At 52.8% G+C, this 137469-nt stretch overlaps 7 protein-coding genes, 1 non-coding gene and 2 pseudogenes across 14 annotated transcripts; 5 read left to right on the forward strand and 5 right to left on the reverse strand.

Moving 5' to 3' along the window:
• The first annotated feature begins 6604 nt into the window (after nucleotides 1-6604).
• Sox10 (SRY-box transcription factor 10) lies at nucleotides 6605-16285 on the forward strand. The gene is made up of 4 exons (XM_027933767.2): nucleotides 6605-6790; nucleotides 7266-7777; nucleotides 12013-12281; nucleotides 14430-16285. The coding sequence occupies exons 2-4, from the start codon at nucleotides 7344-7346 to the stop codon at nucleotides 15131-15133; spliced, it is 1407 nt and encodes a 468-aa protein (XP_027789568.1). The 5' UTR covers nucleotides 6605-6790; nucleotides 7266-7343; the 3' UTR covers nucleotides 15134-16285.
• A 3536-nt stretch (nucleotides 16286-19821) lies between these two features.
• On the reverse strand, nucleotides 19822-29537 carry Polr2f (RNA polymerase II, I and III subunit F). 2 transcript variants are annotated; one of them, XM_027933869.2, is made up of 5 exons: nucleotides 29400-29537; nucleotides 27402-27471; nucleotides 24783-24913; nucleotides 20219-20290; nucleotides 19822-19989 (listed from the first exon to the last, which is right to left on the reverse strand). In XM_027933869.2, the coding sequence occupies exons 1-5, from the start codon at nucleotides 29417-29419 to the stop codon at nucleotides 19899-19901; spliced, it is 384 nt and encodes a 127-aa protein (XP_027789670.1). In that variant the 5' UTR covers nucleotides 29420-29537; the 3' UTR covers nucleotides 19822-19898. The 2 variants fall into 2 exon arrangements, with proteins under 2 accessions (XP_027789670.1, XP_027789725.1); XM_027933924.2 differs by having other exon boundaries at nucleotides 19822-20037.
• A 56-nt stretch (nucleotides 29538-29593) lies between these two features.
• C3H22orf23 (chromosome 3 C22orf23 homolog) lies at nucleotides 29594-35943 on the forward strand. Of its 2 annotated transcripts, XM_071609493.1 has the most exons (7): nucleotides 29594-29755; nucleotides 30019-30129; nucleotides 32093-32155; nucleotides 34535-34717; nucleotides 34926-35057; nucleotides 35150-35250; nucleotides 35415-35564. In XM_071609493.1, the coding sequence occupies exons 2-7, from the start codon at nucleotides 30027-30029 to the stop codon at nucleotides 35484-35486; spliced, it is 654 nt and encodes a 217-aa protein (XP_071465594.1). In that variant the 5' UTR covers nucleotides 29594-29755; nucleotides 30019-30026; the 3' UTR covers nucleotides 35487-35564. The 2 variants fall into 2 exon arrangements, with proteins under 2 accessions (XP_071465594.1, XP_071465593.1); XM_071609492.1 differs by having other exon boundaries at nucleotides 29597-29755; nucleotides 35150-35943.
• Nucleotides 35944-36797: 854 nt separating this feature from the next.
• Nucleotides 36798-64091, reverse strand: Micall1 (MICAL like 1). Its single transcript, XM_027934037.3, has 16 exons — nucleotides 63904-64091; nucleotides 59668-59716; nucleotides 59255-59396; nucleotides 53337-53425; nucleotides 52614-52756; nucleotides 50798-51255; nucleotides 49546-49603; nucleotides 48390-48751; nucleotides 46680-47086; nucleotides 43680-43814; nucleotides 42999-43125; nucleotides 42805-42895; nucleotides 42623-42696; nucleotides 40470-40584; nucleotides 39782-39828; nucleotides 36798-38423 (listed from the first exon to the last, which is right to left on the reverse strand). Exons 1-16 carry the CDS (start codon nucleotides 64047-64049, stop codon nucleotides 38302-38304), a joined length of 2565 nt encoding a protein of 854 aa, XP_027789838.2. The 5' UTR covers nucleotides 64050-64091; the 3' UTR covers nucleotides 36798-38301.
• Nucleotides 64092-69131: 5040 nt separating this feature from the next.
• Nucleotides 69132-73918, reverse strand: LOC114088544 (barrier-to-autointegration factor pseudogene; annotated as a pseudogene).
• A 3603-nt stretch (nucleotides 73919-77521) lies between these two features.
• On the reverse strand, nucleotides 77522-106467 carry Eif3l (eukaryotic translation initiation factor 3 subunit L). The gene is made up of 13 exons (XM_027934222.2): nucleotides 106357-106467; nucleotides 105786-105834; nucleotides 104414-104624; nucleotides 99969-100048; nucleotides 98672-98733; nucleotides 95594-95663; nucleotides 95334-95407; nucleotides 90657-90828; nucleotides 88124-88278; nucleotides 87160-87330; nucleotides 84882-85379; nucleotides 78592-78672; nucleotides 77522-77707 (listed from the first exon to the last, which is right to left on the reverse strand). The coding sequence occupies exons 1-13, from the start codon at nucleotides 106387-106389 to the stop codon at nucleotides 77669-77671; spliced, it is 1695 nt and encodes a 564-aa protein (XP_027790023.1). The 5' UTR covers nucleotides 106390-106467; the 3' UTR covers nucleotides 77522-77668.
• Nucleotides 80472-80578, forward strand: LOC114088669 (U6 spliceosomal RNA). Its single transcript, XR_003582023.1, has one exon. It is a non-coding gene; the product is annotated as a U6 spliceosomal RNA (small nuclear RNA).
• A 5209-nt stretch (nucleotides 106468-111676) lies between the features above and the next one.
• Nucleotides 111677-122693, forward strand: Ankrd54 (ankyrin repeat domain 54). Of its 5 annotated transcripts, none has more exons than XM_071609495.1 (9): nucleotides 111677-112129; nucleotides 114330-114377; nucleotides 115196-115245; nucleotides 117459-117557; nucleotides 120064-120130; nucleotides 120639-120686; nucleotides 120761-120885; nucleotides 121086-121193; nucleotides 121569-122693. In XM_071609495.1, the coding sequence occupies exons 1-9, from the start codon at nucleotides 111796-111798 to the stop codon at nucleotides 121641-121643; spliced, it is 954 nt and encodes a 317-aa protein (XP_071465596.1). In that variant the 5' UTR covers nucleotides 111677-111795; the 3' UTR covers nucleotides 121644-122693. The 5 variants fall into 5 exon arrangements, with proteins under 5 accessions (XP_071465596.1, XP_071465595.1, XP_071465598.1 ...); XM_071609494.1 differs by having other exon boundaries at nucleotides 117464-117557; nucleotides 120059-120130; XM_071609497.1 differs by having other exon boundaries at nucleotides 117464-117557.
• A 9043-nt stretch (nucleotides 122694-131736) lies between these two features.
• Nucleotides 131737-133676, reverse strand: Galr3 (galanin receptor 3). The gene is made up of 2 exons (XM_027927117.2): nucleotides 133318-133676; nucleotides 131737-132521 (listed from the first exon to the last, which is right to left on the reverse strand). The coding sequence occupies exons 1-2, from the start codon at nucleotides 133674-133676 to the stop codon at nucleotides 131753-131755; spliced, it is 1128 nt and encodes a 375-aa protein (XP_027782918.1). The 3' UTR covers nucleotides 131737-131752.
• A 2707-nt stretch (nucleotides 133677-136383) lies between these two features.
• LOC114088553 (noggin-like) lies at nucleotides 136384-137238 on the forward strand (annotated as a pseudogene).
• Nucleotides 137239-137469: the final 231 nt, after the last annotated feature.

Here is a 137469-nt window from a genome sequence, read left to right on the forward strand (position 1 = left end):
CAGCACCTCAGCAGGACAAGAACCAATGACTGCCTCAAAACTCAAGGTCGGCTGACAACCACCCTTGGCAGACAGAGCCCTGGGAGGCTCATGACAATCACTGCCATTTCCTGGGCTCCATCAGTGCCAGGTGCGTCCTGCGTGTTTACAGACACGCCACAGCCTGGAAGGAAACTGAGACCCAGAGACCTTCAGCCATTTGCCAAGGACTCACAGCTCACAAGTGGGGGTGCGGGAGCCACACCAAAGCTGTGTGACCTGAGCGCCTTTCACGCCCCACATGCAGCCTCCCCCTCCCTACACAGGACGTTCATTGTTCCTCACTTTGGCCTTCCCGGTGCCAGGCCTCAGGAGAAGGGGGCAGGGAGGAGGGCCTACAGAGAAGGTAAGCGAGGCAGGCCTTGGCAGCAGGCCAGCACTGGACCTGCGAGGGTTTAGGGCCATGACAGGGAGCGGGTGGACGGGGCTGCAGCTAAGGTCAAGGCCGAGGTAGGTTGGGGCGTGGGGTTGTGAGCTGAGCTGGAATTAGAGGTGCTGAGAGACTGAGGACAGTGCCCTAGGGACGTCCAGACCTTGCCTGGGTCAGAGCTTGAGAGGGAGGACAGAGAAGGAGAGGACAGGAAGCAGGAAGACCCCCAAGTCAGAGGACAGGGGCTTGAGGGAACAGATGGAAAATCACAGGCAGGGAGGTGGGGTCTCTGGTGGCATGGACGTGGGCCCCTGTGGAACAAGAGCCTATTCTACCTAGCCCACCCCTGCCCAGGCCTGGCACCAAGCTGTCACCCAGCAAATGTCCAACCCAGTGGAAGAGAAGGAGAAGCCAGGGCAAGGTGACCCTCGGATGAGGGCAGCCACACCTTACTCAGGCACCAAGGTGCTTCTGGGATCACTTCCACAACTATCCCTGTCTGGAATAGGGCGACCCTGTTCGCCATAAAGCTACCAGATATTAGTAAGGGTTAAAAAATAGTAATAAGTTGGGGTTCAAATTTAAACAAAGGGCAATTTCTTAACTGCAAAACTTGGGACTTTGGCCACACTAATAAGCCCTGCATCCCTAGTACAAAGCAGCCTTCCCAAGCAAAGCCGCCCCGGAAATGCATCCCAAGAGAGGCCGACTGATGTCCTGAGGAACACCAAGGGTCTGAGTGTCCCCTGTGGCAAGGCCGGGTCAGGTATGGCCTCCTGTTTTGAAATCTAAGTCATGGGCTATCAACTCTGAGAACACCCTGAGAGAACATCGAACTGCTCCTCACTTTACAGATGGAGAAACCGAGGCCAGGCAACCCAGGGCGTCTGCAGCCATCAGGACCTGACCCCATCCCTTGGGCTCCAGGGGCCCAGCCCCAGCCACCCACGCGGCTGATCGCGCCCCTGGATCTCCACGCCAGTCTTACCCATGGAACCCTGAGGTTGTCATCATAGGGCCTGGTCTGCATCACCTGGCCCGGTGCCCTGCAGGGCACAGTCACAAAAGAACACAGCAGCGGGAGAGGCTCAGAGCAGAACCCAGGAAGGGCTTTCCTGCAGCTGGGTTTGGATGACAGGAACGAGTAGCCTCCTCTGAAGGCTTCTAAGAAGAGAGAGGCCAGGCTGCCCCAGGCAGCCTCGGGCACTGGCCCCAGCTTCCTTCTTCCCGGAGAGGGTGGGGCTGAGAGAGAAGGAAGATCCAGGCCCCTGGAGTGGCCTCCAGTGGAGACCAGCAACAGGAGGGGCGGAGAGCGTTCTGGACCAGGCCCCAGAACACCTCCTTCAGGCCCTCTCGGCCTTCAGGAAGCCACTTCTACCTACTCTGACCTCTCTTGCCCTTTCCTCGTTGGACTACCACTCAGGGAAGATGACCCCAAGGTCATGCTGGGCCCTGGAGAGGCCAAGACCTAAGGGGAGAGAATGGCCCTGTCCTCAGGGGCTCCAACAGGAAGTAGAATCTGGCCTAGGCACCATGCTGGGCAAGGCTGCAGGAAAGAATTCCAACCAAGGTGCCCAGGAACCACTCCAAAGAGGAGCGTGATCTAGGCCAGCAATTCAGGCCTCCGGCAGGCACAAGAGGCTCAAGACTCCTGACCCCAAGGAAAGAGAGCATGTGCCAGGGCCAGCAGGAGAGGAGGAGGAGGGGACAGGTCAAGAGGCAGCAGACAGAGCAGCAGGGGCTGATGCCAGGCCCCAGTCTGTGTCCTACCATCATTATCCAGGTGAGCGCAGGGCCATATGGAACCTCCTTACGCCTCAGCTTCCTTCCCAAATGAAAATAATGGGGTCACCTGCTCATGGGATGGTTAGTAAGATGGAGAGAAATGACAGGAACCCTCTGGCCCACAGGAAGCCCTGGAAGTAACACCTCTGCTACTGAGGAGGTGCAGGCAGGGAGGCCCACCTGTGAGGGAGGAGCGTAGCACACCTGGTCTGAGCTGCTGACGGGAGGTCCACGGGGCCTGCTCACAGGATCTGAGCAAAAAGACTGGATGAAGTGGCACCCTCCACGCCTCCCTGACAGGCCTAACACTAGTTACTTCTCTAATTAACATTTATTGAGCAGTTAGCAAGCTAGGTGCTGGGTGTGTGTGTGTGTGTGTGTGTGTCCTTATTTCTCTCGTCCACTTGGGGAGACAGTGAATACATGAAACCATCAACACTTTACACATACTAAGCCAAGTCCTGAGATTCATACCACAATTTGCCCAGGGCCACTTGGATACTAGTGGTGGAATCTCCTGACTCCAAATCACTTTCTATTACATCTCAGACTGAGGCAGATACAGCCCTGCCCAGAGATGGGGGTGACCTAGGAAGTGTTCAAGGGAGGGCCTCACCTCCAGGAGCTCCCGCAGGCCAGGCTGAGGCTCTCCAGGGTGGCTGGTGGCTTCTGTCTCTGTCACAACTCCACCCTTGACCCCTAACCTGCCCCTCAGTCCTCCACCTCCACAATGCACAGCCCTTCCTGGCCATGCCCCCAACCCCCTGGATGCTTCAGGGTGACCTGTAGGTCTGGCCTTCAGTTCTGGGCCCATAGCCTCAGCCCTCCCCTCTCCCTGGGATTCTGGCTCCGGCAGGGGGCCCTTCCCAGCCTCCAGGTTCAGAGACCCACCTCTGAGGGAGACAAGTCCTGCCGGGGAGTCGCAAAAACCCATATCTGCCCTTGTCCCCAGAAATTCAGAATTAACCAGTCTGGGGTGGGATCCAGACTTTAGGGAGTCTAACGCCACAAGCCTGGGCCATGGTGGTTCATTTGAAATCCCAGCGACTTGGGAAGCTGAAGCAGGAGGATTGAGAGTTTGAGGCTGGCCTGGGTGACTCAGTGAGAGCCTGTCTAAAAAAAAGAAAGAAAGAAAGAAAAAAGAGGAAAGGAAGGAAGGAGAGGGGGAAGGAGAAGGGAGGGAGGAAGAAAGGAGATGATTCTAAAGGGCAGGGCAGCAGGGATGGAATCCCTCCGGGCAGGGCCTGGGCCTGGTGGGAAGGCCGAATCTCAGTGTCCGGGAAGCACTGAGCCAGCCCTGTGCCCAGGGAGGTAGGCAGGGCCACAGGCCTGAGGCGCCAAGCAAGAGGGCAGCGGGACCCCAGGTCACATCCACACGTGCCTAGAGGTGGTGAAGGCTTCCCTGCACCCCTCCCCTGATCTCCCTTGTCCTGCAAGGGGCCCAGGGCAGAGTCGTGATCACGCAGGGAAACGGAGGCTGGGCAGAGGCTCTCCGCCCTCACCACGGCTTGGCCCCTGGTTTTGCTATAGAGCAGATTTCCTGACCTTCATCTCCATGTGTGCAAGGCAGGGCGGGGGCTGGATGGGAAGGAGGGATCATCACCCATGTGACAGATGAGGACTTGGGGCCCAGGGCCTTCCACGAGGCAGCACCGGTGAGAGAGAGGGCTGGGAGTGGAGGGTTAAGGGCCACTGCTGACCTGGGCGGCTCTGCTCTGACTGACAGCATCTCATCTCTTGCCTCCTCTCAGGGCCGTCTTCTGAGAAAATCTGGGAGCAGGCTGAACAGAACCCAGACTGGGTTCCAGGGAACCCGTGGCTCCCGAGAGGCCTCCGGTGGGTGGGAGGAAGGAGGCCTGAGCCCCACACGCCCCCAGGCCTCAGCCCCTCTCTGCTCCCTGCACACCAGGAGACGGGTGGCCATCGAGCCCACCAGGGCCTCGCCTTGATGAGGACAAGCCCTCCTTTCAGGGCAGATTTGGTGGGGGGTGAGGTCACAGCCGTTCCTGGGGGAGGGTCAGGAGTGAGGGGTAAAGAGACTCCCCACACCCCAAGCAGGGAAAGGAGCAGAAGATGGCATTGGCTTTCCTGGCCATCTTTCCAGGGACAAGGCCCAAAGTCTTTGCCCAGGACCCCTCCCCACTCTTCAAACTCCCTGTTCTGCAGGGATGAATGGTGGGAGGGAGCTTTGCCTTCCTCTGCCAGAGAAAACTGGGTTCCCAGGGCCTGGGATGGGAAGAAGGGATCCCAGTTCCCAGCCTGGTGGGCAGGGGTGTGCTCCAGTGGGGACCCCCGCAGGCACAGCCCTGGTTATCTGGGAGCCCTCTGGGCTCCTCTGCAGGCCCACCTGCCTCACTGGTACCTCTCCACCGGGAGCCCAGACACCACGCTCAGGAGAACAGAGGAGGAAAGAGAAAGAGGGAGCTGGCCCTGGCCTGGCAGGACTTCTCTGGGGACCAATGTGCCCACTGCTCTCCCCACCCCTTCCTGGCAGCAAGGCCAAGGAGAGTGAAGGGGGCAGGGAGTTAGAGAGGGGAGCGGCTGCGAGACCCCATGTCCAGCTCACTAGCCCTGGGCCCTCTCCCTCCACAGCACCCCTCCCTGCCCCAGGGTCTCAGGCCCAGTCACAGACACAGCAGGGAGCAGGGAGGTCCTTCCCTACAAGAGGAGGGACCAAGGGGTGGGAGGATGAGCAGGGACCCACCGGGAGTGAGATGCCAGGCAGGCGGGCAGGCGGGCGGGCAGCAGCGGGCGTTGGAGACCGCTGCAGGGCAGCTGGGACACGACTGGCTGGATGCTCGTCCCTCCGTCCCTCTGTCCATCCAGGGCGGCTCCTCTCCGGGCAGTTCTGAGGCCGGGCGGGCGCTGTTAAAAAGCTTTTTATGTGTGTGTGTGTTAATCACATGATTGCCGTTCACCTGTATTTCGAACAAAGACAGCTCACTGTTTCAAGGCCCCGAACAAGAGTCTGGGCACAGGGAAGAGAAGGGAGGCGGGGGGAGGAGGGTTGGCAGCGCTGGGGGTGGCGTCGAGGAAAACTGGGGGGAGATTGTCCAAGGCCAGCAAGCGAGAGAAAGAGAAAACCCTTATCAAACTCCTAATTCACTGGGCTCCGCGGCCCCAGACACACTGGCCCGATTGTCTGGCTGGTTGTGTGTGCGCGAGCATGTGTGTGTGTGTGTTCCAATGTCCGCCACCCCCCCAACATGCCTTTGCCTCGTGTGACTACCTCATTGTGTCCCGTTACCCACCCCCCTCCGCCCCCTGGGCCTTCCGAAGCATGAGGCCTTGCCTCCCCAGACCCCTGTTCCAGCCCACTCCAAACAGGGCCCTCTTGGGGTGGGCCTGGGGCCTCGCCCACCTGTAAAGGAACTGGGAACCACACATGGTCACCAGCGCAGCCAGGCTCTTCCATCTGTCCCTACTCACGCCCCCACCTCTGCCTAGCCACCAGAGTGGGGCTGCCTGTGACCTCTGGAAGGGACACCTAGGAGAGAGGAGAAGAAAAGGAATTGAGTCATGGGGGTGGTGGGAAGGAAGAACAAGCAAGGGGAGGGGGCAGAGAGGAGGGAAGCAGAACAGGGCAGTGCCACCCCTTCTCAGGTTGGGGGGGGGGGACTTTGTGACATCCAGGACTAGGACTTCCCCACCCTCTCCCAAGACAGGCTGAGCCCAGTGTGTAGGGGTTGGTCTCAGGAAGCGGCACCTAGAAGGTCTCTGAGACCTACTTGAAGAGGACCCACCGCACCCCACCTCAGCCTCCCGGGTCTTTACCTTGGGCCAGGCCACCCCATCAGCCTGTGCAGGGTGACGGAAGAGAAGGGCCGGGGGCTGGGTGGGTTCTGTGCCTTGCCAGGCTGGGACCTAAAGGCTCCCTTACTAAGTTGAGGCAGCGAGAGCAGGGGAGGGGGACAGAGCGAAACTGGCTGGCCACAGTGCCTGGCACGCAGTGAGCACCCAACATGATTTATCAAGTGAAGCAACCAGGCCTGCCCCCCTCACGGGTCTGTGGGGCCTGCCTGGCCTCTTCCACATCTCTCCCCAGTCCTTTGCCAAGTTCGCATCCCACCACCTGAGGCAGAGGTCTGGGGTCCTGGTTGGGTCTGATTTTCCTCCAAGCAACAGGTTCTGACCCTGCCACCAGCACTTGTCCCTTCCCTGGCCTAACACCTCCCTCCCACGCCTGCCTGCCCAAACCCAGGCTAAGCCTAAGGAGTCGGGCCTGGGCAGCAGGGCAGGAGCCGGGATGGGGGGGTCTGGGCGGGGTGGAGCCCTGGGTGCTGGGGATGAAGGCTCGAGCTGGAGGCTCCACCTTCTGCCCTTCCCTCCCTCCTCTCCCCCTCCCCCTCCTTCCTTCCCCAGCCCTCCGCAGCGGCTCAGTCGCTCAGTCAGTCTCAGGCTGTCCGGCCAGGGTGGTTGGTGGTGAGGATTCAGGCTCCGTCCTAACCAGGAGGTGGCCTGAGGCTCAGGGCCCCCCAGCCCCTCCCTCCCAGTCCACCAGCGTCACCCCCCAGCCCCGAGCTGGACCGCACACCTTGGGACACGGTTTTCCACTTCCTAAGGACGAGCCCCAGACTGGAGGAGAGGTCGGAGGAGGTGAGTGCAAGCCTGCTCCTCCCTGGCCGGCCAGCCGGCCAGGCCCCCCGTGGGGGGAGAGGCTGACACTCGCAGCAGCTCCCCCCAACTCCTCTAGACCCGCCGGGGTGGGCGGAGGGGAAGGCGGAGAGGTGAGAGAAAAGGTGGGAAATTCCAGGGGCCGGGATTAGAGTAGAATAAAGGGTCCGTTTTTCTTCCTTTCCATCAACAAACCTCCACCCGAAAGGAGGTTAAAAAGAAAAACCTCACCCACAGCCAGAGACGGTTGGGACCAGGTGGTGGGAAAACGCGGAGGTGGGACGCACCCACCTAGGGTCTGGCATGTGCTGGGGCCCAGAGGCCCGAGCCGGCACCGCGCGAGCAGGAGGACCGCCACCTCGGGGCTGCGCCACCTCGGGGCTGCACCGTGTCCCTCCCTGGGCCGCCCTCGGGGCTGCGCCCGCCGCCTCTCCATCGCGCCCTTGTTCCCGTCCAGGTGGGCGTTGGGCTCTTCGCGAGGACCCCGGCGGCGGGCCCGGGGGAGGCGGCCGAGGCGGCGGCGACCGGGGCCGACATGGCCGAGGAGCAGGACCTATCAGAGGTGGAGCTGAGCCCCGTGGGCTCGGAGGAGCCCCGCTGCCTGTCCCCGGGGAGCGCGCCTTCGCTGGGGCCCGACGGCGGCGGCGGCGGCGGCGGCTCCGGCCTGAGAGCCAGCCCCGGGCCGGGCGAGCTGGGAAAGGTCAAGAAGGAGCAGCAGGATGGCGAGGCGGACGACGACAAGTTTCCCGTCTGCATCCGCGAGGCCGTCAGCCAGGTGCTCAGCGGCTACGACTGGACGCTGGTGCCCATGCCGGTGCGCGTCAACGGTGCCAGCAAGAGCAAGCCGCACGTCAAGCGGCCCATGAACGCCTTCATGGTGTGGGCGCAGGCGGCGCGCAGGAAACTCGCCGACCAGTACCCGCACCTGCACAACGCCGAGCTCAGCAAGACGCTGGGCAAGCTCTGGAGGTGAGCACCCCCGAACCCCCGCGAGCTCTGCCGGCCCCCAGCTGCGGGAGGACTCGGCTAGACGGGGGGCGCCCCGGCCTCCTGCCCCACTCGGTGGGCACCGCCTGGGCCCTCCAGAGGGAACCCAACTCTTTGGAAGACCAGGCGTGGGGACCATGCCAGCCCGTCTGCCACAGGTACACGTCCGGGGTTCGGCCACTGCGCACCCTGGAACTCCGAACTCAGGGGTCAGGCCGGGTCTCCCCCCCTGGGGCGGCGGGTGGGAAGGCGCCCCCTCGCGGCTGGAATTCTGTCCATGTCGGAGCGCAGGGCCTCTGGGGCTGCCTCCTGAGCAGGGAAGGAGGGCCAGTGGAGGCTCCACTGGCTCTTCCTACGTCCCCACTCGAGGGTGCCACTGTCACCAGTGCCACTAGTCCGGCGGATATCAGGGAAATGCTTGGGAAAGAACTGAAGGCATGGCTGATGAGCCGGGAAACTGAGGCAGCCGGATGGAGAACTGGGGGAGGATCAAGGGAAACAAGGAATTCAGAGGAAAGTCTTGAAAAGTGAGGGCTACGAACTATGCTCCCTGCCGCCCAGAGTCTCCTCCTGCCCCAGGTGTCTTCCTGGGCCTTCAGGACCCCCTCTCCTTTGGGCTAGCGGCTTCTTTATTCCCCAGGGGGAGGGGTACACAGAAAGGGGGCTCCCCCTCCCACCCTGTCCCAGAACCAGAGCTAGTCTCTGGCTCCTTTCCTGCCCCTCTGAGTCGGCGCCATCTTTCCTCTCAGGGCCCCACCCAAGGTTGAGCAACTCTTCACCGGAGCTTTGGGAGCTAAAGCTGAGTGCCCTAGCCAGGAGGAAGCTTTGGCCCCCTCCCTGCTGAGGGTCCCTCAGGGACCAGCTCTGACTTCTAGGGAAACATTCCCCCAGCAGGGAAGTCTCCAACCCTTGGCTCTGAGGCCCAGCCTGGCCCCTTGGGCGTGTGTGGAGCAGGGCAGCCTCCATCCCACCTAGGAGTCTCAGGGCAGATCCCAAAGAGAACAGAGGCTCCAGGGGATGCCAGTTTACAGAAGTTACCTGATCCCCACCTGATGCCCAAGAGACAGGCCCAGAAAGGGACTGCAAAGGTCACAGAGCAGTTGGTGGCAAAGTCAAGGCCAGACTTCAGGTCTCCCAACTCTTCATCAGGGATCTTCCCTATTAGTCCCTGATGACAGTAGTGGGTCACCCTTCGCTCTAAAGAGTGGTCAGGAGATGGCAGGGGTGGGGGCAGGGAAAGGACAGCAGGAGCGAGGCATATCTGGATTTGAGGAAATCTGGGGTCTGTCAGAGGAGTCTGCTCCCTCCCCTTTGCTGCCTCAGAACTCTAGATTGGGGTCAGTGGAGATTGGGTCTATGAGGCCAAAGGCGTAGAATGGTTGCCTGGGCAGGAGGCTCCCCTAGAGTCCAGGAGATCTGCCTCCATCACCCTGGCCTCTCCTTGCCATGTGCTTGCTGATGGCTGGTCCCTCCTCCAGCCTCTCGGCCTTCAGCCCAGGCCTACCCTGGGCAGGCCCTGGCCGGGCGGCTGGCTACTATGTGGACCCAGATAGTCTAGCTCTGCCAAGAGCAGAAGTCACAGCCAGCTCCTCCACCCAAGGTTCCTCTAGACCCCAGTGGGGCTTAGACTAAGCTAGTGCCTTTGGGGCTATGGGACAAAGAAGAGGAAGTGAGACAGACGGCCAGGAGGGAGGTGGACAGGCAGACAGAGCAGGCCCCGGGGACCTGGGCATGTGAGGAGACCACTGAGAAGCAAAGCAAGAATGGACTGCTGCTTCCCCACCCCATTGCCAAGGGTTAAGAGGGCCCTCCATTTTCTTTGTCGCAGTTCCCCCACCCAGAACCCGGGAGTTGGGCCCCCTTCAGCAGGACTTCCTCCTGTCCACCACTCAGGCTGCGCATACAGGGGCCAACCTGAGGCGGGGCAGGCAGGACAGCGGGCCTGCTGGCTAAGAGCTCAGTCCCAGGGGTGGGAGTTGTCATGACAATGGCAAGGACCTGAGTCTGTGCTAACAGGTGGTGGCTACCTAGGTCCCAGGAGGGGGTCCTGAGAGACGCTGGGATGTGGGCTGAGTTGGCCAGTCATTCTAGGGGCTTCTGAACACTCCCTCCCAAGCTCGCCACTCCCAGGACATCAGAAAAGGGGACAGTTGGGGTCCTAAAACTGAACAGAGACTGGGGGTACTGTCCTTGGGTTTTGGGTCAGATGTACAGGAAGACAGGTTCTAGTGGCTGTGTGAGCCCCACCAGGCTCGCTACCGTTGGGGACCACTGGGGGAGGAACAGCCAGATCCCTGGGTGGCTGTGCGCTGCTTGACCTGTCTGGAAAGAACAACCAGCACCAAGAAACTGGGGAAGCGGTCGCAGGCTGGAGCCTGTCCTGTCCCACAGTTCCACAGGCCCTGTCCCCCGGCGGGGAAACAGATGCCACAGCAGCCAGTGCCCCGACTTGGGGTTTCTAGTTTGAGTGGGAAACCAGCCTTCCTTCTCCCTCGGCTTCATTCCAGATCTTGGGAACCAGGAGGAAAAGGGCTGGTGAAGGTGCAAATGAGCATTGGGCTGAGGGTGACAGGGGGTGGCAATGCCAGTGAGGGCTGGTGCTGGCATTGTGATTAGCTGGGAGGCTGGGTCTACCTGGCAGGTGGGCTTGGGCCTCAGCCTGGGCAGAGCCTGGCTGGGGTTGGAAGTAGCAGCTGGTGGAGGTGGGCTGGGCTCAGGGCTGCGGTCAGGGCTGGCTGTGGCCTCCGGTTAGTTTCTGTCGGGGTTACATATGCTGCTGCTGAGAACTGGCGACAGCAGGGTCCAGGGTTGGAATCTTTCTCCTTTCTGGCTTGTGCGGCCCCCTCTACGCCCCTTGCCATTTTTCTGATGATTGCTGCTTGCCAGCTGGGCAGGAGCCCAGGTAAAGTTTGGGGTGTCAGAGTGAGCTTAGTGTTGCCAGCCCCCCGGGCCCCTGCTGGCCAAGCTGCTCTGCCGGCAGAACTGTTCTTCCAGGGCAGGTGCCTGCATCCCACCCTCTGCCCGGGCTCTCCTCCTCCCATCCTGAAGGTGTCTCTGACCCTGATAGTCCTGCTTGGCTAGAGGGTCCCTTGGAGACAGTTGGGGCAGGGGCGGGGGCCAACAACGGGCTAAGCTGCCGAGGAATGCTGCGGCCAGCTAGGAGGTGCCTGGTATGACCACCCCCTCCCAGCCTCAGGAGCGGCTCAGCCTTCTGCTGCCTGGGGCTGAGGCAGGGGGGTGGGCGCCAAGGGGGGGCACCTACTGGGCCAGGGGGCGGGGCGGCTGGAGAGAAGGGCCCTCAGACAGAGGGCCCAGGCTGCCTCCCACAAAGACTACTAGATGGTCAGTCCCCTATGTCTGGGGTTCTATAAATCCTGTACCTTCACCTCAACCCCCTCTGCAGGTACCCCATTGTGCCCTTCTCACCCTGGGGCAGCTAAGCCCTTCTACTCCTGGCCTGAGGCTGGGCACCGCCTCCAGGGCTCCTTCCCTCCATTGGCAGATCCTGGGAACTGTAGTAGGGTCCAGAGAAACTTGAGCTTCCTCTACACTTTGTCACCCCTGGATCTCCCCAAGGAGACCATGCCCCATAATGAAGAGGACTCACACCCAGTTCCCCTCAGACCCACCATCCTGGAATCCACCAAATCAGTATTCCAGAATTGAGGGGCCCATCCCTGGCTCCCCCAGGCAGCGTTAGAACAGCGCCTATTTCTCAAGTGCCTCCCTGCCCAGCCCTGGGACAAGGCCCTTCACATCTGTTACTCTGGTGACCGCACACCCCAGCAAAACAGTCACTACCATCCTAGTTTCATAGGTGCGGAAACTCAGGCTCAGCTGCCCGAGGTCACACCCAACTAGTGAGCAGCAGGGATGGGGGCTGTGTGTTCCAGCACCTCCAGTCCCGGGGAGCCCGTTCCACCTGCGGACGGCTTTGGTGACGACAATGTTTTCCCCTCCTTGAGCTGACATCTGCGCTGGCTCTGGGCCTACCTCTAACCGGCCCTCGGGGCTGGCCCCTCTCCTCCAGCCCCTCAGAGCTCTGGGGACAGAGATGACAGCTCTCTTAGTTCCTTGGCCTCTCATCTTCTAGTCCCCACAAGGGTCCTACCCCTGGGCCTCCCCTCCAGGGCCCTGCGCTTCGGGCCTCCGAGGGAAACCAGCGGGCGCTCTGACATTCAGTGCGGCTCTGCTGTCCTCCTCACTGCCCCACCCAGGCTGCTGAACGAGAGTGACAAGCGCCCCTTCATTGAGGAGGCTGAGCGGCTCCGCATGCAGCACAAGAAGGACCACCCCGACTACAAGTACCAGCCCCGGCGGCGGAAGAACGGCAAGGCGGCCCAAGGGGAGGCCGAGTGCCCGGGCGGGGAGGCCGAGCAAGGAGGGGCCACGGCCATCCAGGCCCACTACAAGAGCGCCCACCTGGACCACCGGCACCCAGAAGAGGGCTCTCCCATGTCTGAAGGGAACCCTGAGCACCCCTCAGGTGAGCGCGGGGCTGGGAACCAGAGTGCTGATGGCAGGGCTGGGGCTGGTTCAGGGAGGCGGGCAGGGCAGAGCCAGGGGGCATGAGACCCTGAAACTCCCCAGCAGCCCTGGGCTCTGGATGTAGAGGCCAGAGGGAGCTCAGGGGCGTCTGGGGCAGGGGGAGCAAGATGGCGCTGGCCGGGGCTGATAGGAGAACCTCACTGCTGGGCACAGCCAGTCAGGGAGAACCTGAAAGCCGCGGGCAAGAAGGGCTGTAGCAGTGACCAAAGGAGAAGGGCGCACAGGGTCATGTGGGGAGCTGGGAGATGGGAGATGGAGGAGTTGCAGCCTCTGGCCCTCCTGCTCTGACGGAGGGACGTGCACGTGATTTGAGCACAGGCCACACATATGATACCTTGTTCAGTTCTTCTTGGTGATCATAAGAGGGACATTAATTGAGCACCTACTGTGTGCCAGGCACCATGCTAATTGCCTAACTCATTCAATGATCAAGTTGGCCCTGAACGGCAAGATGAGCACCTACCTGCCGGGGCTCAGGCTCAGCTGTGTGGCAGGTTACTGTCAACAGACACATGAGGAAACAGAGGAGGAACTTGCCGCACAGCTGAGACCTGCGCCCAGGCAGTGAGCTCCCTGGGCTCTGCTTGGCACTACGGCTACCTCGCTTCCTTCAGGATGTACAGAAAGTGCCACACTTGAGTCTGGCACACAGGAAGTACTCAGTAAGCAAAGCTCTGCCTGCTGAGTCCTACTTTGTGTCAGGCACTGAAGGGGACTCCAGAGGTACCACCAAGAGAAGGCCACAGTCCCTGGCTTAAGGAGCCCACATTTAGAGGGAGGAACAGGGGTCAAAGCAAGTGAATTATGCTCAGGATGAAACAGGTACACAAGAAGCCCCCTGAGACCCAGGGTGGCAGCATCCATCCGTGTAGCCAAGTCTCCAAAAATATCAAACTACCCACTAGACTGCAGCAGAGAAGGCAGGAGGCAGAGGAGTCAGAGAAGGCAGGAGCTGCTTGCTCTTATCACTGTGTAACCATAAGGAAACTGCTTAAGAGAAGACAGTGGGTCTTCCCACATCCCACAGGAGGACAGCCAGGACTCAAACCCAGGCAGGCGTCTTGAAGGCCAGAACCCTTGGCCAGCACTCGGCACTGCCTGTGGTCTGATGGGGGAGGCCCAGGCCTCCCCTCAAGAAGTTCCTGCTCCCATAAGACCACAAACACATCTCTGAGATGGAAGCCCAGCGCCACCATCTCTCACGAGAACCCTACTCCTCACCTTCCGAGATTCAGGGACACACGTACACACACACACACACACACACACACGCACAAGAACATACAGAACCACCTCCCAGAATGAAGCTTGCTGTGGACTTTTTCTCACCCTTCAAGGCCCCATCCAGACACTTCCTCAGTGAGACCTCCCCCAGTTGCCAGGGGGGTGAGCGGCTTCCTCTTCTGGTCTCCCAAGTCCTTGGTACATCCCCTCATCAAAGCACTTCCTGCTCTAGGCACATGCCGGTCTCTGATCTCCCCCAAATTATAAGCCCTTGAAGAGTGGGCCCTGTCTCAGTTCTGTTTGTACCCCCACACCTGGCAAGAGCCTGGTGGATGAGGAAGTGAACAAGGAACAGGGACCAGTGGTCTTGGTCCCCTTCTGCACAGGAGGGAAGGCAGCTCCAGGGCCGGGGGGCAGTACAGACCTGTGTGTGATGGAGCTGGGCATGCTCAGCAGGCAGGTTCGGGCGAGAAGTGGAGTTGGAGGGGACACAGTGCCATTTGGGGTCCTGGGTGGCGAGAGGCACAGGTGAGTCTGCTAGCGAGATGGTACAGAGCAAAGGGAAGCACCACCTAGGAGCAACAGGAGCAGGAAGGGAGCCGTCTTCAGCCACGTGGGAAGAACTTGCCAACAGAGAGGGCTTCCTACCAGGTGGGTAGGAGGGTGGGAGACAGGACCCAGCAGAAGATCTGAGGATGTAGTCAACAGTTAGAGACCAGGAGGAGACATGTAAGCCCCCTGCGTCAGTGGAGGGCAGGCCTGAGCTTCCAGGAGGTTCAGCTGTCTGAGAGTGGCCAGCCACTGCTGCCACCTGCCTCTGACATATCTTCTCCTTGCCCTTCTGTGCCTCCCTTCATCCCAGGCCAGAGCCACGGCCCACCAACCCCGCCAACCACCCCAAAGACAGAGCTGCAGTCCGGCAAGGCAGACCCCAAGCGGGATGGGCGCTCGATGGGGGAGGGCGGGAAACCTCACATCGACTTCGGCAATGTGGACATCGGCGAGATCAGCCACGAGGTAATGTCCAACATGGAGACCTTTGATGTGGCTGAGTTGGACCAATATCTGCCACCCAATGGGCACCCAGGCCACGTGGGTAGCTACTCAGCAGCTGGCTACGGGTTGGGCAGCGCCCTGGCCGTGGCCAGTGGACACTCCGCCTGGATCTCCAAGCCACCGGGCGTGGCTCTGCCCACGGTCTCACCACCTGGTGTGGATGCCAAAGCCCAGGTGAAGACAGAGACCGCAGGCCCTCAGGGGCCCCCCCACTACGCCGACCAGCCGTCCACCTCGCAGATCGCCTACACCTCCCTCAGCCTGCCACACTACGGCTCCGCCTTCCCCTCCATTTCCCGCCCCCAGTTTGACTACTCTGACCATCAGCCCTCAGGACCCTATTATGGCCACTCGGGCCAGGCCTCTGGCCTCTATTCGGCCTTCTCCTACATGGGGCCCTCTCAGCGGCCCCTCTACACGGCCATCTCTGACCCCAGCCCCTCAGGGCCCCAGTCCCACAGCCCCACACACTGGGAGCAGCCAGTATATACGACGCTGTCCCGGCCTTGAACAGGGCCCTGTCACCACCAGCCCCTGCCCAGTCCCTGCTGGGCCCCGAGCCCCTTCCTTCCGCTGTGCGCCCTGTTCCTCACCAGTCTCGGGCCTGGTGGTGGCGGCGGAGGATGCTCCAGGGGCTGACAGTGGAGGGAAGGCTGTCTGCCTGCTCCCTGCCCTGATGACCTGCCGCCCCATCCAGGCCCCAGAGGCATGGCCCTGGCTGACAGCCTGGGCAGAGGAGGAGGAGGCTGGCCGATGCCCCTAGACTGAAGGATGAGGCTGCACCTCCCCCAGAAACCCTCTATCCCAGGACCTGAGGAGGGCCTCCACCCCCTGGGAAGGGAGGAAGCATGCAGGGTGGGACAGCACGGGAGGCTGGGCCACTCCTGTTTCCTTCTCATGGACAGCGAGGGCCTACAGGCCCCTGTGCCACTGTGCCTAAGCTAGGCCACCAGGGACTGCATCAGGGCTTAGAGACCCTGGCTGTGTCACTCAGGGGCCGAGGACAGCTTTGAACCGCTTTGTGGGGTGGGGTGGAGCTCAGTGGAAATTCTTATCCCTTCAACGCCCCTTCCCTCCTGAAAACAGGAAGGAACCGGCACAGAGGCCCCCCAGATCCAATTCTGTGCCAATAACCTCGTCTTTGTCTAACTGGGGACAGCCCCTGGTTTCCCTGCCATGAGCTCCCAGGCCTTGACGCCCACCCCAGGTGAGGAGGCAGGGCTCCAGGGAAGGGTTCAGAGACAGTCCCCCAGTCCTCCTCCCTGGCTCCTGGTCAACTCCCTGGGTCCTCTCAGCTGTCCATGGCTTCCCTGGTTTCTGGGGTTAGAGCTGCATAGGCTCAAACCCTGGCTCCAGAAGGAGCCGTGGGGCCAGCACCAGGTGGCTGGCAGCAGGTCTAAGACCCTAAAATCCTGCCCTATACATTTTGCCCTTGCCTTTTGCCCTTGGCCTCCAGTGGTATCTGAATAAAGTATGTAGCTATGCCTGCCCCGTTTGTTCCGCAGCCCCCAGTCCACATGTAACACGTTTGCTACCCCCTTATTTATCTCGTAGTCCCCTGTCTGCTCCCCTCTCCTAGCTACTCCAGCCCCTATTAACTCTGCATTAAGCATTCCAAGTAATAAAATTAAAGGTTCCGGTTACCTGCTTAGTGGGTCTGACCTGGCCTGTTTCTTGGTCTCTTGTCCCTTTACCTGGGCTTCCTCAAAGACTCTGAAAGTAGCTAGGAGGAGGGTGTGAGGGGGAGATAACCCAAGAGTCTGGCTGTCCCCTGGGTAGGTGGAGTGGGTGAGGACAGCTGGCCCCCAATGGATGGGACTGGGCGCAGGGGCTAAGACTTCCAAGAGAAGCCTTTCCCCAGGCCAGCTCGACCCCACCCTGCAGGGGCCACTCACTGACCAGGCCCAGCTAGAGCTCACGAGGGCAGCAGCAGCCTCACTGCCCATTCAGCAGGGAAGAGTTTGCAAAAAATTCCAGGGACGGCTGTTTGGAAAGAGGTGGGTTGAGTCTGACTGCAGTCAGGCCTGTCCCTTAGGATGCCTGGATGGCCTTCTGTTGCCACACCCCTACACCTGTCACCTCTGGCAGAGATCATGCAAGCACCAGGGACCATGCCAGGTCCAGCTGAGCCTTCAGAGCAGCAGCCTGTGCCCAAGTCTAAACCAAGGGCATCAGATGTGCAGTCTCCTCCTGTGCTCACTCCCTCGGAGCCCTGTCCTCTGCAGGCCAGGAACCACTCTGGTCCGAGACCCCAGGGAAGGGGACTCTCTTCACCTTCCTGCTCTACTGATGGCAGCTCTGAGGCTTGTAAGTTCTCTATCACCTACTGCGCTGAGTGCTTACGTCATTTGGACCTAGATGACAGTGAGTCCTGTCCTCATCCCTGATTTCTAGATGAGACTGAAGCTTTGGGAGGTTGAAGCTCAGGAGAGCTGGCGCCAGAATCTGAACCCAGCGCTGACTCCAAAGCTTATGCTCTTCCCCATCATCCCCTCCACCTGCCCGGGGCTAGCAGGCTCTGCTTCCACTTTAAGTGGCGCTTTAAGTCTTCTTCCACTGCTCCAGACTGATCCTCCCTTCCATCTGTGGTCTCTACACCCCTGCACCCTTCTCTTGGTCAGGACCTGGGGGAAGGTGGGCTCCAGGAACTAACCCAGTCCTCCCAGGTGAGCAGACCCCATCTGGAAGCTGCACCAAGCTCTTCAGGCCACCTTCCCCAAAATGTTGGCCTCATGAAGTTTGGTAACTGAAACCCCTGCTCTCTCCAACAGTATCTGTTGCAAAGTCACACCACCCAAATTGTATATAAAGTTGTTTTTGGCATTTCATTTTGTCGTAGATAAATGCAGGATTTTATGCTGATCTTTAACAGACTTCATCCTGTTGGATCTGACCCTTTTCCCCACCTACGTTAAGTCTTGGAATGCGGCTCTCCTTCAGAGCATTATGTATCTGCAAACTTGAATATCCTCCTTTAAGTCACTAATAAAGGTCAAAATGAAGAGACGGGGCCCTGCGTACAGCACTAAGTACTGCTGCCCATTCCTTCTGCTCTCCACACTCTCAGGGAAGGACTGTCTAGTCAGCTCTGAAATACCTCTTCACATCACTGCTCCCATGGCGCCCGGTCTTCATCCACCACAGGGCCTGGAGACTGCCCAGCGATGTGCTAAAATCGAGATTCACTGATAGGTGGCATTCCCTAGACCCGTGAGACCAGAAACCACTGGGAAAAAGAAACTGATGTGACAGGATTGACCTTAGATACTATCCTGTAGTTCAGTGGTAGAGCACTTGCCTACGTATGCAAAGCCCCAGGTCCATCCTGGTTCTGGGGAAAAGAAAAAAGAACCCTAGGCCAGCCCCCGGATTCCTGCAGCGTGATCTGAGGGCTCAGGCGTGTGACCATCCATTCTAGAATTCTGTCAGGTACCCTTCGGGACTAAACTTAGATGCTCATTTTAAAACTCAACCCTTCCCCTTTATTCAAAGATGGGACACTTGTCCATTTCCAGTCTTCACGGCTCCTGATCTTGGTGGGGGTTGTGGATATGGAGCTGGAGGAGCACATGGAGAGGCTGACACCATCCCCAGGACCCTGAGCCTTGGGAGACTGGCTGGGAAATGACCAGAGTTGTGGGAGGGTAATGACTCACAAAAGCCAAAAGACCTGACTGTACACAGCCCATAGACCAAAGGCTCTGGGCATGTTTGGGCCTTGGAATGGCAGGAGCTCCCTCTGTAAGGAGAGCAGGATCCAGGTGTTTCTGGCAAGGATGTGCTCAAACCCCAAGAAAGTACAGAGCCAATAGTGGCGGCAGGTGACTTCATACTCCAGAAGTCAAACCTTGGCCCGGCCAGCGGAATAACAAGGGTCTCCTCAAAGAAGAGAATGGGAAGGGGGAGGGGGAGGAAAGAGAAAACACCCTTTCCTCCCACTTCCTTTAGCCCTTTCCCCAAAGGGTTAACTCTCCTCCTCTCCCGCCCAAACCTCATCTCCCTTTAATCACATCTGATACTGAGCGGCCCAGCAGGGAACAAAGAGACCATTTAGAGAAATGGGGCCAAGAAAGTGACCCCCGCACTCCGGGGCGGCCGCCTGGATGCCGGCACAAAGGCGGCATTTCAGAGCTGAAATTTCAGCACCCAACTTGATTAAAGGATTCCATGGGCTTGGAGGAGGGTGGCAGGGGTGCGAAGTCCACCCTCCCTGAGTTAACCCTTCTCCAGAGCAGAAAACATCCCGCCCACACTTGCGGTCACTCATCCTTCCAACCTGGGCGCAATAGTGGGGGCCCTGCCTCTTACAGAGGTGAGGGAGCCGGGCTCCTCCTCTTCCGGGAAGACAGCTGGCAGTAGAAGGGAGGCTAGGCTGGAAGCTTCAGGGACCCGATCTCCCCTCCTGCCTACTCCTGTCTGTGTGGGTGTGCTGTACCCTTTCTCCTTACTCCCAGAACTGGGTAGCCAGGTGACAGGGCCTCCGGGCCAGGGTGAGCACCGGGGAGAAGAGCAGCAGCCCCGCTGGTACCTAGGCCAAGGAAGGGATGCCCCAGCTCCAGCTGAAGCCATCCCTGCGCAGGCCCGAGGACCAGGAGCCCCCCAGAGGGAAGGGCATCTTACAGCAGCGGGAAGGGCAGGGCACAGGTGTGGCAGGTCAGAGATGCGCCACGAAGGGCAGTGGCCTGAGAAGTAGGACAGAGTGGGGAGGATGAACAGGTGCTCCGCCCTTGCTCCAGCTGCTGACTTGCCCTGCGGGGCTGCGCAGGAGGGTGGAGAGCCGCAACCCCAAGCTTCCTGCTGGGGCGCTCTCCTGAAAGGGGATCCGACCTCGATAAGAGCTCCAGGCAGGTCCTTAGGAAACAATGGGTGGCTTGATGAGACCTGCTCTGTGATACTCCTGAGAAGGGAGAAGCCCCTGCAGCCAGTCCCCACTGGAAAGGAAATTGGGGGTTTCCCTGGCAACCAGCTCCCTGGGCACAAAGACTCGTCTGTCTCTGGGAAGGCAGCTGAGGTATCTCCCCTGCAGCCGCCTTTGCTCTGGTGAACTGGGAGATGGAGGGAGGGATGTGGGGGAGCCACAGGGGCCAAGGGCTGACAGTCCCAGGGCCACTGGTAAGTGCTGAGTGTGCGCTCCCGGCAGCAGGATGGGAATGGGGAAGAAGCACGAGGTGGCATCACACAGCTAGAGGAGCGGGGCGGGAGGTGGAGCAGTTTATTATTTACACGTGTAAAATGGGCACAGAGACGGGGTGTGGCCGGGTCCGGAGGTTCCAGCTCAGTCGGTGATGATGAGCTCGTCCACCCCCCAGTCTTCATAGCTCCCATCGGGCAGGTAGCGGCGAATGATGATGGGGATCTTTCGGGCCCTGGGGCAGGGGAGAAGTCACAGTACATGAGAGATGGTGACTCCAGCGCTGCAGCAGAAGGAACAGTGTCGAGGTCCATGTCTCAGTGACGCCCTCCTCTCAGCTGGTCCCCTCTTCCCTGTCCCTCCTCCCTCCTGGTAGGCTGACTCTGAATGGACCCCGGATCCTGGGAACAAGCACCAACTGCCCCGCCAGGGAAGCCTGAGAGGGGCCTGCCTGGGCGACTTACTTGAGCTCCTTCATGGCGATGAGCAAGGGGTCTGTCTCCCCCTCCAGCTCCACCATCACGGGGGCACACATCCTGCAGGCACAGGACAGGTGTCGGGAGAGATGGCAGGCACAGGGGGAAGGGCCCAGCGGGCAGCAAGGGCGGGACCAGCATCCTGGCCCTCACCTAGCAAGGTCACTTTCTAGGTAGGCAGGTGCGGTGGGGAGTGGCGGAGAGGGCACTGCCAGAGGCTGCCCACTGAGGGAAGAGAACAGGACTCAGCAGATGGACCCCAAGGTGCACATGTAAATGGTCCACAGGCAAGTCACTTAACTTCGCTCCAGATCTCAGTATCCCCACTGCAAGACAAAGGAAATGACCCCCGCCTGGGTGAGGGCTCACTACGCACCAGCTGCTGCTGCCCGCTCCTTTCACATACTATCTCATGGGAGGTGAGCACTATTTTGATTTTCATTTTACTGACAGTGAAACTGAGGCACAGAGAGGACAGTAACTTGCCCAAGTTCACACAGCCAGGAAGTGGCAGAGCCAACATTTGAGCCCCACATGCTCTCCATGTAATAAGCTCAAGACCTAAAACTTAAGGTGTTATAAATGTGACAAGTGTGAGCTTTTATTACTAGGCCACATGACAATCATCATGTCAGTCCCCCACCAAGAAACTTGCCTGCTCCTACTGCAGACCCCAGTTCTGTGGCCATGGCAGAAAATGCCACCCAGAAGTGCACTCTACCCTGACCACCCCAGCCAGCACCACGGCCCTGCCTCTGTGCCCAGCCCCGTTTTCCTGCTCTAGCATTCCCCGCTCTTCAGCTTGGCTCCTCCCAGCCTCCACAGACACTCATCCGCTCCCAGCCTGCCTGGGCTCCCCATGGCCACTAGGCCAAAAGTCAGTCTATTCCCTGTTAACTTTTCAAGCCCTTCTTAGGCCACTTCCCCAAGTTTGCCCCACGTTCAAGCCATACCAACTACTATAGTTCCCTGGTGCTATGGCTTGAAAGTGTCCCCCAAATTCATATGTCAATGGTATCTAGAGGTGGAACCTTTAGAAGGTAGTTAGTGTTAGATGAAGTCATGAGGGTGGGCCCCATGATGGATGGCATTAGTGACTTTACAAGAGAAAAGAGGGCTGGGGCTCTGGCTCAGCTGGTATAGTGCTTGACTCGCATGCACAAGGCCCTGGGTTCAGTCCCCAGCACCACAAAAAAATGAAATAAATAAGAGGAAGAGCCCTGAGCTAGCCAGCACACTAGCTGTCCCACCACAGGACGCCCTCCGCCAGGTGAGGATGCAGCACAAGGCCCGCCCAATGTGGAGCCATGCTCTGGGACCTCCCTGCCTCCACAGCTGCGAGCCAAATGACCAGCAGACTACAGTTAAGGCCCCTGGACATTCACACTGTTTCTGTTCTGAGTCCTCCTCAAGCCCCTTCTCTGCATGCCAACATGGGAGCCAGAACACCTCCTGGAAATGCCCACTGCACCTCCAGCACCCTACTCAGTGCACACGTGCTTCTCTCTTCTCGCTGGAGCACTGTCCACAACAGACCGTGAGCGGCTGGTGGCCCAGGACTCGTGATTCCCCACAGGGAGGACGGGACAGGCCCCAGTTACTGCCTGGCCCAGAGCACAGGCTCCAAACACAAACAGGGGAAAACTGAGTCTAGGCTACTGCCTCTTCCAGGAAGTCCATCTTAATTATTCCAGCTTGAATTGACACTAATGGATCCAGAATTACTAGGAGAGCATGCTAAAAATACAGGCTCCAGGGTCCTTCTCCAGACCCTCTGAACAGGATCTCTCATAAAGGGGTCTGAGAATCTGCATTCACAAAGATACCCAAATTACTCTGATAATCAGCCCGCCAATTACTAATTTTATCATTAAACATTCTGATTTCTGTTACTTTCAAAAGCTTAAATATTTCTCAAGGACAGAAACCAAGCTTAACTTTCCCTATATCCTTTCTCAATAAGTATTTAGCCAGGGGCAGGAAGCGAGCCTAAAACCCCAGCTACTGGAGAGGCCAAAGCAGGAGGATCGCAAGTTCCAGGACACCCTGGGAAACTTACCAAGGCACTCTTCAAAATAAAAAATAAAAAGGGCTGGGTATGTGGCTCAGTAGGAGCATGTCCTTAGCATGAGTGAGGCTCTGGGTTCAATCCCTAATACCAAGAAAAAAAATTCAACAAATGTCTCCAAAATATAAAGCTTTAAAGAATGTAGCAAAATGCTTGTCCTGACCTTCCTGTACCTTCTCCCTTTCAAGATATGAATAACTCAAGGCCATTCATTATCCAGTGCCCACCATAAGCCCACAATTTGCAAACTAGGGTGGACCCCTAAGTAATCTATATCTCACTGCAGCCTCCGCATACACACATGTCCCCTGTTTAGGAAGAGAGTATGAGCAACTTCACGAGCCACCAGGTGGTGCTAATGAACCAAATGGAAACTTCAGCACCTGAGTGCAAGGTCACAAGCCTGTCTGTCCAAGGGCACCAGATGGTGTCTTATCCCTTAACTGCAAGGAGCAACACAGAGTGCTCCATGCTGGACCATGCCTTGCTCCCAAAGAAAACCAAGACACTCGGACTTGGGAGTGATCTAGACGTTGGCTTCAACACTTTGAAGTGCTCCACACTGCCCACCAGATGAATGCCAGTGTCACTTGGGCTCTAGGGCATCTTTTACAGTGTTGTGCCCAGGCCACCCGCCGCCAGAACCCATAGCCACCTGTCTCTAACTGGACCTTTACTTGTGCCACTTCCTGCACCTGGAGTACCCACAAACCCACCTCCCTTTATCCATCCCTGCAGAAATGGGTATGCACCCTAAACCCTTCAAGGGCCCCCCCCTCCTTTTCTGTACCCCTTCTAAAGTACCACCCATTTCTGCCCTGGGTTCTGCCTAGGTCCTCGCACAGGTCCAGCTCTCCTGCAGAAACACCCAGCAGGCTGGAAGTCACATCCTTAACATCTTCACCTCCCTGACAGGCGCTGGCAGTTTCTCAGTGTCAAAGAGCTGACTGACTGCACATCTTTATAGTCTATTTGTTTGAAAAAAATTAGGAAATATTCTTCCTGCTAGTTCATTTTCGCCTGGAGGAGTATGCCCTGCAGAGCAGCTTCCACAAGGGAAATGGATCCGTGCTTCCCTTGGGGCGGCCACCAGCCACCCAGGGCTGCTAACTACCTGGTAATGTGGCCAGTGAGACAGAAACCAAACTTCTTATTTTATTTTACTAAACTTAAATGGCCACATGGAACTAGAGGCTACCATAATTGGTAGTGCAGGCCTGGAGGACCTGATCCCAATGGAACCAAAAGATATTGCACTGAATGTACGTTTCTCATCTCACTTAGAAAATCAAGCAGTGCGACCAGCCTGGTAGGGGGGCTTTTGCTGAGAAACAGGTAAGAATATTGCCTTCCCCTAAAAACCTTTATCAATGTAGACAGGGAGGTCACAGGTGGTCACCGGACTGGAGGAAAGAAAAGTCCAGTGCTAGGGGCTGGGGTTGTGGCTCAGTGGTAGAGTGCTCGTCTAGCATGCATGAGGCACTGGGTTCAATCCTCAGCACCACATAAAAATAAAATAAAGATACTGCTTAAAAAAAAAATGTCTAGTGCTAGACAGCATCGCCACTCCTCAGCACACAGGCCCTGCTTTGCCTCCTGGCCTGATTCCTTCCTTGAGTCCCCCCTCCTCCAGACTCCCACAACCCCCTGCACTAGCCTGTCAGAAGCTTGGCGTAGGGATTCCTTTCCTTTTCTCACATATCCCAGTGCATGACATTAGAGTACCACTAACACTACTGACCTCGCACTGTCCCCTCCCTTACTCATGCCCAGGTAAGCCTGGGGAAAAAGGCCTGTGCCCAGCCTCTTCAAGAGGCCTGCTTGCTCAAAGACACCTGCCAGCAGAAGATGCCACTGGTCTGTTCTCCATGTGGCTGAGACATCAGAGGCACAGGGAGGCCTGCACCACTGTGCTCATTAGGTCACAGCCTGCTCTCCACCCAGCTACTGACTCTCCTTGGATCTTGTTCTTCTAAACTTGGGAAAGAAGGAAAGGCGGCTAACTGTCAAGTCCCTAAAGCCCGTCACTATTCTGGGCTATGATCTCCCTTGAATAAAGAACCAGTTAAATGCACAAGCCCTGGGTCTGAGCCCCAACACCAGGCAGGGAAAAAAAGGACCTGCTAAGTCCCAAGGGTGCTGGGGCAGCCCTCCTGACTACTGGTACACAATCAATCGTCTAGGGCTCTGAATTCACACTCTTGTTTTGCTTCACAACCTAACAGACAGCCTCTAGCTGTTGTTCATTATTTTCCTCCTACAATGTTATTTGACTTCTCAGTTACTTCTCATGCTCTCCTATTGGATTACAGCTTCTGAGGGATGAGTCCAGCACAATGCCTGGCATGCAGGGGCAGCACTACTTTTGTTCAGATCTGAGAGCAGGGAGGGTTTGTTTCCGAGTGCCAGGCTGGGCAGGATCGATAGCAGGAGCACTCACTGTGGCCCACCTGATGGAGAAGACAGTGAAGGGGCCACACTTACGCAATCTGAAGAGCTCGGGTGCCCAGCACTCGGGCTCGCTCATACTTGGTCATGTATGGGGTGGTGATTCGCTTCTGGTTGGCCTGCGGTCGCTCCCCAGAAGGAAGGATCTCGACGTTCTCCTGGCCCTCCTGGACACCAAGACAAAAAAAGAAAACTTCAGGGTACCTTCCTTGAGTGGGGGGAGGGTGAATGATGACCAACACCATTAATGCTTACTGGATGCCAAGGGCCACGCTACTGCTAGTACCTCGTTAATCTCCATACCAACCTTATGAGGTAGGAATTACAGTCCCCATTCCAGAGGTCTGGAGAGTCAGCTAACATTGCCAAAATTTCAGACCCAGTAATAAAGAAGAGGAATTATAAGTGGTATTCCAAAGCCCAGTTCCTCAACCAAAAGGGAGTGAAACAAAAAACTTGTAGGACCAGATGGGCTGGTCCCAGATTGGTTGCCCTATAAGAAGTCCATAAGCACACCCTAAGCAGAAAGCTAGGCAAAAACACCTCTCTTTCAGATAGGGACACTGAGCCAGTGGGTCAAGTCAGGGTGGCGCAGGAAGAGTCATACATTCACACACTGAAGAGCTACTGATGATTGGGCAAGGTGGTGCATTCCCATAATCCCAGCAACTCGGGAGGCGGAGACAACAGGATCTGAGGCCAGCCTCATCCATTTAGCGAAGCCCTAAGCAACTCAGTGAGACCCTATACCAAAATAAAAGAGAAAAATGGCTGGGGATATAGTGAGCGGTAAAGCACCCCTGGGTTCAATCCCCAGTGCTGAGAGCCACAGCCGAGTGACACATGGCATTTTTGCCAGAACGGAGTAGTTGAGAGGTGAGAGGTGACGCCAGCAAGCCATTGAGATGATGATGGTTATGTTAGGCTGTGAATTCAATTGTATATTAGACCCCTGCTATCCGCCTCGGGAGTTCCTTCCCGCTGGAGTTCTCGCAGGGATTCCTGGAGAGTTCGTGTTGGTTGGGGAAGTGCCGGAAGTGCCAGAGGAGGGATTTCCGGTTGGCGGTGTTCCTGGAAGTTCGAATAATAAAGGAGTTCCTGTTTTGAACCTAAGGTGCCTCGTGGCAGCTGGGGTATTTTGTGCCCAGCCAGACTGCGGCACCCCAGTACCAAAAATAAAAAAATTTTAAATGAACAGATAAAAGGAAAGCTCTGTGTACTCTGTTGAGAACATGATATAGGGCCAAGAGCAGAAGCAGAGAGACCACTGAGGGGCCCAGTAGTGATCAATCCCACAGGCAGATAAAAACATGATGGTAACAGGACAGCAAGCAGAGCAGCACTAGGCGAGACACGGGCAGGGTGGCCGGCCACAGTCTCCTGCCAGGAAGCAAATTAAGAGTGACATTTCAGCCAGGCTAAGGCACCAGGAGTGGAGAGACAGGCAGGACAGAGCACATCTAGGAGACACAATCAAAAGAACAGGGACAGAAAGGGGACCAAAGGGTAGAGAAAGCTTCTGACTCAAGTGAACAGATGGGTACCTGAGAGTGTCGGGCAGAGAAAGAAAACACAAACAGAAGGGCTCCGGCTTCCAGCCTGAAAAAAAATTGAGGGATCTCTCTCCAGGAGACATGCAGCTCTTCTCTCTCCCTCAATCTTACAGGAAAGAAATTTTTTATCCTCAAACCTGGCAATCCATCCATCTAGCTGCTCCAGTCGGAAAACTGGGAGGCATCTGACTTTCTCAGCTTCAGATCCAACTCACTAAAATCTCTCTTCTGTCTTCTCATCACTTACTCTACCAGCACCCACATCTAATCCCTGGGCCACTCACCTGGAGGTCCCTGATTGGTCTTTCTCTCTTGTCCCTAACACACTCCTTACTCTTGGAATTTTTGTTTTGTTTTTTGTTTATTTATCTGGGTACAGGGATTGAACCCAGGGCCTCATGTGTGTCAGGCAAGCACTCTACCACTGAGCCACATCCCCAGCCCCACTTCTCACTCTTCTTGAAGTCAGAATGTTGCATTCCCTTTTTTTTTTTTTTTTTTTTGGTACTAAGGATTAAACTCAGAGGCATTCGACCACTGAGCCACATCCCCAGCCCTATTTTGTATTTTTAAATATTCAGAGACAGGGTCTCACTGAGTTACTTAGCACCTCGCTCTTGAATTTATGATCCTCCTGCCTCAACCTTCTGAGCTGCTGGAATTACATGTGTGAGCTACCACACCCAGCCCAGAATGTTGCATTCTAAAATAAAAACTGGATCGTGCCAGTCCTAGCTCAAAACTTGGCTTCCTACTGGCATTAGGCTCCAAAATCCTGCCTGATCTTGGCCCTGCTTACCTATGCAGCCTTATCCCAGGCCACTTGCCCTCATGCTCCCTATAGACACCCAACTTGCACAGCACCTGTCAGATAATAAATATCCAGCACATTTGTGAATAAATTACAGCGATGTTTCAACTATTAGTTTGGGGCTATAGACCAAATGGGCCCCACAGGATCGCTCTGCTACCCAGGACTGAAACACTTCAACTGGGAATGACTATGGCAGTATCCTGGACCACAAAGAAGAGTAAGAACAATTAGACAATTATCACCTGCCTTGCCATCTGGCAGCTGAGCTGCCTAAGGCTGAATACTCACCTCCTCAGCATTCTCCAAGTCATCTAGCCCTTCATCCTCCTCCACATCATCAAAGTCATCACCATCGAAACTATTCAGGAAAAGAGATCAGTCACTTAGAGCCTTATCAGAATCAAAGAAGCAGAGCCAGGGACTGAGGTGCACATCTGTAATCCCAGTGGCTCGGGAAGCTGAGGCAGGAGAATCACAGGTTTGAAGCAAACCTCAGCAACTTAAGACTGTAAGCAACCTAGTAAGACCCTGTCTCAAAAAAAAAAAAAAAAAAAGAAGGCTGGGGATGATGGGCTCAGTGGTTAAGCACCACTGTGTTCAATCCCTGGTACCATAAAAAAAAAAAAAAGTCAAAGAGTCAGAGATCTGAATATCTTAGCTGATCTGTAGGTGGCATTTGATAACTATCTACTTGATGATCAAATCAAACTTTTCTCTCATTTTACTCCTTCAATCTTACCCCATGGGTCCCCCAAATTTTGCTAAGACTCATTCATCATCACTGTTTCCTTCTCTACTGAATTACATTTAAACATAGTTATTTCCTCATCTTTTTTTTTTGGACCTGGAATTGAACCCAGGTGCAACCCCTGGGCACATTCCCAGCCTTTTTTTTTTTTTTAATATCTTATTTAGAGACAGGGTCTTGCTAAGTTGCTGAGGCTGTCTTTGATTTTGTGATCCTCCTGTTTCAGCCTCCCAAGTCACTGGGATTATAGGCATACGACACTGCACCCAGCTATATCCCCATCTTAAAAAAACAAAACAAAACAAAAAACTTATTTGAAACTGGGGAATACAGTTCAGTGGTAGTGTGTACAGCATGCATGAAGCCCTGGGGTTCCATCCCCAATACCAAAACAAAACAAACAAAATCCCCAAAACCCCACAACAAACCCAACAACAAAACCCACCTTTCTTTTCTTTTTCCTCCCTTCCACAATCCTAATTCCAAGTGCTCTCTTGGTGCAAAATCTGTGACAAAGCTGTCCAGCTTCACTATCCCCAATTTCTCTCTCTCTCCCTTCTATCATAATCTTACTACAAGCTGGGCGTAGTGGTATATGCCTATGATCCTAGAGACTCGGGAGACTGAAACAGGAGGATCACAGACTTGAGGCCAGGCTCAAGAACCTTGGTAATTTAGTGAGGTTCTGTCTCAAATTAAAAAAGGAGCTGGGGGCTGGGGTTGTGGCTCAGAGGTAGAGTGCTCACTTAGCATGCGTGAGGCACTGGGTTCAAATCCTCAGCACCACATAAAATAAAGATATTGCGTCCACCTATAACTAAAAAATAAATATTTTTTTTAAAAAAAAGGAGTGGGGATGTGGCCTAGCAGTAGAGCCCCTGGGTTCCATCCTCAGTATCAATTCCTCCCCCGCCCCCACCCGCAGGGTGCGGTGGCGCACGCCTATCATCCCAGGGGCTTGGGAGGCTGGGGCAGGAGGATCGTGAGTTCAAAGCCAGCCTCAGCAATGGCGAGGTGCTAAGCAACTCGATGAGACCCTGTCTCTAAATAAAATACAAAATAGGGCTGGGGATGTGGGTCGGTGGTCAAGTGCCCCTGAGTTCAATCCCCGGTACCAAAAAAATCCAGAATTTAAACCCACTTCTCACTACCTCTGCTACATCACCCGGTCCCTGCGCACACACCATCCTCTGGAGGCCTCTCATTTGCTATTTCCACTGCTACGACCCCGCAGGGTCTGCCTATGGGTCTGTCCCTCTTCCAGAAAGGGAGCGCCTGGAGAGCGGGGGTCCACTTAATTCATCTCAATATATTAATTCCACCCACGACACAGTGGTGCACTGCTCGGTGCAGTCTGCTGGAACTCAGCTTTCCCGCTGCTCCACTCCGTCGCTGCCCAGCTTCGGGCAGGTGCACGCTCCAGTGCCGGCCCCTCGACACACCGCGCGATGCCAGGTTCCCCACCCGCCTTCGTCCAGGCCCCGCCTCACCCGTCCCTCCCGAGGTTCCAGCGAAGGCCGTTCCACTCCCGCACTCACTTGTCCTCGTTGTCTGACATGACGCCCTTTGCTTCAGTAACCCGGTCCCCCTGTCCTGACCCGCGCGCAGAGCCACAGGGAGCGACCCTCCGCCCAGCGTGTTACCCGCGTATCCTGCGCCTGCGCCTGCGCCGTGACCCTGAGGAAACCACTTCCGGGAAGCCGGAGGCGCGGCAGAAATGCGCATGCGCCGCTCGGCCTGCTGGTTACCATAGTAACCAGAGCCGCTGGCTACGGCACTGGTGCCTGGAATTCCGCAGCTTTTGTGCCCGGCGTCCGCGCGAGAGCGGTGGTCACTTGGAGCCCGCCAGCCGCTCTGCATGAGGAGGGGACACCAGCGGGGGCCTAACAATAGGGTGAGGTTTCAGTTTTATCCTGTCACCCAATGGGGACCTCGGCTATCTTAAAGATGTGTCCTCCCGAGGGGATTCACCTTTCGCAGGCACCGGGGGTCAGGATAGGGGCTCTGTTATCTAGCTTGGGTGGAGGTTAGGGGATCGGCCCTGTCGCAGTATTAACTTGGGTGTCCCAGTTGACCCCACTCCCAGAGGGTGGGGGTGAAGGAGCAGAGATTGGGACTGGGAAACTGGGAGGGTCTGCGTGTGTCTTTCTCTTCTAGGCCCTGGCATGGCCTCACAGAACAGAATGGAGGCAGTGACCAAAGAAACAGCGTTCTGGCGCTGCCCCAAGTCAGCCGTTTATACCCCAGAGACCCGCAAGCTGCTCAAAGGTGAGTGTGTTAAGAGGACACAGGTGGGGGAGCAGTGGTAGCAGTTACCCTGTGTAACTCTGTTCTCCTCTACTCTACATGACCTGTGGCTGGGGACACAGTGGCTATTCTCTTACGAACAAGGATCCTGGGGTTCAGAAAGGTTCAGTGTGCTACTGCTGACCAGGAGCTAAAAGTCAAAAAAATAAGAATTTTGGAGTAGTTTATTTCTATGCATTCTTTACCTCCCACTCTCAGTGTTCCCCAGGAATCCTTATCTCCTCCCCATACCACCATAGTGGGACCAGTGGTTAAGTGCCCTCAAAGAACTGTTAGACCAGGACGCAAGAAAAGACCACTGACTCCAATTAAAATCAAATTAAAGCAAGCTTATTATTTCGACTGGCCGGGCTGCTTCTCCTTCCCAAAACGGCGGGAACAAGACAGCACCCCACCTTTCCTACAGCCCAGCTTTATAGCCCAGAAAGTTACACAAAGGGGGGTTACAGATAACAGAACTCTGACAAGCATCACAGTAATGGTAGTTTACATTTTTTTTTTTTTTTTGCTGGCCCCAACATCAGAATTTATGAGGACCATTAGAGCCTCAGAGAGGGTCATTGTCTGGCCAGGGAAGGCCAATATTTATGAGGTGTCACTAAGTTTCAGAGAGGGCTGCTATCTGGTCAGAGAGTCAGGCATGGGTGAGTTCAAGGCACGGGCAGGCATTCCAAGCAGGTTCAGAATTTGCAGTAATTTATAGGAAAGCCGAAATTATCTTTTCATGGCTTTGTGGCAAAATGGCTCCCAATTTTAATAAAAGATCAGGTTGGGTCTATCAGAACCCAATCTCCCTACACTGGGTTCAGCACAACCTATAGCTAGATATTTAGTGTCCCATCTACACCTCTAGATAGTAGATTCCATCAGGCAGGGAGTGGTCAGTTTCTGCTCACAATTGTAGCTCCAGCCCCTGACACATGATCGAATAAGTATTCATTCATTTACTCCACAACAAAAAAATGTTTAAGCCTACTCTGTACTTTGGGCACTGTTCTAGATGCTGGGGATATAGCAGTAAAAAAAAAAAAAAAAAAAAGCTGTAAAAAAATTCTTGCTCTTATAGAGCTAAGAGTTTAGTAGCATAATAAATAATAAATAAAATTTAGGACTGGGGTGTAGTTCAGTGGTAGGGCGTGTGCTTAGTATGCACGAGGCCCTGGTTTTGATCCCTAGCATGTGCACACAGGTGTGCGTACCACACACACAAAACTTAGCCATTGCCTGGAGATGTAGCTCAGTAGTAGAGCCCTTGTCTGGAATACACAAGCCCTGGGTTCAATCTCCAGTACTGAAACAAATTAAAAAACAAAACAAAAAAAAACCATCCATAGCCAAGCATGGTACCACACACCTGTAATCCCAGCCCTCAAGTGGCTGAGGCAGGAGGATTGTAGGTTGAGGGCAGCCTTGGACAATTTAACAAGACCCTATTTCAAAAATAAAAACAGGGGCTGGGGTTGTGGCTCAGAGGTAGAGTGCTCACCTAGCATGTGTGAGGCACTGGGTTCAATTCTCAGCACCACAAAAAGTAAAATAAAGACATCGTGTCCACCTATAACTAAAAAATAAATATGAAAAAAAATAAAAGTAAAAGCAGGGATGCAGCTCAGTGGTAGAAGAGCCCAGGGTTCAATCCCCAGTACCACAAGAGAAGAAAATGGAGCAAGAAAGGGAGGGGGCGGGGGCTCAGCAGTAGAGCATCTGCCTAGCACATGCCAGGCCCTGGGTTCGATCCCCAGCACCACATAAAGATAAATAAAATAATGGTGTTGTGTCCAGCTACAATTAAAAAAAAAATTAAATGAACATAAAAAGAAAGAGGGAGAGTGCAGTGCAGAATGGAGTAGGAGGAGATACAGTTGCCGTATACAGTGAAATCATCTGCTGCAGCTCAGCCTCATGCAAGTGCTTTATTTTGCAGAGATGATGAAGGAATCCAAACTAACCAGCTTCCAGCAGCGCTACCTCACGGACACTATGAGAAGTAAGAGGTGTTCGGTCCACAGAAGCTTCCTGGGTGGAGGGATTGGGGACACTCCCCCTTCCTCCTCACCCCCAGTATTGGGGACTGAAACCAGAGTCTCACAAAGTCACTGAGGCTGGCTTCAGATTTGTGATTCTCCTGCCTCAGTCTCCTGAGTTGCTGGGATTCCATGCACCACCACACCTGGCTTGGGGCCACATTTTTAAAGCTCCTCCATGTTAAGAGGGATAGAACCTCATTTTAAAAGGAAAAAAAAAAAAATTGAATACATAGTATTCCTGACCCCTAGTCCTTGGGAATTGACCTTTTGTGTGGCCTTTGCTACTTTTGACAGGCACAATAAGCCCCCTACAGGCAGGCTGTCACTGACCTTCCTAAGAAACTGTGGCCTAAGCAAGACTCCCTTCCCATCCACAACAGCCTCAGCACTGGAGTGTCTGCAGTCTGCATGTCTGAGGCAGGAGGATCAAATTCAAGGCCAGCCTGAACAATTTAGCAAGACCCTCTCAAAATAAAAAGGGCTGGGGATATAGCTGATGGGTACAGCTCTCCTGGGGAGAGAGAGGTGGGGGGACATGCCAGAAGGTCCAAGCTTGCAGAATTTTGCTTGATCTACCAAAACTGTCGCCTTCTCTAAAGATGACGAGGGCACCCAATCCCCCCCACAAGCAAAGAGGAATGTCAGGGGCAAATATGGACAGGGAAGCTCTGTTCACCAAGTCAGGGGTCAGATCTCCTTCCTCATTGTGGACAAGGACAACTCAGACTGCAAAAGGCTAGTGCCATCACGTTTCAGTCATATAACCTCCACATGCAGCAGTCTGATAGTGTGGTGTCTCCTGTTAGCATAACCATAGAGAATGTGCTAGAAGTCCCACTGAAAGTCAATACTGTCATACCAAAGACTGTCTCCTTTGCTCAGCACAGTAACCCAGCACCTGGGGCAGGTGCATGATTCGTACTGAACTGCTGGTTACATCAGTGGTTGGACAACACAAGCGACTACTTTGCCTAGCAGCCTGGTTTTCCTTAGATGTTTTATTTTTAAAAATTTGCCTTCAAGTCTGGGTGTTGAGCCTGGCTTCTCTTGGAGGTCCTCCCCTACATTTCTTCTCTTAACCAAATCCTACCAGTTGCTTTGAGTCTTAGTTCAAATACTGCTGCAAGCCACAAATCCCTCCCCTCACTGGAAGGCCAGAATTATTTGTTGAGAAGGGGCCAAAGGAAGAGGTTGAACTGGAGAGTGGGAGGTGTGAAGGACATGCTGGGAATCAGCGTTTCTTCAGGAAAAAGAAAAAGGCATGTAGAGGCTAGAGCCCTGGGTAGAGGGCCTGGGAAGGGAAGGTCTGTCCTTGCAGTTTTGGGAGTTATCCTTGACTCCCCTTTCTCCCAAACCCCACATCCGCCCTTTCTACACGACCTTCAACCCATGTCCTGACCACCCCTCCCACCTTCTCGCTGGCCGCCATGGCTGCACACTACCTGAGTGGCTCCCAGCTGCCCTTCCTCCCCCGCCCTCAGCCCTGGGCTTCAGATTTTCAACAGCAGCCCACAGAGGGCATGTCTTTTTCTCAGAACCCTCCAACTGGGCTGGGGTTGTGGCTCAGCAGTAGAGCACTTGTCTAGCACGTGTGAGGCACTGGGTTCAATCCTCAGCACCACAGAAAAATAAATAAAATAAAGGCATGCTGTCCATCTACAACTAAAAAAAAAAAAAAAAAAAAATGGGGTGAAGAGAAGGGGCCCAATGACCAGATAGGAGCGACACTTGGATGGCCTGGGGGAGGAGCCCAGGCATGGGGCAACAGGGGGGATGTATAGCAGGTGGCATTTGTGTCTATTACCATCCAAACTGTTCCCACTAGTCCGTGGACCAAGCAAAGAGAAAACAGAAATAAAAACACCAGGACAAAGACGCAGTGTACAGAGTGTTTATTGCAGCATTGTTTGTAGTAGTAAAAAACCAACCAACAGAAAACCTGGAAACAAGTTGAACTTCCAAAACTAGGAGATAACTGAATAAATAAGGTAACCATTCTAATGACTAGTATATAGCTATAAAAAATAAGTTATATATAAACAGATTTTTCTGGAAAGATGTCCACAATAAATGGTTATGTGAAAAGGGACTGTTATTGACTATTATACAATATGATCCAGTGTTTGAAAAAAGAATCTTATGTGCACATAAAAAATATATGCACACATCTTTGAGCATGTTTATATAAGCATCAAAAAGCAAAGAGACCACCAAATTGTTCCCACTGCTCATTGTAGAGGGGTGGGCTTAGTGGGGATAAGAAGATTCTGCTGCACCATTTGACTAGTAAGATGAAGGAAAAAAAAAAATAAAAAGCCATGAGACCCTTCCACCCCCAGGAGGAGACCCTTTGCCCCTACAGTGCAATCCGACATCCAGCCAGCAAGGCTCACCTTCCAAACAGCTGCCACCAGCCACCCACCTGCCTCCCACCCTGGTAGCCCGGTCTCGCCTCCGGCCTGCCAGCATGTGCCGAGCCAACGGGGCCTACAGCCGTGAGCAGTTCAAACCTCGAGCCACCAGTGAGTTGAAGCCACCCACTTTGGCTGGGGACAGGGTGGGGGGGTGTTTGGAGACTATCTCAACTTGACAAGCTCAGGAGCACCCAGGAGGGAGGCTGCTGGGTCTGCACACCTGTCCCTTGCCAGACAGGCTGCAACTCGATGCCCCCCTGGACATGCAACTGGAGAGAGCTTTATGCCTCAACTAGGCCATTTGGGGGCCCTACAGGAGATCTGGAAAAGGAGAAGCAAAGACTCCAAACTATCCTTGCCACTGGGAAGGACCCGGCAGAATGGAAAAGGAAGGCAGCCCCTGTGCGGCAGCAGGACCCAGCGCCTGAGCCAGACCGCTTTGAAGAACGTGAGCCACTAGGGCAGGGGCAGGACCACTCCTCCCCCACTACACCCCTTTCATAGAGCCCCCTGCCCTGACACCCCTTTTCCTCTCTCTAGTTGTGAAGGAAGTCCAGGAGAGGAAGGAATTCCTGGATGCCATGGAGGCCCTGGGGCAGGGCAAGAAGTACCAAGGAATCATCCTGGCTGAAATCTCCCAGGTAGGAGGAACCAGGAAAGCGGGGAGGGGCGGGCCCAGAACGCGGAGTCAGAGTGAGGAGAAACCCCAGCCGGCGCTGAGAGTCTCGGGAGTTGAGCCACAACTCATCCTGATGCTCCTCAAGTTCCTAACCCTGATACCAACTTCCCCTGCTGCCCTTTGCAGAAACTACGGGAAATGGAAGACATTGACCGCAGAAGGACTGAGGAACTTAGGGAGGCTCTTGCCACCACTTAGAGACGGCAGGGCAGCTCACACTGGACCGCCGCAGCCCACCCCTATGCCAACCAGTGTCATCCAGGCCAGCCACTCATGTCAGATGGCTGCCCAGCATGGCACTGTCATAGACTGCAGATGCTGCTCAGGGATGCTGGGGACCACTGGTGGGGTCTCAGAGCCACCCAATGACAGGGCTTCAAGTCTTCTGGGGAAAGAGTCCCAGACACAGCAACAGTGAAGGCCCAAGTCTCACCACCTTGGAAGTGCGTCTGAGGGCATCTGTGGCTCTCTTCCCACCACCTCCAACTCCTGTGTCCTGCTCAGTTAGTTTCTAGACTTGGGGATGAAGACGAGCCTTCCCTCCCGTCTGTCTTAGGATCTACTTATTTGATGACTTAAAGCCTTGGGCAAATATTTAACAACAGTGATTAATTGGCCAATAAAACACATTTAACGTGGGTCATTACACGTACCACCTTGTTGTCACAGGGATAATGCTTATTTGCACAGTTAGACTTTGTCCAACATGGACGGTTTCTAGTTGCCTGTTTTGCACATTTCAAGAGGAAATGGGACTCACACTCTTGAGTACCCTATGGCCAGTAGCCATGGCAGGTGAACTTCAGTTAATGATCTCAACAGACGGCGTGAGGCTTCATCATCCCTTGTGAAAAATAAGGTTCAAGGGCATTTTAACTAGTGAACAGCCTTCTCAGGATTAAAAGTTACTTTAGGTCTAAATACAGACCAGAGCAGCAGCACACAGGGGTGAGAGGGACCCACGCTGACAGTGCACCTGGCTTTGGGGTTCCAGCTGTAGCATGCACCATGTCTCCTTGTGCGCCCATGGCCTCAGCTCTGTTCCTGCATGTGGCTGGTCCTGGGCTGAAGGGTGGCTGAACAGTCACCTGACAGGAAAGCACACCCTGGCCTGGAAACACAGCATATTAGTCCCACACCTTGGGCTCCTGACACTCACAGGTCTCCTCCTCTAGTGTTCTGTCTTTTCCTAAACCCCCCACAAAAAAAAACCCTACCTGCTGTCCCCCACACCTGGAAGGAATCATAATCCTATCACGTCACACAACCCATGTTTTGTGTGCAGAATAAACATGGCTGTGCAGCAGCCAACCAAGAGCAGGCTCAGGAACCCTCATGGGAAGCCTGTGTCCACACCCACAAGAGCCCAGAGCAGAAGCTGCAGTAGGACAGTACCTCCACTCACAGGCCACCGTCACATGACCCAGAGGCAGCAAAACAGAACCAGGGCAAATTCAGGCCAGCCCAACAAGTTCAGACCGGGCGCTCACAAATCACACACATACGAAATCTGAATCCCCAGTTTCTTTTGAAAAATGGAAAAGATTTGGCAACCCTGGGTCCACGTACATTCCCACAGGCTACAGTGGACTACAGTGAGGGGCCCTAACGCTGGCAGAGTCCTCCCAGTCTACCTACACCCGACCCAGGTCAAGTGTGTTACCTGCCTGGTTCCTGAAAGGCCTTAAGGTGGTGACCTCAGCCCAAGGTCAACAGGCACATTCAGCAAGAGACTGCCAGAGGCTGCCCAGGTGTGGAGAGGAAGGGAATCCCGCCCAGAGGCAGGCAATGAAGGCCAAGGTCCCACTCAGTGGACAACCTCAGCATGGTCCCAGACCCTCCAAGGCAGGCAGAAATACCTGGCCATGGAAGTGGGGCAGAGGCAGACAAGAAGGCAAATGTGGCCATGGCCTGAGGCTGTCCCCATTGAATGTTGTTGAGGAATGTCCCCAAGTTAATACAGTGCGATCTTGTCCCCCAGGGGCATGGAGGAGGGGGCCTGGAGGCCCCCAGAGCTTATGACACAGTGTTTTGACCAAGAGCTGCCAGGCACATTCCCTGGGCAAAAGTGACATCACCATCACTTGTCCCCTCCCACAGGGGATGGGTGGCCATCAGTCCTCAAGTGGGAATGAGTCCGGGAGAGGACAGACAACAAAGGAGACAGACGGGTGATGACCACAGAGGGGAGCGGGCCCCAGGCCCTGGGTGGGGAGGAAGCCTCAATCAGGTTAGCACCTACCTGGAGCACCCTCCCTAGGCTGATGCACGGGACCAGAGCTCTGACTGGGTGGCCTCCAGAGGCCATGTCCAGGGGACTCGGCACTGGGGCAGCTAACAGGAGCACCCACCTGCCCCAGCATGGCCACCAGGGCACTGTGGCATCTGGGAAGTAAGTCTTCCCACAGAACAGGGGAGGTGAGGGAGAATCTCCTAGAACTCGGAGGCAGAGGAGGTGGGATCTGCCCAGCACAGACCACTCAGTAACTCATTTGAACTTAACTGCAGACTTGATAAATAGAGCTCCTGAGCAAGGTGACATGAGATTCTGGGCACCTGCACTGGACAGAAAGACAGACTCAGGCTGGGCAGGAGGAGGCCAGCACAGCCCGTCCTGCTTCGGCCTGTTAGCGGGGCAGAGCTAGGCCAGCGCCTACAGAGAAGAGAGGGGAGGCCGAGGAGCTGCCCCGCCACGGCAGGGACCATGGAGCGAGTGGGTGGGTGTGCGTGGCCACTGCCCCTCCCTGGACTGGAGTCCCTGCTTGCCTTTGAGTCTGTCACAGCATCTGGCATCCTCAGATCTGACTGGGCGGGGCTGGGTCACAGCGGTCTGGAGTGCAGAGAAGAGGGAGGGAAACTCTGGCCCAGACAGACGGAGACCTCAGTGGGGGAGGCTCACCCAGAGACACCCTCCCCTTGAGTCACCTCCCCTTTGACTGATCCACGGCAGCAGGGGGCTCCCTCCAGCCCGTGAGGATCCAGGAGGAGACAGTCCCAGCAGCTTCCCTCCCTGTCAGCTCTTGTCCCCAGGGGACTTGCTCTTTGTGTCACGCTTATTTCCCAGCAGCTTCAGCATCTTCATGGTCTTGAACTTCCCCTTTTTCTTGCCCTCGGGTTCAGCCTCCCTCTGGAACTCTGAGCAGAGAAAGGGAAAGATTTGACTCGAGGGAGTCCATCGGGGCAGGCTGGGGTGAGTGACTTGTGTCACTGACCAGGTGTGTGGCTAGCAGGACGGCCCCACACCAGCCTGTGTGAAACTGGGCAGTCACTTCACCATCCCAGGCCTCCCTTATTCCCTAGAGGTTAGGGATCCTCCTTGCCCGGTGTCTTGGCAAGGACCACAAGAACAATCTGGGTGCCCTGTCACTTCAGCTACATGGGCACACGATTCTGTGGGCTGCAACACAAGCACCAACACTCAGAGCGAGAGGAAACTCCGGAAATGACCTCTCCCAGCTCCGAGTTTTAGCCTCTGAGATGAGCCAATCCCAGCTGAGCTTTTGTGGGTGCCAGGTCCCAGGCTAAGGGCTCCCCACCTGCTCCCCCTGTGATCCTCAGCAGTGCCAGGGAGGCAGCGCTTGGTACCCCGTTCTGCAGATTCAGAAAGGCTACGCGTCACCCAACGCATCCGTGTCAGAGCTTGGACTGCATCCAAGCAGCCTGACTCCAGCCCAAGTGGGGACAGTGAGCGGCTGGTGGAGCTAAGACCAAACCCAGACCAGCTTGCAGGCCCAGGATTCCTGCCGTTCCAGGCACTGTCTGATGCTGAGCGGGCGCCACCGTTTGGGCCCACACACCCCACACCACCAGCTTGCAGACCAGGAAGGAGACACCCAAGGGCAACCCATCCTGGGGCTGGAACTGTCCCCCACACACCAGCCCTCCGTGTGTGGCTTCTGGCTGTCGGCTGGCCTACCTTGCTCCAGCGGCCTCAATAGAGACTGAGTCTGCACACCGGCTCCTGCTGGACTGCACCTGCTCCACCTGCCCCTCTCCTTCCACCCCCAGGCTGAAAGCAGGAGTTGAAGAGGGAAGAGGCCCAGAACCAGAACTGTCCTCCCCTGGGGACAGGCTTCACCTTCCTCCTTTACTATTTGTCTCATTCTTGCAGCACTGGGATCAAATCCCGGGCCTGTGCATGCGAGGCAAGCAGCTCTACCACGGCTACACCCCACCCCTTTTAAGTTTTTAAAAAATGTTTGGTACCAGGGATTGAACCCAGAGGCGCTTAACCACTGAGCCACACCCACAGCCTTCTATTTTTTATTTTGAGACAGGGTCTCGCTAAGTTGCTTAGGGCCTTGTGAAGTTGCTAAGGCTGGCCTCAAACCTCCCAAGCACCTGGGATTACAGGTGTGCACCCCCATGCATGGCTTAATTTTATTTTGAGACGGGGTCTAAGTTGCCCAGGCTGGCCTTGAACTTGAGATCCTCCTGTTTCAGCTTCCCAAGGAGCTGAGGGTTACAAGTGTGCCCATCAGGCCCAGCCTCACCTTTCTTCTTGATCATGGCTTCCAACATCTTGTCTTCCTCTTCTTCTCTGAAATGAATAAAGGAAGCTGAGCACCCTCAGGAGGAAGGACCATGTCATGGTTTGGGTCTACAGTGTGTCCCCAAAGCCTTGAGCTGGAAGCACAGTCCCTGGCATCAAGGTTCAGGCTGGGCCTCTTAGGCAGTGACCGGGTCACAAAGGCTCTGACCTCACCATCATGGATTAATCCACGGATGCTGGGAGGCAGGAGGAAGTGGTTGGAGGAAGCAGGCCCTGGGGCGTAGGGCGAGGGGCAGGATTCATCCTCTTCCCAGCCTCTTGCCCTCCCTGCTCCCCGATGCCAGCCCTTCTGCCAGGATGTTCTGCCTCACCTGAGGCTGGGGCAGTGGAATCTGCTGAACTGAATTCTCTGAAGCCATGAACCAAAGTAAACCTTCCCTCCTCTAGATTGTTCTTGTCAGGTTTTTTGGTCACAGTGACAAAAAACTGACTATCCCGGTATCTCTTCAAGTCCTTTCCAGCCTCCGAGTCCCCCCAGGCTGAGCAAGAGTGTGCCTGGATCACTGGTGGTCAGGGCAGGGCTGGCCTGGCCCTGGGGTGTGGGCCTGTCTTGGGCTCTTCCAGGGAGTTGTTTGACCCATGGGGCCAAAGGTATAGCCCACTCTGGGCCCCTCCCCTAGCCGTGTCACCTCTGCCGGTCCTCGTCCAAGCAGTTGACAATGGCATTGCGCTGCTCGATGAGGGTCACGAGCTCCTGCATCAGCACCTTCTCCCGGCCCCGATCTTCCTCGGTCCAGTCCTTCTCTGCCAGGGGAGAAGGGCCAAGGTATGAGTGGTGGTAGACCCTCCACCCCAGCACACCAGGAGCCACTACAGCATGCACAGGAAGGAGGCCCAGAGGGGCAGACCTTAGAAGTATTTGGGGGAAACAAAGGTCGTTATGGAAGAGACCAAGTCTGCTTAAAAAAAAGCACCCTTCAAGGGGCCCCAGGAGGGCCAGTGTGAGACCCTCTAAGAACAGAGGCTGGCACACCTACGGGGCCTCCCGCTCAGTTCACGCATCTGGGCAATAGATGGGCAAGATGGCCTCTTGCAGCAGACAGGACCCGGCGGGGAGACAGCAGGGACTCCCGGGGCTCCTCCTGCAGAGGCACTATGACCCAAGGGGCACACTGGGGCAGTCACCAAGGAGGAGGGAAGATGAAGGGGACACTGGGGCAGGAGCCCAGCTAGGAGGTTCCCCTGCTGCCCCTTTGAGCTCCTCTCCCCTCCAGGTGCAGAGCTGTCCCACAGGTCCACCCTCAGGGGCCCACCTGTGCCCTTGACTTCTCTCTCTGAGCCTGCAGGCTCCAGGGGATGGGTGGCCCACTTGGCATTACCTCCCCAGCATCTCCCACACATCTGGAATGACAGCTGGGCCCCTGAGCCACTGCCCCACTGGCCTACTACCTCACTTTGCCAAAGTTCAGGGGCAGGGTGCCCAACTTAGTTCTAGGGACAGAATATGGGCTTCAGTGTCACCATCCAAGTTCATATCCCACTCTATTACTTCCCAAATCTGGAACCTGGGTGACTTATGTCCCTAGTCTACATGTGGGGAGACAGGCTTAGGGAAGCTAAGTCCTTGGCCAGCACCACACAGCAAAGGTGGCCCAGGATTTGAAGTGGGGCAGCCTGACACCCCCCAGGGGACGGCTGTTGCAGTGTCTTGAGGCTCTCCAGTCCACCTGGGGCTCATCCTCCAAAAACAACATCTGAGTCAAGCCCAGAAGGTGCTGCCCATAGAAGGGAGGCTGGAGGGACCACGGGAAACCCAGGGCCAGGCTGGCCGGGGAGATGGAAGTCCTGAGCTCACTCTAGCCACAGGGTGTCGCTGTGGCCCCCTCTGAGTGGCCACACCCCAGCCTCCTGGAGGTCTGGGTGGGAATGACTCACAGCTGGTACTGGACCTGGGCCATCCTGTGACTTTCCCAGGGCCACCTGCCTCCCAGGTTCCCCAGCCAATGGAGAGGCAGGACCAGTTACAGAGACGGGAGAGCTGGGTGTGCAGGGACAGGTGCTGGGTGTGCAGGGATAGGTGCTGGGTGTGCAGGGACAGGTGCAGGGTGTGCAGGGACAGGTGCTGGGTGTGCAGGGACAGGTGCAGGGTGTGCAGGGATAGGTGCTGGGTGTGCAGGGACAGGTGCAGGTGGGAGACGTGGAGGGAAGGGCACCTGCAACACCCACGGGCAAGCCCCTTGGCCCTTCTGGCCCTCCGTTCCCCTGTGTGTTAAAGGGTGACGGTGGCCTGCCACGCAGGGCTGGCACCATGCCCAGCCATGGGGAGAGGTCAGAGCTGTGGCTTCCACAGTCCTGAGGTCTCTGCCCCTGGCTACGGTTCACTTCATACCGCGGCCAAAGGGCCCTTGAAGAGCCTCCCTCACCAGACTCCAGCTTGGCACTCAGTCCGCGGAGCCCAGGGAGCTTCCGCATCACTGTCTTCTGTCCCGAGAACGCCCTATGGGATGTGTCCCTTTATTCTCACCTCACACATGAAGCCACTGAGGCCCAGTGAGGCTAAGCAACCCGCCTAATATCACACAGCAAGTCTGATCCCATGCTGCTCCTGGTCCTGTTGTTCACCGAGAGCTGGTCACCCTGACACCAAGGACATCCCCCCTCACCTGTCGCGTGGTCCGTCTCCTCCATGGCACTCACCATTTATGCCTACCCTAACTGCTCCCAGCCTCTGAGGACCCAGGGCGCCTGCTGGCCCCTTCCTGTGGCCCATGTCCAGCCCACCCACACACTGCCCGTGGCGGCTCAGGGTGGAGACCTGCCCCGGGGCCGCGTGCGGCCTTACCCGGCTTGTTGAGAAGGCATCGGAGCTCGAACTCCACGTCCGCCTGGCGCTGCTCCAGGTTCTGCTGCTTGAAGCTAGAGGGTGAGAATCGGGGACAATGGACAATTCTGCCCCTACCTGGCTGCCCCACCCTGCTGTCACCAGCCCCAGGACAGGAGGGCGGGCAGGCCTGCAGGACTCACACGTAGATGAGCTCCGACTCCCGCCGCACCAGCAGGTGCTTCTCGTGGATGAGCTTGAACCAGTCTACCAGCATGTCGTCCTCTCGGCCCTCTAGAAGCCAGACACCCCCTGAGGCCAGGGCGGGCCACCTGGCTCCCCTGCTCGCTGGCCCAGGAAGAGGGGCACCACCCCAGACCCTCCCGGGCTCCCGCACCATTCACTCCGCCACGCAGCTTCTCCTCCAGCAGGACCCCGCGGTGTTCCAGAGCATCCAGCTGGCGCTCAATGGTGTCCATCTCTCCATAGATGTCCTCTTCCGGGATGTACTGGTCAGCCTGGACCTGCCCCCAAATATTCTGGTCACCTAAAGGCCAGCAACCCTCTCCCGCGTGCCCTCCCCTGCTCAGGCTGATGCCAGGAGCTCCACCCCTTTTTCTGGCCACCACAGGCTCCAGGGACCCAGGTACTGTGGCACACGCCAGCGCAGCAGGAAGCAGGATGGGCCAGGGGAAGAGGCTGGTGTGGGGTCACCCCAACCCCTCCGTGCCGTGAGTCCCAGCACCAAAGCACCCCCATTTCCAGCTTTGTGGAAACTCCTCCCCCTGCCACTCTGAAGGACTTCACAGCAGGAGTGACAGTGGCCGATGTCGAGATGACCTGGAGAACAAGCCTCTCACAGGAGTGCCTGATGCTGCACTATCGTTAGCCACCAAGAAATGCAGAGGGCTGCTCTGGGCTGCCAGGGCCCCTGCGGCGTCCCCCTGGCTGAAGCCCGGGCTTCCAGAGGTGACCTAAGAACCCTCCTGAATATCAGGGCAGCGACCCAGACACTCGGCCCGAGGTGACAGGGAGGCGGTGGTCCCGCTGCCTGCGTCCCAGGGCTCCCAGCTGGCACCTTGCGTTTGATGAGCGGGAAGCCATGTCCGGGCGCAGGTGGCCTCACTGGCTTGGATCCCTTGGTGGCCTTCCTTGCTGTTGGAGATGCTGCCGGTGACGGCTTCCGATTAAAAGGATTCTCTTTGCAGGAAGACTAAAGGCAGGGACATGACAATGGGCAGCATGGTCACACGAGGGACACAGAAAGCGGACCAGCTTGGTGGCACACGCCTGCAATCCCAGCTACTCAGGAGGCTGCGGCAAATTCCACTCACCCGACAGCATTCCAGTTCTCTCCTTCCTTCCTTCCTTCCTTCCTTCCTTCCTTCCTTCCTTCCTTCCTTCCTTCCTTCCTCCCTTCCTCCCTCCTCCCTCCCTTCCTTCCCTTCTTTTCCTTTTTCTTTCTTTCCTCTTTTCCTCCCTCCCATCTTCCTTCTCTCCCTTTCTTTCTTTCCTAGAGATTGAACCCAGACACTTTGCCACTGAGCTACATCCCAGCCTTTTATGTTTTTTATTATGAGACAGGGTCTTCCTCTTTGCTGAGGCTGGTCTCAAACTTTAGGTCCTCCTGCCTCAGCCTCCCAAACGTCTGGGATTATGGTGTGCACCACCACACCCAGCACGCATTCTTTTCTCGTCTTTTTTCTTAAAGCTCTTACTTATCTTTTTAAGTGCTGGGAAGAGTCTGGGGCCTCCTGCATGCTAGGCAATGCCCTACCACAGGGCGGCCCCCACCAAGCACTTCCATTCCCAGAGAACCTGCAGTGTGCAGGTTACTACAGCACCCGATGCTCTGGATACATTCCTGCTCAGATCTCAGATCAGGGCTGGGCGTGGCTCAGGGGAAGAGGCCTGCCCAGCATACTCAAGGCCCTGGGCTCCATTCCCAGCACGACCCCCACCCTTCACCCCCGCACAAAAAGTTTCGTCTCCCCACACCTACAAAGCAGGTATTATAAAGTACATTTTATAGCCAAGCAAGGAAGTCTAGGCCCAGCAGCCCTCCAGCACTGAGGAACTGTGGGCAGACCATGAAGAGCTCACAGAGGCCTTGCAGACAGATGCCCTTCCCAAGAGAAGCCTCTCACACAGGGTCACCCAGCCAGGAAGTACAAAAAGAGGACCCTGACCCTCTCTCCTGCAGCAGATGGTGAAGGACATCTCCCTTCTGGACTGGGAAAGGCCCACCCTCTGCTGCCCAGCCAACCACAGACATCCAGAGTTCAGGCTCTGTCTTTCTGCCCCTCTGGGGAGACCGCTGTCCCCTCTGAGGCCGGCCCAGCCAGGCAGCCACACCAGGCACGGCAGGCCCCGCCCGCCCCATGCACACTGTCAACGGCAGCTCCTGGGAGGAAAACACAGGAGCCCTCGCAGGCCTTCCTGAGGCACACTGAGGTCTGCAGCCTTCTCCCAGCAGCTGGGGAGGGAGGGCCCTGCCCGTCCCCTATGCCAGCTCAGGGAGCCACCTCTGAGGCTAGGAGTCTCTCTGGGACACTGAGGCAGGAAATGTGCCAGGGCCAGAGTGCAGCCACACAGGGAGGTCCTCACCAGTGAGCCCAGTCCAGGGTCAGCTCGGCCACCCAAGACCTGGTCTCCTGTCTCCACTGTCTCCCAATCCTGGAAGGAGTGTGGGTGGGCTCTCCAGAAGGAGGATCACTTGGGGTTCTGCCTCCTGCCTCCATAAACACCCAGAAGACCCAGTAGAGTCCAGGAGCCTGAAGCCTCGACCCCTCAGGGGCTTCAGCCCTTGTCAGCCACAGGCCACCCTCACACCCACCCTCACACAGCGATGGATGGGGGCAGATGCCTTGAGCAGAGAACCTAACCCAGCCACCCCACCTCTGACCACCAGCGGGCCCAGGGGCTCCTCAGAGCAGTCTGGAGCCTGGCACAGCCCAGCTCCTCTCTCTCAAGGGGAGCCCGAGCCCAGGGAAGGACAGGGCCTTCTCAAGGTCACTGCAGGTGGCACCGCCAGGATCACTGCACCTGAGGCTGTGGCCCAAGCCAAGCAAGGTCCAATGGTGTCTGAAAGGCACACAGGTAGGTCCAGACCCACCACAGTCAGGCCATGATAACAGCTGCCCCCGTAAGCATCCCTGCCTTCCCCTACTGGGGCATGGACAAGCCCTGGGTGCTGAGAGGCCAGCAGAGCATGCACTGTGGACACAGGAGGGCATGAGCTAGGTGCCCAGATCCCAGGCCACCCCAGGTTGTTGGCACAGGGCAGGGAAGTTGGTGAGCCTATGGCTGACCAAGCTTCTGGAAACCAATTCTCCTTGGCACCGCACCTGAAGGAAGACACCACCCAGCAGGCCTAAGGGGGCCCGAGGACACACCTATCTGCCCTCTCCAAACACCTCCGGGCCACACAGCCAAGGCACTCAGGAACTGGGTCCTGAGCCCTGCAGCCTGTCAGGGGCTGACCCTGCCACTGCCAACCCTACCCATAGCTCCGCGGTCACCAGAGCACCTCCCCAACCTGGCTGAGAGCCCCTCAAGGACAGGGACCATCCTCGCCCACATCACCTCCGCGGCCGGCAGGTGGGTCCCTTCCCTCTGTTCTACCCCAGATCACCTTCTAGAACAATCAGAGTCATGTCTCCCTGAGCAGCCTATGAGCCCCCCAGGGCAAGTCAGGGTCTTAACGCCATTTCGACCCCAGCCCGACAGCCACCGAGCGGGAGCGGAGGGGGGGTGGACGGGCCGTGAGCATGAAGGCTGGGGTGGATGGTCCCAGGGGTTCAGCACACAGGCCTAGGACACCAGGTACACAGGCGCTGGACATGTAGTACGCAGATGGCCAAATGAGTGGACAGGTGAACAATTGGACAGGGGATGGACAGAGGGATTGGTGCCTCACTGCATAGGGTGGGAGTGGCTTGCTGGACATAGCCAAGGCCACTCGAGAAGTCAGGAGCCAGCATAAACGGCAGGCCCTGGACATTCTTGCCTGGAGACCGGACCCATGTCCATGAGAGAAGACGCAGCTGGAGGAGGGAGAGTGGGGGTGGACACTTACCTTCACCTGCAGCTGTGGGGACGCGCTTCCCGGGGAAGGTGCAGGGCTCCTGTCTCCAACCAGCAAGAGAGGGGTGGGGGTGGCACCGCTGCAGGGCTTGGCTGGCAGGGGACTTGGGCTGCCCCTGGTCCTGGCCTGTGGTGTCCGCTCCGTGCTAGGCTGCACCATCTCCCCAGAAGAAGACAGGGAGGAGTCGGCGGAGAGGCTGGCAGAGTTCCCAGGGGTGCCGGGGGTGTCGGGGGCGTGGACAGCAGGCTCCGAGGAGCTCTTGGGCACGGCGGGCGGCTCCAGGAGCTCAGCACTGGCAGCCTGGCCTGAACTCTGGGAGGACAGGCTCTCCACACTGAGGGCCGGCGACGGTGTGGCCGAGGGGGGCTCCGAGCGGGAGAGGCGGGAGGCGTGGAGAGCTGTGTGAATGAATGCCACGTGATCTCGTGTGACCCGCTGGGCCAGGCCTTCAGCCTCACCTGACAGGATCCCCGCCCCAGAGCTGCAAGTGACCCAGGAAACCCAGCCCCTTCCCAAACGGATGGGCGCGGGCCCACAAGACAGCAAACCTACGGCAGGACCAAATCACAAGTGTTCCCATCGCCAGACCTGGCGGGGCAGCACTGGTAGGCACCACTGCTGGGCATCCTCCTACAGACCAAGTCTCCAAGTCCCTCATCCCCGCTTTCCAAAAGAAGCAACAGACTCAGAGAGGGCACTTGTCCCCATAAGGGCTGGCCTTGAACACAGCTGTGGCCAATCCAGGTTCATGCCCCTCAGCTCACCCAGAGCCTGCCCACCGTCTCCCCCTGGGCAGCCCAAGCACTGCTGGTGCCTCCCAGGGTTGAGACCCCTGGGCACCTGCCTGTGAGCATCTCTAATGCTCTTGGCCCCACCGTCTGAGTGGTCCCCTGAGCTCTCAGAGGCCCGGACCCCAGCAGAGAAGGCAGGTGGCCAAGAGCACAGGAGACCTGGGAGACCGGAGAGCCCAGGATGCAGCTGCCCAGGAAGGAAGCTCAGGGAGGGCAGAGGCCCAGCACCCTGGAGCCGACCTGCCCACGTCCCAGAGGGGAAGACTGAAGACAGATGTGGGGAAGGAACGGCTCCCAGTCCTAATCTGAGCCCAACGACGCAGTGACAGTGTGTGAGCGAGTCGGGGTGAGAGCCGACCCCTACCACGTGCCCCGAGGGGCCTGGCCTGGCCTGCGCCAGGTACTCCCCTGGGCCCGCAGCAAAAGTATGGACTCAGGATCTGGAGCGGTGGTGTACACCTGGAATCCAAGAGACCAAGGCACCAAGGGCACAAGTTCAAGGCCAGCCTGGGCAACTCAAGGTGTTGTCTCAAAATAAAGTCAAAAAGGGCTGAGGCTGTAGCTCAGTGGTAGAACACTTGCCCATCATGGGCAAAGCCTTGGGCTCCATCCCCTGTACCACAAAAACAAAACAAAACAAAAAAACCCTAGAGCCAGAATGCCCTCACATCTTCAAATCCTGCCTTCATCGCTTCAATACTGCGAGGCCCAGGGAAAATCACTAATCCTCTCTGTGCCTGTCTCCTCACCTGCAAAGAGGCAATCATGACATGGCCTCACAGGCTGCTCTAGGGTTCAACAGGACACTGCGAACCCCACAGGGTCCCTGGCCTGGAGAGCCTCCCTGACCACACCGCCCAGCCCGGGCCTATGCAAGGGTCAGGCAGCTGCGGGGCAAGTGGGTACTCACTGAGTGGAGATGTGCTGGGCACTCGGGGGGCGGGGCGCTTCTTTGTCTTGGGGCTGCTGGTGGGGGTGATGCCATACCAAGGGTGCAGGGACTTGGGTGTGGACTCTGGGTGGGCCAGGGCAGGGCCGGGCACCGGGCTGGGTGCTGCAGGGAGTGACTCCTCCTCTTCTTCATCTTCCTCAAAGGGGTTGTAGGGCCTGGGCTCGGGGCCCTCCACCATGGCCCCATTCTCCGCCTGCCTGCTGGCCAGAGCCAGGCTTGGTGGCCCAGGGCTGCTGCTGGGAGGCAGCGGGGCTGGCTTCTTCTTTGTCTCTGCCTGAACCAGTGTGATCCATGGGGGGTCCTTCCTGGGGGCTGGCGTCCTGGAGAGAGGCCAGGAAGCAGAGGTGAAGGCAGTGGTCAGTCTTCTATCTTCCTGGCACAGTTTCAAGTCCACATTAAAGGAGAGCAATGAGGAGCTTCCCAGCCCAGGGGCCAGTCTGGGCCCAAGGATGAAAGGAACTCTTACAGTCACATCCCAGCTAGGCACTCTGAGGCGCAGAAAGGGCCAACCCTCAAGTCACACACCCAGGAAAAAAAGAAACCAGGGGTCTGGGGAACACCGGAACATAGTCACCTGGCCCCTCTAGGTGTCAGTCTCCTCATCTGCTAAATGGGGACGATGACACCTCTTGGGGCTGTTGTAAGAATCCAATGAGTCTCACGCACAGGAGCTCCATAAACATTAACCACTAGGACAGCTGGGCCACCTCCCTCCCAACCCACCATCCAAAGCACGGCTCCTGAAGAAGCCGGAAACTGAGGTCCTCCCTGCAGGGTCGGGGAACTGAGAGCCAGGCGCCAAGCTGACTTGACCAGGCCTTTCTATACTCCATGAACAAGGCCTACATCTCCGTATTAGGGAGGATCTGGAGGTTGGGGAAGGGGAAGGGATTCCAGAGGCAGCTGTCCCCACGGGAGCAGGTCAGGCAGTGGCAGTGGGAATCCCGGGGCAGCCATGGGGGAAGGGGCGGTGGGCCCAGCTCTCCTGCCCACCAGACAAGCCTCCTTTTCAAGCCCAGCTGCCCACCCCAGGAAACCTAGCCCCACCCAGGCCCCAGGGACCCCGTTCCCACCAAGCCCTCCATGGCAGAAAGCCTCTCGTGGGCCAGCTTACCTGTCTATCAATTTGGGTGTCCCTCTCGGCTTGGGGACAGGAGGGTCCTGCAATCTTCCTAGATGGGAAAGGACCGTGAGCCAGACCTTCATGGGCAGCAGAGAGGGGCCCCCAGAGCCAGCCAGAGAGCTGGCCTTGCTGAGGAGTGCCCTTCCTTCCCACCTGGGAGGTCATAGACCCCAGGTGGCCATGACAACCTCCCCTGTACCCTGGTACCTCCCCTGCCCAGCCCTCAGAGAGATTAGATAAGCACTGAAGGTGACCAGGAGAATGGTCAGGTGGACAAGGCCAGGCCTCCTGAGACTCCATCTATATTTCAGTTGAGAAGAGAGAACCCAAGTCCCTTCAGATCGATTCCCAGTGTGGGCCGGAAAGACCATGTCACTTTAGCCCAGGTGCCATCTCCTCCTAGAAGCCTCCCCTGACTCCCAGGGTCACCCATCTCAATAAGATCCTGCACTCTCCTAGGCACCTGAGTCTGTCTCTCTCCTCCTCAACACTGGAGGGCACAAGGAGGTCTGAACAGTATCTGTCCCTAGTGCCCAGCCCCTAAGCCAGCCCTCGGGAGCACAGAGCGGAACGAACAAGCGGAATGAACAAGCAGAACTTCTGGTGTGTCCCAGGGAGGCCAGTGCATCCGGGTTATAGGAGCCTCCTTTCTTTCCATGCGCTCCTGGAAACTCAGGGAGATCCTTTGGGAATGTGTGCAACACAGGGTGAGGGGGGGACCCAGAGGGTGGGCAGGGGTTTCCACTGCAGTTCAGACTAACTCAGAGCTGCCCGACCTCCACCTTCTCCCAGTCCCTCAGTTCTCCCAGGCCAGGCTTGGCCAAACACAGAGGCTGGGTACATGAGGTCACCTGGGAGTGTGCCTCGGGACTACCCAGGGCATGGGAGTGATACCAGCTCAAAGGCCCCAGGACACACAGTCGCACACAGCAAACACTCCTACACACCTTGGAACACAAGACCGACACAAAAGAACACAAATACCCAACACGCAGGACGGGGCAGGGGAGAGGCAGGGCCTTACTCTGCCCGTGAGAGCTGCACTGGCTCCGGGAACAGCTTGGCTCAGGGGCTTGCGGTGGCTACTTGCTGTGGGAATTACCAACCTCAGGACACAGGGACTCCCCGGCACACTCACAATGTATGCAGGCCCAAGTGGAGAAAGTGGCTCACGGATGCTCCCAGGTGCACACAGACAAGGCCCAGACACAAGGGCCACCCTGCCCCGCTGCACCCTGCTCACCATTCACGAGGCCGCTGTCGCCCTGCTCCACTGGGCTGTCCTGCTGCAGGCTGGACCGGGGCCGGGGCGTGGGGGGCATCAAGGCTGTGCTCTCAGAGGACTTCCTGGGCGCAGGTGTGGGCCGGCTGGCTGGGGGGCTGGCCAGTTCCTGGGGTTTGCCGGGCACTGGGGGCTTGGTGAGGATCTGCGGCCGGGCCTCAGGGCTGGCCTTGGGTCCATCGGCCTTGGGTCCATCGGCCTCAGGCCCTGCAGCCACACTCGGGCTGGGGCAGCCTCCCTCGCCATGCTTGGCTTCTTCTGTGAGCTGCTGCTGCTTTGGCTGTGAGGGGGGTCCAGGCCTGGTCCCTGGCCACCCCCCTGGGCCTAGCCTGGTACAGTGCTCCGCACACACAAAGGTGCCCTCCTCAGGTCCGCTCCGGTAAGCCCCGGGCAGCAGGGTGCTGGAGCACCGCCGACACCTGCAAGGGGGACAGGACAGGTTCCGCCAGGCACTGCAGAGGCCCAGGCTGCTCCCTCCTCCCTTCACCAACTGCCCCGTGCATCCAGCCCAGGACTTGGGTGTTCCCAGATCAAAAAGAAAACGGTAACTGTCGGAGACACATGGGAACAACACAATCAGCAAACCACTTGTGAAACACACCTTCAGTTTGTGCTGCAAGAGGAAGAAGCAAAGGTTTGCCCCAGAAGTACCTCGGGGGGCTGCCACCCACTAGGCCCAGGGAATCAACTGGGTGGTTTTAAACCAGCCAGGTTTGTTTATTGTGGGTTGGTTTGTTTTTTCCCTTCTTTTTCCCTCACAGTACTGGGGATCAAAGCCAGGGCCTCATAATTGCGCAGCTACCAAGCTATACCCCCCAGGTTTATTTGTTTTTAATAAAGCAGAATAAAATATATCAGTAAATAATGCAAGCAAGGATAAATACTGCTTTATGAGACTCTTATTCTGTGTGTGCGACTATTGACAAGAGTTTCATTTCAGGTATTTACACCAAGCCACCAATGTCAAAAGCATGTTTTACTAAGAGTCACTGTAAAGAGTTTCTCAAATGCTGCCTAGGTGGCCAGATGTGACTGTATTGATGTAGCCTGTTTCCCTGGGCCTGGGGCTGTACTCATATGTACAGGCACCAAACCAGATCCAGTATGCGCTAGAATTCCATGCATGTCTGCCCTTGACTACATATTTTCAATTTTCCTTTCCGGTTTCTTCTTTCTAACATAAAATGTTTGGGGGCTGGGGGTGCAGCTCAGTGGTGGAGCATTTGCCTAGCATGTACAAAGCCCTGTGGTACATCCCCAAGACAGCACTAAAAAAAAAGCTTTTCACTAAGTTTTTGCATTTTCCTTGCTTGTTATATTCTACTTCCTTAAAACTGGCTTGCACCACAGAGCCAACTTAAAGCAAGTTGTTACTGGGGTTTTTTTTAAAACTTTTTTCTTTTCCCAATGGCTTTCAAGTATATGCTGTTCATTAGTCAAGTAGTTATCCTCAAGAGCTAGAGCACTGCAGCAGAAACCCTGAGCTCCAACCGTGTTGGTCACGAGATTTTGATCTAATTATGTGACTGAGCAGGTCTTTCCCATTACTAAGCCTTAGTTTGCTTCTCAGTAAAATGGAAATAAGCCAGACACTGTGCCCGGCTGTGCCAGGTATCTTAATGGCACAGCCGGGCACAGTGATGTGCACCTGTAATCCCAGTGATTCAGGAAGCTGAGGCAGAACGATCCAAGTTCAGGGCCAGCCTGGGCAACTTAGTGAGACCTAACTCAAAATAAATCCAGGGTGACAAGGGACGTGCATGACCCCTACACTCACCGAAAGCAGTGCCGATGGTACAGCCTGCCCTCGGCCAGGTACCGCTGCACCAGATGCACATGCTGCTGGCAGGCCGCACAGGTGCTGTTGGGGGCCCGCTGGGGGGCCTGCTCCGACAGGCTGCCAGGGGGGAGCTCCTCGCCCTGCAGGGAATGGGTACAGTCACCAGCCATGCCGTTCAGAACAGAACACGCCCCTTCTCCTTCCCTGTCACAGCCACTGTCCCTAAAGTGTGCACCAAGCTTCATGGTGGTAACAGGCAAGGATCAGAACCCTAGGAGGGGCAGCGAGGGTATCCTGTCAATGTGCCCCTGATGAGGAAGCCAAAGCCCAGAAAGGGGAAAGATTTGTCAAGGTCACTGAGCTAGGATGGAACAGAAAACCTGACTTCTGGTTTCTGAGGATTCCTGCCCCCAGGAAAAGCAGTGCCCTATGAAGGCGCGGCCTCTCCTTCCCTCGGGTGGCCCTCCTTGAAGGCTGTCTCTTAATTCACCTCATCTGCCTGTCTTCCCTCCTAGAGCTGCAGGTTTAAATCCCAATGTCTCTACTGCCCAGCACTGTGACCTTGAGCATGCCTGAGACTTGGGTCCCACCTATAGAATAACCCTTGCTAGTCTCAGTCCCACATAGCCTCCCTGGGGACCCACTTGGGCCTGGCTCTCTCTGGAGCATGTGTCACTGCAGTTGTCCCCCAGCCTACTCTGCACCCAGGCATCTGCATACCTGGCCCTTGTCTCCTGGTTCCGCCACAGTGGGTGTTGCAGAGAGTGGGGGGGAGGGTGCCAGGTCCTTTCTGGGGGGTGAGATGCCACCTGCCAAGAGATAGGAAAGGTGCCTGAGGCAGGTGGGAATCCTGCAGCCGCTGGAGGCCCCGCCCTGCCCAAAGAGGTCAGCTCGAAGCCTTCAACCCTGAGGCACCACAGGACGAGAGGAGGCTCCCCCATCACAGTCCAGGAGCACCTTCACTTGCAAGTCATGTGCTAAGGACAGGCCACCTAACCTCACTGAGCCCTGTAAAAGGGGGACAGTAATGACTACTGCGCACAGCCCATATGACAACAGGACGATCAGAGAATGATCGATGGACGCAAGGCAGGAGGGCAGTTTCCTTCCCAGCCCAGCGAGAGGGCTGGAGGAGGGGAAAGCAAAATGCCTACCTGGTGGCTGGGGATGCTGCCTCTCCTGTGGCCACTGCTCACCTCACAGGTGAGCAGCTGCAGCTCAGAACCCTGCCCACTGCCCCTCAGAGAGGACAACCCCCACCCAAGGCTCCCCTGGGACCCAGCTCCTTCCTGCTCCAGCACATGTTAAACTGAACACCTGCTCTGGACCCCAGGATTAAAACAAACCCCAAGTCCACAGAACTGTGTACCCAATAAAAGGCCACTGATGATATTTTAAAAATTTAATCACAACAGCCTTATCTACAATGCACTGACCAAACGTCAGACCCCTGAACACATCTCAAAGCATTGAGGAGATGTCGACCAGCACGTTCACAAGACGGAACAGAACAGAAAATATCTGCATGTTGTAAAGTGCATCACATGTTCTAAGGGGAAGAACTGTTTCCTAAAACTTGTTTCAGTTACATACGTGTGCGTGGCCTGGGAGCGTGCCAGGAAATGTCCTTACTGTGAGTCACCCTCAAAGGTTTGGAAGCCCAGCAGCCTCAGCCAGTCCCTCCAAGACCTGCTCTGCATCCTGCCCCGCCTCCTCCCCATCACTCACAGCAGCACATGCCCCCTGCTACCCCAGCCAGCAACATTCCCCCCCACACCAGGATTTTCACAGGGCCACCTGGGCCTCCTCCTCCTTTAAGAGATCAAGCCCTCCGTGACCGCCCATCTAAGATGCCACTCCCTCCCTTTATTACTTTTTTTTTTTTTTTTTTTTGGTACCAGGGATTGAACCCAGGGGGTTTTAACCACTGAGCCACATCCCCAGCCCTTTTTATTTTCTATTTTGAAACAGGGTCTCATTAAGTTGCTTAGGACCTTCTTAGTTACTGAGGCTGACTTTGAACTTGTGATCCTCCTGCCTCAGCCTCCAGAGCCACTGGGATTACAGACATGAGCCACCGCACCCAGCTTTTTTTTTTTTTTTCCTTCTTTTGAGATGAGGTCTTGCTGTATTACCCAGCTGGCCTTGAACTCCTAGGCTCCAATTAATCCTCCTGCCTCAGCCTCCCAAAACTGTTTTTTGGTTGGTTTGTTTGTTTTTCAGTACTAGGGACTGAATCCAGGGGTCACTGAACCACTGAGCCACATCCTCAGCCACCCCCTTTTTTAAAATATTTTTTTTAATTGTACATGGACACAATACCTTTATTTTACTTTTATGTGGTGCTGAGGATCAAACCCAGTGCCTCACAGATGCTAGGCAAGTGCTTGACCACTGAGCTACAGTCCCAGTCCCCCACTTTTTTTTATTTTGTTTTGTTTTGTTGTTGTTTTGAGATAGGGACTCGCTTACTTGTCCAGGCTGGCCTTAAATTTTGATCCTCCAGCCTCAGCCTCTCCAGTATCTAGAATTACAAGTGTGCGCCCCTGCACCCCATTTACCCCATTGCTCTTCATCCTGCTCCTTATTTATTCCTTGAAATGATACTACTTACTGATCTGTTCTCCCTTTCGCCCTCCTCATTAGAATGTAAGTCCTGAGCCTGTCCCCTCTTAGTGGTCTCCCCAGCATCTGGCAAAGGCCTGGCACATATTTGCTTAAATGTGTGAGAAAATGCCAGGTGCTGGGGCTGCACACCATGAACAAGACAAAGATGGTCCACAGGAGAAGGAAGGGGGGTAAGGCAACTCTTGGGGACCGGGGCAAGGCTCAGTGGGGGAGCCTGCACTTAGTGTGCACAAGGCCCTGGCTCCACTCCAGCTCTGAAGAATCTGTACCCTACACCACGACGGCTTCCCCATGGGGTGGGCAGCAGGAATGTCCACCTGGAGAAGGCAAAACTGGAGACAGGAGGGTGGGCAGGAGGGAGCCCACCAGGAGGGAGGCAGGGGCAGACCAGCAAGCAGCCGCTCAGCAGGACGGGACGTGGCGCTCAAAGATGCGCAAGAAACTCAACAGGACTGCAGCTGCGGCAGGGAGCAGTCAAGCCCACGGACAGAGGCCCAGGAAGCCCAGGAAGAGAGGCCCAAGAAGCCACACGGAGCTTCTGGGCCTCCTCCTAGGACACTTGCCCTGCACCCTGTGGACAGGTGCCCCTCTGTGGATTCCCATGACTGCGGGGCTTCCTACACTCAAGCCCCGACTCCCTGGCCAGGCAGGGGTCACCTGATGTGCCCAAGGTCACTGGCACCCTCAAGCCCCCCACACAAGCTAAACACAGTGCAGATCCAAAGCTACCAAGTTCAGTGAAAGTCAGTCTGGTCAAAAATCACCCCTGAAACCCCTTCCCTGGCCCAGAAAGCTCAGTACAGGAGCATCTGGGGAGCCACCAGCCAGCTTTGCCTCCGGGATTGGAACACTTCGCTGTTTCCTCTGCTGGAGTAACAGATGGGATAAAAATGGTCTCATTTAGAGGCCAAGTGGTATGTGTGAGAGGTACCAGCTGTACCCTTCTCAATGAGAACCCCCGCAGGGAAGCAGAGCAGCCCACCAGGGCACACCCACCCTGCAGGTCCCCCAGGAGGGGTCTGCCAGGAAGGACTTGGTACAAGGACACTGGGAGATAAGTTGAGATTCAGGTCACAGTCCATTCATAAATCCTGATCATTAAGCAAGAGAAACAGGGATCAGCGAATAAAGGGGCACAAGTGGTCCCACGCTTAAAATGGGGTTTGTGCCCCGATAAACACATCACACCTTGGAAATTTCCTAAGTCAGAAATTCATTTATTACCCCAACCTCCGGGACATCACAGCTTAGCAACACAACACACTGTAGAGTATCAGCTGTTCCTGGCTCAGAAAAAGGGCAAAATTCAAAACTAGGAAAACAGTTTCTACAGAATGCATATTGCTTTCATACCACAGAAAAATTGAAAAATCAAGTTGAATCATCCTAAATCAAGGACCATCAATAATCTAGTTTTTAGGGTTTGTTTTTTTTTGGTAGTATTGGGGGGGTTGAACCCAGGGCTAAATTGCCAACTACTAAGCTGCATCCTCAGCCCCTTTTATTTTATATTTTGAGACAGGGTCTCAGCAAGTTGCTGAGGCTGACCTTAAACTCATCATTCTCCTGCCTCAGCTTCCGGAGTAGTTGGGATCACAGATGAGCACCACTGTGCCTGGCTAGATGGGCACTATTATCCTCATTGTCAGGGGGAAACGGATGCCCGGCACAGTGGCACACACCGGTAATCTCAGCAACCTGGGGGGGGGGTGGGGGGGGGGGCTGAGACAGGAAGAGAACAAGTTCAAAACCAGCCTCAGCAATTTAGTGAGTTCCTAAGCAACTGAGCAGGACCCTGTCTCTAAATAAAAAACTAAAAAATGACTGGGGATGTGGCTCAGTGGTTGAGCACCCCAGGTTCAATCCCTGTAGCATTAAAAAAGAGGAGAGGCTGAGAAAGGGAGGTGAAATCGCTGTCACCCAGAGGGGAACTCCTGAGTCCACGCTCTGAATCTCCACTCCAGCTAGACTGCCTCACCAAAGACTGTGGTGCCTAGAAGTGCAGTAGTTTTGGGTGCAGATGCCAAAATTCCCACCCGCACAAGCCCCTTATCTAAAATGGTGACAGAGCGGGTGCAGGGGTTCTCACACCTATAATCCAAGCAGGAGGATCTCAAGTTCAAGATCAGCCTCAGCAACTTAGTGAGGCCCTAAGCAATTAATGAGGGAGACCCTGGCTACTAGGGATGTAGCTCAGTGGTAAAGCACCCCTGGGTTCAATCCCTGATGACAAAAGTATTTTTAAAATAAACAAATTAAATAAAATGACGATTTACATATAACCTATGTACATCCTCCTATGTACATTTTTTAATATTTATTTTTTAGTTGTAGATGGACACAATATCTCCATTTTTTTTTTTTTAATATTTATTTTCTAGTTTTCGGCGGACACAACATCTTTGTTTGTATGTGGTGCTGAGGATCGAACCCGGGCCGCACGCATGCCAGGCGAGCGCGCTACTGCTTGAGCCACATCCCCAGCCCTCCATTTTATTTTTATGTGGTGCTGAGGATCGAACCCAGTGCCCCACACGTGCTAGGCAAGTGCTCTACTACTGAGTCACAACCCCAGCCCATGCATGTACATTTTTTTAATATCATACTGCAGACTTTAAATCATCTACAGATTATTTTTAATATGTAACACAATGAAAATGTCATGTAAAAGGCTGTCCTACTGTTTTGTTTTGTTTTTTTCCCCTCTGTTTGTTTGTGGTACTAGGATTAAACTCTATCCCTGAGGGTCTCCTTAAATTGCTTAGGGCCTTGCTAAATTGCTGAGGCTAGCCTTGAACTTGCTATCCTCCTGCCTCCACCTCCAAAGTAAATGGGACTGCAGGATTGCACCACCTCACCTGCTTGGCCTACAGTACTTTTTAGGAAATGATTACCTGAAAAAAGCCTGTAGTTGCTCAATACAGACAAAACTTTTTTGTTTTGTTTTGTTTTGTTCTGTTTTTCTTTATAGTGCTAGGGATGGAATCCAGGGCCTCCAGCATGCTAGGCAAATGGTCTACCACTGAGTGCATCCCCAGCCCCTTGAATAATTTGGCAGGAGGTTTGTTGACCCTGCAGGTGCAGAATCTAAGGACGCCTAGAACTATGTCCTTTCACTCTGACTTCTATTAAAATGCACAATGCAGTTTGTGCACTATGACATCAACCCTGGTGTTTATGGGGGAAGCAAATAACAAATTCTTTTAATTTTTATGCTTTTTCTTTGTTCTAAATTTTCTATAGTAAACATGTTTACTTTTAGTAAAAAAATAAAACCACTGACTCCTTTTTTTTTCTTTTTTAACAGATGGGCTGGATCTGTCCATAATGGAGAACAGAGGCAGGAGGCAGGACCCAAGTGGGGGCCCTGAGGACCCATGGGCAGCAGTGACCCCAAGTAGGATTGGGGGCTCCTGGATTCTCCTCCCAGCTGATCAGCTTTTCTGCTGTGTTCCTGAGCACTGCTCCCCCTCTCTGGGCCCACTTCCTCTCTGCAGATGGGGAGGCCCAGCTGTCCCAGGAGGGGTTTCTGCATAGGACACCCAGCCACCTGGCTTGGAGCAGAGAGACAACCTCATTGCCCCCAGCCCAGTTCCCAGGTTCTCAGTTCTCAGGCCTTAGAAGTCATCTCTGTGAAGGACACGGCACACAGCCCAACAGGACAGGGCCACTGTCTTGCTACAGAGAAAGACAGGGAAGCATCTGCAGACAGGAAGTCAGGGCTGGGAGGTGAACTCCCAGAGCGGATGAGCTCGCACTCCTGACAAAAGGTTCAGGTTTTGGTTTCTGTGCTTGTTATCACCTCCCCGTGGGGCTGTGCAAACTAGAAGCAGCAATCGCCCAACAGCTGCAGCAGGCCTGGCGCAGCGATGTTTCCCCCAATAAGTATTCAAAAGTGTGAACTGATGACTAAGTGGACAGCCGTGGCCATCTCCCAGCCGCCTGCTAATACCAGAAAACAGAAACAGGCCCTCGCAGGGCCAGCCTCCCAAAGGTGGGTCCCCTCTCACCTTGGCCAGGACTGGCGAAGTAGTTGTAGTACTGGGACACATAGGTCATGATGCTGAGACAATCAGGGACACTCATGGAGACCATGTCATTCGGGTCCAGGAGAGCAGGGATGCCCAGCTCCTTTTCAGCCACTTCGAAGGCCTGGGGTAGGGGCAGGAAGAGCCACGGCAGAAGAGGACAACGAAGAGGCAGTTAGTGGACACGCCTCAGCCCAGGCCCAACTCCTCACAGTAGGACAGGGCAAGGTGGCTCTAGGACCACCCCAACCCCACAGGATGGCCTGGGGGGCTGACGCCAGGCATGGCCTTTTCTAGGACCTGTGCCCCACATGCAAAGGCAGCCGCCCTGCAAGACCCCTGCCCTCACCCCCAGCCCCCCCCCCCCACAGGCTTCCATCCATCTGGGGACTCACCAAACGGTTATTCTCAAAGACATTGTCCTTGGAAAGTGAATCAAAATCTCTGCAAGAGGCAAAGGAAGGAAGAGCACTGGTCAGAGAGGAGGGGACGGCTCAGGAGTGTGCTGGGGCTCCTGAGGAGGAAGCCAAGGCAGCCAGCACCTGCCAGGAGGGAGCCAGGGCATCCCACGGCGCCCTGCAGGCAGAGGCTGGGGAATGGCTGGGAAAGGAGGGTTTAAGACCCAGCTTTCCCTATAATCCCAGGGAGGTGGAGGTGGAGGTGGAGGATCGCGAGTTCAAAGTCAGCCCCAGCAATTCAGCCAGGTGCTAAGCAACTCAGTGAGACCTGGTCTCTAAATAAAATATAAAATAGGGCTGGGGATGTGGCTCAGTGGTCAAGTGCCCCTGAGTTCAATCCCTGGTACAAGACCTAGCTTTCAAGTCCAGACTCTTCCCTGGAAGCCATCTGGAGTCAGGGCAAGCACCCTCAATGACAGGACCTTCATCTCATGAGCTCCTTCATCTCATTTACATGATCCGAGAGGCAGCCCTATGGCAGGCACTTATCCCATTCCACAAATAAGGGCACTGCGGCCTCCAGAGAAGACACCACCCAGCCCTGGTACGGATCTCTGGCCTTCTGCTTGTCATATCACAGAGTCACACAAGTCCCACCAACTCACTGAATCTGAACCCTGCCCAGCCCAGGGATGAATGCTTTTATTAACTGGGCCAGAAATAGAACACGTTTGGACAAGAGTGGAAGTGGGACACACTCCAGGGCTGCTGGCCCTCATCAGCTGGCTCGTCACTCTGGGTCACTCCTGGGGACAACTTCCTTTGATGTGGAACAGTGAGGGGGTCCCAGGTCTTCTCGGTGGGCCAGGTGAGAGGCCCCTGCTGCCTTTGCCTACCCCACCCTCCCTGCTCCGGCTGCGGGCGCTCTCCTGGGTCCACCCACTGGGGCCTTCTGCTTCCTTCTATGGCTGGAAGCTGCTGCTGAGATAAGTGGCCCATGTCCTGGACCTCAGTCCCTGCTCTTGCAGGCCAGGCCGTGTGACCGTGGGCAGGCCTGCCGTCCTTCCGGCCTTCAATTCCCCAACTGGGGAAGCCTACACCCAGCTCCCAGGCTAGTACGAGGGCTGGCAGAGCTTGGGCTTGGTGAGGGGCAGGCCCCCCCAGACGCAAGGGAGCAGGCAAGCAGCCCACAGCCCCTCACCCCACACTTTCCGAGGCAGTGTCCAGGGACCACGGACCCCCGGGGGGAAGGCAAGGAAGGGCTGCGGGCGAACCCTGGCGGGGCTCATGGGCAGGGGCCAGGCACCAGTTCTGATCCCCTTGGCCAACTCTGGCCTCGACCCTCAGCTGCTTCACTAAGTCTCCTGTGGGTGACTTTAGGCAAGTCATTTAACCCCCTTCACTTAGTCTCCTTGTCTGTGACACCTGGAAAGTTCTAGACTCTAGGGGAGACAAAGAAAAATGAAATCCACATGGTCCCTGGCTTCAAGGGAGCTCAGCAATGCCTGCATGGGGATGGGTGCCAGCGCCTTCTCCCCCACAGAAGCCTGGGCCAGCACTGGTCCACCCTGGCAGGGCTCACAGTGCCAGGAGCTGAAACCACTGTACAATACCGGCCTTGCCCTGAGCCACTGTACAAGGCGGTTCTGGCCTCACCCCCAGCCCCACACCTTGGCTCACGGAGACCCATCCCACCCATCATTCTCCCCTGTGGGACCTGGGCCTCAGTTCTTCTCCTGTGCAACTGGCTGTTCACTAAGGCCTGGCTTCCCTAGCAAACTAATGGCTGGGTTTGGTTCTAGATTTCTTCTTGGGAGGGAAGCCACTCTCTCCTCCACACAATTTTATTTTTTCCCCGCTACTGGGGATTGAGCCCAGAGGTACTTAACTATTGAGCCACATCCTCAGCCCTTTTTATTTTTCTTTTGAGACAAAGCCTCACTAAGTTGCTGAGGCTGGCCCCAAACTTGCCATCCTCCTGTCTCAGCCTCCCAAGCCGCTGGGATTACATGTGTGTGCGCTGCCACATCCAGTTGTTTTGAGGTTTGTTGGTTGGTGTCTCTACTACCTATACAGTGTCCAGCACAGACAACTCTATTATAAGTACTTGTTGGATGAAGGAGTAAAAACACCGTCATCCTCCCCTGCTGCCTAATAACACCACTTATAATAACTAATGTTAATTGCATGCTTATTACCTCATTTAATCCTCACAACAATCCCTATTATTCTTATGAATCAATCCCACCTTACAGATGCCTGGGGGAACCCAAAGACTTCCTAATCCTAAGAACCAGGGAGCCTTCACTTGGATGCCAACAGGCTCAGGGCCACCAAACAGGTTAGCTTGACACCCAAGTCCATTCTTGCTCTAGGCTTGGTCCCTGCCCTATGCCGAAAGAGATGACCCCTCCAGCCTCTGCTCCAACACAGGGTCCAGTCCCACCCCCTTCTCCTCCACCTCAAGCCCCTGCTCCTGAACTCCACAAGTATAGTGTCACATGCTCCACGGAGGGCAGCAGGCCACCTATGTCACCACCTCATCTGTTCCCTTCTATACTGATACCCCCAGAACCCTCTCCTCCTGGGCCCAGCCCTCTCCACAGACACGGTGCCACAAGGCACAGAGTAAACTGGGTGCATGTACCATCCAATTCTTGGGGTGATCCTTTCAGAGCCCTGCCAGGGCAGATGCAGGGTGAAAGAGCACAGAAAGACTCCAGGCCCTGCCAGGCTGGAGCAGGAGGGGTTCCTGCCAGCAGGCTGTAAGCACAGAGAACTAAGAACCAGGACTTCAATTCAAAATTTGCAATTGAGACCAAAAGCAAAAGAAATGGTGAGCACCAGATAAACTTTCACTTATTGTTTTATGAATGAATAAGTGAAAGGAAGGAAGAGATTCCAGGGTTCAGGCCAGCAGAGAGGGTTGAGGCAGGAGCCCAAGTCTCAGGGGGACTGAATACATTTTCCTACTAGAACCTCACTGGGCAGCTCCAGGCAGGAAGGGGTCACTTCTAAACCTGGAAAAGCTGATTGACGGTTCTCAATGGGAACTTGTGCACCTGAGTCTTCCCAAGGCACATACCTGACTCTTCTCTAGCCCACCTCATGCCCTGCTGAGGACAATAGGGGCGCAGGGCACACACTGGGAAGGCAGGCCTGATTCCTAATTGGGGAGGTGTTTGGGGACATGGTGTGCCTCCTGTTATCTAGCAATCATTCATTAATCTAGGGGCTCCTCTGTGCCTGAATGGTGCATTGGGGCGTCAGAAGTGAGAGTTCACTGGTCTTTCCAGAGCAAGTGGCCCCACAGGGTGATCAGCCCTCAGTGCCTTATGGAAGTGTGGGGGAAGAGGATGGCTTCCCTCCACCCTTCTAGATTCTTGGCTGGCCTATGAATTAAATTGACATAAAATAGTTGAACAAAACAAAAGAGAAACTATATTTAGTGACATATGTCAGCCTTGAGTCCCATAAAATATGGGGCTCTAAGAACTTAGAGTGGGATTGAAGCTTCTATAGCATCCAGAGACGGCAAGGAACTAGGGCTGGGGTTTCTGGGGCTGGGGGAGGGGAGGAATTGTGTGGCGAGCGAAGGTCGAGCAGGGAAGGTCTCTCCCGAGCAGGGAAGGTCTCTCCCGCAGCCAGCAGTCCCCAGCAGCCTTCCTCCCAGGGAGACACTTTACTCTGGTGGATCCCCTTACAGACGTAGATTTCCCTAATGTGTGAATTTCTTTTACAAAAGGACCGGGCGACCCCAGAGTCTGCCATTTCTCAGATCAGCTCAAACCTGCGGAAGAAGTCTATCTTGGGGTGACAGATTCTGATCTCCTACAATCAGATTCTGGGGTGGTGCGTCCTGGGCACCAGTAGGGAAAAGGCGGACTCTGTGTGTCCCCAGAAAGGAGTTTAGCGTAAAAGACGCCCAGGTCCCCAAGGTGGGGCTCAGCGCTCCTTCGCAGGGTCAGGGCCTGCGAGGCTCGGCGTCCTTTCGCCGGAAATCTGGCCGGGTGGCGCGGGTCAGCGCCCCAGGGCTGGCCGGGGCTGGCGTCCCAGCGGGCGGGGTCGCGGCTCGGTGGGGGAGGGGTGCCGGGTCGGGGGTCTCTGGCGTCCCGGCGTCTTGAGCCGCTGGCCCGGTCGGGGTCTGCGTCCCAGGGCGGCGCCTGCCACCGCGTCACTGAGGGGGGCGACGGTCCCCGCCCGCCCGCGCGCCCCGCGCGCCCCGCCACTCACAGCAGGTCGGGCCGGTGCCGGTGCAGGATGGCGCAGAAGGCCAGGCCGTCCCGGAAGGAGCTGCTCAGGTCGCGGATCTCCACGCCGCCGTAGCCCTCGCACTGGCGGCGGCACCAGGCCAGCAGCGCGCCCCGCGGCCCCGCCATGGCCGGCGGGCTGCGGCTCGGGCTCCGGCTCCGGCTCCGGCTCGGCGGCCGCGGCTCGGGCTCGGGCGCGACGGGCGGGCGGGCGGGCGGCCTCGGCGTCCTCCTGGCTGCGGCGCGGCCCGGGCTCGGCTCCCCGCCGCCCCGCCCGCCGGCCTGCCCCGACCTGCCCGAGAGCCGCCGCCCGCGTGGCCCGGCCCGGCCGGCCGCGGCTTACTCACCGCGGCCCGCTGCCCTCATTGTGGGCCGGCCGCCGGCGCCCGTCGCCTGCGTCCCCGCCCGCGCCGCCGGGGAGCGGGAGGCGGCCGGCGCCCCACCCCGCCGCGGCCCCGCCCCCGCCGCGGCCCCCTCCCCGGCCCGGCCTCGCCCCATCGCCCCGGCCCGCGAGCCCCGCTCCCGCTCCCGCTCCCGGAGCCCCGGGGCGACCCGCCGCTCCCCAGCCCGCCTCCCGGCACCGGGGACGCCTCCCTCCCCTCCTCCCGGCTCCCGACGGTCCGCGGACTTCTCAAAGACCCCACCCACCCGACCCCGCCTGCAACTTTATTGAGGCGGCTTCCCGGCAGACCCCAAAGCCCACCCACTCCCAGAGGGCCACCACCTTTCCCCATCCCATCCCACCACTGTAGAGCGCCCCTGACCACCAGCCAGCCATTCTGGCCTCCGGGGAAACCCCATCAATCTCCACCTTCTACCCAGGTGTCCATGCAGTGACAGGACTGAGCCCTACAGCTGCTCCTGCACAGTTCCCCTCACTCATGAGCCCTGTGCCAGCTCAGGGGACTCCCACACCCCTCTGGGGTCTCTTGGCCCTGATTAGAGTGGCAGTGAACTGGCTGCCCTGGAGGGACCTATGAGAAGCAGGCCCATGCAGGCATTTACATCTGGCTTTGGAAGCTCCCCAGCCCACTATCTATCTGCTGGTCCCTTCAAAACTCAGAGGACCCCTCCCCCAAGCCTCTGCTGACCACAGGCAGGCAGATGATCAGCTGCAGGCAGTGATGTCACTCTGACCAGTGCAATGGCTAGTTGGAAGGGTCTGTCACCACCTTCCAAGAGAAGGAACAGGTCTTAGTCATCTGGGTTTAGGAGTCATATTAACCCCAGGCTCAGATCCTGGTTTTCCCCCCTCCTCTGGCACGTGATCTTGGGCCTGCCTGAATCTCAGCTCCCATATTTCTTGAAAATGGGGACCATTTCTGCTTTAAAAGGTGATTTAGAGATGGAAATGTAACATGCCTGATGCCCCTACATTCTAATTACTGGTACCTGGTACCTGGTAAGCATGTGATGAGATAAATTGAAACCTTTTGTACCCAACTTGTCATCTGAGCCTTTTGGGGCCAATTGTCAGGGAAAGAGAGAAACTTGAGAAATTCCTTCACCTCAAAGTCCACAGATCCAGGACCCAGAGCCCGAGGACTCCAGCTTGCTAGCCTGAACAACCTCACGCCCCTGGGCTTGTCCAAAGCTGGAAGGCCACTATCTTGGCCTAGAAGGTGGATTCTCAGGCCACTAAGTAAAGGGCTGCCGGGACGTAAATGCCCGGCCAGCCCTCTTGGCTCCTCACCAGCCCTGAGCTTCCTTCCACCAGTCCTGTCCCCTGTGGAAAGCAGCTCCCAGGAAATCAAAGTTCCAGATACGTCCATTAAATCATGAATGTAGGAGGCTGGCGTTGTGGCTCAGCAGTAGAGCGCTCACCTAGCACATGCGAGGCACTGGGTTCAATCCTCAGTACCACATAAAAATAAGTAAAGGTATTGTGTCCCTCTACAACTAAAATAAATAAATAAATCATGAACTTAGACTCAGGAATCTGATATTAGACCTTGGTCTTCCAACTAGTACACTCATTGCAACCCAGGAGGGGAAGGGGCTGGGGATATAGATCAGTGGCAGAGCACATCTTTAGCATGCACAAAGCCCTGAGTTCCCTCCCTAGCACCTCCCAAAAAAGAAAATTCCCAGAAGGGATTGTACCCCTGTCCTAAGGGGCTCCTGATCTGACTTGGATGCTTCCCATTTCCATAATAACAGCTTATACAGCACAGCCCTCTAGGCCCCATTAACCCTGTGGGCTTTATAAACTCGGCCTGAGTCAGCTCTCCAGACTCTGAAGGGAGGACCTCTATCACCACAGCTGTGTGACCACAGCTGGGTGACTGCAGGCCAAATAACTCACCCCTGTGAATCTCAATTTCATACCCTGTAAAATGGGGATGATAATCTTTTCTCTGTCTGCCTCCCAGGGTTGTGAATAAACAGATGAGATAATGGACGTGAACATGCAGGGCAGACTGAAATCAGGGTTCAGGTGGAAGGGGGGTCTGTATTCACAGGGAAGGCCAGAAGCCACAGGCAGGCAAGTCCCGCCACTTGCCTGAAGTCAGACTATAATTTCAGGATTAGGATTGAGGGATTTGGATCCTTAATTCAGTGCTTTTCTGTTTTGTTTTTTAACTGTCAGTAAGTGGGGCTGGGCCTGTAGCTCAGTGGAAGAGCACTTGCTTAGCATGTGTGAGGCCTTGGGTTCTGCCCCCAGCACCACACACACACACACACACACACACACACACACACACAAAAGCGGTGAGAGGTTTGCCTCTTCCCAGTTCAGGTGTCCCACTTGGGGAGCAGGGTCCTGGCAAGGAAGTGCAGACTAGTCAGGTGAGGGAGCTGTCTCTGCGTCTGGCCAGGTAAGGGCAAGGGGAAAGGAAGCCCAGGAGCAGGAAGCCAAAAGGAGTCTGCTGGTCTGGGTGGGAGGTGCAGGCTATACTTTTCTTCCGCTTACCCTTCTTCCAGCCAACAGGCTCTGCAGGAGAGTTGAGAAAGAGGAAGTGAAGGCAAGAGGAAAAAGAACCCATTAGTTAGGTGTGGGGGTGCACGCCTGTTATCCCAGGGGCTCAGGAGGCTGAGGCAGGAGGATGGCAAGTTCAAAGCCAGGCTAAGCAATTTAGCAATGACCCTGTCTCTAAATAAAAACTGAAAAGAGTTGGGGATGTGGCTCAGTGGTAAAGCACCCTTGGGTTTAATCCCTGGTACCAAAAAGAAAGGAAAAAAGCACCGATTGCGGGTGGAGAAAGCTGACATTTCCTCAGCTCTAAGAATGACGAGTGCATGTGATCAGGACTGTGGCTCACATTTATTTTCACACTTGGATCCAAAGGTAAGTTTCAGAGAAATAAAAGGGAGAGAAGTAAGCTGGGCATACAGCTTAGCGGTAGCACACTCGCCCAGCATAGTGTACTCAAAGCCCTGGGTTAGACCCCCAGGACCAGAGGGAAAGAGAGGAAAGAAGCACCATGAAGCGGGAGGGGAGGGTTTGGGGACAAAGATATGTGTTTCTGGGGGTGACAGCAGTGCCCACCTGACCTTTCTCCCACCATCTACTCTCTGCCTCTGACTTACTGGAGGTCGCCTGCCTGAGGTCCAATGTCAGCAATATCTATAGAAGGTGAAGACCTGCCCACCGGTGATGCGCTGGCCCACCCGTTTCCAGCACTGTGTCTAGAAGTGCCATCAAGGGCCCTGCGACTTACATGCTGAGACATTTATGGTTGGGCAGAGCGAGTGGCTCGGTGGTGGAGCGCTGACCTAGCATGTGTGAGGCCCTGGGTTCCATCCCCAGAGCGAGACAGGTGGTTTATTACCCACCGACAGCAAAGCACTGGGAAGAGGCCTGAGTATGGAGGTGCTGAGGTTCAAACCCAGGCAAGCGCTCTACCCTGAGCTACATCCTAGCCCTTTTCAAATTTTATTTTGACAGGGTTTGCTAAGTTACCTAGGCTGGCCAGGAACTTCCAATCTTCCTGCCTCAGCCTTCTGAGCATATGTGAATGTTCTTTAGTAAGGGACTGGGTAGTTAAGTTTCAGCACAGTTAGACGATTAAAAAAAAAAAAAAAAAAAGCACAGCTGTTAAAAAAAAAGTCATCGGCCTGGCATGGTGGCACACGCCTGTAATCCCAGCAGCTCTAAAGGCTGAGGCAGGAGGATCACAAGTTCAAAGCCAGCCTCAGCAACAGCGAGACGATCAGCAACTCAGTGATACCCTGTCTCTAAATAAACTACAAAATAGGGCTGGGATGTGGCTCAGTACTTGAGTGCCCCTGGGTTCAATACCTGGTCAAAAAAACAGAAAAAGAATGTCATGGGAAGGGCCAGGAAGGTTGGGGAGCACCTATAGTCCCTGAAGCAGGAGGATCACTTGGGCCCAGGGGCACAAAACCAGCCTGGTTGCTCAGCCAGACTCCATGGCTTTAAAATAATGTCATGGAATTACATCCTCAAAAAGAGAGGGAAAAAAGCAAGCTGTGATGTAATAGGTATGATAGGATCCCAGTTTTTTGTTTTGTTTGACTGTCTTGCTAAATCGTTCAGGCTAGCCTACATAAATAATATATACATTTAGATACATAAATATACATTATATATATTATGCACATAGAGAGAATTTTATTTTTTTAAGAGAGAGAGAGAAATTTTTATTTTATTTATTTATTTTTAGTTTTCGGCGGACACGACATCTTTGTTTGTATGTGGTGCTGAGGATCAAACCCGGGCTGCACACATGCCAGGCGAGCGCGCTACCGCTTGAGCCACATCCCCAGCCCAAGAGAATTTTAAACATCAGGAAAAAATGATTCATGTCCAAATTCTGTCAGTGATTAATTCTGGGAGTGAGATTGAGGGCTATTTTTACAAGCAACTATGGTTTTAATTTGTATCAACAGGTATAATTTTATTTATTTATACTTTTTTTTTAATGTGATGCTGAGGATGGAACCCAGCCTCACGCGTGCTAGGCAAGCGCTCTACAATGAACTACAACCCCAGCCCTGACTTTTTAAAATAACAATTAGAGCCAGGCGGGTGCAGTGGTGCATGCCTACAATCCCAATAACTCGGGAGGCTGAGGCAGAAGGATCTCAAATTGGAGACCAGCGTGGGCAACTTAGCAAGAGCCTGTTTCAAAATAAAAAGGAGTGGGGATGTAGCTCAGTGGTGGAGCACCCCTGAGTTCCGTCCCAATACCAAATAAATAAAAATGAAAATAACAGCTGTATTGAGATACAACTCGCATGGTGTAACATGATTTTATCTTTTTTCTTTTTATAATTTTATTGATATATGACAGTGGAATGCATTACAATTCTTTTTTTTTTGACATTTTTTTATTTGATTATTTTTTATTTTTATTTTTTTGAAGGCCACTGTCTTTATTGATCTAAAAAACTTTACAAGGACAGTGACTGTTATGCCAAAAAAGGTGACAAATGGCATCAAACAGACCAGAGGTGAAGGTGGGGGTAAGGGCAGGGGCCAGGAATCCAATCAGAAAAGCTGGTTAATGGTTTCCACGGAACTGGCAGGGGAAAGAGAAAGGGAGTTGCAGGCAAGAGCAAAACTTCCAAAAAAATTGAAATGGTGAGGGGAGAGAACTCCCAAAGACCCTGGAGTAGACAACAGCAATCTTTTCCTTTGTAGAGGACCAGGAGCCCCCACTCAGCTGCAAACTCTGGAGACTTGATAATGGGGCTAGGGATTGAGGGCTCCCCAGAGAACATCACAAGAAGGCGTCACACCATTCTTGAAGGCACCCAAAGCAGTCCCTGGACTGCTTGGCATTGGCATCACATGTATCCTTCAGCCATTCTCAGAAGAGGTCTTCATCTTTCTTTAGCACCAGAAACTGCCCGAGGACAACATATGCCTTGTCAAAGCCCCTTTCCTCCAGCTTCTTGCCCAGGACTTCACAATCCCAGCCAGGCTCCCCACTGGCTTTCCCCCATAGGCTCTGCCACAAAGTCTCGATGCTTTTGGGAGGTTGTCGTCTTGATCGAGCTTAATAGGCAGCTCTGGCTCCTGTAATGGTTGCTCTTGCTACTCCAACATTCATGATTTTAAAGCAGACTGTTCAGTTGTTTTTCCTGTATTTATAGACTTGTGCAACCATTACCACTATTAAATCTTAGAGCATTCTCGTCACCCTGCAAACTATGTTCCTAGGAGTACTCACTCCCAATTCCCTGCCTCTGATGCCCAGTGATCTGTCTTCTGTCCCTGCGAATCTGCCTGTCCTGAGCAGTTCATATAAATGGACTCCGACATCCACAATGCAGTCTTTGTGTCTGGCTTTTTCACTTAGCATAATTAGCTAATATAACTTTTTTTTTACTATTTTTTTTTAATTTTTATTGTGGGAAAATATATATGACATAGAATTTGCCATTTTCTCCACACCAATGCACACAGTTCCATGGTGGTGAGCAGTGGGTGAGCAAGCGCGTTCACATCATCGTGTAGCAGACACCACCAGCCCTCTCCAGAACTTTCTTTTCTTTCCCAGCTAATCAGTAACCCACTAATCAGTAACTCCCGGGTCCTCTCCCAGGCCCCACAGCCACGATTCTACTTTCTGCCTCTCCAAATTGCCTACTCTAGGGACCTCATGTTAGGAAGAATTGTAGTATATTTACCACTAGTTAATTTTTAAACTTCTGCTCTGGTTATACTAGTAAGCACTTGTTCATTTTAAAAAAGCATTTCAAGCCAGGCATGATAGTGCCTGCCTGTAATCCCTAGGGCTTGGGAGGCTGAGACAAGAGGATCACAAGTTCAAAGTCAGCCTCAGCAATTTAGGCCCTAAGCATCTTAGTGAGACCCTGTCCCTAAGTAAAAAATAAAAAGGGGTGGGAATGTGGCTCAATGGTTAAGGTATCAGGGTTCAATCCCTGGTACCAAAAAGAAAGAAAGAAAGATGTGTCTGATTTAAAACCAGTTCTAAAAAAGAAAAAAAAAATTACCTACTCCATATCAGGGCCCCAGGCAGATCACTGGATAGAGAGAAATCCGGGGACCTCAGGGAGGACCAAGTATGACTTTTATGATGAGAAATAGATGAGGGTAGGCCTATATGCGTAGGCCACATGTCAGGGCTGGACAGACTGGAGCCGCGGCACCTGTGGCTTCTAATCCAGGGCTGCATTTTTCTAAGCGTCTTTGAGGGTCGGACTCCAGGATTCTTGGTTTAGGATTCCCAAGGGCCATGACTTCTGTGGGTCTGACCACTCTGCTTCTTCACCAGGCTGCTCCCTGGGAATGAGCGCTGCCCAGGCTCTGAGCTGTACCCTAGGGCAGCCTGGCAGGGTGGTGGACAATGGGACCATTATAGGGCCTCTCCAGCCAGGGCGAGGACCAGTGGAAGTTGTGGGCAGCTCAGGGGCAGGAGTGGCATCTGCCTCGCTGAGCAGAGGTGGTCCCGAGTCTGGACTGCCACCACCTGCACGAGGCCTGGGTCCCTGGAATCCCAGCTATGTCTGAAGACAGGCGGCTGTCCTCAGCCTCTCTCCCCAGACCATCCTGCCCCTACATGTACACATTCTACAAAATCCTCCTGGTACTGGGGCTTGCCCCTTCCCTCTCAAAGGGAAAAAAAAAAAAAAATCCTCCAACTAAGCCCTGGAGAACAGAGGGCCACGTGCTGCCTGTCACTGGGAAGGAGCAAGCCTGCGGAGCTGGGAGATACTTGGGCTTTGTCTCTGGAACTGTCTCAAGACGGGGTCAAGTCAAAGAAGCCACTAAAATGCCAGATCTGGCATATTTCCTTATCTAGCAAAGCCCCCTCCATGTTCTGGGAGGAGACCCTAAGGCCAGGCAGGGGAGGTGTTCGCTCAGGGTCACAGAGACTCTTGGAAGAGGAGCCCGAACCCCTCCACCTGGCTGCAGCTGCTGTTGAGCCTCCGCCTGTCCCACTGCTGCTCTTCCAAACTGCACACAGGCTCAAGACCTGGCCAGACATGGCCTCCTCCCCCAAGGCTCCCCAGACAGCTCCCTCAGAATCCCACCCTCAGAATTAAAATGCAGCCCCAAGGGGAAGCCAGTGCTGAGTGCATGAGAAGTTCCACCGTCTGTCCTGGAGGGACTGGTGGCCAGTGTGGGAGATGTGTGTGACAATCACAACCAACCATCACAGGAAGACAAGACCAGGGATATGATGGAGGCTTGGGCACAGTGTACAGGGCTTCAGAAAGGCCTCTCCCCTGAACCCTTCCACCACGAAGCCTGCGCGGGCCGCTCACATGGTCCAGTACATATGGTGCGCAGGAATCTGTACCCACTGGACTGTGAGATGCCCACAAGACACACAGCTAAACCCTCCCTGCAACAGCCGTCCTCCCGAGCTGAGCTGGGCTGCTTCTCCTCACGGTGAATTACCTGTTGATTCCTCCTAGTTCTTTGAACTAGTCTCATATTACATCCATTTGCTAATGAAGGTGTGGCTCAGAGAGGCTAAATAGCCTGCAGGAAGACACATAGCTGTCACAGGTGCAGTGACAACTCAGCCTAGCTCTTTCTGAGCTCATAAAGAACTTTCTTCACCACTAAGATATTTCCCTGCCACGAGCACCAGCTCCACAGCACTGAGGCACTGCCCCACCATGCGAAGGCCAACCCTGGCAGGCAGCCTCAAGCCTCCAGCCTTGGTCTTCTGGGGACATCCCATCTCCCTTCCAAACATGGTACGTATTATTAGTGCTGGGGTTTTCCCAGCAAGGCCGCAGGATTGAAGTTTAGTGAAAATGTGGTCTTCTGGGCCCTGAGGGTTGGGCTCCTGTTGCTCTATAGGAGAGCAAAGAGGCCCAGAGGACCTGGCGTGGGGTCCGTGTACGCAGCAAGCCCCGATTATGCTTTGGCTGTGGTTGAGGGGGGACCTGGGGTTACAGGCCACTCGAGCCCTCCCTTCTCCCCATCAGTGTCCACCTGGCCCCTTGGCAGGTGGAGTGGAAGCGGTTCCTAAGCCTTCCTAAAACAGCTGGGTCACCTCTCAGGGAGAGGCCTGGGTGACGGGAAAGGTTGTCACACAGCTTCCCAGGTGACGACCACCCACGCGGTGCTGTGGGCCAGGCAGTTCTTCCTGTCAGACATAAAGCGAGACTTGCGCACCTTGGAGCTCTGGGAGCTGCTTCTTCCTGCCAGGAGAGCAGAGGTTAGCTGGGGCACGCCTCCCCCAGGTGACACAGCCCTGTGTGGACATGAGTGAGCACCACACCCCTGCCAGCAGCCTCCAGAGGGTCAGGAGCTGGGACTTGGAAAGGCTCAGGTGGGAGAATGACTGGCTCCGCTTGCCTGATGAGGAAGCAGAAGCTCAGAGAGGTTCAGCCGTGTGCCTGAATCTCCAGGTTAAGGGGCAGGGGCAGGGCTTGCACCCTGAAGGGCACCCAGCCATGACCACAGGCCTCTCAGCACCTGCCTGGGGAAGTTGTGGGGGTGGGGTGAGTACAGAGAGGAACCCTGGTTTTATTTAGTATTTTTAGTTGTAGAGAGACACAATACCCTTATTTTGTTTTCATTTTTAGGTGGTGCTGAGGATGGAACCCCGGGCCTCACAGGCGCTAGGCGAGTGCTCTACCACGGAGCCACAACCCCAGCCGCCCCCCGCCCCCACCTTGATTTTGATCAAGTGGCAGGATAGGGTGAGGGGGGGCCAGAAATAATGAAAAACCAGTGTTTTCACAGCAGGCTTGGTAGGAATGGGGAGCTGCAGGAGCCAGGACGAGTCGCTGCTTCCCATGTGCTTCCGGAAGACCTCAGGAAATGCTGTCCCCTGCCTTCCTCTCAGCCTCTTCCTGAAGCCCTTCCCCCACACAGGAGGCCAGGGCAGGGGGGCAGCCACTGTGAGGAAGAGCCAGGCAGCACAGCATGGTTTTCCTGCACTGAAGGCTGTGCCAGAGGGCATCTACCCATCCTGTCCATCCACGCTCCCCCATTCTATGCCTTTGTGTCCCAGAAAGCATTTAAGGCAGCTCTACCACCGCGCAGCCACCGAGATGTCCCATTTGGCCCCCGCTCACTTGTTCCTCAAGCTGTCAGCCATGCGTGCAGCAGGGTCTCTCTGCTGCCAAGGCCACCGCTACCAGGCGCTGCCTCTCTCACCTCCAGTGTCCACAGGGCTCCTGGCTTTTAGACCCTAGAGGTTACCCAGGATTCTAGAAGGGCAGGGCTGAAGCCCACAGCTGGCAGCATGTGCCCCTGCCTCATTTTACAGCCAAGATGGTCAAGGACGGGCAGGGAATCACATCCAGTGTGTGAGGAAGGCAGGAGGGAGGGAGGGAGGGGGAGACACAGACGGACGGACAGTGGAAAGAAGGTGGGCCAAGACCACTGGAGGCTCCACTAGGATCTGTGTCAAGGCACCAGTGCTAACCTGGGGCTGAAGTGCAGGGCTCTGGTGCCAGCTCTTCACTGCTTCTCCCCAGAAGTCATGCCCTAGGCACCTCTACCCAATGTGCCACAGGCTCCTTGACTCCGGTGTAACCCAGGAATCCACCCACCTGCGTGCCTCTCCGCCCAAACCTGCTCCCACACTGCTCCCCCTCCGAGGACTCTGCCCACCACCTCCGAGCTGCAAAGGCCAGGGACCAGGTTGATCCTTCACCTGCAGCCCCACATCCAGGCCCTGTCTTCCGCCTCCACGCCTGCCACCGCCACTGCGCCAAGACCCAGCTCCTCTGTGGCTGGGCTGCCCTAGACAGGTGTCTCCGCCTCTCTGTGAACTGTCTTTGTACTCCCTCTCCACTGGTCCTCCCTTTGGTGTGGAGACTGAACTCAGAGCCTCCCTCAGGCTAGGCAGGTTCTCTGCGGCTCCCTTTGGTCCATGGAGGAACAGGCAGTGAAGTCCTAGGGTCCACAGGCCCCAGCTGCACCAGGAAGTTGCAGGGCTATTCCACACATGACCTTTCTGCCAAGGTCACAGCCAACTAATAATGGCCTTCACTCCCTAATGACATGCCAGGTGCTGTGCTAAGAACCTCACGTCATTTAATCAACAGAATGATCCCGAGGCAGGTGCCATCCCCATTTAATAGACAAGAAAGATAAAGCATTGAGGGGCTGGGGCTATAGCTCAGTGGGTAGAGTGCTTGTCTCACAAGCACAAGGCCCTGGGTTCAATCCCCAGCACCAAAAAATGGAAAAGAAAGAAAAGAAAGGTAAGGCACTGAGAAGTCAAGTCCTCTGGGCCACCCACACAGGGCTAGCGTGTGGAGCAGTCAGGACTCAAGCCCAGGTCTGACCAAGGCCAAGCCTGGTCACACTCCACCAGCTGCCCTGTTACTGACTGAAGCTTCTGGAAACACACCACCCAGAGCTCCCCATTTCCTGATAACAAAAATCCTTGCTCTCTTCATGCTTGGAGGATTCTGGACCTGCTTGCTCTGCGATAGGCAAGGGAGACTCAGAATCCTGTGAGCTGGCTGCAGCTGCTGAGCGCCACATTCCTCCCGCGGTGCCAGGCGGAGTGCAGTCGTGCCTGCCCCCTCCCAAGCACTGCTGGGCCGGGAGGTGGCCGGGAGCCAGGCGCTCACACACACTGGGCCTGTGTGGCCTTGGGCCCCTGAAATAGCCTGTCTTCCAGCTAGGTAAGGGGAGTGCAGAGAGGTCCTACCAGGCAGCACACTTTGACGAGATTCTAAAGATGAAGCAGGAGACCTTGACGTGATCCATGAAATTGTGGTGTTGAATAAAAACAAGTTAAGCCAGGCGAGCTGCTCAGGTGAAGCTGAGCTCCAATTAGACACCCTGCCAGGCATCAGGACTGGTGGGAGGCACAGCAGAGGACATTCTCTGCCAAGTCAGTGCATGGCACCCACCCCTGCCAGGGAATGGGGGTGGACATGTGGGGGCTCAGGAGCTCTGGAAGGCGTCAAAATGTTTGACTGGCATTCACGAGGACCCACCAGGTAGCAGATGAAAAGATTCGAAAGTTACCGAGGGTTTTACAAAAGTTGGATTTGTTACATGTGAAGGGAGAAGACTAGCATTTTCTTCCTCTGGGGGTCAGGGTGTCTCCCAGAGGAAGCTCTGTCTGAGAATCAGGCTGACCTGGATTCAAGTCCTAGCTCCACCCTTTCCCTCTGGGAGCCTGGACAAGTTCAGTCCTCTCTTCGGTGAAAACTAGCTTTCCAAGTCACTCAGTCTCAAAGTCTCAGTCCTTACTGCCATGTATGATTGACTGGGTCCCTGGCTGTTCACTTTCCTACCCCTTTGACTCATGACTGCCCCCCTTCCCTACTTTTGGTATAGGGGATTGAACCCAGGGGTGCTCGGCCACTGAGCTACATACACCCCAGCACTTTTTGTTGAGACAGGATGTTGCTAAGTTGTTGAGGTTGGCTTTGAATCTGAACTTGTAATCTTCCTGGCTTAGCCTCCCAAACCACTGGGATTAACAGGCATGCACCATACCTGACCCTTATTTTTTTTAATCTTGCTAAGTTTCTGAGGCTGGCCTTGAACTTGAAGATCCTAATGTTTCAGTCCCCCAGAGAAGCTGGGATTACAGGCATGTGCCACTATGCTGGAGCCCAACTGGCCACTTTTTTTTTTTTTTGGTAGGTGGACACAACACCTTTATTTTATTTTTACGCAGTGCTGAGGATCGAACCTAGTGCTTCATGTGTGCTAGGCAAGCGCTCTGCCACAACTCCAGCCACACTTCTTGCTACATTCCCTTGGCACATTAAAAACCAAAAGGGCCCAACAACATTCACCCAAGGCAGGCCCAGTTCTGCCCAGTAGCAGGTGCCAACCTGCAGAGGACCTTGGAGAAAGTAGTGGTGTGGGGCCAAGTCTTGGCATTTTTGTAGCCATGTGACCTGGAGAGAGTCAATTAACTCAGGGTCCACTTCCACACCAACGAAGCGGGGAATTACTACTAAAGCCAGGGTATATGAGGCAGTATTTTTAGAGGCCTCTTGGATAGTTCTTGGCAGAGGGAAGTGGCTGGAAGTTTCTTCCCAGGACTAAGCACTGTTCAAAAATTTCATGATTAACATGCCATGAAAATCATGCAGGCCACGTAGACCCCATGGGATTCTTGTGAGGCTCAAGTAAGATACAGAATGTGAAAACGCCTGTGAATACGGCACGTTACGAACAGGGGGACGGAGATCTCAATTCAGGCGGATGCGGCACACCTGGGACCCAGCTACTCAGGAAGCTGAGGCTGGCTTTGAACTCTCCATCCTCCTGCCTGGGACCCAGCTACTCAGGAAGCTGAGGCAGGAGGATGGAGAGTTCAAAGCCAGCCTCAGCAGATTAGTGAGGCCCTAAGCAACTCAGCAAGGCCTGTCTCTAAAATAAAATATTAAAAAGGACTGGGGATGTGGCTCAGTGGTTAAACACTCCGGGTTCAATCCCCCGTACAAAAAGAGAGAGAGAGGTGCTGGGGATGTGGCTCAAGCTGTAGCGCGCTCGCCTGGGATGCATGCGGCCCGGGTTCGATCCTCAGCACCACATACAAAGATGTTGTGTCCGCCGAAAACTAAAAAATAAAAAAAAATAAAGAGAGGGGAGGGGAGAAAATGACTTCATTTCACACACGGGTAACTGATGAACTGATGCACCACGAAAGTAGGACCCAAGGGAATAACGCCTTGTCACTAGAACACAGGCTCTCCCACAATAACGAGGCGGCAGATCTGGCTCCCAAGATCCTTTACTGGGACCTATTTACAGCATTTCTGTTCTTAATCTGAACAGCTAATATTCAAAGGCTTCATGGTGACAAAATACTTCACATCCACAAAACCAAAACAGGCTCCAACCAACCCAAGCATGAGTGTCCTCAGGGTCTCTGTCCCATCTTCTTCAGGGTTCGATTAAGCTAGAAGAAAAAGAAGCAAAGCTAGATCAAGGGTTTTCCCCACCCATTCCAACAGCGTGCACACCAGACAGGCAGGCTCCCAGCTGCCCCTGGAGGCCAGGAAGAGGCATCTTGGGGTGGGCGTCCACACGTGTGGAAAGCCCCAATGCCCATGTGGCCCTGCACACTCAACAAACCCAAGCCCTACCCGGCTCTGCCTGTTTCCTGGACAGGAAAGGGGCTGGGATAGGCGACTCCAGTTGAGCTTCAGAGCTCTCCTTTCCCATGGACAGGATCCAGGCAGGAAGCCAGCCCCAGCCCACTGCCCCTACATGTGTGACCCAGACAGCGGGAAGGTGAAGAGCACTGGGCCCTCTCAGGATCCTGCAGGAGGGCCAGGCCTTGCTGGAGGACTCAGCACTCCAGGATGCAGTGGCTCCAGTAGTGGCCACGACATGAGACCCCACACCCTGTGCTGTTTGGCCTGACCCAGAAGACCCATCTTAGGGCAAGACACAGAATGCACGCAGTGTGTCAGGATGCAGCATCCTGTCCTCCAGCCTCAGGAACTGGCCAGACCTGTCTCAGCTGCAGAACACCACCAAGAGGGGAGGGAGGAGGGCGGGTAGGAACAGGCAGCAAATCCACCCATATTAGGAAATACCAGGGAGGGCGAGGAGAGCAGAGGGCGATCTTGGAAAGAGATGCAGAGAGGGCTGAGGCAGCAGTCCTAGGGGCCCACCCTGCTCGCTCCCCAGCCCCAGCAGCCAGCCAGGCAGCTCTGACACTTAAAGGGCCAATCTCAGGCTTTCTTGAAAACAGACCCGAGAAATAAAAATTTAAAAGCTCCCCACCCACTTCCTAGAGTCTGTTCCCAGCCAACAATCCTCTCTCTGACCTCTCACCTCTTCAAATTTGTGTATCTGACGAATGAAGAAATCCCCATAGCGCCTGGCGACCTTGGTGTCTGCAATGTGGATCATGTCCTGTGGGAAAGGACAGGCAGAAGAGCGTAAGTGGAAGGGGCTCACCCAGAACAGGAGCCACCTGCACACAGGGACGAGGCTAAGCTATATCAAACCCTGTGCTACTTTTCAAAAGCAAAGGGCGTATGTGTCTGCACACGCACGGGCAGGGCAGGCATGGTGGTCCTGGAGGAGCATGACCAGTCAGCTGCAAGAAGAGGAAAAACATGCAATTAAAAAAAAATTTGATGTGGGCCTTGAAACCAGGGACACAGTATTAATTTAACCTGAATATAGTGGCAGAGCAAAATTTTACCTACAATAACCACACTGTTAATTCCTGCAGAAGTACCTTATTAGATCATCTGGGTGACTGGAACTAGTTAGGCGGGGCCCCTGAGATGACAAGGGATGTAGCAGGTAGGACAGTGCCAAAGGTGGACATTTCAGGTGCTGAGGAAAGGACGGAAGGTATTTGACAGCACAGCACAGGGGAGAGGTAGTTGTGTTTTGTTATTAAAAGCATGATTAAAAACAACATTGAAAAATTCCACTACTGATGTGTTTACTTTTGGAGAGTCTGCTCATATCAGGTTTAGTTAAGTTCTGCCAAAAACCAAGTTGTCCAAAAGCCATAAAACCTAAATGAAATTTATTTAGTTTAGAGCAATATGAGCTTTAAAAAAAACAAAAAATCTAAACTGACCCAGCACATCCACAACTAGATACACACTCAAGAAAATTAAAAACATATGTTCACTGGGAGTGGTGGTGCACGCCTGAAATCTCAATGGCTCAGGAGGCTGAGGCAGGAGGATTCCAAGTTCAGAGTCAGCCTCAGCAACTAAGCAAGGTCCTAAGCATTTTAGTGAGATCTAGTCTCAAAATAGAAAATAAAAATGGGTTGGGAATGTGGCTCGGTGGTTCAGTGCTCCTGGGTTTAATACCTGGTACTAAGCAAACAAACAAAAACAAAAAACATGTTCAAACCAGGTATAGTGTTATTCCAGTTACTAAGGAGGCTGAGGCAGGAAGATAACAAGTTTAAGGCAGGCCTCAGCAACTTAGTGAGATCCTGCCAATTAACATATGGCTGTATCTTGGTGGTAAGTTCCCCTGGGTTCAATCTCCAGTACCAAAACCAACCAAACAAAAACCATATGTTCACGCAAAAACTTATGCATGAGCCAGGTGCGGTGGCGCACACCTGTAATCCCAGCAGCTCCGGAGGCTAAAACAGGAGGATCCGAGAGTTCAAAGCCAGCCTCAGTAACTTAGCGAGGCACTAAGCAACTCAGTGAGACCCTGTCTCTAAATAAAATACAAAATAGGGCTGGGGATGTGGCTCAGTGGTTGAGTGCCCCTGGGTTCAATTCCCAGTAACCCCCCCCCCCAAAAAAAAAGAAAAAGAAAAAACTTAAGCATGAATATTCACAGCAACATTCTTTTTTCTGACCCAGGAGTTTGCCATGTTGCCCAGGCTGGGACAACTCCTGGGCTCACGCGATCTTCCTGCACAGCTTGACTACACCCAGCTCTGCAGCATCCTTTTTTGCCATCACACTGGGGGGAACCCAAAGGCACTCTACCACTGAATGACAACCCAGATAGGGCCACACTGAGTTCTGAGGCTGGCCTGACACTGGAGATTCTCCTGCCTCCTCAACCCTCTGGGAGCTGGGGTTACACAATGCCTGGCTTGTAGCATGATCCTTAATGGCCAAAAAGTGAAACACCTCAGTGCCAACTGAGGAACAGATAAACCAAAGTGTGAAGTACTCTGACAAGGAATTCAGCCATTAAGAAAGAATAAAATACTGGTGCTTGCTTCGGCAGCACATATACTAAAATTGGAACAATACAGAGAAGATTAGCATGGCCCCTGTGCAAGGATGACACGCAAATTCGTGAAGCGTTCCATATTTTTTGTATAACCAATGTGATTCTGCAACCTGTACAATCAGAAAAATGAGAAATTATACCCCATTTGATTCAAATGTATGAACTGTCAAGATCATGGTACTGTCGTGTGTAACTAATAAAAAAAAGAAAAAGAAAAAGAATAAAATACTGATGCATTAAGTTACAAAGTGGAGGAAACTTGAGAAGTACTCAGGGAAGCACCTGCACAGGGGGCCAGAGATCATGGACTCAGCTGTACAAAGTGCCAGGAAGAGGCAAATTCAGACACAGACAGGAGGTGAGTGGGTGCCAGGGGATGGGGGAGGGAGGGGCTGGGAGTGACTGCTAATGGGCGGAGTCTCTTTTTAGGGGGTTGGAAATGTTCTGGCATTAGACAGTGGTGCGGCTGAACCATGCTGTGAATGAGCCAACAATCACTAACCAGTGTGCTTGAAAACCAGGCCATTTCCATCATGAAGGTACATGTGCAAATTATATTTTAAAAACCAGTCAAAAATACTATTTCTAATAGCACATTTAGACCAACACCCAGGTATACTCTATCACAGAGCTACACATTCCAGCCCGCCCCTTTTTTGGGTACAGGGGAATGAACTCGGGGGCACTCCCCACTGAGCCACATGCCCAGCCCTGTTTTGTATTTTATTAGAGACAGGGTCTCCTTGAGTTGCTTAGTGCCTTGATAAATTGCTGAGGCTGGCTGCTTCAATCCTCCTGCTCTGTTTCCCGAGCCACTGGGATTACAGGTGTGCACCACTGAGGTTTTTTAAAAATTTGAGACAGGGTTCTGCCAAGTTGCTGAGGCTGACCTCAAGCTGTGATCCTCCTGCCTCAACCTCCTTAGTATAGATCAACATGCTTTCTGAAGAAAAAAGAAAGGGATTTTTGATTTTGTTTTTTAATCCTTATAACATCAAAGAGCTGATAAGCAAATAAAATAATTATTAAGGGAAAAACAGAAAACATATAGGGGATCAAACCCAGGGCTTCATGCCTTCTAGAAAGAGCTACACCCTCAGGCCAAACAGAAATCATTCTAAGCAAAGCACAGTAGCCCTCTGTCCTAAGGACATCTGCTGATCCTAGAAAATTTTGAGTGGGGAAAAACAGAAGTCAGGGCAGTCTCCTTACAATGCTAGGATCCCAAAGGGCTTTATCCTCCACAAAGGTGAGACAGAGGTGAACTATCATCTCCATCCCAGTCCCAGCAAAAGGCTGTCAAGTGGGGAAGAAGCAGAAAAGGGGCCCATCCCAGAGATGTTATTAAACACAAGGCGACTCTCCAGCCCACTTGCAATCTGGCTAGTCTCCTGGATGGTCTAAGGAACTTGGGCTCTAAGCTTAGTTTATGGGGGGTTCCCTGTTGATAACATCCCAAACACCTTGAAGAACTCAGAGAAAATCCCTCTAGAGGAATAAATGTTTATCCTAGGCCCCAAAGAATGCTGGCAAATAGTGTTTGAGAAGAGCAAACCAGCCGGGCACGGTGGAGCAGGCCTGTAATCCCAGTAGCTTGGGAGGCTGAGGCAGGAGGATCACAAATTCAAAGCCAGCCTTAACAACTTAGTGAGGCCCTGTCTCAAAATAAAAGCATAAAAAAAGGGTTAAGGGGCCTGGGTGTGGCTCAGTGGCAGAGTGCTTGCCTAGCATGTGGGAGGCACTGAGTTTGATCCCCAGCACAAATAAAAGTAAATAAAATAACATGTCCATCTACAACTAAAAAAATATTAAAAAAAAAAAAAAAAAAGGGATTGAGAATGTGACTCAGTGGTTAAGGGTCCTGGGAGGGAGGGAAGGAAGGAAGGAAGGAAGGAAGGAAGAAAAAGCAAACCATGTATACCAAAAAATAATCATGCCCTTAGACACTGCACCATGAGTATAAAAAAAAAAAGATTTAAAAGGCTGGGGATGTGGCTCAGATCCCCAGTACCAGGGGGGTGGGGTGAAGCATAAATAAAGTTTTTAAAACTGTCTGTCATGTGCATATGCTGTGTGCCTACTGCGCTCTTTCATGGAAGGACATGCAAGCTACAGCAAGGTTTCCAGTGTTGTGACTTCAAGTTCAAGCTGGACACTGTTCTGTTTCCTGTGCTACGGAGTGAACCTGAACGTCCCTGCACACGAGGCGAGTGCTGCACCACTGATCTGGGGTCTCTTGTCCTAACAAGATGTTTCTGTTGTTCTTGTCGGCAGCATTGGAAACCCAACTCAGGGCCCCTGGCACGCTGGGAGGTGCCCTACTGTTGAGCTACACCTCCGGATCCCCATGAGCTTTTTCAAAAGAATTAAGATGCTGGAGCCACGTGGTGGCCAGTCCTGTAATCCCACTGTAATTCCAGTGGCACAGGAAGCTGAAGACAGTAAGGTCACAAGTTCAGTTGGTTCTGAACTTACCAACTAACAAGGCCGTAAGCAACTAGCAAGACCCTGTCTCAAAAAATAAAAAGGGCTGCCGGGCACGGTGGCGCACACCTGTAATCCTAGCAGCTTGGAAGGCTGAGGCAGGAGGATCACCAGCCTCAGCAAAAATGAGGCCCTAAGCAACTCAGTGAGACCCTGTCTTTAAATAAAATACAAAATGGGGCTGGGGATGTGGCTCAGTAGTTAAGTGCCCCTGAGTTCAATCCCTGGTACCAGGAAAGAAAAAAAAAAAGGGTGTGTGTGTATGTGTTAGGGATGTGGCAAAGTATCCCCATCCATGTTCAACAGCCAGTACCAAAAAACAAAAGCAAAAATCTAGTTGTTTTGTTTTTCTGCATGAGTTTTTGTCAGACTTAAAATACTCTAGACTGCTAGAACTGTTCTTTCTAGGAAGCACTGCCTCCCCATTTATACTCAAGAGTGAAGAAAAGAGTGCTCAAGGATATGTTTGAAACCCGGGTAGGGAATATTAGATCACTGAACTAGTCCTTTTGTCTCTTCTAGAATAGTCTTAGCCAATATTTCTTACACATTGTTTCTGTTTCCTTCCCCTTCCAGATTTTTTTTTTTTTTTTTTGGTGGGAATGGGCAGGGGTTACTGGGGATTGAACTGAGGGGCACTTCCCCACTGAGCTATATCCCCAGCCCTTTTTTTTTAATGTTTTTTTATTTTGAGATATAGTCTTAGTAATTGCTGAGGCTGGCCTCGAACTTGTGAACCTTCTGCCTTGGCCTCCTGAGTTGCTCAGCAGAATTCTTTTTTTTTTTTTTAAATTTTTTTTAGATGTTGATGGATCTTTATTTTATTCATTTATTTATATGTGGTGCTGAGAATCGAACTCAGAGCCTCCCACATGCTAGGCAAGCGCTCTACCACTGAGACACAACCCCAGCCCCTGCACAGCAGAATTCTTATTCAATGTATGTTAGACCTTACTGTGACTTCCATGTGGCTGTCTTTTTTAAAATACACACATCCATCCTACCCTGCCAGTACTGGGGATTAAACCTAAGGGCACTTTACCATTGAGCTACATCCGTGGCCTTTTTTGATTTTTTTTAATTTTTTTTTTAGTTGTAGATGGATACAATATTTTTATTTTTGTATATATTTTTATGTGGCGCTGAGGACTGAACCCAGTACCTCATGCTTTCAAGGCAAGCGCTCTACCACTGAGCTATAACCCCAGCCCTGGCCTTTTTCATTTTGAAACAGATCTTGAACTTGCAATTATATTGCCTCGGCCACCTAAATCGATCTTATGCATACTTGTTGCAATAGCCCAAATGACCCCATGTTCATCAACAGGGACAGACAAATGGCAGTTGATGTGGGACTCTCACAGGGCAGTAAGCATGGCTGAATCCCAGCTGCACATAGCAGCGATGGAGGGTAATTCTCTCCAAGCCAATGTTGAGCAAAAGAAGCCGGTCACAGACACCACGGACTCCTTACACACACCAAGGACAGGCAGCAGCAGGCGACAGCAGGACAGTGGCTCCCACTTGCAAAGTGCTTCCGCTGGCCTAGAGTATCCCCACTGCCATCTCCAACCTCATTTCCCACCACAGTTCCCCTCTCAGGCCACACAGCCACACTGCAGTGGTCCCTCAAACACAAGGGCTCCCCTCCGCGCTGGCCTTTTGCTGTCACGGGGCCCTCTGCCAGCTCTTCCTCGCCTCCCAGTCTTAGTGTAACCTCCCCATCTCAGCCAAGCCTTGCTGGGCACATGTTTTAACGTGGCAACCTGTGCCTCCCACAGCTCTGCCCGTGCGCTAGTCCTCGGCAATGTCTAACCTGCGAGAGCTGGCTAACTGTAACACCTGGGTTGATCACTTGGAGAGGAAGTAACAGAGTGCCGAGACGCCAGCAGGGGACACCTTACCTTATCGATGTAGAAGTCAACCTCGGAGGCCGACTGGAATTCGCCATCTAGGGCGGAGATGCCACTGGTCCACACCAGGTTCTTCATCTTGTGTTTGAAGACAAGCAGCTGGATGCGGAACTCCTGCTCGGTGAGGTCCAGGAAGCCGGCCAGCTTGGCCACGGGCATGGTGGTGTAGAGCTTGAGGAAGCTGCGGATGGTGGAGAGCTGGGCCTGCTGCTGCACTTCGTCAGAAAACACCTTCAGCTGCTGCAGGAAGGGCTCTTTGTGGTAATTGGGGTGCACGTTGTCATAGTTGGGCACCACAGGCGACAGGAACTTGGGGCAGGAATAGCTGAAAAGTTCCTCATAGACCTGCGGGTCACCTTTCTGCATGCGCAGCATCTTGTCCCCGTACTTCTCCCGCAGCTGGAGGTGGATGCTTTCGTCAATCCGCATGGGGTACATGGTGAGCGCGATGGCCAGCAGCGCGTGCATCTGCTCGTTCTGTTTGTTAATCTGGGGGTGGAGAGGACATGAGCGCAGGGGCAAATGAGAGGGACTTTTGGGTCCCCCTAACCCACCGCCCACCCTCCCAGCTGCCCTCTGCACAAAGCTTTCACCTCTCCCGTCCCCTTGCACACAGCAGTCGGAACCTCCCCAGCCGCGTCCACTCCACCCCTCGCTCTCCTGGGTCAAGCCCTCCTCCCCGTCTCCTGGACTCCTCACTGGACTGTCTCAGCCTCTCCAGTCAGCCCCACATCACTGGCAAGCCAATCCTTTTCTACCATCCAGAATCAAACCGCATGTCACTCGATGCTTGAGATCCCAGCTGGCAATGGCGCAGTCTAACCCCGACCCACTCCTCTCCTGCCACAGCCAGTGTGACCGTGCTGCTGCTGTCACCACACTTCAAGACCCGAACCGTCTGCTCACGCTCTCCTTCCTGTGTGAAAACCACCTCCCAGCCCACAAGTCCAGGGTGCCCCCTCCTGGCTAACTGCTGGGAAGCAGTGTCCATGCAGGAGTCTTTTTCTTCCCATTGCTGGGGATGGACTCGGGGGTTTGTGAACCTAGGGTGTTCCTCCATGAGCCGCATTCCCATCCCCCAACTCCAACTCTGTCAAAGCCCAGAGGAGGTCAGTGGTAGAGCACCTGCCCAGCAAGACAAATGCTGCATGCTCTTACACACATGCAGAAGCTAGAAGAACTTATTTTATGGAAGTAGAGGGTGACGATGGCCACTAGAGAGCAGGAAGGGGAGGGGTAAGAGAAGAGGTGAAAGAATGGGCACCAAATAGGAGGAGAAGGCACTAGTGTTTCCCAGCACAGTAGGAGAACTAGAGTTTACAACAATTTACTTATTGATTTATTTGGGGGATACTGAGAATTAACCCAGGGCCTCCTGCACCTCAAGAAAGCACTGTACCAGTGTGGGACACCTCCAGTTGACGTTTTTTAAAGAACTAGAAGAAAGGATCTTAAAGGTTTCCAACACACACAAAAAGAGAAATATTTAAGGACACAAAAATGCAAATTACTCCAGTGTGATCACTACAAACGATATATGCGTGTATATATAGGTACTGTATGATCACACTGTGCCTCATAAATATGCATGACATTCTTTAAATTGGTGCTATCATTTGGATGTGAGGTGTGCCCCAAAGGCTCATGTGAGACAATGCAAGAAGGTTCACAGGAGAAACTCTTGCACCTTAACCCAACCTGTGGATCGATCCCCTGATGGGATTAACTTGAGTGGTGGGTGAGGGCAGGCTGGGGAGGGTGGGTCACTGGGGGCGTGCCTTTGGGGTATATACATCTGGTAATCAGAGTCTCTGCTTTCTGATCATCATGTGAGCTGCACCCCCATCCATTCCTCGAGCACCACCAGAGTCAGCTGTCTGTGGACCAAGACCTCTGAAACCTTGAGCCCTAAATAATTTTTTCCTCCTCTACAACTGTTCTGGTCTGTCTTTTAATATCAGCAGCAAAAAAGCTGACTAAAACAATTATGTTGGGTTGGGTTCTCCATGTCATATATAACCACAAGAATGGGAAGTTATATCCATGTATGTATACTATGTCAAAATACACTTTACTGCCAGGTATACCTAAAGAGAACAATTACAAATAACAATAAAAATAAACCAAACCAAACCAAACCAAAAACCCAACCAAACAAACCAAAAGAACCCCCTCAACTGGGATGGATAAAAGCATGTAAAGTTGCAAATCTGGGATGGCCCCAGGAGCCAGCTGGTGGACACCCTGGCTGCACAAGCCAGCCCCTTACCATCTCATACTTGTACGTGGTCCTCTGGAACATGCTCTTAGTCCTCTGGATGTAGAGGAGGATATTGGCAAAGACCCGGATGGCATCCTGGTAGCGGCGCATCATCAAATATGCAAAACCAACATAATAATATGTGGTGACCTGGCACTCCGGGACCCGGGAATACATGCTCTATAGAAGGTGGAAGATAGATCCGTGAGTCCCAATTTATTCCAGATAGGCCCTGAACTTTCAGAGGAAGCAGTGGCTCTGGAGTCAGAGCTGCTGATTAAGCTATATGATTTACGGCCCCCATCTGCTTAGCTGTGACATAAAGGGAATGGATATAGAGGGAATGGACCCTCTATATCTCAGTTTCTTATCTGTCCTTGCTTTTTAAAATAACCCCTATATACAAATGGACAAACAGGAAACACACATGCACACAAACCAAATGCTAAGTACCCATTTTCCCAAAGCCAGGAAAAATGCCAGTGTATTATATCAATAAACACACCATCTTAGAAGTAAATCTTTTCTTTCCTCCTCGTCTGGTACAAAGGAGTGAACCCAGTGACACCTAGCTAAATCTCCAACTCTTTAAATTCTAAATTTTGAGATAGTATCTTGCAAAGTTGTCCGGGTGGCCTTGAATTTGGGATCCTCCTGCCTCAGGAGGAGCCCGGATTACAGGTGTGCACCCCTATACCCACTAGAGCCAGATCTTTTGTTAATTCTTTAGACTGGTGATGTTGAATAGTAAAAAGCTCTCATTGCCACTCTACTTGAAAGCAGAACCGAAAGATTGCTGAATATCCCGTGTCATTAACCACGTGGTATTCAGCGGTTTACACAACTTTACTCTCAATTTTCACCTGGCCTAGGGAAAGAGTCCTTTCCTGAAAATGTGTCCTAAGAGACCGGAGGCCCTCTCAAAACAGATGTTCCAGCTCTGGGAAGATGGGCTGGAGGCCACAGCACGTACCTTCTTGTTGAGTTCAATATTCTCGAGCACCTTGATGGCCTGGTAGTAATCCCCCAACAGGGAGTGCAGACGCAGGAGCCCCACCAGGCTGAAGTAGCCTAGCATCTTGTAGAGGGAGTGCCGTCCATATTCCCCGGCCACACTCTCGGGGTCACCTGAGAGGGACAGATACTGTGAATGCTTCAGCAGGGGCAAGTAAGGGAAGGCAAGGCTGCGTTGGAATGTCACTCAGTAAACTCCTCACCTGGCGTCAGCCTTTAAAGCTTCTGTAAGAGGGACTAACTGCCTTTGAGGGAACACTGAGCAGCAGCACACCTGGCCTTCCGCTAATCTTAATTTTATCCACAGCTGCATGGGGAGGAGGCAGTTCATTTTGTTTAGTTTTGTTTTTTATCCCAACACACCTGAGAATGTGAGCGGCCTCTCAACTCTCACCCACCCAGCCCCAGGAAGACAAAGCCGGTTGCTAATAAGATGCTGCTGCCTGCCCCACGAGCCGTACGATGACAATGCAAAGACGACTTCACAGAGCCAGGCAGCCCTGCGCCAGAAGCCACTAGTTCTCTTATTGCTCCTAAGAGAACTAGTCCCTCATCGTCAAGGAGCTCCATTTTTACTTGAAAAAATGCTGGCACACACAAACCAGGGTTACTCAGATTTGGGTTATTTGGAAGACGTTCTCTTTAAAAAATAAACAAGGTAAAACCTAACACACTTTAATGAAAACAACTGACAGTATTTCATGTCAGTTTAAAATTTGAGCATTTAAGCAAAACTAAGATTTTGTAAAATTTCTACCCACCATGACGAGTTCAACAGCTGACCTGACAACAAATATGCTTTTCCTCTTTTGGTGCTGGGGACTGAACCCAGGGCCTTGAACACGCTAGCATGTCTCTACCATGGAGCTGCACCACCAGCTCCAAGTGATTTTTTAAAACAGATGTGTAATAACATCTGTTTTAATTGAAAGATCTTTATAATTAAGAATGCCAATATTTAGAAAAATTGTACATGGAAAAAAGACATTTAAATTGCAGAAAGACCAATAATTTATTTATTTATTTGTTACTGGGGATTGAACTGGGTGCTTCACCCCTGAGCAATGTTCCCAGACCTTTTTATTTCTTTATTTTGGTAGGGTCATGCTAAGTTCTATGGGTGGCCTTGAACTTGTGATCCTCCCACCTCAGCTTCTAGAGTTGCTGGGATTACAGGTGTGCACCACTGCACCCAGCTAGAACAATAACCTAATCTAACAAAGTTCCTCACTGCAAGTAAATTATACACAATTACCACTGGTCAGGTTTCAAAGAGATACATACTGCTCCTGATATGGAGGATGAGAACATCGGTTCCAACTGAAAAGGCTACTGAGACTAATGCAGAAGCAGGAATAAGACCACAGCTGCTGCTATCTTCTACCAAGTCAGACACCAGAGATCTGCAAAAATGCCATTTTCAGGGCTGGGGTTGTGGCTCAGTGGTCGAGCACTTGCCTAGATGTGTGAAGCCCTGGGTTGGATCCCCAGCACCACATAAAACTAAATAAAACAAAATAAAGGTATTGTGTCCATCTACAACTAAAAATATTTTAAAAAATTCCATTTTCATTGAAAAAAAAAATATGTGGTTCTCAGTGTTTCAAGAGCATAAAGTGGTCTTGACCCCATAAAGTTTGAGAAATGCTAATATAAACAAAAGCCCCTGGATAAAAAGTCGAAGAATTCACAAATGCACATCTCAATAAGATAGGTTCAAGCCAGGCTGGGTGGCAGATGCCTAGCAAACCAGTCCTAGGAGGCAGGAAAATTCCGATTTTAAGGCCAGCCTGGCCAACTTAACAATATCCTATTTGAAAATAGTTTACAAGGGGGCAGAAATACAACCCAGTGGTACAGCGCTCATGTAGCATGTGGGAGATGCTTGGTTTAATCTCTCTCTTTTTTTTTTTTTTAAAGAGAGAGAGAGAGAATTTTTTAATACTTATTTTTTAGTTTTCGGCAGACACAACATCTTTGTTTGTATGTGGTGCTAAGGATCGAACCCGGGCCGCACGCATGCCAGGCGAGCGCGATACCGCTTGAGCCACATCCCCAGCCCCTTGGTTTAATCTCAAGTAACAAAAGAGACAATGACTGATTCAACCAGGCGTGGTGGCTCAAGCCCGTAATCCCAGCAACTTGGGAAGCTGAGGCAGGAGGAGCCCAAGTTCAAGGGCAGGCTCAGCTACTTAGCAAGGCCCTAAGCAACTATATCAAAACAAAAAATAAAAAGGGGCTTAGTGGCAAAGCGACCCTGGGTAAATTCCCAGTACCAAAAAAAAAAAAAAAAGACGGCTCCAGTCTGTTGGCCAATGCAACGCCCTGGGAAGCCCAGCATCGGCACCGGATCCTATTCAAGTAAGGAAGAGCTACACCTTTACCTGAAGAGAGGCCGGCACCTCCCTGCTCTACTGCAGCACCTGCCCTTGGGGGCGGAGGGAAGGTCCCTGGAACTCAGGTCAGGGCTCTCCTCAGCCTGCTGCACTCACCTCCGCTTGTGTACACCTCCAGCTGCCGGTTGATGTTGGACTTGTCTACCAGGGAATGAAGGACATTGAGGACGCTGTGAACATTCCAGATTTTGGGATTGGAACGCAGGAAGTCAATCTCCTCCTCTGACTTCTTGGCAGTCTTGCAGCGGTACTGACTGAACGACTGGAACTGTTGAGGAAGAAGGGGACCATCAGGGGTACAAACCCAAGTGACAGTCCACGTGCACACTGTTGAAAATGAGGCCAGGCCAGGGCTCTGGATGCGGAAAGGTAAAGGCGGGACGGTTGTTTCTCATTGTGAACGTTATTTATTTTTATGTGGTGCTGAGGATCGAATCCAGGGCCTCACAAGCGCTCCCAAGAGGCAAGCGCTCTCCGCTGAGCCACCACCACAGCCCCCGAACATTCTCTAACACTGCTCTTCTTTTTTTGAGACGCAGTCTTGGGGTGTTGCCCAGGCTGGGCCTCTAATTTCTGGGCTCAAGCCATCACCCTGCCCTGGCCTTCCAAGTAGCTGGGAGCACAGGTAGGCACCAACATACCCAGCTTACTGTTGTGGTTTTCCAAAGCCATTTTTTATTAAGCTGTAAATCTTGCTGATATTACTTATTCTACAGTTAAGTAAAAATCTCTTAAGACTTGAGGTAATTTGTGGAAAAAATCTATTGTTTGGAGTCAAATACAACCTGCAGCCATTTACTGTCTCCAAGCCTCACAATCAGCTGACCTGGCCACCAGAAGTGCCACAAACCTGTCTGCAGTGGGTCTACACACGTATGCTGGCCACGTGAGTCAGAGTTATGAATGATGGTGTGGAACTGAGGCGGGAGGTGTCCATAGAGTGCCACCTTCCCAACTGGAGTCAACTGGCAACTTCCAGTCTGTCACCACTACCAACCAGAGCTTGGCCAACTGTAAGGTACATATGGGGACATGCCACAGGTATTTATCTGGGGCAGTGGCTCCATGAGTCATGCAGAATAACACAACAGATCTACCTAATCAATCAGAACTTTTTAAAATTCCTAGTTGATTCTGGTGTGCGCTGGGCTTGGAAACCAGTGGCCCAGAATCTAGGTCATGGGTTACCCAGGACTGCTCTTTAGAAATATTATCTTCCTCTAAAAGTATGGGGCAAAAAGTTTCCAAGTTTATATTAAAGAATAAGATCCAAGCTGGGCATGGTGGCACATGCCTATAATTCCAGGAACCAGGGAGGCTGAGGCAGGAGGATCACAAGTTCCAGGGTAGCCTGGGAAACTCAGCAAGACCTTGTCTCAAAAATTAAAAAAATAAAAATAAATAAGGCCTAGGGATGTAAGTCAGTGGTTGAGCACCCGAGTTCAATCTCCAGTAACTAACACACACACACACGGAATAAAATACACAGTCTTCTTAAAGAATTCTCATTTATCAAGAATGAAAGACCAATCCAATAGAAAAACAAGCCAAAGCAGCATTAAAACAGAATAAAATCATGGCATTTGCAGGTAAATGGATAGAGTTGGAGAATATTATGCTAAGTGAAGTAAGCCAATCCCAAAAAAACAAACGCTGAACGTTTTCTCCAATATGAGGATCCAGGGATGGAGGCTGGAGAAGCATGGGCGGCGGTGGGGGTGGGGGGAATATGGAAGAACTTTACACAGGGCCAAGGGAGGGAGAAGGGAGGGGACAGGGGTAGGAAAGACGATGGAATGAGATGGTTATCATTACCCCAAGAACATGTGTGCAGACACAAACGGTATGACTCTTAATTTGTAACCAGGGACATGAAAAGTTATGCTCTGTATGGTAACGACGAATTGAAAGGCATTCTGCTGTCATATATAACAAATTAGAATAAATTAAAAAAAAAGAAAAACAAGCCAAGAATACTAATGATCACATGGAAAGTGCTCAATTTTGTTAGTTATCAGAAAAATATAAATTTCTTTCCTATCAAATACAAAAACTAGAAATAACAACATCTAGTAGGGAAAACAGTTGTTCTCAAAACACTGTTGATTACAGTGCATTTTGATACAATCCTTTGCAAGAGTAATGTGTTACTATTTGTTAAACTTTAAAGTGATCATGTGTTACCTTTTCCTGCATATGCCAGGGAGCAAAACTGGGCACCCCTGAACCCAGGGCCCTCCACCACTAAGCTACACCCCCAGACCTTGAGGTGCTGGGACTACAGGGTGGGGGCACTGTGCTCAGCACAATGTTCTCTACCTTGACCATGGCAGTGTACACACAGTGGAACCTCCTCAACTGTACGCCTTTTACAGGAGCATTTACTGTACATAAACTATACCTCTAGAAGGTCGATTTTAAGAACTTAAAAGGCACATCTCTATCAAGCAACAATTCTACTTGTAGGTAGCAATCCCTAGAGCTATACCTGTGTATACATAGAGTGTTTATTGACTCACTATAATCGTGAAAATTGACAGCCCACAAGTCCATTACCAGAGAGGACACATCCATCCATGTACACAGAAGAGGCTGGGTATGTCCCAGCAGCACACTCCAGGCCCTGGCTTCCATCCCCAGCAGCTAAAAACCAAACATTTTGGAAAAGGCAGGTCTCTATGAAGACTGGGTTAAGCATTCCAAGTCACAGCAAATGGCAGAACAGAGCATAATACAACTCGTGTCTCCACATCCAGCTTTCTGTAAACACCTGCAAATCGTTCACGTGGTGCCTTTCCTTCCAGACACTCGCCGATGCCTCCACAAGGCGAGGAAGGCAGGCACTTTCACTCTATCTGCCAAACAAACCTCTGAGCAGTAATAATACTCTGATACAGTACTTAGGTAAACAAGAATGAATGACAGAGTGGTCAGAAGAGCCACTCACCCTCTGTGCCCTCACGGGACAGTCTGTGGAGACAGAAAGCCCCATAAGCCCCTTAACAGGATCACTCCAGCTAAGCCAGGAGAATAAAGCTCTTCTTAAGGGGATGACGAAGCTCAGCACAGAGGGTCCCCCTCACTCACTACGAGCCAACAGGATGCCAATGTCTGAAACGATGCCACATGGGAGTATGACACAACCAAGGGGCCAGAGAAGCCAAGCGGGGCCAGTGCAGTTTGTGGTCTTCCCCTGAGAGGCACCAAAACATCACCTTGAGCAGGAAGGCTGTCTCTCAGACAGTCCTATGGAGGTTTTTCTCAGCACACCAATCACAACTTGTCAGCGTCCTGTGCTCTCGAAGGCTCTCTGGTATATGGAGCTCAAATACCATTTTTACTTATTTATTTACTTTACTTTTGGTACTAAGAACTGAACCCCAAGGCACTTTACCACTGAGCTACATCCCCAGTCCTTTCAATTTTTTTCAAGTTGGTCTCACCAAGGTGATGAGGTTGGCCTCAAACTTACAAACCTTCTGCTTTATCCTTCCCAATCATTGGAATTACAAGGAATATATCACAATGCCCAGCAAATACTATCTTTATTAAGATACCTATGTCCCCCAAAGTACTCAACGAGAAGCACACTGTCTCAATAAAACACAGGGAAAACTGGGTGCAGTGGCACACAACTATAATCCCAGCCACTTGGGAGGCTGAGGCAAGAGGATTGCCAAGTTCAAGGCTTACCTGGTCAAGTTAGTAGGACCCAGTCTCAAAATAAAAAATAAAAAAAAAGGGTGTAGCTCTGTGGTAGAGCACCTCAGGGTTCAATCCCTAGTACCACCAAAGCAAAAAAACAAACAAACAAAAAACCCAGGGAGAAAAATTTTTTTCTAAATTCTATTAAATTTTTTAAAGACTGGGCAAACCAGGCTAGGAATACAGCTCAGTTGGTAGAGTGCTTGCCTTCTTGCCTTGCATGCACAAGGCCCTGGGTTCAATCCCCAGCACCACAAAAAAAAAAAAAAAAAAAAAGAAAAGAAAAAAAGACTGGGCAAATCAAAAGAAGATGGAAGAGAACAACAATACTGACCATTCTCATAACAGGAAACATTTACAACTATTCAGTGACTAAGTACGTCATATGTAATATCCCAGGAATCTTCCCAACAATCCCTCTCCTAGAGATGAAGAACAGATGTTTAGTGCAGCCAAGTAACGTTCCTAACATCCAAGGCTAGTAAAGACCAATAACGAACTTCTAACCTCCAGACTACGCAGCCACTGGACTGAGCGCGGGGCAAATTCTCGGTGGAACCTCAAAGAGAGCACCCATGGCGCCTCCCTGTGGACAAAACGTACTACTGCATTCCAATCTAGCCTACACCCAAGTAAACATCACCACCATCAAGATATGCAACACTTGTGTTTTCATGTTTGTTTTGTAGGCAAGGAAAGAGAGAGCTTAGAGACTTTAAATATTACTGTTACAGAGATTCAGGTGGCAGCCCCCATATTGGAACCTACTTCCATATCGTTCCAAAGCCTGAGACCTGCATGCCTGGCAGACCGCCTCTGAAGGTCAGGTGAGAACCTGGTTAAAGTCAGGACCTCTACTCTCCCAAGTTCCCATAGCTGCATGGCGTAAGTTTCACTGCTCTCTTCAGAAAGCCACCTGACCAGGGTGTCCACTGCCATGGGGTATTTTACACTGCAACAGGGATATTTTTACAACATTGCAGCTTTCTTTTTTTAACAACACAAAGTTCACAGCTGCTCCTTGCTAGAGCCTGTTATTTCAAATGAAGGCTGAGGCTGATCAGATACCTGGTAGATGAACTCATCGATGATGTCCCAGAGCCACTGGTTGGGAAGTTCAAGGGGAGCAGGCCCATCAGCATCTGTATAGACCAGAGAGAAGTCAGATTCCAGACAATGACTCTGCCCACTTAGTGTGGCTGCAGAATGCTCTTTGTAAATTCTCTACTCTAAGGACTATGTCTCCCCCCAACCCCCTCTTCTTACTTGCTAAAAAGAATTGGAGGCCCTCATCAAAATTTCACCCCTTGGCCAAATCTCAGACTTACTAAGAATGTAGTTGAAGAGATTGCAATAGTTGTAGTAGGATTCAAATCTCTGCTCTAAGGAGGGTCCCCCCTGTAAAGAGAACGGAGACGTCAGGATAGATATTTAAGTGTCTTATTCATGGTCTACCATGATGGCTGAGAACAAATACCTAAGAACCGCTGCCTGCCCTCTCCAGTAGCAAAAGTGCTCAAGGGAGAGGGAAGACAGTCCACTATAGCGGAGGGGGCCCTGAACATTGGACCAGGGTGACAACCACAGACCTTGACTGATGCTCAGATGTTTAGAGAACAGGCACGCAGGGGGGCATGGTGGGGCAGAGAAGGGAAGGAAAAAACGCTGACAAAAGGCAAAGAGGGGCTGGGGTTGTGGCTCGGTGGTAGAGAGCTTGCCCAGCATGTGTGAGGCACTGGGTTCCATCCTCAGCACTGCATATAAATAAATGAATAAAACAAGGATTCATTTACATCTAAAAAAAAGCAGAGGTAAAAACATGAAGTAAAGGGAGTTCGAGAATAGGCAGCATTGGGCACAGTGGGCTACAGAGACAGGAACGGAAAGGCTTGTTGGTGCCAAGCACAAGAGGCTGGGCCAGCAGGTCAGCAAATCCACTCCTGCCTGTTTTATAAAACTTGCTATCTTAACCCTTTGCAGAGAGGGTGGCTAACCCCTGATTTAGACCTTTTGTTGGTAGCAATTGAAGACCACCAACCGTCTCTGGGCTAAGGACCCCCCACAGTGAGCCACATATTCATGGAGGAGCAGAGGACTGCCTGGAAGTCTTATTTCCACCACTTCCTTTCTTTTTTTAAATACTTTTTAGTTGTAGTTGGACACAATACCATCATCTTATTTATTTATTTTAATGTGGTGCTGAGGATCAAACCCAGCACCTCGCACGAGCTAGGCAAGCCCTCCACGGCTGAGCCACAGTCCCACCCCCACCCCTACAGCTTTCTAACCATGGGTCCTAATAAGGTGGGTTTTTTGCTTTTGGTACTGAGGATTGAGCCCAGGGGCTTTACCACTGAGCCACATCCCCAGCCCTTTGAGACAGCATCTCACTAAGTTGCTGATGCTAACCTCAAACTTGCAACCCTTCTGTCTCAGCCTCCTGAGTTGTGCACTACCACACCCAACTGACAGTACACGCCTGCAAAAGACCATGTCTCTGTAAGCCGTGAAGAAAAGACGGTGACTAGTCACATTAAATTAGGATGATACGCATTAAGCTAGGACAGCAGCGCACACCTGTAGTCCCGACTAAGGATCCTGTGCAAGGCCAGCCTAGAAAACGTAGTGGGACTCTGTCTCAATGTAAAGAGAGCTGGGATGTGGCTCACTGCAAAGCACCCCTGGGTCCAATCCTAGTACTGTTACAAATAACAACAACAACAATAATAATAATGGGCCTTGCACCTTACACAACAAATGCTTGTTCAGTAAAATCCCTCCCTGGAGAAAGAAAAAGCAAGAGACCTCAAATAAATCTCTAACACGATATGCTAGTGACGAGTGCTCTGAAGTGCCATAGAGCAGGGCTAGAAGCCTGGGGAGGCAGGGGTAAGTTGTAGAAAATGAAACTGGCAAGAAATCATGGGCCAGAGGTGGTGGGACCATGGCTCAAATGTGGGGTTTTCTTGTAAGTATGATGGGAAGTCAGGGTAGAACCGAGAGGACCTGATAAGGCTGTGTTTCAAAAGGATCACGCTGGTTTCTAGGCTGAGAGTAAACATAAGTGAGCAAGGGTAGAAAGCAGCTATTGCAGTAAATCAAGCAAAAGAGAACGACTTGATCCAGGGAAGCAGAGAGGTGGCAGGCAGACGTGGCTGGCTTAAGAGTGTGCTGCCAGGTGGGATATCAAGTCAGAAATGTAAAGAACAAGGCCAAGGTTTTCAGTCTAACTGGACACAGGATGATCTATTTATCAAGATAATGAATTTGGACGGAGTTTAAAGGGAAAGTAACAGTTGAGCTTTGGGAGTAAGGAGCTGGAGACGGCTGTCCAACAGCCAAGTGGAGGTGCCGAACAGCCACTGCACATACAACTCTGGATTCCAGTGGACAGACCAGCACAGAAGACAGATCTTTTTTTTTTTTTTTTTGGTACCGAGGATTGAACTCAGGGGCATTTGATCACTAAGCCACATCCCCAGCCCTATTTTGTATTTTACTTAGAGACAGGGTCTCACTTTTGCTGAGGCTGGCTTTGAACTCGGTATCCTCCTGCCTCAGCCTCACAAGCTGCTGGGATTACAGGCTTGCGCCACAGCACCTGGCTAGAAGACAGATCTTTTAAAGTCATCAATATGAGGCTGGGGATATAGCTCAGTTGGTAGAGTGCTTGCCTTGCATGCACAAGGCCCTGGGTTCAATCCCCAGCACCACAAAAAAAAATTAAATAAATAAATAGAAAATAAATTCATCAGTATGGATGATAGACGAGGGACACTCTTAACATTCAGAAATCAGGAAGAACAGAATTCATCAAGTGCCCAAAGCTGGGGCAGCGAGTAGAACACTGTTACAAGCCTCGGTTCTAGAAGTTTTGCCACTCATCAGTTTTGTAAATTTGAAAGCAAATACCCCCTTTTGCATTTCTCTCGCCACCTGGCAGGGCCACGGAGGATATTAGAGGTATGCAGATTTGTGCCAAGCACCTAGCATTGTGCCTGGTGCATGCTGACCCTGTTGCGTACACTTCAGAGCGAAGGGAGACTCAGCAGAGGCACTCTAAGGGGAAAAGAATGGGCATCCAAGAGGAGGAAGCAGAAGGTACCTAGAAACACTCATGAGAATGGCAGCTGGGAATCCAGTGCGCGGGGATCAGAGTGCCCTGTCAGAGAACTATGGGAAGGAGACGTAAAAAGGACAGAGAGACTGCATGGTGTTAGTTTGCCTGCAACAGTGCCTAGCATTCTGGGTTAGATCATTTCGCCCACCGCATCCTCAAAGGAAGCTCAGAAAACATGCCAACTGCTGTTAGATACAGAACTATTATAAATAGAGACTGTTTTCTAGGGATGAAAATGGCATAATTAAAATAAAACTGCTAGTAACACCTCAAAAAAAATACTCACACTGACTTTGGCATATATATGCCTGTAGTATAATTCTTTGTACAAAATCAGGAAAACAGCATCTGAAAGAGATGGCAAAAGGGTGCTTTAATAATCTACAAAACAAGTGCAGTCTTCCGGCTGTTTTAATCTTTAGAGAGAAGAGAGAGAGGTGATTTTGGAGACTAAACAGCATCTAAACTCTTGTGCTGGGCCTGGGGGTGTAGCTCAATGGTGGAGCTCTTGCCCAGAACAGGTGACACCCTGAGCTCAATCTCCAGTACCACAAAAGAAGAATATGTGTATGACAAAATTCTAATTTCTCTCAGACTTACTCCCCTCCATTATTTAGACTTCTATTCCAAGTTCTTTAAATAAGCCAGCAAATAACAATTATAGCCCCAAAGAGAGTAGTAATATACTATCAAAATTACAAATACAATATTTGTATTTTTGACTTAGAAACTGTTATTAAAGGAAACTGTCCTATTGATATGATGCACTATGAAAAAGAAAGAAAAAGACTTTGAAGGCTGAGGCAACAGGATCACAAGTTCAAAGCCAGCCTTAGCAACTTAGTGAGGCCCTAAGCAACTTCATAAGACCCTGTCTCCAAATAAAACAAAAAGAACTGGAGATGTGTTTCAGTAGTTATGTGCCCCTGGGTTCAATCCCTGGCACCAGGGGGAAAAAAGAAAAGAAAGGACTGGGGATGTGGCTCAGTTGTAGAGCACCCCTGGGTTCCATCCCCAAGGAAGGAAAGGAGGGATGGAGGGAGAGAGTGGGGAAGGAAGGAAGGAAAGAAGGAAGGAAGGAGGGGAGGAAGAAAGGAAGGAGGAAGAGAAGAGAGCAAAAGCTTTTTAGGGATTGATGCTGCAGGAAGAGTTAACAGGAGGCCTGAGACTGCTATCCTTAGTAAAAACTGCTCCTGAGGCTGACCTCTGGGAACCTAGATTTCAGGACGGTTTCACCATTTCACTAGGGAGTGGATAAGGATGGCCTGTGGTGCCTAAACTTCTGTGCAAGCAATAAGGTTTATGATGAACACCTGTTTTCCTTCAAGGAGCCTGGAATTCTATTGTTAGGCAGAGGGCACCTACATGACCAGGCTCTGGTAAAACTTCTGGATACTGAGTCTCCAATAAGTTTCCCTGATGAACAACATTTCACATGTCACAATTTGTTGTTGGAGGAACTGAGTCCCACGTGACTCTGACCCCTCTTAACCCATACAACTTCATTCACATGTAATTTTGCCAGTTAATACACCAAACTCTGGTGAAACAAAATGCACACTGGACACACAGCTCACACCTACCGTTGCCAACCTGTGGAGCAATAGCTTCAGCCTCAGGCCAAGGTGTATTCTTGAAAAATCTTTCAGTCAGCTTCGTCCAGCTGAAAACCAAGCAAAAAAACTCTAGAACTCCAAAACAAGAAAGACCAGAGAGAGCCAACCCTCACATTTTACAGATGGGAACCCAGGCTCAGGGAAGGGGAGAGGTCACAGAAACAGCCAGCGTTCTCCCAGTCCACAACCTTCAGACAGCTTGAGGATCCCTATCTGGATATTCAAACTGCTCCAAAATCCAAAACATTCTGAGCATTAATGAGATTCCACAAGTAGAAAACCCCACACGTGACAGGGCAGAGTTAAAAACACAGGTACAGGGCTGGGCATGGAGTTGAGTGGTAGAGTGAGGGCTTAGCACGCGTGAGGCCCTGAGTTCAGTCCCCAGCATGCATGTGTGCAAGCATGCATGGACGCGTGTGCACATCCGCACACACAAGATGCTAAAACTTGGGGTTGGGGTTGTGGCTCAGCGGCAGAGTGCTCACCCAGCACATGCGAGGCACTGGGTTCGATCCTCGGCACCACATAAAATAAGTAAAATAGAGGTATTGTGTCCAACTACAGGCAAAAAATTTAAAAGAAACTAAAACTTTTTTTAAACACAACCTTACTAAAAATATTATGTAAAATTATCTTCAGGCTATGTGAATATGAAACATAAATGATGCTTAGACTTGGGTCCCTGTGGGAGGCCATCCTCACACGTGATTTGAGTTACCTCCCTGGCTGGGTGAGAGGCGCTCAGACACAGCTGTGTCGGAGCTCTCCCCACCCTTCTCCAGCTCCAAGGGCTTGTCCGTGCAGAGGCGTGTCTGGCCACTGCCCCGAAGATACCAATCGACGCCCCTGACTTTGGGATGCTGCCCCCCTTAATCTTCATTGGATGGGATTTTCCCCAGAATTTTTTGTTCCCCAATAAAAGTCCACTCCCTGGTGTGTTTGTTCTCGTTCGCTCTCTCTCTCTAGCCTCTTCAGTAAACCTCGCTACCACATTCGGTGGCTTGGGGCTGGAGCTGGGAGGAGCCGTTCTACAGCTGGTTTCAAAGGTAATTAGAGGGCTGGGGATGTGGCTCAAGTGGTAGCGCATGCGTGTGGCCCGGGTTCAATCCTCAGCACCACAAACAAACAAAGATGTTGTGTCCGCCTAAAGCTAAAAATAAATAAATAAATATTAAAAATTCTCTCTCTTTAAAAAAAAAGGTAATTAGAGTCTTGTCTCTTTAATTTAAAACTCCCTAGCATTTTCTCATGATTCGAACCTTCTTTCATGAAGCCAGCTTGGGTAGCAGGCTAGAGGTCCCATCCCTATGATGACTCATTATGTAATGCAAATATTCCAAAATCTGAAACGCTTGTGGTCTTAAGCATTTTGGTTAAGGAATATTCAACTTGTACAATAAACACTCTTTTTACATCAGTTAGTTAGGCACCCACCAAACTTTTCAGGGTCTTCTCCAGCCTCTGCCTCGTGAACGTAACCTATTTAACTGCTCGCCATTCCTGGTATGAGAACTGCTTTCTTGACGAGCCTGCTTTTGTCCCTGTGTACACACAATTTCCATCCCCTGGAGTATGACTCTTTCCAAATTTGGAAGCAAATTAGTCTCTCTTGTAGCCTGATGCCACAACTGACCCAGAACACCCAAACACTGCTCCTTCACAACCCCACAGGAGATTGCTGCTGGCTTCCCTCTCCTGATGCCCTCACCAGCTATTTCAACTTCCCCTCTTGAGCTCCTCCTCCCCTTCTCTGGCTCTTTCAGTCTAGCACATGAACACACTCAAGTCCCCCTTCAAAACACAGAACAAGGGTTGGGGTTATAGCTCAGTGGTAGAGCACTTGCCTCACACGCACGAGGACCTGGGTTTGATCCTCAGCACCCCATTAAAAAAATAAATAAAAATAATGATATTGTGTCCATCTACAACTAAAAAAAAAGAATCACCACAGGACAAAATAGAAAGCTGTCCAATGAGCCTACGAATCCTCTATACCTATCTATTCCTCTCCCACCCCATTGCCTCCACATTCTGTTGAAACTGACCTTGCTAAGATTACCCAAGGAACCACCAAATTCAACCAGCTCATTTTCATCTTTTTAGGGTATAAGTTGCAAGGCTGGCCTCAAATTTGCAACCTTCCCACCATGGCCACCTGAGCCACTGGGATTATAAGCCTGCACCACACACAGCTCCTTTCTCACCTTGACCTCACTATAGCATGTAACACCTGTTCTTTTTTCTTGTGTTTGGTACTGTGAATTAAACCCAGAGGTGCTCTACCACCCAGATGTATTACCAGCACTTTTTTCTTCTAAGACAGGATCTTGCTAAGTTGCTGAGCTGGCCTGGTACCTGCGATCCTCCTGCGTCAACCTCCCAGGTAGCTAGGATTACCAGCATGTACCCCTGTGCCTGACCTAGTACTTAACGTTTATTGACCATTCCCTTCTTCAAAGTCTATTCTGAAGGATCTGGTTTCTGTGACCCTTCTCTGCTGATTTACTTCTACTGGTTTGTTTGTTTGTTTGTTTTTTAAAGAGAGAGACAGAATTTTTTAATTTTTTTTTTTTTAAGTTTTCAGTGGATACATCTTTATTTTTATGTGGTGCTGAGGATCAAACTCAGTGCCCTGTGCATGCCAGGCGAGCGCACTACTGCTTGAGCCACATCCCCAGCCCTTGTTTGTTTGTTTGTTTCTTTCTTTTTTGTACTGGAAATTGAACTGAGGTTTTATCACTAAGCTACATCCACAGGCCTTTTCTGAAACAGGCTCTCACTAAGTTGACACCTGCCTTGAATGTCCTATCCTCCTGCTAGTCTCCCAAGTTGTTGGTACTACACGTGTCCCACTGCGTATGCATACACCCCTAAAAGAATGCACTTCCCAAGGAACCGGCCATGATTCTCAATACATTCTCCTAAGGAAAGATACACCACGTGCTCAGCTTTGACTACCACCTATATCTGTCTACATTGCCCAATGCAGGAGCAGTTGTGTGACTGTTACTGAAGAACTGAATTTTAAATTTCAGTTTTAATTTAATTTAAATTTAAAATAAACACTTAACTTAGTTGTCAGAAAACTTCTAAATATATTTGGAATAATTTGAGTATGTGAATCTACTTTTCCAATTCTTAAGTTTTATGAAACTTAAGATGAAGTATTTCTGATGTACACAAATTAAGATGTACCACACATGTAAAATACACCCTAGATTTAGAAGACTTGGTCAAAAAAGAGTAAATTGCCTCACTGGTTTCCAAATACTGGGCAGGGGGCACAGCTAAGTGGTAGAGTGCTTGCTCAGCATGCTTAAGGTACTGGGTTGAATGCCTGGCACCACAAAAAAAAAAAAAAAAAAAATGTTGGTTATGAGAAAATAACATTTTAGATAAGTTTTCACCTCCCACCTTTTTTGTTAGTACTGCAGACAGAATCCACGGACACTCCACCACTGAGCTAAATTCCCAGTCCTTTTTATTATTTATTTATTTGGGCGAGGGCAGGTACTGGGGATTGAAGCCAGGGATACTCAACTACTAAGCCACCTCCCCAGCCCTTTTTTGTATTTGACTTATGTGGCTAGCATTATATGTCTATTGAACTGTGCTATGCACTTCTAATAAGAAAAACCTGAAGAACGTGGAAACAGATCCGAGGTCAATTTGTATCCATTAATCCAACAGGTCTCTGGCTGTTTATGTTCTCCCCCATTCCAGGACTTGCTTCTTTCCTTAGTGAAGTCTTTTTTGACTATCCCATCCGTGATTGATTTCTCTTGTTTCTATTTTATAAGCACAGTCCCAGGCTGGGTTTGTGACTCAGTGGTAGTACACTTGCCTAGCACACGTGAGGCCCAGGGTTCAATCCTCAGCACCACATAAAAATAAATAAACACTAAAAAATAATAATAATAATAAGCACAGTCCCCTCAAAACTGCTTTATAGCTTGGTTTATCCGTGTATCAGCTGAAAGGTTATATAGTTTCGAAATTAGCTCTGGTGTCAAGCCTATGCAGGTTCAAAACTCAGTAGTACATCCACTTAACTAGCAATGTGACTTATTTCTGTCCAGGTTTCCCTAACTGTAAAATGAGAAAAACCATAATATCTACCTCATGGGATTACTGTGACAGATAAATTAGTAAATACAGAAAAAGCACTTTGAATATTGATCTATACTGATAATATATGCTGGTATTATTATAATTATTAGTAATGACATCATTTTAGGCCTTGTGTAAGTTTCTTGGGAGACAAAGTCCAAATGAATAACATGTCTCTAGGCCCAAAGAACAAAGATCCCCTGAGCCTTCTTCATAGAAAAATGATTATAGAAGACCCTTTGCTGCACCAATAGACTAGTCCCTCCCAGAAAGAGGTCATTTCAGCCAGTGGCCCATACCTGTTCTCATAGATGTCCTGGATCTCATACACCTTCTGGTCAATGACATCACTGGAAACACGACTGGCCTGAAGCTCGTATACCTTCTGATCAATCAAATCCGAGACAGTTTTGTGGAAATATTGGATGAAATTTTTGATCACTTCAGGGATCACTTGATAGGTCTGCTGTTCATACTGACGTTCATAAGCAAGGTCCTGCTTTGGATCCCCTACAGGTTGGACACAATTGATTTTTCAGAGCACTTTCAAACTCATGTGTCATGGAACACAAGGGCAAGACCACCCTACAAACTCAAGTCTATAAAAACCAGTATAATTTGGGGCTGGGATTGTGGCTCAGTGGTAGAGTGCTCGGCTAGCACATGGGAGGCCCTGGGTTCAATCCTCAGCACAAATAAAAATAAACAAAATAAAGGAATTGTGTCCAACTACAACTAAAAAATAAATATAAATACAAAACAGTATAATCCCCTTTTAAACAATCAGAGACACAAACCTGCCAAGTCACTTCCAATTCCACTGCCCTTTAAAATTACCATTATGAAAATAAGAATGTAAAGTTACTTCTTACTATATTTTTGTTCCTAGAATCTAAAAAGGTTTTAAGGTCCGGAAATTTATCTGTCTTGCATGTAGATATACTTTTACGTGGAAGATCTCTGTATGTTGGGGGAGAGGGGAGACACTACGAAGTGGTAATAGGTATTTAATATTTTTTGAATAAATAATTGCCATCTCTAACTAAATGCCTTTCAGCAAGTTACTAACTTCTCTCTGCTCAGCTGTCATCTTTAGGAGACAAACTGAGCACATATAAATGTGCATATTAATGCACATGCTTTATAGAACTGGATTAAACGAAATACTTCAGATAAAGTACAAAACATAAAAACATAACAGTAAGTCAAGCCAAGTCACTATAACATTTCAGGAAACTTCAAAAGCCTCAAAAGATTTAACTTGGGCTTAGTTTGAATCACTCAAAATTTCATACCAAGATTTTCTTCTTTGGGGGCGGGGGTGCAGATCAGTGGTATATTGTGTATTTAACATGCACAAGGCCCTGGGTTCAATCCCTAGCACCAAAACAAACAAAACCCCAAACGATTTTCTTTTTCAGCTAATATTATAAACAAGAAAACCACAGCTAGGTCAGTAATCCTTTTCTTCTGAGACTGAATTGGACCACAAAAAAGGGCTGGTTTATTAGGCTCTACACAATCCCTCCCACTGAGGGCTAATGATTGACTCCAAACCTGGACCATCAAGAAGCACTTTTTAACAGGTGTGTGTCAGTGCTGGTTCTGAGACACTCACAAGGGTGCCAATCTCTGAGCGTACTGAACTAGCCAGACAAACTGTGGCCTCACCTGTGTGCATATCATAGTCTCCGGGGTAAGCATAGGGATCATAAGCAGCCTGTAAGGGAAGAGACAAAGTCAGGACAGTCACCCTCTGGTGAACCAAATGCTCGGCCTAGCGTCTATGTGCCAAAGCGGAATACGGGTACAAAGGCGTATAAGACAGGACACAGTCCCCACTTTCCAAGAATCGCCATGCCTGCGAGAAATGGGAGAATAAACCGGCCGTGGATGCAAGGATCAGAGCAGAGCGCCAGAGGCAGCAGGCGGCGGGGAGTTCAGAGCAGACGGAGCCCAGACGAAGAGCTCGGTCAGAAACTCGGTAGCGCGTCACCTGCCTTCGCCCAGGTCTTGGGACAGAGAGCTAGCGGCTCGAACACGCGAAATGGGCAGCAGGGACAGATCCATGACGGGCCGGACGCGGGGGGGGGGGGGGCAGCACGGGGCCACGCAGGAGGCAGCCGGCGATGGTGGCCATCCGCGCGGACTCCCGGGGAGGCCCAGATACCGCCACGTTCCCGGGTATCCGGGGAGCCCTGACCCTGCCGCAGAGCCCGCCGCGCGTTTACGACCACGTTACCTCAGACTCGTAGTCATCAGCCGGGTAAGACATGACTGCGGCGCTTGCCAACACCACGGGAAAACGTGAAAAGAGCGGTCCGCGCCTGCCTCTCCAAGGCCGGAAGTCACACCCCGCTAGTATAGCTGGGAAACCGGAAGCGCTCCCGAGCCAGCAGCATCAGGATGCAGCCATGATAAGAAGGTGAAAGACTTTAAAAAGTCACCTAATTTTCTTTAACTCTTCAATTAGAGGCTTTTAAAAGAATGTAACTCTATATTACTGGTGCGAATTCCGAAATAAGAGCATGATATAGTTCGGCAAAGAACAGGAAAAAAAGGAATCGCAAAGAATGCCACACAAAAAATGGCTGACAGCTTCCTCCGGCGGCTTCTCGTGTGAAGGGAAATGCAGCCGTAGGGGGCCTAACCTTAGATTTAGGTGTAATCGGTTTGCCTGCAGGAGAAATATCTTCAAAAGACTAAATTTAGCAGGTGTAAAAGCTGATTCTCGGACCTATGCAGTGAGAAGGTAGTGAGAAGGCATTGAGAGCCCCCCACGCACCAAATTCAGACACTAAGGTTGGCAGGCAAAATTGAGGCCAGCTGTGGTTCAAGACCTCAGACCTAGGCAGCTCAGGAGAGCTCAGGACTTGTTTTTTGCCTTGAGGTACTAGGTATTGTACCTGTGGCCTCGCATATGCTAAACCACACTCTACTACTGCACTACATCCCCAATCCTTTGTTCATGAATTTACTAAAAAGGAGTTGTGATGGTGGAAGAATTTTTTCTAAATTATCAATAATATTTTTTAAGCTAAAATGCTAGAGGAAAATGTAACTGTGGTCCATTTTATGCTTTAAGTATAGCCCTTGCTGCTCGGTCAAGGTAATTTATTTTTAAGATGGACATGTTTCTCTTCCTCTCTCTTCCCCTTCCCTAATTTCTCCCTTCTCCTCCGTAATCTTAGGAGAAACAGGATTACCTTTCTTCCCCATTCTAGGCAGCGTTATCTGTTCTTGAGCGCACAGATTTACGGACAGTATTAGAATATCTAAAAAATGACCATCTTTATCCCCAGCCCTGAAAAAAATAATAGTTAACATGGCCAAACTGAGGTTCTGATTTTTTGCTCCTCCCTCAGTTTTCCAGTTAATGAAAACTTCATTTTTTCAGCTGCTCAGACCAAAACCTTCACAGCCATCCTCCACCTGCTTCCTTTCTCATAACCCACACTCAAGTGCATCTGCAAATCTTGTTGGTTCCATCTCCAAAATAGTTGCAGACTTTCAGTCTTACCACCTTGTCTCTATCATTCTTGTCTGAGCCCCATCATCTCACCTCTATTAACAAACAGCTCCTCACACTTCCTGCTCCCAATTCTCAACCCATATTTGTACAATTGAATTTGAGTTGACATTTATGAAAGAAAAGTGGCACAGGACTGATCACACACACTAACACCTGAGATAAGAAGCGGGTTTATTGTCAGGAGCCTGACAAGTCTGTTCAGCACGAAGCGGAACAGCAGCATCAAGTGATAGAGAGCCGCAGCAACTCCCCCATGAATGTTAGCTTCCACTGGCTAGAATCATGGCTGTGGCACAATAAGCATCCCCTGATCTTGTGGAAGGCAAGTTTGTTTCTTAGGAACTGAGATGGGCAGTTTTCTATCTCTCAGAAGAGGGAACAAGGAAACAGACATGTCCCTTTATCTTCTCAAGGAGAGAACAGGGAAACCCATATGTCCCCATCTCAGGGGCTGGTAAGTTGTCTCCTCTCTCCCAATGAGAGAACAGGGAGAGAACTGCATGGCACGTCTCCAGGCCAGTAGGTTTTATCTCAGGCTAGTTTCTATTTCTTGAGAATAAGAACTGTATTCATAAGTGGGGGTGGAGGAAAGGAAGATGGTTGCAATTATGCTAACAATTTAGTCCATTGAATGGCAGCACATTAAGCCAGCTTGGCTTAGAAATGCGACTTTGACACAAAAGCAGACCAGATGGAACCCCATTACAGACCATGAAATGTCTGATCACAGGGTGTTCGATTTTGCAAGGTTCCCGTGTTAATGGGAAACCAGGACTTCAAAAGGGTGGAAACTGAGCAGACGAAAGCTCCTGGAATAGAGGATTTAGCAGCTGAAATGCTGCTTGGTTTCTCTTGATCTTCTTTTGCCTGGGGTTTGAGGCAGGAAATTGTCTGACTTGGGAAAGTCAGGCATATTTCACAGTCTGCCTGGATTCATTTCAAGCTCCATTTCCTATATGCATGAGATCAAAGTCTCCAACATACTGCTCTCTTAAATGAAAAGCCTGCTGTAAACCTGACTTCCAAACAATCCAAGCAAGATCTTTCTCAAAATAAAATTTAAGGACTGGGGATGCAGCTCAGTGGCAGAGCACTTGCCTAGCATGTGTGAGGCACTGGCTTCTATCCTTAGCATCACATAAAAATAAACAAAATAAAGGCATGCTGTCCATCTACAAATAAAATAAAAAAAACTTTAAAATAAATAAAAATAAAATTTATAAAAGGGTTAGGGGTAACTGGGCATGGTGGCACATGACTGTGATTTCCATACAGGAGGCTGAGGCAGGAGGATCACAAGTTTATGGCTAGTCTCAGCAACTCAGTAAGGCCATAAGTAACTTAGCAAGACCCTATCTCAAAATAAACAAATAAATAAATGGCAGGGCATGGTGGTGCATACCTGTAATCCCAGGAGTTTGGGAACTGAGGCAGAAGGATCAAGAGTTCAAAGTCAGCCTCAGCACTTCTTCGAGGCACTGAGAAACTCAGCAAGACCCTGACTCTAAATAAATAGAAAAAAGGGCTGGGGATGTGGCTGAGTGGTCAAGAGCCCCTAGGTTCAATCCCCATTATCAAAAAACAAAATAAGGTAGGAATGTAGCTCAGTGATAAGAACACTGGATTCAAGCTTCAGTACCCCCCACTGCACAGTGAAGTCAGGAAATAACAGTAGTTTACCTGTTTGTTTCACTTTTCTGAGCATCATCTCACAAACTCCCACCCACCAACTTTATTGCAGTTTTATGTTACAAATCAGAACTAGAAGCATTCTCAGGGATCATCTGCTATATGAATCATAGGGCAAAATCTCCTTTTTCGGGGGTGCCAGGCATTGAACCCAGGGGCACTTAACCACTGAGCCACTTCACCAGCCCGTTGCTTAGGGCCTAATTGCCAAGGCTGTTCTCAAAATTGTGGTCCTCCTGCCTCAGCCTTCCAAGTTGTTGGGATTACAGGCGTGCACCACCACACCTGGCTCATAGAACAAAGTCGAAACTGAAGCCCACTAGGTGTTAAAAGGGGCTGTATGATGGCAGACCGTTTCCTGACTGCATCTCTGTGTGGAGAGGTACACTGGGGCTTGAACCCAGTGCTCTATCACTGAGATACACTCCGAACCTTTTTTAAATTTTGAGACAGGGTATTGCTTAGACTGCCTAGAAGCCAAGTTCACAGGAGGCTTTTCATTTAAGAAAGTAGTATAGCCAGATGTGGTGGCACACATGTGTAATTCCAACAATTTATAAAGCTGAGGCAAGAGGATCACAAGTTTGAAGGCAGCTTCAGCGTTTAGTGAAGCCATGAGCAACTTAGTGAGACCTTATCTCAAAATAAAAAAATTTTAAAAAGGCTGGGGATGTTGCTCATGGTAGGTTCAGCACTGGTAGGTTCAATGCTTACCCCCGCCAAAAAAAAAAAAAAAAAAAAAAGGAGCATCCTAGAGAAGACTATGGCGTCTTGACGGGTCTAGGTTCAACTCTCAGTTCTTCAACTTTCTAACTCTATCCTGAGAATTCACACAGCATCTTAGAGTCACAATTTCCTGATCTGCAAAGTGGTTGTAATAATATCTACCTGGGGCTGAAGATAGAGCTCAGTGTTTTCCTAGCATACATGAAGCCCAGGGTTCAATCCCCAGCACAGAATGAACAAAAGAAAAAAAAATCTACCTGTTAAATCCCTAGAGATGGGAACTAAATGATATAATGGGTGTTAAGTACTTAATTGATGGTACATTTTCAACAATGTTTGTTTCTCTGTTTCCTTCTAGCTACAAGTGGAGTTGGCATATGTCTTAATAATATGAGTCAGAAGGGGAAGGTTCAAATGAACACAGCATTTTTTCCCCCATCTGGATAACGATAATTCTCACAATGGTGTTCTGTAGGCACCACAAAATCTGGAAATGATTCTCCAATCGTCAAAGAAAGATTGCATTTTAACTGTGTGGAATGAAACGGTTTATATTTGGGAAGAAATTTTGCCTCTACACAGTCCTCCTCACTTGAGAACTGGGCCACCATGAACGAGTCCCTTATCTCTGTTTTCAGCTCCTCATCTACTAAACAGGAATGGTATTGTTTGCTTACTTATAGAACTGTTTGTGGGGTACAGGTTGTGAGACATCTTACAAATAAGTGCACCCGGGAGATGCGAGATGTAGTTAAATGCATCCTTAACTGCTTTGCAGAACTTGTTTCCAGGACTCTGACTTCTCCCCCCGGTGGACTGTGAGCATCACGGGGGCACGGGTCTGATCTGTGTCCAAGACCTGGCGTGGAAAAACACCTGCTCAGTGACTCTCTTGGACGGAGGTGCTACTCTGATGTAAGGCCGCTGGATTGTAATTCCAACCCTGCGATCAACCCTGGGGTGACCAAACGAATCCCGGCGGAAGGAAATCTAATATATATAGAAGCTATTACTCCCTAGTTCGTGCTAATATCTCCAAATTTTAAACATTTTTACTTTTTTCACTTATTGAGACACGGTTTCGTTAAATTGCCAGGTTGGCCTCGAACTTGGCGACCTTCCTGCCTCAGTCTCCCCGGTAGCTGGGGCTTGTGCCACAGCGCATGGCAAACTTGAATGTTTTCCTTTTTCTACTTATATTTTCTGGGAAGTTCTTTTTTCCTCTCGTTTAAACACGCCTAAAGCTACACGCAGTGTGGCTTCTTGACTTTCCTTCGTGATTGGCTGCAGATCACCTTTCCGTGATTGGCTACGACATCTGCCGGTTTCTTTTCCATGATACGACAGGGGAAATGGGGAAAAAAAAAAAAAAAAAAGAGGGTCTTAAAAACCTCGCCACTTTATTGGCTCGGGTAGGTACAGCCGGCGGGGGCCCTAGGCTTTCAAATTTATGGTTGGTTCTTATATCCGCCAGTCATGTTGCTGGAAATCCCGTCCAATTATCTTGTTCGTACTATGCCCTCTCTGCCCGATTGGCTGGGAGGTGCAGGTTGGAAGGATCCTCATTGGTCCAAGAGCTCCAGCTTGTGAACCCTCCCCTCGCCCGGTTGCCGTGGTTGCAGGCCCGGCCCGCCTGCTCGCTCGCTGACAGCGAGACTTAGGGCGGAGGGAACTGGGTCCGTTGGTCGGTCGGGAACGAGGCTCCATCGGCCAGGCCCGTGCGGAGCCGTTACCATGGCAGCCGCCGCCGGGGGCGCGGACGACGGTCCGCGCTCTGGCCGCTCGAGCTCGGATGGCGAGTGCGCGGTGGCGCCGGAGCCGCTGACGGAAGCCGAGGGCCTCTTCTCCTTCGCCGACTTCGGGTCTGCACTGGGCGGCGGCGCGGGCCTCCCAGGCCTCCCGGGCCGGGCGTCCGACGGGGCCCAGTCCCCGCTGCGCTACCTCCACGTCCTGTGGCAGCAGGACGCGGAGCCACGCGATGAGCTGCGCTGCAAGATCCCCGCCGGCCGGCTCAGGCGCGCCGCCAGGCCCCACCGCCGGCTCGGGCCCACCGGCAAGGAGGTGCACGGTGAGCGGCGCGAGCGGCCGGCTCTGCCCAGCCGCTCGTCGCGGGGGACCTGGCGCGAGTTACTGGCCCCTTAGAACCGACCTCCGACTCCCCCTTTCCGGCAGCTTGGAGTCCTCCGACGGCTGGCTTAGAGCCCAGGGTGACCCTTCGGTCTCCTTTCAGTGATAATAATTAGTATAGCTGCTAAGGACTTTTTCTAAAGAAAGTCTTCCTGCTCGGAGCCGGTCTCTCCAGACTCCCCGCACTTTATAATTCTTGAGAAGAGATTTTCCACGACTGCGGGTTTTATTAGTAGATAATAATACGGGATTCTGAGAATGCTTTCATCATCAGAGAGAGGGGAGGCTAGAGCCTATAGCTAGGTTGTACCTGCTTGCTTAAGTGCACAGACTCCTCTACCACACTCAGCCTTTTGGGGAAACTACAGGCCTTTCCAGCCTCGGTTTTCCATGTGTAAAATGGGTATAATACCTGCTTTACAGGAATGTTGCAAGAGCACCAAGTAAGGTACGGAATGTCTTGAGGCAGGCTGTCTACCACTGAGTACATCCTGGCTCCTAAATCCTATATTTTGTGTGTGTGTGTTTGGTGCTGGGGATTGAACGCAGGGCCTTGTGCATGTGAGGCAAGCACTCTACCAACTGAGCTATATCCCCAGCCCTAAATCCTCTGACCATTTGACTTTCTTATCTTCATAATGAGATGTATTAGATCAGATATACCCTCTTGACTGATTCTTTGTAATCCTCACTAGAACTCTTTGAGAAACAGAAATTGTGACCATTTTAGTGATGAGGATCAGAGAAATTGTCTTCCTCCAGGTCACGTAGAAAGTGCATGTGCTGATATTAGAACCCAGGTCAATCACACTGAAAACTCCCGCTCTCAGATGTCTACCATATTGTCTTCTACCTTTTATGAATGACACTGAAACCAGGTCCTGAGATAGTAATAATATCGATATTTAGGATCTCCTCAAACAAACTATGATTAACCCATTTGTTGGTGTTGTGAAAATTAAAGTGCGGGACATGGTGGTGCACACCTGTAATCCCAGTGACATGGAGTCTGAGGCAAGAGAATTGCAAGTTCGAGGCCGGCCTTAGCAACTTAGCCAGGCCCTAACCAACCCAGTGAGACCCTGTCTTAAAATAAAAAAATAGGGGCTGGGGTTGTGGCTCAGTGGTAGAGTGCTGGCCTAGCACGTGCAAGGCCCTGGGTTTGATCCTCAGCACCACATAAAATAAAATGAAGATTATCGTGTCCAACTACAACTAAAAAATAAATATTGTAAAAATAAAATAAAATAAAAAATAAAAGGGGGCTGGGAATGTGGCCCAGTGGTTAAGTGCTTCTAGGTTCCATCCCTGGTACCAAAAAAAAAAAAAAAGGAGCTATATATATTATGAGGTACTACATGGATGTAAGGATTTGTTATATCTGAGTTGCAATTTTTCGATCATTTCTCTGATGATGAAGGCATTGATTTCTATTAGCTCTAATATAGAAGTAGTATCATTAAAGGGGAGTATGTTTCCATTTGGAATTACCAAATTTAGGTAAGTCATTGGGAATGACCTGTTTGGGGAGGGGAATAGAAGATGATTGGTATAGTCAGTTCCCAAGAACTTCCATGTAAATCACCTCATTTTGCATTTGCAGCCATTTTGAGCTGGCAGGGCAACTCACCCTTGTTTTTCAGATGATAGAATGAGGAAAGGCCGTGGGGTGTTAACCAGCTCACTCAAGGTCAAACCCAAAAGTCAGAATTGCTACACAAAGTGGCCTTTGCTGTGGCTGAGGTGCGGTTCAAGTTTCTCCTTGTTCCCCGTGTGGTGTTGTGTACCCTGGCACCTTTACTTCCTTTTTTTTTTTTTTTTTCTTTTTGTTACTAGGGATTGAACTCAGGGGCCCTTAACCACTGGGCCACACACCCAGCCTTTTTTATATTTTATTTAGAGACAGGGTCTTTCTGAGTTACTTAGGGTTTCACTAAATTGCTGAGGCTGGCTTTGAACTCGAGATCCTCCTGCCTTAGCCTCCTGAGCTTCTGGAATTACAGGCATGCGCCACTGCGCCTGGCTGTTTCCTTTAGATACTGTGGTGGTTAAAGGGTGAATTAAGGAGGAATAGAACTAGTAAGCCCTCCTTGTAAGTCATGACTTTTTTTTTTAATGGGCATTTCTTATTCTCGTCACAGCTTTGAAGAGACTGAGGGACTCTGCCAATGCCAACGATGTGGAAACAGGTGAGTGTGTGCTGTGGGTCCAGCTCCAGGGACCTGTGGGCTGCTGGGGAGGGGAAGGGCCAGGAATCAAAACCTGGGAAGACGCCGCCAGTTGGCCTGTTATTCGTTCTCTGGCTTTGTAGTCATTTTGAAGAAAGTAAGACAGCTTAAGTACTCACTCCCCTTGCTCCTTGTCACCTGGAACCGCCTGATCATGGCATCTTGGACCTGTGGGTCCCCTGTTGCTGGGGACCACGTCTGCTTTTGCACCCAACACAACTCTCAGCAAGAGCTTTTGAACTTCAGGCTAATAGGAGTGAACTTACCTGCCAGGTGCCATCTGCCACCTCCAGCTGCTCCATGAGACTGTGGTCCTCAGATCAACTTGTGTGGTTGACAAGGCGTGGGCAGGGCCCTCACAGGACTCAGGGGACTGCTCTCCTGCATTCACTAGGTGGTGGCGGCAGCAGCAGCAGCGTGTAAGGCATCTAGACAGCTTCTAGGACAGAAGAAGTTAACTGTGTCCACTGGCTTAATTCTCCCTGTGAGTCAGGGGAAAGTGGTGCATTAGTTTTCTATCTGCTTTAACAGAGTACCCAAATGTAGTGGCTTAAGCCACATGAATGTATTTTCATGTAACTCCATAGGTCAGCAGTCCAACAGGGTCTCACTGACCAGGCTAAAATCTGGTGCCAGCTGGGTTGCATCTCTTTCCAGAGGTTCTGGGGAAAACGTGTTTCGCTGACTTTTCCAGCTCCTGGGGGCCCCTACGGTTCTTGCTTTGAAGTCTCTTCTACTGTCTCCAACTCCAGCTAAGAAGAGTCCTTCTAACCCTGCAGGTTCTCTGATGCTTGAAGCAGGGGAAGATTCTGATTTTAAGGACTCACAGGTGATTAGATTAGACCTGGATAATCCAAGATAATCCCTGCATCTCAAGGTCCTCAGCCTTGGTCAAATATGCAAAGTCCTTTTGGACACCTAACATCTACAAATTCTAAGAATTAGAATGGGGCATCTTGGGGGACCATTATTCTGCACATCATTCTGCTTTGGTGGTAGGATGCTGTGGTCAGCAGCTCAACTGTGAGCACCGATGACGAACTGTGGGTCACAGGCGCCCACTCGCAGCAGGGGTGAGGGCAGGTGTTGCCCGATGGGCTTCAGACTCTCCCCCTGCTTCTGGCACAGCAGTGGTCGGCAGGTCTAGCAACTGGAGGGGTTTCAACTCTCTTCACTTTGGTCTTTTTTCCATGAACTTTAATATTTTGGAATATTCAAGCAGCAACCTAAGATAGTTCCTCAATGAAAAACAGTAACCATTGTGTTTTTAATATCTCCAGTGTATGACCAGAGAATGTTTAATAACACTCACCTCCCACAGAAAGTTCAGTCTATCTTAAATCAGGTGGTTTTAGTACTTTGATAGAAATTCTGTAATTTTCCATTCAGAGCCTGTTAGAGTTACCTGAAGGACTCAATGGTGTTTTTCACCATTACTTTTTTTTTTTTGGTACCAGGGATTAAACCCAGGGGCACTCAACCACTGAGCCACATCCCCAGCCCCCACCCTTCTTTTTAGTTGTAGACAGACACAATACCACAATACCTTTATTTTATTTATTTATTTTTATGTGGTGCTGAGGATTGAATCCAGCGCCTCACACGTGCTAGGCAAACGCTCCACCACTGAGCTACAATCCCAGCCCTTTTTTTTTTTTTTTCAATATCGTATTTAGAGACAGGGTCTTGCTAAGTTGCTTAGGGCCTTGCTAAATTGCTGAGACTGGATTTGAACTTGTGACTCTCCTGCCTCAGCCTCTGGGCTGGGATTACCATTTGCACCACTGCGCCTGGCTCACCATCATTTTCATGGCATTTATGGTGAGCATTTCTGTTCGTTCTGAACATGTTGGGTTTTATAAAATTTAACAATTATAATGAACATACAGTTTATATCCTGTTGTTATTGTCAAGTCATGAATGATTTTCTATGAGTTCCTGATCACTTAAAGTATGTTGAGGATGAAAATAACAGCTGCACTTAAAATGTTTCGGAAGTTATAAAAACATACAAGAAAAATATCCATACTGTTAGCAATGGATCTGATTGCTGTTCACTTTTTTTATAATTTTTGTTTTTTCATATATATATTTTGTTAGTTGTAGATGGACACACAATATCTTTATTTATTTTTATGTGGTGCTGAGGATCAAACCCAGTGCCTCACACACATGCAAGGCAGATGCTTTACATAAGCTATAGCCCCAGCCCTGCTGTTCATTTTTTTTTAATATCTTTATTTTGCTTATTTATTTTTATGTGGTGCTGAGGATCGAACCCAGGGTCTCACACGTGCGAGGTGAGTGCTCTACTGCAGAGCCACAACCCCAGCAGTGCGTGCACGTGCATACACACACACACACACACACACACACACACCCTGTTCATTTTTTATGGTGGCCAGGATTGTGGCTCAGGTAGAGCGCTTGCCTAGCACATGTGAGGCACTGGGTTCAATCCTCAGCACAACATAAAAATAAATAATAAAATACAGGTATTGTGTCCAACTACAACTAAAAAAATAAATAATAAATAAAAATATTTTGTTGGTATCTGTCCAGTCCCTTTTCCTGTGCATAGAAATTTTCTTTTTGGGGGCTGGGGATGTGGCTCAAGTGGTAGTATGCCCGCCTGGCATGCGCAAGGCACTGGGTTCAATCCTCAACACCACATAAAAATAAAATAAAGATATTGTGTCCACCTAAAACTAAAAAAAAAAAAAAATTTTCTTTACGGGTTTAAAACGGCTATGTACACTTTTTTGTAGCCCACGTAATATTTTGTGTATTATAAACATAGTCTGTGTAACCATTTGTTTTATCAAAATGCAAATATCTCACCAGGTGTAGTCGCACACACCTGTAATCCCAGTACTTAGGAGGCTGAGGCAAGAGGGCTGCAAGTTCAGGGCCAGCCTCAGATATTTTAGCAAGGCCCTAAGCACTGTCTGGAGGGACCCCAGCGCTGCTGTCCCCCCGCTGGAGACTGAAGTTCAGCTAACACTGCTGCTGTCCCCTTCCTCCCCACCCTGGTGGTGTCAGTGCAGCAGCTGCTGGAAGATGGCACCGATCCCTGTGCAGCTGACGACAAGGGCCGCACGGCTCTCCACTTTGCCTCCTGTAACGGCAACGACCAGATTGGTGAGTCCTGGGAGGGCCTGGGACTGGGCAGTGGGGGGAGCTGCCGCCTGCACAGCGGGGCTACAGGGAGAACCGGACAGGAAGGAACCTGGCACCACAGCCCCCTGCCCCTTCACCTGTGGAACCAGCACTGCCAGATGGGGAAGGACTATGAGTGACTGAGGGAGGAGTCCGCTGGCGGGGACAGAGCCCTAGACAACTGGCAGCTTTCCTCAGGGAGGTAGCAGGACGGCTGTTTTTGGTTTTAAATGTGGCGCAGCTTCAGACAATGAACCGTGCCGTGTCCACCCCTGTCCAGTCATCAGCTGTCTCAGCTCCTGGCAGCCCCACACCCTGTCTAGATCCCACCAGGCTCTCACCCTGTCTAGACCCGTTCCCTGCCGTCTGGGCTGGGCTGCTTTTGAATTTCACATGAACAGAAGCACACAGCAGGGCCCTCCTCTGGACACACCCTCAATCAAAGTTACATGGGGCGGTTCATCCAGGCACAAATGTTGTGCGGGTCAGTAACTTGTCCTTTCTTGTTCTGGTTACTACCTGGCTGTGTGCTCTTCCCCAGTTCACCTGTCTGTTGATGGACATGTGCATGGTTCCCAGGTCTGGGCTAGAGAATAAAGCTGCCGCAGACATTCTCGGACTTGCATTCGCTGCTTGACTCTGCGGGGTGCAAGCCCTGGAGAGGGAGTGGAAGCACCAGGGTGGACGTACCAAACTCTTCCCTAAAGTGGACGTCCCAGCCCCCCTTCCCCTCCTGCCAGCAGTGTCCCACATTGTCTCCCTCCCTCCCCATGCTTACTGCCAGTTCTTTTTAAATTTTAACAGCTCACAGTGGTTTAATTTGCATTTCCCTGCTGACCAGTGATATCGAGCACCTCCTTATGTATCTACTGGCCATTTGTAGGTCCTCTCATGTGAAGCATCTGTTCAAGTATTTTTGTCTATTTTCTAAACAAGTTTAGACATTTTTTTTTAAAGAGAGAGACAGAATATTTTAATATTTATTTTTTAGTTATCGGCAGACACAACATCTTTGTTTGTATGTGGTGCTGAGGATCGAACCCGGGCTGCACACATGCCAGGCGAGCGCGCTACCTCTTGAGCCACATCCCCGGCCCCAAGTTTAGACATTTTTATATGAAATTTTATTCTCGGCATTTTTAAAAAATGATTATAATTTTATTTTAAAAATTTTAGGCATTCTTTATATATTCTAGGTATGTATCCACTATTAGTGCCCTTCTCTCTGAGTTTACCTTTCCCTTCTATGAGTGGTATCTTTTTGCGGGGGATGGGTAGATATTAGGATTGAACCCAGGTGCTTTATCACCAAGTTATATCCCTAGCACTTTTTACTGTTTATTTTGAGATAGGGTCTCCCTAAGTTGGAGAGGCTAGCCTTGAACTTGTGATCCTCCTGCCTCAGCCTCCCAAGTTTCTAGGAACACAAGCATGCACATAGCACATACCACTACCTACAGAGCTATATCCCCAGCCATGAGTGGTATCTTTTTTTTTTTAATATTTTATTTTATTTTATTAGTTTTTGGCGGACACAACATCTTTGTTTGTATGTGGTGCTGAGGATAGAACCTGGGCCGCACGCATGCCAGGCGAGCACGCTACCTCTTGAGCCACATCCCCAGCCCTGAGTGGTATCTTTTAATGAACACAAGTTCTTAATTTTAACGAATCTAGTTGATCAATCTTTTGTTTTTTTTATGTTTAGTATTTTTGTGATTTTTACAAAATCTTAGCCTATCCCAGGGTCATGAAGATATTCCCTGGTTTTCTTCTAGAAGCCAGGCTATTCCACCTCTCACAGTTAGGTCTGTGGTACCTCTGGAATTAGTTTTTGTGTATGGTGTGAGGCTCAGTCCAGTGCTCCCACACAATGTCCTGGACCCAGTTGACCTTCCTGAGTATCCAGTAGGGTAACTGGCAAACCCTGGCAATACCACAGGCACCCCTGAGGTGACCCAAGACTGTCAAGAGGGGATGTCATTTACTGAGTTCAGCATCCTCAGTTGGCCTATTTCTCACTGTGGCACTTGGTCAAGGGAAGAGAAGAAAATGATGTGGGCAGCCTTCTCTAGTAACTTCCTGACCCCTAAAAATAGCCCCCTTGCGGGGTTGGGGATGTGGCTCAAGCAGTAGCGTGCTTGTCTGGCATGCGTGTGGCCCGGGTTCGATCCTCAGCACCACATACCAACAAAGTTGTTGTGTCTGCCGATAACTAAAAAAATAAATAAATATTAAAAAAAAAAAAAAATAGCCCCCTTGCACCTGTGTGTGCTAAGGGGCCCTCCTGGGATCTTGAGTTCCTGGATCTGAGGGTCCTGCACGTGAACCCCATTGAGTGGTGATAAAATGAATGAATGAAACAACATAGGGAACCGGGTTTACAAATTCAGCATCCCGCACTGAGCGAGACTCAGCCAGCTGAGGGGACTGGTCCGGGGCGGAGAAGCTGCTGACAGCTCCCTGGGTTTTCCTGTTTCTAGTGCAGCTGCTCCTGGACCACGGGGCCGACCCCAACCAGCGAGACGGGCTGGGAAACACGCCGCTGCACCTGGGTAAGTCCTCAAGTGTCTTCAAGACACCTGTATTAAAATACATCCTACTGTCACGTGTAACTAAGAAGAAGAACAATAAAGACCCTGTGTAGCACAGACATGCTCCTGAGATGGAGGGTCTGGGGTCCTGCTGGCTCCCAGCATCAGGGGACAACCTGAGCGTCCAGGCCCCACTTCCCAGCAGCCTGTCTTCCGTAGACCATCTAGTCCCTCTGCAGTTGGCAGTGCCCTTGGCAGAGCCCATGTAGCAGCCTTGACCTGCCAGCAGCACCTGTGGGAGTGTCGGGAGGCCTTGGCCTCGCTCTGGCCTTGCTGCTGACTTGTGGCTTGTGAGGCCTCAGTTTCCCCAGCCGCACAGGGAGGGAGGTGGGCTGGATTGCCGAGTGCTGCCCGTCGGCTGCCCTGGGGACACCTCGTGGGAGCTACAGCTTGGCACAGGCTCACTTGGAGCCACAGCCCTGACCCCTGCACTCAGTGCTCCCGCTCTGACGTCTCTGTTCCTCCTCAGCGGCCTGCACCAACCATGTCCCTGTCATCACCACACTGCTACGAGGAGGTATGTGGTCCCCTCTCCTGCCCCTCCTCCCTCACCCTCACCCCCAGTGTGCTCACCTCTGCCTCTCCCCCCAGGAGCCCGTGTGGATGCCCTGGACCGAGCTGGCCGCACACCCCTGCACCTGGCCAAGTCGAAGCTGAACATCCTACAGGAGGGCCATTCCCAGTGCCTGGAGGCTGTGCGGCTGGAGGTGAAGCAGGTGAGCCTGGCCTCCTGTGCCGAGTCCAAGGCCCTGCGCAAGCCCTGTGCAAGGCCTTGCTCGCCACAGACACCCTGCCTCTGGCCTCCGGGCCCCTGATCATCTCGAGTTAGCCCCAGAAGGCTCCTGCTCTGCTGTGCCTTTGGCAGCAGAACCCAGGTCGGGGGTGCCAGGTGGCTCAGCCGGCCCCCCTCTTCCAGATCATCCACATGCTGAGGGAGTACCTGGAGCGCCTGGGGCGGCACGAACAGCGGGAGCGGCTGGACGACCTCTGCACCCGCCTCCAGATGACGAGCACCAAAGAGCAGGTGAGCACCCTTAGCGGTCCAGCCGGGTGTGACAGCCTTGACGCCAGTCCAGCCCTAGTCCAGCCCTGCGCCAAGGCCGCCAGACCCTCGTATCAGAGAGAGGCTGTGCCTGTGGTCGGTCACAGCCTACCATGCCCCTCCCAGCCTCATCCCCTTCCTTTGAAGGTGCAATGGCTGGGATGTGTTCCCCAGCCATGCTCTTGGTGGCAGCCTGAGGCCACCTAGTGTCAAGGATCAAGCCCTTGGTAAATTATTCCATAGTCAAGAGAAGCCTCCAGGTGCCCTGGGAGGAAAGGCATGCCCGGGGCGGAGCCTGTGGTACGGGGAGGCCAGGGAGCCTGGCACCTGGACCAGAGCCTGGGTCTCCTCCTACAGGTGGATGAAGTGACCGACCTCCTGGCCAGCTTCACCTCCCTCAGTTTGCAGATGCAGAACATGGAGAGGAGGTAGCGAGGGAGGCCCCCGCTTCCTGCTCTGCCACTGCCCCCCGCCCCTCTGATCTCTCATTACAAAGAAAAGCTGGGTTTCTGGGACTTTGAGCTACACTTCTCTGGTGAGGACCCTGCCCTCGCCCTCAGAGGCCAGGGGCAGAAATGTTCTCCCCACCACCTCAGAACTGCTCCCAACCATAGTCTCTGTCCCATCTCTGCGGGCCGGGACCACAGCCCCTAGCTGCTGCTCCAGCTCCCACAGCACCAGCCAGCTCTGCAGCCACACGCACACGCTGGCCCTTCGTGCTGTCCTGCTGGGCCTCACGCATCCCAGGGCCTCCCGGGGCCCTGTCCGGCCCCGGCGCCGAGCCTTCTCTATGCACCTTCCCAGCCTCGGGCTTGTTGCCGTTAGCTGACTTGGGGCAGGCACCCTCAGGCACCCCCTGCCAGCAGGCTCCATGGGGGCCCTTGTCTGTCCCCGTACCTTTTTCTGGTGCTTAGGTTTAGGCTCATCCCAACTTTCAAGGAGACAGTGCAGGGAGTTCTCTGGTTGGAACAGAGGGTTGGTGACATCCAACAAGGTTAGGAAGGACCCTGCCGAACCCAGAGCAAAAAATCTCCACTCCTTGCCCTCTCGGTCACTGAAACACCAGGAAGGTAAGACGGCTCTGCAGCCTGGTTGTCCTAAGCTGATGGTAACCCAAGGTGCCCAGGCCTCAGGTCAGGAGCCTGCAGACAGGTTTCGTGGGTGCAATGAAGTCCAGGGTCTTTACCGAGAGCAGTGATCCCAGACCACCCAGGTGGGCCGGGTACCATCACAGAGACCCTTGGAAGAGGGAAGCAGGAGGTGAGAGCAAGTGGGTGTGCTGACGGAAGCAGGACATTGAAGAGGGAAGGAGTCGAGAAGGAGTCACAAGCCAAGGAATGCAGGCCACCTCCAGAAGCCATGGACTGTCCCCCAGACTTCCAGAAGGATGGCGCTGCTGACACCTGGACTTTAATTCAGTGAGACTGATTTTAGATTCCAGCCTCCAGAACTATAAGAGAATAAATTTGCATTCTTTGCTTAGTGTGTGTGACTTGCTGCGGGGTCCCGGCACACCAGTGCTGTAGGCTGTAGCTGAGGCTCGGCAAACCCCAGAGGCCTTCATCCTCCAGGCCCCACCCCACTGTGGACAGGCGCAGGCAGGGCCCCTCAAGGCAGGGATCTGCTGTAAGGAAACCAAAGACCCCTTGGCCTGCCCCCTCCAAGGAGGCATTTGGCCACAACTTCAGATGATCAGGCCACAGCTCGTCTGGCCTGCCCACTTGCCCTCTTGCCAGATTAGAAGCCCTGACGACTTTCAGAGGCCCCAGCTTGGTGTGCTTCAGGTCTGAATTGAACTCTAGGACTCAGCTGCTCCTCAGACCCTGGAGAAAAGGGGTGTGAGGTACTGGCCAAGCCCAGGGTTGCCCCCAGCAAGCTGTGGGACGAGAAGCCAAAGCCCGTGTTGGCAAGGCCAGGGAGTCGGGGTGCTGCGGTCCCCAGGAGGGGAGGCGGGGGGGAGGGGGAACACTAGGTTTTCATGGATCTCAGGCTGCTGCAAGCACAGTGCGAATCCAGGGGTCAAGTCGTGGTGGGAGTGGCCTTTCTCCCTTCTACATTCAGGTGACACTCTGCAGTGAGCTTGCCTTTTTCCAGGGGCTCCCCTTGGACCTTGGCCATGGCTCAGGGTGGGCAGGGCAAGAGGGAGTGGACCTTGATCAGCGGGGCCCTTTCTTGGTCCCAGCTTCTCTAGGCCTCCTCCCCCCAGGCTGACCATTCCACAGAGTTGAAGCACAAAGGCCGCTGAACCTCAGGTGCAGGAGTTCAGTTAGGGGGCCCTTAGGAAGGCACGAGCCCTCCTGTAGGCTGGGCAGACAGGCCTGAGACCGGTGACACCACCTTGTACCTGCAGAGTCGGTGTGCTAGGACCGCGAGACTGCCCCAGGTGACTGGGCACGTTCCCAGGACAGCCTGACTGACCCCTCACAGTCCTGGGCCCTGACAAGCCAGGCCCAGCAGGGACACCAGGGCAGACCTCCTGCTGCATCTTCCACCCGGAGCCCCAGGCGGCGGAGAGCCAAGGCAACACCTGTCATTGTCCCACCCCTTCCAGCCACAAGCCATGCAGACGGTGACAGAGGGCCTGATAAGTCAGTCATTAAACACTCACCAGCCAGCTGACCAGCCTTGCCAGAAATATCCCAGCCAGGATATTTCCGATAACTTCAAATCTGTCTGAAAAACCAGCCAGATGAAGTCGGCTCCAGACACTGGAGTGAGTCAGAAAACACCCAAGTGGTCCCGAGTGCTGGGCAGGGCGGGCAGGAGAGCACGCGGCGGGCAGGAGAGCATGCAGCCGGCGGAGGGTGTCCTCAGAGTTAGTTGGTTGCCAGCTCTGCAGCTGCTGCCCTCATGGCAGTGGGTGGAGCAGAAAGGAGCTCCGCAGGAGCTGAGCCCCCTCCGGTGAAGACTGCCTCACACGCCCTGGGTCACCCGGGTGAGCCCTGTGTCCTAGCTGGCCTTGCTCCAGGTGGCCTTGCTGCCGCTTAGAGGGAAGCAGGTTTGCCAGGGTCACCCCACCAGGTTGCTGGAGCTAGAACCTGATCCACCCCGAAGTCCCCACTGTTTCCACCATGTTGGCCTCTAGAGCCCTCTCACACGCAGGGGGACATTTGCTCACATGCAGGGTGACGTTTGTTGAGTTACTCTGCCCTTTATCCAAGCCCTTTGGTTTAATATTTGCAATAAGATGTTGTCACTATTTTATGTATCCTCCATCTTGGAAGAAAGAGAGAAGGGAACTGGCTTGAGGTCAGGCAGAGGTGCCTGGGCCGGGTTGAGCATTCCTTCTGCCAGGTTTCCAAATCCCAGGGTCCCCAGTGCTTCTGGGACATACTTGGTGGGGACTGTTGGACTGTGCTAAGTGAATCCCTGTCTCTGTGATCATTCAGTGTTCCCAGACAGGGAGGGTCTGACCCTTCCCTGAGCACATGACACCCCATACTCAGGGGACAAGGCAGGCACCTTGTCACCTAGGGAAAGAGGATGATATGAGGTGATGGAGCTGGGCTGGATCTGGAGTGGTCCCTGATGATCTTTGGTAGGTGGGAGAAGGGACAGTCTGAGCCAGGCCTAGGTACCCAGTAGGCTGAGAGGCTGGCTAGGTCCTGAGGTCTGAAGTTTCCCCACAGGCAAAAAGCAGATAAGGCAGGCTGTCACCTCCACCCTGGGGGCTAGATGCATCCTTACCCCAGAGCAGGTACCCAATGCTCCAGCTCTGGCTGTGACCTCAGTCTGGGGTAAAGCCCCCCTTGAGAAAGTCCTCCCCACCAGAACAGTCTGCTCCCCAGACTGCATCAGACATGGAGTCCACCCTGGGGTAAGGAGGCCGATGATGTCTGGGGTAATCCCAACAAAGTCCCTCACCAGGCCTGGGGTGCACACCTATAACCCCAGTGGCTCTGGAGGCTGGGGCAGGGGGATTGTGAGTTCAAAGCCAGCCTCAGTAACTTAGCAAGGCTGAGCAACTCAGGGAGACCCTGTCTCTAAACAAAATATTAAAAAGGGGCTGGGATGTGGCTCAGTGGTTTAAGTGCCCCTGGGTTCACATCCCAGTACCCCCCCCCCCAAAAAAAAGTCCCTTGCTCTGGGTATTACAGCCCCTAGCTCCCATGCTAGCCCCGAAGCTCACACTGGACCTTGGGGCCTGCAAGAAGATGTGACCAGCTTCTGTAAGCAGAAAACAGGCCGGGCAGGTAGGTAAAGGGGGCTGGTAAAGGGGTCTTGCCTGGCACCCCAGATGAGGACTCCAGGACTCTCTTGTGCTGTGCCCACAGAGCAGTCACTCCGAACCATGTGAACTTGGCAAATTTCTGTGACTTTGGAAGCCCAGGAGGTTGGTCCATGTCACACAGGCATTTGGGGGTAGATCTGCCCAGTGGGCAGAGGCGATGGGTTGAATCTCCTCAGTTGGACTCAAGGGCCTCCATGGGATAAGGATGAACAGACAGGGAGCCCCCAGGTGAAGGATCCCCAGCGCCTCTGATAAGACTCTGCTTAGTCAGAGCTCAATTCTGCAGGTCACTGAGACCCAGGGAAGTCATAGCTAGAAAGTGCAGAAGCCAGGATCCCAACAGAGCATGGCTCCAAAGCCAGTGCTTCCCCCACACGGTCCTGGCTCTGAGCTGGCCTCCCAGGCCCAGGTTCCCTGAGCCAGAGCTTCCCAGCATCACGACCAGCAGAGGACCTCAGAGCACCCAGAGGCACTCCACCCTGGTGCTGGCTCCCTTTCTCCTGCTGCAGCCTCACCCCCCTACACAGGCCACTTAACTTGGTACCAAGCAAATGCCTCAGGCTGGGCATGTGGCCCTCGCCTGGAATCCCAGCTACTTGGGTGGCTGAGGCAGGAGAATCCCAAGTTCAAGGCTAAGTTGGCAACTTATGGAGACCCTGTTGCAAAATAAAATATAAAAGACCTGGGGATGTGGTCCCCTGCCTGTGCCTCAAGTGTCACCCAGGCATTTTGGACTCATCCTTGTTTCCTAAGAAGGGAACTGACCTTGAGGACTCCTGAACCAGGCTCCCAGTAGCCAGCAGCCCCCCCCACACACACACCCATGGCCCTCCTTGCACCTCACCTGTGGCTGGAGGGGAGACCTGTGGGCCTGGGCTTCTCTGGAGGCCGAGAGCCCCTCCCCGTGGTGTCCCACTTCCTTCATGCCTCCAGGGAGCGGCTCTTCTGGGTTTTCATGGAGTTCTGTTCAGGACTTGCCCTTCCTTCACAGCTGATTTGAATGTAGTTTTCCATTTCTATTTATTTGCACAATTAAAATTAAAAATTAAATATTAGCTGGGTGCGTGGCACACACGGGCAATCTCAGTGGCTCAGGAGGCTGAGACAGAGGATCGTGAGTTGTTCAAAGACCAGCTTCAGCAACGGCGAGGCGCTAAGCAACTCAGTGAGACCCTGTCTCTAAGTAAAACACAAAACAGGGCTGGAGATGCGGCTCAGTGGTTGAGGGCCCCTGAGTTCAATATCCAGTGCCCAAAAAAAAGCTCAGCCCAACAGCTGGAGTCCTTAAACCAGAAACAGCTTCACCTGTGCTCCGCCTGCCCCCCACCCACACCATTCTGCATGCAGCCAGGGGCTCACAAATGAGGCCTTCATCAGGGCTGAGGCACTGCTGTTCATTAATGGAGAACTTCAGGGTGGTTAATTGGTATTTGTTTCCCAGGTCCACGCCTCCAGGCTAATAAATGGCCCTGTTCCTGCCAGCCACAGCAGGGCTGCTTAACAAGGCTGTTCCAGGGCCCTCCCCTTACCTGCCCTGGCCAGGGTCAAGGGTAGCCCTGCCATGGTCGCTACACGGGGGGGGGGGGGGGGGGGGGGGGGGGGGGGGGCTCTTCTGCCACTGCACCCCTTAAAGATCATCCCCCAAGTCAAACAAACCTAAGTTAAAACCCCAGCCCCACCATCCAGGCTCTTTCAGTCTCAGTTTCTCTGTCTTCAAATTCTAAGACAGATGAGACCCAAGTTCAGGGCTACACATAGGCCTCACACCTGGTAAGTATGCACACAGATACCCCTGGCATGTCACCCAGGCCCCTGGGTCTCCTCTTGTCCCACCAAGCTCATCATCTTCCCCCCAATTTCCCCCCTTAGCCACCCCCAGTAGCCCAAGCCAAAAGTCTGGGTGTCACCTAGGACCCCTCTCTCCTTGTCCTCCAGCTGTCACCAGGCTCCGAGCGAGCATTGTACCTCCTAAGTAGTCGACTCACCTGTTCTCACTGCCCCCCACGGCCATATCCTTGGTGATCTCAGCTCCCTGGATTCTCACCCAGCCTCCTGCCTGGTCTCCCTGCCATGTCTCTCTCTCTGCTCTGCCACCCCATGAAAATCAGCCTTGGCAGCCAGAAACACTTCCCTAAATCTTATCAAGTCACTCTGGTTTACAAACTTTCAATGGCTCTCCATTGCCTTCAGGACAAAGTATGGCCTCCATTTCAGATCAAATTTAGAGTCCTCCATGACTCCTCCCCACCTCTCCCACCTCCCCCCTGTGGGGCTCCCCTATCTTGTCCTTGACCCCACGCCAGGCAGCCCAGCTCCTGTTTTGTCTCCTCCTTCTCATCTGCCCTGATGAATTTCCACTTCAAGGCTGGATTTGGGCACCTCCAGGGTCTTTTTTGTTGGGCCACCAGGGTAAGGCCTCTCCAGGGCTCCATAACCCCCGGACACACCCCAGGGGTGTCCAGATATGAGCATTTGGGCTCCTCCCTGAAAAGTTTGCACATTCAGGAAAGCAAGAGGGCTGCAGAATCCAAACCTCCCTCCATTACGCAGGGCTCCTGCTGAAAGCAGTGACGCACACTGTAATCCCAGCAGCTCGGGAGGCTGGGGCAGGAGGATCTGAGTTCAAAGCCAGCCTCAGCAATTTAGTGAGGTTCTAAGCAACTCAGTGAGACCCTATCTCTAAATAAAATCTTAGAAAGGGCTAGAGATGTGGCTCTGTGGTTAAGTGCCCTTGGGTTCAATCCCCAGGACCAAAAGAAGAAGGGCCCTTAGCTGGCCCTTCCCTCCCTGTCCCCACATGCGGTGGAGAAGTCTGTGGCTGTAGAAACCATATCTGAAGTCCCAGAGACTCGGGAGGCTGAGGCTGGCTTGGCAATTAGGTGAGATTCTGTCTCAAGAAAAAAAAAAAAAAAAAAGAGAAAGAAAGAAAAGAAAAGAAAAAAGAATTTGGGATGAAGCTCAGTGGCAAAGTGTCCCTGGGTTCAATCCCCAGAGCTGAAACACAAAATGAAAGAAAAGGAAGGAAGGAAGGAAGGAAGGAAGGAAGGAAGGGAGGGAGGGAGAGAGGGAGGAGAAAATGGCTGCTCCTTCTGGATCCCCGAGATGCTCCAGGCTCAGCCATGGACTTGGCAGGTCCTAGACCAGGTCCTTCTCCTGGGCCCTCAGGGGCAGAGGCCAGGGCTCACTGAACCCCTTCCCCAGTGCCACTGCTTCCCTTGCACTCGGGGGATGTTTCAAGATGTTTCAACCATCTGCTCTTCCAGGTATTTCATCACCCACTGAAGCAAACCCAGGAGCCGCTTGAGCCAACTCCAAGCCCAGCGGCAGGCCATCCACTTTCCTGCCACATCTGTGGCAAAAATAATTTCCCAGCCCTGGCCCAGGACTAGCTGGCTTCCCACCTAGGGCTCAGAACAGACCTTGGTGTCCTTCCTCCCAGCCTGTCCCCGGCAACCCTGCAGCTTTCTGAGCTGCATCTCTCGGGGGCACCTCCCCTCCTGGAAGCCTGCTTTCCCCACATGCCCTCTCTGCCTCCCCTGCTGACCCCCTGCTTCTACTGCACGAGCCCACTTATTGCTCCTGAGCCCCCTGCCTTGTGCGGGTTGCTGCCCACCTGGTGCCCCTTTCCCACCTCCTTCCTGAAAAATGCACGTTAAATGTCACCTATGGGATTCCTGCTTGCACCTCCCGGGAAGGCAGGCTCCCCACTCTGAGCCCTTTCAGAACAGGGCGTGTTCATGTTACTGGGCTGTCCTCTCTTTGGCGTTTGGACGTCCAGTAGGACTGAGCACTCCTGGAAGGCAGGGACCAGGGTGAGCGCAGGCTGTCTCTGTCTTCTCCCAAGCCTCAAATGTTTTGAGGATCAAGAAGAGAAAGAAGGTCAGGGTCAAGTCTTCCTTCCCGGGCGCCCCTGTCCTCCTGTATCAGGTATCTGCTGTGTGTCTGCCATGTGTCAGGCTGCACAGTCCTCTGCTACTTGGGGACCTGGACCTCCATGTGGCTTCACTGGGCCAGAGAGACCTGCTTCAGAACCAGGGGATCTCAGACTGCCAGCCAGGGCCCTGGGCCATACAACTGCTCTCACCAGCTGAGCACAGTCCCAGAACCCAGGGCCACCGCAGAGGGTTCCTCTGACCAGCTCCTTTCCGGGATTTCTTGCAGGTCCGAACTCCAGTCTGGGTGCTCTCTGGCCAGGTGATCTGGTCTCCTGTCCATCCCAGGCACCTGTTCACGCCAACACAGAGCTGAGCAGCTGCCACCCAACCTAGGACACTAGGTTCCCACGTCAACTCTGCGGGCACCCACCGTCTGTGGTGCAGTGAATCTCGTCTGCTACCCTTCCCTGTTTTGCTGAGGCTGCCCGGCCTGCCCTGCAGTGATCCCTCAGGCCTAGTTGGATCCCAGCCCTGCAATTCATTTTCTGTTTTATCCTGGTCATATTACCCCACTCCTTGGGCCCCAGCTCTCTCTTTTATTATTTATTTATTTATTGTAATTGTAGATGGACAGAATGCCTTTATTTATTTATTTGTTTTAAATTTTTATGCGATGCTGAGGATCAAACCCAGTGCCTTGCGTATGCTAGGCAAGCGCTCTGCCACTGAGCTACAGCCCTAGCCCCACCAGCTCTCTTTTTGAAAATGGAGACGCTCTCCCTTTCCTGCCAGGGTTGGTGAGGCACAGGAGAGGGCAGGGTGACGGCTCAGTCACACTGGGTGCTTTGTGGGGGCAGCATCCCACCCCCAGCCTCCAGGAAACACCCCGACTGCCATGTCCAGAGTCAGCTGCGGGAACCTAGGCAGAGACGTGGGGGAAGAGTGCCGGGCTGGTGCGGGAGCCTGGGTCAGGCCCTGGAAGCATGTGGCTCCTCCACCTGGCCTCAGACTCCCGCTGCCGCTGTGACCACTGGGTCTGTGGCAGGTGGCAGGCAGTGATGGAGACGTGGCAGCTGTGTTTTGTCAGGGAAGGTCCTTCCTGGGTGTCCCAGCAGCCAGGACGTATAAATAGTGGGGAGATGTGGAAGCCGCAGGGCCTCAGGCCTCAATCCCAAAGCTAATAAACATTATTGATGTGTGGGGAGGGAGGAAGAAGGGGCAGCTTTAGAACCATCGAGACTGATTTATTGGTTAATTAGTGGTTTCTACAGCCACAGACTTCCCCACTGCATGTGGGGACAGGGAGGGAGGGGCCACAGGGCAGCCAGGACTGCGGGGAGGCCAGCTGGGGCCGCAAGTAAAACTCAGTGTCTTCCTAAGCCAGGAGCACTGAAGAGCTAAAGGAATACTGCAGGATGTTTGGACCAGGGAATGGACCCAGGACTGACTGGAAAAGGAGGCCTGACTGACTGGCCCTGCTGCCTGAGTAGCCAAGCAGATCTCTCTCTCTCTCTCTCTTTTTCTTTCTCTCTCTCTCTCTCTGTAGGCTATTGAACCCAGGGCTTCACATATGTTGGGTAAACACTTTACCAGGCCCCAGCCGTCTTAATTTTTATTTTGAGATAGGGCCTCACTAAGTTGCTGGGGCTGGTCTTGAATTTGAGATCCTCCTTCCTCAGCCTCCCAAGCAGCTGGGATTACAGACATGTGCCATGGTACTTGCTACAGAACACTCTCAAGGAAAAAAACTGGGAGCCCTCAGAGTTTTTGAGCCCCTCCAGTCAGCTATGGGAAGCTGGGGAGCTGCAGGTTTGGAAAGTGAAGTAGGAAGAACCGAGAAAAACTGGGAAGCATGGAAATGGAGAGGAGAGGCCCCGGAAGTAGAAAAGGAAGCCCACGTAGTAGAAAAGGTCAGACAGCCATGGACTTGAGTCCAACTCTACCAAACACTAGATATGTGACCTCGGACAGATCACTAAGCCTCTCTGATCCTTGATTGCCGTGGTTGTAAAATGAGGCTAACCCTATTTACCTTGTAAGGCTGTCTTAATAAGGAATGTAGAGCTTGTAAGTATTCGCTGTTAACTGCTAGTGTCCAGTTACTTAGGACAGGGTTTGGGACAGAGAAGGGACTGGTACAGACGATGGAGGAAGCAGGGCCTGAAAGGTGGGGCCAGATGGATGGGTAGCAGGACTGCTCTCCTGCCTGGCTGGCTCTGGACAGGGCCAGGACGGGACATTTTCACTGGGCTGGAACCCTGATCTGCCGCGGCTCTGCTGTGGAGCTTAGATAAGTCCTGCCACCCTCTAAGCGCCTCCTCAAAGGGCTCTTGGCCTTGGCCCGGTCCCCTAGCCCAGTGGCGTCTTGCCCTACAGGAAACAGCCCGACAGACAGACGGATGGACAGATACCAGCAGAGTCCAGAAAGGCAAGGTTTATTCGGGTCCTCGGGCACACAGGGCTCGCCCGGCCTCTCCAAGGCGGGCGGGCTCCCGGCTCCAGCCGCCCCCGGCCGGCAGCCTCCCGCGAGGCCCAGCGCCCCCGGGGCAGACGGCGGGGCCCGAAGACGCCGGGCGGATGCGCCGGAGGGCGCGGCGGGCGCTCGCGGGGCAGCGGGCGCGGTGGCGGCGGCGGCGGCCGCAGGGCCACAGGCGGCGGAAGCGCGCGCGGAAGTGGCGCGAGGCGAGTGCGTAGACGAGCGGGTTGAGGCAGGAGTTGGCGTAGGCGAGGCAGTGCGAGGCCAGGCGGCAGGCGTAGGTGGCGGGGCTGAAGGCGAAGTGGCCGTACCAGAAGCAGAGGATGAGCGCGTGGTGCGGGCCCCAGCAGAGGGCGTACAGCGCGGCCACCGCCAGCATGGCGCGCCCCGCGCGGCCCGTGGCCCGTCGCCGCGACTCTGCCGCCGCCGCGCCCGCGGGGCCCACGGCGGCCCACAGGAAGCGCAGCGTGCGCCCGTAGGCCAGGCTCACCACGGCCACCGGCAGCAGGTAGCCCGCGGCGAAGGTGGCCACGTCCAGGGCGCGGCGGCGCGCGTCCTCCCAGGCGGGCACGCAGAGCTCGAGCGCGCCGTAGCGCACCGTGCCGTAGTAGCTGAGGTAGGGCGCCGAGAAGAGCGCCGCCAGCAGCCACACCAGGCCCACGGCGGCGCGCGCGTTGCGCGGGGTGCGCAAGGCCCGAGAGCGCAGCGGGTGCCGCACGGCCAGGTACCTGCGGGCGGCGGCGCGGGGTCAGCGGCGGCCTTCCCCCGCCGGCCCGCGTCCATGCCCCTGCGCAGGGGACCTGTGCCGGGGTGGACCTGGAGCTCCTGGACTGACAGTGGGGGGATCCTAAGGACCCAGGGCGCTATCGCTACGTGCTGAGAGCCAAGCCTGACACCTAGCAAGGGCCCAATCGCCCTTCGATGTTATTTTATTTTTTGGTGTTGGGGATTAAACTCAGGGGCGCTACAACCCCCCCCCAGCCCTTTTTATTTTTTATTTTGAGATAAGAGCCTCGATAAGTTGCTGAGGTTGGTCTCGAACTTTCAATCCTTCTGTCTCAGCCTCCCAAGGCCCTGAGATTATAGGCGTGCACTTAGACTTTATGAATTCTTAGATGTCCAGAATTCTTTCACATCGGAATCAAGTAAGGGTGAAACAAGTAATTGCCCAAGGTTATCAGCTAGGCACTGAGCCTGGATTTGACCCCAAGTTTCAAGCCATTTGATGCAGGTGTGAGCATGACCGGGGCCTGGAATGATCAGTTGCAAAATATCTTAAAACATTGGGAATTTCTTTTGCCAAGAATTTCACCTCCTATGTCAACTCTTGAGACTGAAGAGATGTCCCCTGGACTCTATAGTGGAGGTGTGGGGGGGCAGCATGGTCCCCTTAGGCATGCCCTGCAGGGGCCCAGAGAGCTCTCCTTCCCACCTCCCTTGTCGGTCCCCCATTCTCTCCTTCCTAAGTTCAGTGAGAATCTGTGCAGGTCTTCCCTCCCCAGCTGGGCCCCAGGCACAGCCCACCTGTCCACTGAGACGGCAGCTAAGGTGAAGCTGCTGGCATACATGGTGAGGTAGATGAGCAGGTGTACGGCCTTACAGACGAGCGCCCCAAAGAGCCAGGCCTCCAACGTGTAGATGGCGGCCTGGAAGGGCACGCAGCACAGGATGAAGCAGAGGTCAGCCACGGCCAGGTTGAGGATGAACAGATCTGTGGTGCTGCCCGGCTCCTGCCAGGCGCTTGGGCCTGGCTGCAGCAGCACCGCCAGCACCAGTCCATTGCCCACTGTGCCCAGCAGGAAGATGAGGGCAAAGACCACAGGCACTGCCACGGCCCCCACACTTCCAGGGCTCTCCAGCGAAATGTTCTGGGCATCAGCCATCTCCTCATCAGATGGACACCTGGGGAAGAGAAGCTGGAGTCCTCAGGCAGTGTGTCCCCCGCTCTGGGCACTTGTCTTGGAGGCCCTAGTTCCCCTAGCCTGGGTCTGGCCAGGTGTCCTGGACTGGAAGCTCATGGGTAATGGTGGAGAGGGGCAAAGCCAAAAGTCAACACTGAGACCCACTGTGTGAGCAAGTCCCTGGCACAGTCACATTGGTGGTGGGGGGATGCAGTTCCTCAGTTTCCTAGGGAACACTCCTGTGACCCAGGGTGCAGAGGACTCTGAGTTATTGACGGACACCTTCAAGTCATGAGGCAGATGAAGACCAACAGAACAGGGTGAAGATATGGCAGATGGGGGAGGGGCAGCATCAATCCCAGGAGCTTGATATATTTCCCTTATTTCTCGATGGGGCTCTGAAGCTCAGGGGAGACCCTTGGACATGGGTTCAGGACTTTCTCTGGCTGGTAGCCTCAGCAAAATGTGTGACATCCCCAAGTCATTGGTGAGTCTGGTCTAGTGAGATTCCTCACGAGGGCAAAGGTAGGAAAACCATATGGTCTTTTCTGAGCATGGAGAAATTGAGGCCCAGAGGGGGAACAGGGTGGTGAATGGCACACCTTGGGTGCATCCTGTACCCTGGCTCCTAGGCCGGGGTGCTCATTAGAGGCTGTAACAATGGTACCACTGACAACCTTATCCTTGCCCCATCTCCATCTGCTACCTGTGGATCCCCTTGCATGCTGGGACAATGGGGTAGGAATGGATTAAAAGCTGGGGTAGGGAAGCAGGGAGGAGGGAAGAAAGGCACCATCTGCTCCCACCCAGGACCCAGCATGCAGCAAGCCCCCAAGCCCAGAATAGGCAGCACCCACCTCAGCCCTGGGAACTGGGCCCTCCTGGGTGGAACGGCCAGGCCAGGGCTGCCTCCTGGCTCAGCGGCTGCCCCTTGGTGCCTCCCTGCAGGTACAGGTCTGCCTCCTACTTCTCCCTTCGCCTTCAAGGCCCCTCCTCTCCTCTGCCCCCGTCTGCAGAGTCCGGCTTGGGCACTCCCTCCAGAGTAGCCACCAGCCACCCGTGCTCAATCCCTGACTCCCCGGGGTGGCATGCTCTTCTGCCTGGCTCTTCTCTGCCTGTCTGCGTTGCTGCTGCCGCCTCATTCTCTCTTTCCTGGGAGTAACCCATTGATCTCGCTCTCTGAGATTGGCTTTGTAGTTAACCCCTTGGTGCCCAGAGCCCAGCACATTCCTGACACTCCCACCTCCATCCGCCCTGCCGATGACTCCACCCCTTCTCTTCTCCCCTCTCTGCTCCAATCCATACTAAGCAAGGACAGGATTCCTAGTCTTTGTGTGTGTGTGTGGTACTGGGGATTAAATCCAGGGGCCCTCTGCCACTGAGCTGCAACCCAGCACCCCACCACACACACTTTTTTTGAGACAAGATCTCATTAAGTTGCTGAGGCTGATTTTGAATTTGTGATCCTCCTCTCAGCCTCCAGAGTAGCTGGAATTATAGGAGTACACCACCAGGTCCGTCTGAATTCCTAGTCTTAAAGGGCTTTCCTGAGCTGGGAGGCCAGTATATGAGTACCCTTCCTGCAGACTTCAGGTGGGACCCCCTCCTCAGGCCCTTGTGAACCCCCAGAAACCCATCTCCCCTAAACTTATTCCAGATGGTTCAGGAAACTGTCCTAAGAGTTTCTCTTTAGTTTGAGAGTAACAGGGAGCTAATGAAGGTTCTAGAGCAGGGACATGACCTGCACATTTTATTTTGAAAGAAGTTTATTATGACCTGGCCACCTGGCATGACCTGCCGGCCTGCACAGACCATGCACATCAAGCTGCTAAAAAAAAAAAAAAAATGGACAGAGAGAGAAACCTACTCAGAACCTCTTCTCCAGGCAACAGCCAAAGAAGTTAAAAGGTCTAGGTGAATGGCTATGTGATTCATGGGGTGCTGGCCTGGACCCTTTGGAGGAGTGGCACATAGCCAAATGCACTGGGGTGCGGTGCAGTGGACTGGATTCATAACCAGGAGGTTGCTGTCATATTGGACAGGTGTGGTGAGGCAGAAGGCAGTTTGCCCTGAGTCAGGAAGGGTCTTTCTAGAAACTGACTGGGAGGGGAGACTGTAAAGAGTGCTGACAGTGTTGAAGCTTCCATTGGAGGCCAGAGGAGCTGGGGAAGACCTTGGGATCAGTTCCTAGGAGGCCAGGGCTGTTCACCAAGGCTCAGAGGTGCCTCTGAAGCCCTGCATTACCAACTCCAGATATAGAGAATCCCCAAAATTTTGGAGATAGAGATTCAGTGAATTGAAGCTATTGGGAATCAGACCTAGACTCTCCAAACCTGAATCCAGAACCATCAAAACTGAATGAGAGAATTAGCATTGTAGGATCTTATGATCCCTGATCAAGGGAATTTGTAGGATTATGGCTTAGTGCAGTAGGTTTTTTGGAATCATGGACAGTAGTAGCGTGGAAACACCCAGAACCGCTTGGAAAGCCCCTGAGATCCATGACCAGCCGCCTCGGGCTCCTTGGGAGCCCCCTGCCCTCAAGGCCTCTCCTCGAGGGGGTTGGGCTGGCAGTACTAGGGCCAAGGGCTTCTGGCAGCGGCAGGGCTGAGCAGATGATAGCAGGAGAGGAGGGGAAGAGAGGCGACCACGGAAAGTGCGGCTGGGCAGGCAGGACTGGCGTGCGGTCATGACCGGAGCTTCAGGGTGTCCCTACTGCCACCTCCTCCCCTTGCTCCTGCTGCTGCTCACGGCCTTACTCATGGCCGCGCCCTTCAACCAGGTGCCTGACGAACAGGAAGTGGACCACGAGTCCTGGGAGCGGTCCCCAGAGCTCTGGGCCCCCGCAGGACGCCGACTTGCAGCTGATCCGCAGCCGGCCCTCGGGTCCTGCGCGGCCCTACGGCTTGTCGCGGGCGGTTGGCGACTACCAGTAGCGCCCAAGCCGAAACACAGGCGCCCGGATCGGCTGCTGAGCGCTTCCTACGATCCCTTCTGGATGACGGAGGAGGAGCCTCACGGTGGGAGGGGCGGATGGGCACGCTGAGCCGCGAGCTGGCCGACAGCATGGAGCGCTACCGCGGCCAGCTGGCCCGGGAGGTCGCCTGCACTGTGGCTGCCAACACCAGCAGCGGCGCCTGGGAGCTGTGGGAGGCTGCGAGCATTCTGCGCCACTGGCTGGTGGATCTCGCTTCCTGTGGCCTCACCTCCTTTTGGGTAGATCTGGGCCCCGTGTTCTGGCCCCGCTGGGTCCGCCACACCGACTGCGATGCATCGCCTCCTGCTTGTTCCTGGCCGCCTGGCATGACCTGCCGGCCTGCACAGCCCATGCACATCAAGCTGCTGGCCTGGCACTGCTGGTTGAGTCCCAGGCTACCACCAGGCCAGGCACTCCCCCTGCAGCAGTGCGCATGGCGCCAGGTGCTCTACCCCGTAGTGGCGGCCTGCAAGTGTTCCTGCCGCTGATGTGGCCACACCTGCCGGCCTTGCCGCCTGATCCCCTCGGGCACCATGACCTCCTGCAGGACTGCAGCCGCCCCAAGCTCCTCCGGATCGTAGGCTACAATGCCCCGAATCTCAACTTTAAGCACCCTCAGGATCCGGCCAGAGCTCCCCCAGGGCTGGAGGTGCCAGAGAGTTAATGACAAAGAGCCTTTCCTCCCATGTGACACACCAGGCAAACTACGAGCTTTCCAAGGCCATGCCACGCTGAAGCTGGAGCTGCACTGACTCAGAACTCAGTCCCCACCCCCACCAGCACCGTGAGTCCAGGAGC

The sequence above is a fragment of the Marmota flaviventris genome, chromosome 3 (genome assembly GCF_047511675.1).
Source record: "Marmota flaviventris isolate mMarFla1 chromosome 3, mMarFla1.hap1, whole genome shotgun sequence".
NCBI classification, from domain to species: Eukaryota; Metazoa; Chordata; class Mammalia; order Rodentia; family Sciuridae; genus Marmota; species Marmota flaviventris.

Bases quoted from the DNA above. Each gene is read 5' to 3' on its own strand.
- Ankrd54 (XM_071609495.1), top strand. From the start codon at position 111,796: ATGGCAGCCGCCGCCGGGGGCGCGGACGACGGTCCGCGCTCTGGCCGC. The intron at 114,378-115,195 runs GTGAGTGTGTGC...CTAACCCTGCAG, and splicing joins TGCCAACGATGTGGAAACAG to GTTCTCTGATGCTTGAAGCA. The intron at 120,886-121,085 runs GTGAGCCTGGCC...CCCCTCTTCCAG, and splicing joins TGCGGCTGGAGGTGAAGCAG to ATCATCCACATGCTGAGGGA.
- Sox10 (XM_027933767.2), top strand. From the start codon at position 7,344: ATGGCCGAGGAGCAGGACCTATCAGAGGTGGAGCTGAGCCCCGTGGGC. The intron at 7,778-12,012 runs GTGAGCACCCCC...TGCCCCACCCAG, and splicing joins ACGCTGGGCAAGCTCTGGAG to GCTGCTGAACGAGAGTGACA. The intron at 12,282-14,429 runs GTGAGCGCGGGG...CCTTCATCCCAG, and splicing joins GAACCCTGAGCACCCCTCAG to GCCAGAGCCACGGCCCACCA.
- Micall1 (XM_027934037.3), bottom strand. From the start codon at position 64,049: ATGGCGGGGCCGCGGGGCGCGCTGCTGGCCTGGTGCCGCCGCCAGTGC. The intron at 52,757-53,336 runs GTATGCAGATGC...CATTCCCTGCAG, and splicing joins AACCAGGAGACAAGGGCCAG to GGCGAGGAGCTCCCCCCTGG. The intron at 43,126-43,679 runs GTGCCAGCTGGG...ATTTGGGGGCAG, and splicing joins TCCCGCTCATCAAACGCAAG to GTCCAGGCTGACCAGTACAT.
- Eif3l (XM_027934222.2), bottom strand. From the start codon at position 106,389: ATGTCTTACCCGGCTGATGACTACGAGTCTGAG. The intron at 100,049-104,413 runs GTATGGGCCACT...CTTGGTTTTCAG, and splicing joins CAGGACATCTATGAGAACAG to CTGGACGAAGCTGACTGAAA. The intron at 78,673-84,881 runs GTAAGGTGTCCC...CCTTTCCCACAG, and splicing joins TTGACTTCTACATCGATAAG to GACATGATCCACATTGCAGA.
- Galr3 (XM_027927117.2), bottom strand. From the start codon at position 133,676: ATGGCTGATGCCCAGAACATTTCGCTGGAGAGCCCTGGAAGTGTGGGG. The intron at 132,522-133,317 runs GTGGGCTGTGCC...CGCCGCCCGCAG, and splicing joins GCTGCCGTCTCAGTGGACAG to GTACCTGGCCGTGCGGCACC.
- Polr2f (XM_027933869.2), bottom strand. From the start codon at position 29,419: ATGTCAGACAACGAGGACAA. The intron at 27,472-29,399 runs GTGAGTGCGGGA...TTTCCTGAATAG, and splicing joins ATGTCAGACAACGAGGACAA to TTTCGATGGTGATGACTTTG. The intron at 19,990-20,218 runs GTAAGTCGCCCA...CCCCTGCCCCAG, and splicing joins ATCGCCATGAAGGAGCTCAA to GGCCCGAAAGATCCCCATCA.
- C3H22orf23 (XM_071609492.1), top strand. From the start codon at position 30,027: ATGGCCTCACAGAACAGAATGGAGGCAGTGACCAAAGAAACAGCGTTC. The intron at 34,718-34,925 runs GTGAGTTGAAGC...GGGGCCCTACAG, and splicing joins GTTCAAACCTCGAGCCACCA to GAGATCTGGAAAAGGAGAAG. The intron at 35,058-35,149 runs GTGAGCCACTAG...TCCTCTCTCTAG, and splicing joins GCCAGACCGCTTTGAAGAAC to TTGTGAAGGAAGTCCAGGAG.